This window comes from Lytechinus pictus, chromosome 11 (genome assembly GCF_037042905.1).
Source record: "Lytechinus pictus isolate F3 Inbred chromosome 11, Lp3.0, whole genome shotgun sequence".
Taxonomy (NCBI): domain Eukaryota; kingdom Metazoa; phylum Echinodermata; class Echinoidea; order Temnopleuroida; family Toxopneustidae; genus Lytechinus; species Lytechinus pictus.
Genome location: NC_087255.1, coordinates 24,320,388 through 24,464,566, shown reverse-complemented (window position 1 = coordinate 24,464,566; position 144,179 = coordinate 24,320,388). Strand labels below are relative to the sequence as shown.

Sequence of the window (144,179 nt, the reverse complement as noted above, 5' to 3'; positions counted from 1 at the left end):
AAAGAAAGAGAGATGAGGACCCTGAAATCACTTGCAAGCTTCATGACCCATCAGAGGAGCAACACTACGCATCCACCCATTCACCCAACACACCTTCACCCACAATCAATCAACGCGTAAAGGGGTGGTCCAGGCTGAAAATATTTATATCTTAATAAATAGAGAAAAATTCACAGAGCCAAATGCTGAAAATTTGATCAAAATCAGATAACACATAACAAAGTTATTGAATTTTAAAGATTTGCACTATTCCGGTGAAACAGTTCTAGGCATGTCTTTATGAATATTCATTAGGTGGTCTGATGATGTCACATCCCCACTTTCCTTTTTCTTATGTTATTACATTAAATCATAATTGTTTCATTTTTTCATACATGTGTAAATGATGTGTCTCGATTACGATAAAATAAGTTGCAGCAATAAATAACTAATGCACTTAATAAGTTGTCAATCCAGTTGTTTTAGTTCTTGGTAGAAAAAATTTGAATAAACCTAATTTCATATAGTAAAATACAAAAGAACAAGTGAGTGGGGATATGACATCATCGGCCCACCTAATGAATATTTATAAAGACATGCCTACAACTGTTTCACCAGAATAATGCAAATCTTTAAAATTCAATAACTTTGTTATTTCTTATCCGATTTTGATCAAATTCTCAGGATTTTGCTCTTTGAATCTCCAGCCTGGACCATCCCTTTGATAACCCCATCTCACATTCACTCATAACCTGTCAACAAACAATCACGGTAGACTCATCATCATACATTAACACATGAATAACAACAATCCACACACTACTCATTCTTAAACGTAAATGGATAACTATTGTAAATGACAAAATTATTTTTGTATGAATTTATTTTTACGAAAATGTACAAATTTGTGAAATGGAAGAAAATGAATTTTTATTTGAATTGAATTTTATTTTAAAACGATGTAGAAAACAAACCTATATAATTAAGTGGCCCGGAAATGTTGAAAACTCGTACAAGAGAAGCCAACTGTGATAATTATATTTGAAATTTGTTTGTTGATTTTTTATGAAATTCGTTTCCCAAGGGATTACAAGTTGGCGAGGAATAACATTTAGCCGTCATCATATTGAATAAACAATCTGTATTTTACAAGATCATTAATCATTCTGGTTATTGAGGCATGGCTAGAAAATTTTCAATAATGGAGCAAATGTCCTTCAACCTTTTTTACAAAACGTCAAAATGGGCTTTTTTTACTTCATCCAACACGTACAGTTTTCTGTGAATATGTTGCCCCCCACACACAATATTCATGGGGAGAAATGTGAACGCAAAGCTTAGATCTCTTTCAAAGTCAATTTCTGAATAGGCCCCATATTTTGAATATAATTTGATAACGGCGTTGTTAGCCAAAGCGGTCGATAATAAAAACAATAAACAAGTGGAGCGTCGCCTCTGGCAGTCTCGCCTGCATTACGCCATTCAATAGAGCAGCAGTGCTTGCTTTGAAAAACAACTATTAATAGTAAAAAAAACACAAATCATATGATAATAAAACACTACGTTCATTGCAGTGTTGGAGTGCCTTGATACTCGGCCTTAAGGCCTACTTTTTCAAAGCCTTGGCTTTGAGAGGACCTTGGCCTTGAGGATTTTGAGCCTTGAAATTTCAAGGCTTTTTTGTACTTGTTTATAGTTTTTTCTGTATCAAACTTATTGTATTATTATTATTAGCATGATTACCCAAGAATACAATCTAATTATTGTCGATTATTATGATTTCCTATTAGTATTAATATTGATACAATTCTTTAAATTGAGGCCTATTCCTGTTTAAATATGATTTCATATCGTTGTATGAAACCTCTTTCTTTTACCCTCACTCCTTTATCTTACTGTGAGATAAATCTTGCTATTTGTTCGTTTTTCTTTCTGATGTTTCACTTTTAGCATTATTCGTATTTTAGTTTTGCTGTATATAATTACACGTATTCCTAATTATTTGTAATCTTTCCTTTTAATATGTGTATTTCTCTCTTTATGCAGGACCATGGTTATGTGAAACAGCATGCGAGCTGATTAATGTTTTATCCTGTTGAAAGATGTTTTAATAAATAAATACTAGTAGTGCCACCTACTTTATTATCATTATCATCATAATTGTCACCATTATAATTGATAATAATTTTGATTATGATAATGAAAAGTCAAGGTCACCGTAACTATAATAATATGATAATGATTTTGCACATGATAATTGCAGTTGTAATGATAACTGACCATGATTTTGAGAATAATTGTCATTTATGAATAATACTAAATAATGGTATCATGGATTATGATCTAGAGTGTTTTAGCGATGCACTTTTAATGCGTATTTTTTTTGTCTGCATCAGCTGCCTGTTCAATACACTGTAAAAAAAATATTGGGTAAATTTTTTACCACTACGAGGGTTGTGTCCAACCAATTTGGGTCACTTGAGTATTTTAACTTATGCGCGAAGCTTATTGTCCAATAAGGTTAAAAAATAAGCAGCAATTACTTTAGAATGGGTAAAATATTCATCACACTAGAATAGATAAATAAAAATACCCAAAAGAAATGTTCAGTGTTGGTTGGACACATAATTTCCCTTATGGAACACTTTTACCCAATATGAGTGTATGAGAGCATATTGAACAAAGGACTTATATCCTCGCATACCCTATAGGCTACTTTACAAAACGCTTGGAATATCTCTGATATTCCATTCAGAACAATGCAATGTAATTCAATTATTTTGTGCTATTAGGATAATACAGTAGGTAATGATTACAAATGCAGGTTGGTTTAATTTTTTCTTCTTTTTTTTACCCAGCAAGAATATTTTTACTCTGAATGATATTCTGGAAAAATGGTAAACTTGATCACAGTTGTGCTAAATTTTGTCAAATTCAAAAGCCTTGTGTCAATTCCGTGATGAACCTCCCCCCCCCCCCCTCCAAAAGACAATTTAAGACAATAAAAGTGGCTTTACTACATAGCAAAAACGCTTTTTTGCCTCAGTGGGGTCTCCAAAATGGCATTTTTTTTTTCCATAAATAGGTGAAATACGGAAAAGGGGTGGGTGACTTCGGCAGCCCCTTGAGAGGGTAGGCTTCGCTGTGCCAGCACTTATTTATGTGTAGCTGATAGAGAAAAACCTACTTTTCTGCCTCCAACTGGTTTCAAAAGAATGAAAGAGTGTTTAGTGCCAAACAGAAACGCCTTTTGCCTTGATGGGGATCCAAAATGACGATTTTTCCAAGAAATGGGCAAAATACGAAAAAGGGGTGGTGTGACTTCGATAGGCCCCTGAGGGGTTGGCTTTACTGTGCCAACACTCCTTGTTATGCATGTTATGTAGCTGATAAAGACAAGTCTACTCTTTCGTCTCCAAGTGATTTCAAGAAAATAGAAGTGGCGTTTTTACAAAGCCATAACACCATTTTGCCATATTGGGGGCTCCAAAAAGTACGATATTTTAATAGTCAAGCTACGGATAATGGTGGGGTACCTTCGACGGGCCTATGCGGGACTATGCTTTAAGGTGCCCGAACGTAATTGCATGCAATATGCATAGCAATGCCTCCTCTAAGTTTTCCAAGAGGTTTCATTAACATAGTTGCTTTAACATGCAGAAAACTAATTTTGCCCTCAAACCAATCTATTCCATCGCCACGCACATTACATGTACATGCATTTCTGCGTGTTAGTCACACCATGGACCTATGAAGAGATGGACATTCATCGCTTAGATAATGAATTCACCAACAGGTGACGGTAATTGTCATCTGAATAACATTCTCTTCAAACTAGTCTTCTTTGGTCCTATGATCGTCACCGTGAGAAGGGACTGAATTAGTTCGTGATTGGACATTTATATTTCACAAATTATATGCGCAGTTGATAGAAAATCAATGAAATAATGGATAATCGATGTGCAGTTTTTGTTTACCTTTGTTAATCTTAGTTCCATGTGTTTTATTTGGGGAAATGTCTGCATATTTTAATATAGAGGCAATATCGTGATTGATTGTTTACTATTTAAAATTCAATTTTCCCAAGTTTCTCCATAATATTCCAGATATACGTGGCACATAACATGTGTAGATCGTGTATCTTTCAATGTTATTGAGGTCCTTATGTGTGAGCGGTAGTTAGCGGATCGAATAATATCATATTTTATATCATAAAAATCGTCTGCTTCTCAAGTTTGTTGATCCATATATGAAGCATATTGACTGAAAGGCACATACTGAAACAGGGGATCAGCCAACAAAAATCAAGACCGGGAAACTGTTCCGTCTTTGAGTGATCAGATACCCTTGGTAGTCATGGTAATTGCTATTGTTACAACACCTGTATGTTCTCATTAAGATGCGCATAACCAGGTGACGGTGACTATCATTGGGTCAAAGAAATGCTCGCGTTAATCGTCCATCTTTTCATAGGTCCATGGTCACACCATCAAAAGCGCGCCAAACCGATCTAGTCTATTGTACTCTCTTGAAAGGAATGCCAGCGATCGCATTGTAGTCGATAGTATTAGTGTGACTAGACACGGAGGTTGCGTTTTGGTGTCACTTTATCGCAATATCGAGTAATACATTTTGATGTTTTTGTCCTTTATCTAAGCAAATTAACACATTAATACTGTCATGAAGCATATCGATATTCTTGTCAATATACCCTCTTTTGTGTCGAATGCTGATATTTTGCATAGGTTGTTGATGTTTATTTAAAACAGAAAGATATAAATGCACATGCAACATTTAGGCATAAATTATGTTTTTTTCAAAAAATATTAATCGGACTGTCCAGAAAACGATTGCAATCGATTTCTACTAATCATAGTGAAAAGCGTATTCATTTAAGATTTTCCCATTGTCTGTGGAAAAATATGGTAATAACTGATTTTCATAAAAAATCTGAGATGACCGCCAAAATTGCCAATTATGAACCCCTTGGGACACGATTTGGCAAAGGGAACATCAATATTTATTAACTAGACACTTCAGGCAATACAAAAAACTTGGTTAAAAATATATTATGCATGTCATGATGGTGCACGGGAACCCCCGTTTCCGACTCAACTATTTTTATTGGTAAACGTGGCAAAGCTTTGGATCAAAAGATCTAGCCAGACAGATAGGCATATTATAAAAAGATGAATGAGATTTGTCCTTTGATTTCTTTGATATTTATTTACCCCCGGTACACCTCCACCGAATTCGTAAATAGCATTGTTAGGCCGATGAAGAAATGATGATGAAATGCCTGTAGGCAAATGGTGATCAGAAAAGTACCTCATATCGCTGTATATGTGAATGTTTATTAACGATAATGAAACCGATACGGTGTGTAAAGTATCACTAGTCGCAAAAAAATATAATGTAAGTGCAATGATATCTGCTATTACTCTTGATAGAAAAGTCATTATTATACACTTGATTAAACACAAACCATGACTACTATCACGCAAAATAGTCTTTCAGGTTGTTGAAGATCAAATAAATAGTCGCATCGTAAACATACAAAGAAGATGAGCCTTAGGCTTTCGTCTCTCATTGAAAATCTAATTATGTGGTAATTTTGATAGTTTACATGAGCATATGTAAAGCGAACATCACCTTTCCCCACTAAAAAAAATCGCTCAAGTCCCCCCCCCCAAAAAAAAGAAGATATATTTGTAGGCCCTATATGCGTATATATGTATTGATTAATGCAGTATTTATCTCACTCGGTCGCTAAACGCTCCCTCGCAAAATATCATCTAAATGCAGAATATCTTAATGCTCTCTTAAAGTAGCGAGTACGGGACGTTAATGATCTCTATCTCTTGCAATATAGTAGACTACCTTGCAACTTTTTTTTCCAAATATCTCATGGCATAAATGATAGAAAAGAGGGATAAGCGTGCAGGGGAGAAAGAGACATAGATCAAATGAGAAAGTGTGTAAGGGAGAGAGGGAGGGAGGGAGGGGGAGAGAGGCGAAGGAAGGGGGAGAGAGTGATGTGAAGAAAAAAACGAAAAGTTAATATCGTCAATTATGATTCAATTCAGTGGAGGTGCCGTGGCCATGTGGTCTAAGGCGCCGACTAGACATTTGAAAGTTCGGGGTTCGATCCCCGTGAGCCCATGAGGAAGGCATTTAACCAACAGTGCTCTTTTATCCTGATTTCAAATAAATGAAAATGCTATATAAATATTATATATACAGTTGAGGCCAAAAGTTACATACACCCATGGAATTCAGTAAAATTTGTTCGCATGCCGAACATCGTAACATTCACAATATCATCAGAAATATAAATACTACAATGACGAATTTGGTATCAAATGAAAGAACGTATTAAGCTCTTTCACATGATTGGGACGCTGTTGGGATTAAAGTATATTTCAGTTGGAACTTTCTTTGAAGAATAAAAAGGAATATTCGTGCCAAATGTATTCTATTGTTTGTTATTATATTTGTGTTACTACATTTATGTTATTAATTTGAAGCGCTACAGCCTCTTTGTGATTAAATCAATCTCGTAATTATTGATATGTGCTTAGTGAAGATTATGAAAGCAAGCCTTTGTAAATGTTTCCCCATTTTGACTGAGTGGAATTTGTGAAGTTCGCTTGTGAATTTTGATAAGTTCCTTTTGGAACCCAGTTATATACAGTCAACATAGAAATCAATTAGATAAATATTTTGACAATAGATATATGAAGAAAATAGACAAAAACAAAATATCGTCAGTCATGATTTAGTATTACATGGAAACATGAATGTGAATAAACGACATACATTTAAAATACTGGCTATGACTCTCAAGGGGGAGGGGGTACGGGCCGGATGTGCCCCCCCCCCTTGGATTCACCACTGCCCTCTAGAATATCCTGTATGTATATGTATATATTTTTCAGCGTCGGTTTAGATGGAAGAGAAAAATACAAGAGACAATATAGAACACTAAAACAGATTTTGCGATCATGATAATTTCCCTTTGAGGTTTGCCTCTAAGCGTGTGTTTTATAAGCGAGAATAATGCAATATGTATTGATTCAATTATCAACCTCTGAAATTGAAACAGATGCCCAAATATTGATATTCTTTAAGCACTGCAGGGAACAACAGATCTCACTATCATATGAATAAAGTGAGGTGTCAGAGCAGAGCTCCACCCAAAAATCATTGATTACGAGGATGGCGGTAGTATTATGGCCCTATATCTCAAAAAAGGGAGAATCGCAGTCGCGACCGGACGGATTCTACAACAGACAATCTATTGTCAAAATCCCTTAAAGGTCAAGTCCACCCCAGAAAAGCGTTTATTTGAATAAACATAGAAAAATCAAACTAGCATAATGCTGAAAATTTCATCAAATTCGGATGTAAAATAAGAAAGTTAGGGTATTTTAAAGTTTCGCTTATTTTTCACAATACAGTGATATGCACAACTCAGTGACATGCAAATGAGTCAGTCGATGATGTCCATCACTCACTATTTCTTTTGTTTTTTGTTTGAATTATACAATATTTAATTTTTTACAGATTTGACAATATGCACCAACTTGACTGAACCATATAGTATCAAACAATGCTAATTCCACATGTTCAGGGAGGAATTAATTATTATTTCACTTGACAATGAGGAGAAAATTAGATTATTTCATATTTCATATAATGAAATACAAAAGAAATAGTGAGTGGATGATGTCATCAAGCTCTTCATTTGCACACCAACCAGGATGTGCAGATAACTGTTTTGTGAAATTAAGCAAAACTTTAAAATGTCATAACTTTCTTATTTTACATCCGATTTTGATGAAATTTTCAGTGTTTTGCTTGTTGGATTTTTGTCTTTTTTATTCAAATCAACTTTTTGTTGGGGTGGACTGGTCCTTTAATGATGAGTTCGTCGAAAATCGGTGAATCAAAATAGCAGTTCAGTCCTTGGGAGCGTTTCATGAAGGGACTTGTCGGACGTTTTATCTGACAAGTCCTATTTTATCCGACAGTTACCGTAGGAACTGTGCTTCTCAGCCAATGAAAATCAAGGAAAGTTGTCAGATCTGACAATTTAACGGACAAAAATGCTGATGAAACACTCCTCTGGACTCTGGACAAAAGACATATTCGCAATTTTCCATCAGCTCAGAATTTTACGACCACCAGCTGTCCCGTTTCACCAATTTTCGACAAAGAGCTCTTAGCTGTTCATTGTGATTTGACGAGCATTTTCGATAGATATTCCCTGTTGTAGAATCCGTCCCCGTCGCGTTTGCTCATGATACCGAGGCAAAACATGCATATCCTGCTTTAAAAAAATAGATAAAGAAGCATCGTTGTTGTACATGTTCATTGCAGTACTAAAATAATTTTATATGAAGGTAAAACATCTGCAATGTCAAAATAATGAAGTTCTGAAGTATTTTGTTTGTTTTGTCGCCCGTTTACGATTTTTTTCTCCTACCTACCAACTTTTCTCTCCGGCGTCAAAATATCGAAAAGCTTTAACATAATTGACAACGGCCCATGTAACCATGGTAACTGGGATAATCCTTGTGCATACAATCACGGCAAGGTTTGGAGTTCGAATATGAACCAAACAATATGAAAAAGTTATCTCTTTTTGATAAAATTTGAGGCGAGACTTTGAACAAAATAAAAGTAGCTTTGGTTACAATCGTGCTTACAAAAAGAGAATAGAATGTCCTGGTTTTGGGTCTAAATCTCAAAATATTGGCGGACGGCCTGGCCCGGCATTTACCATTTTCTTGCCAGACCGTCGATCCACTCCCTCGAGTAAAGCAGGTAGGCCTAACTCCTTGCTCATCAAGTCTATCGCTTTTTCATTCATCAGTGTTAGCAAGTATGAAATAATCTAGAACCGCGCCTGTTGAGTTCCCTTTAAAAAATTTAGCTTGACTAGTAAACCATATCGAGTTTAGGTGGTTACCATGTGAACCCTTTGCGAGAAAGAGGCAATGCAACAAAATAATGCCGTATTCACAAATGTACATTATTACACTCACGAAAGACTGGTTACACTGTTAGAAACTAGAATTGCGTTCCAGCTTCACCACTGGTTTTGTAAACCTCGACGTCGCCCTTGCAAATTTTTGATAATGATAATAATAATAATAATAATAAAAATAATAATGATAAAATAATAATGATAATTTTTATTGATAAAATTATTGATATTATTTATGGTAGTACTAGGCCTAATAGTATTATTAGGAGTAGTTGCATTGATAAAAAAGAATTTTCCTCACCTCTCACCTCTGCGCCATTATATGAAGTGTTATAGCGCCACCTTGTGACGCTAGCTAGCTTGTTCGTTACCAATAGATTATTCCTCGCCCCTTATCGGCGCCGTGTTGTAAAGACAATGTTTCCTCATTAAATGGTAGGCCCAAATGTAATTATTGTGATCGTTGTGTCTTCTTTACTGTCGTGGTGGCAGCTGGATTGAATCCCTGTCATTCATACATAACATGTGCAGTAAAATGGCCACTGCTAAAACTGGCAAACGGTCGGTCGGGAATGACATATCCCGTGATAGGTAATTGCTTTGGTGAATTGTTCTTTCCCACGGCTAATACAGTCCCACACATAGCCCATTATGTTGGCTTACCCGCGGTACTATTACCGTTACTGCCAACCTCGTCCCCAGGCCCGAGTGAATGGCCACCCTTCCCACGCCCGAGAGAGAGGCACAACCCTCAATAATTTCCTCCATCAGAGTGGACTTGATATAGGTCCGACTCCTAGTCTAGGATCTAACATAGAAATAGAATTTAGTTATCCTCAAAGACAAAGTGACGAATGCAAAACTGACACTAATTTCAATCAAAATGAGTTTGAGAGAGAGAGCAATGATCATGCAGATAATTATCATTTTAATGACGTGAATCAAGAATGTGATGATGAAGATGATCTGTGTACTAGTTATTTTGATTACAAGAATCATGGTGAAGGTACTGTTAGTTATTGTAATGATAATGTAGACTCACAAGGATGTGTTGAAGGATATGAATTTTATGAATCTGCTAGTTATTTTGATAACGGTAATCAAGAGGATAGTGACATTGATGAGAGTTGTGTTGATTACTGTAATAATGTAGACTTGCAGGAATATAATGAAGAAGGATATGACATGAGTAATTATGATATTAGTAATCAAGATAACAGTGATGAGAGTGTCGGTTATCGCAAAGATAACATAGACTCGCAGGAATGTTATGATGAAGGAGATGAGTACATGTGGGATAGGGTTCAACCCCATTCTCTCTCCCATATATCACAACATACACAATCAACATGCCAAACACAGACTTATGCCACTAGTAGTAGTTCTGCCCATTCGCAACATGAAGGTATAGATAACACAGTTAGGTGTCCGCTTTGCTCTAGCGCAAGGGGTAACGCTTCGTACCAACACCATATCAGTGTTTGCCCCTTCTTGCCTTTAGAAGATAGACTGTGTGTTATACAAGCCCGTCGTGTCGCGAAAATCCTTGGTCATGACAATATCCTTGACATAGACTTACATGACCTCGACGTCGGTTATCGTGATGCTGATCGTGACTTCTCAGATGATAAGTTGTCTGTCGTTGATGACGATATTCTTACTGCTGGATGCTACTCGTACTCCTCCGCATCGTCTTCAGACATTGATGATAGGCCTAGGACTCTTGGTTGTGCTGATGACTTGTCAGAGATAGACGAGTCGCCTAATTATTTGGGAGACACTCAAGGCTGCAGTGGTAACTCGCCAGGGTCAGGTGAGCTCCACGGGATCAATTATTTGCCACTGTCTTCAAATGTGGCCAGTTCCTCTGGGGTGCCCAATCGGGCCAACATGACTCCTCAGGCCGAGTTTTCTTCTGGAAATGGGAAAGTCCTGGTTTCCTTTATCAGTGGTGCCACTAGGAATCTTATACGATACTCCACCGTCTGCAGACTTGGCGGCAGAGTCATATCTGCCAAAGACCACACTAATGGTGCTTCATTAGGTATTGTTGGTGAAACTTCCCTTGTCTTCACGACTGGTAGTAGCCAGTTTCTCTTCATTGGAACTGTTGTTGACTCACTCGGTGTAGAGGTACAAGCAGGCATACCATTTTTAGAGATGCATGATGTTATGATAAGACCTGCCAAACGTCTGATTTGCCTCGGTAATGGACCTGCTCTTACATATGGCCCATCCATGCCAAATTGTATGCTACGATCTCATACCGACGGTGAGATTGCGCCAGCACGCGAGCGCGACGTGTTTTCGATCGGCTCCGTAACCATGGCAACCAATATAAGACTCCAACCATCTCAGTCTCACTCATCGGCCCCGACACCTGATCAGCTTACGGCTTATGCAGACTTGGAGGATCGTCGTTATCTTGGAGGATCCGAACACATCACCTCCAACCCTCGGCTCTCCGAGAATGTCATTTTGTCCCCCTCTTCCAAGTCGGCTACTGTACCATCCATGCCTGAACTGCAGCCAGACATTCGCAATAATGTGTCATCCTCCGGTGTGGGTGCCCAGTCCACTGTATCATCTTCGGCAGTCACACCTATTATATGCCCAAAGCATGATAGCCCGGACATTGACCATCTTGACCCTACCAGATCTGACATGTTCACTACTCAGGGCACAAGTTTGAGTATATCTAGTGAGGATCCTTGTTCCTACTTTGAACGTGATAATCGGCCTAGACCTTCCGATTGCTTAGTGCAATACCCCACTGTTCTCGACACAATGTCTTCAGTTCACCGGACCCAGATTGCAGGTACTGCTAGCTCAGTCATCCCTGCCCACAGGAGCTATCAGGGTCCTTCTCACCAAGCTCTCGCTGACCCCATGTCGACAACGGTTGTAGACAAACTCAAAAGGACTTTGTCACTATCACGTGTGGCGAAAGTTGATGACCAATACTGTTGCCCCCAGTCTAAGAAGATGGACGTACCTCCTAGCTGCCCTGTAGGTGCCCAGATTGTTCAAGGTGTTATCTCCTCTACAGTTCATGTGGGGCACACTCATCGCCATGACAATAGACGAGCTACACCACCACCTGGTCGCCCCCCAGATGTCATGTCATGTGTCCATGCTATCACTGCGCACATACATCTGTCCTGGCAATGCCATTCTTACGTCGCAAGAATATGGCCTCGTCCTGGTCGCCCCCCAAGGTGCGTTTAGTATTACTCAGTACTGTACCCTATGATCTCGATGATGACGATTGGCATTCCTATGATGATATCACGATGAGCTCTGTTTACCATAGCTTTTGCATTCCGGACTTGATATAATACGTCAATATGTTTCTTTCCTCTTTTTAATCATGTCATTTTTCTGCTCTTTTGTTATAATAATATGATTTTTACATGATTTTGAATTATATTGATGCATGTCCTTTTTACAGCACCTATGTGGGATTGTGAGTTATTACAATGTCATGTGATCTTTGTATTTTTTTTAATTAGTTATTTTTAGGTTGGTGCAGATTACTGTTAATTATTGGACTGATGTTTATTCCCTTTTTTATACACTTTCTTTTTATTTCATTTGAATGTCACTGTTTTGCTGCTTGCAGTTTACATGAGTATTTTTGTTTTTTAATTTGTAAATAAATAAAACAAAAAGGAAAAACTAGCTAAAATATGTGGGTTGTTTATAATTGGGACAATTACCTATTGTGTGAGTTATTGCCATGCAAAGGGCATTTGTTTACTTTTGTCCTAAAGTGTGGTTTTAGTTATTTGTCGTCATGATGATGATAGCTGATATTTGCTGTTTGATTGCTATGCTTATCCAGATGATTTATTAATAGCATTGATTTGAATGATGTGTCATGAATTATTGTTTCAACCCGCAATTTGCTTTTGTAAATTGGCAATATTTTTATCATCATTCACTTATTACTTTTTCCTCTGTTTATAATTAATTGAACTACTATTATGTTGAAGATGTTTTATTACGCTTTGCATATATTACCATGTGAAATTATTATATTCAGGTTTTTTTGTCCTAACCGTTGTTTGCCTTTTTAATATGAGAAGGGTCATATTTTCTTTATAGTCATACACTTTTTTACATCTCATTACATCCGGTAGTTTCCCACTTTGGTTATTTGACTTCATTTTGTATTTTAGCTAAAGTATGTCAATACAGCCAGTGTATATTTTCTAATACATGTACAGTGCTTACTATAATACCTTTTTTCTGGATGTACCATATCGTATTAAGAAGTCAAAATTTCGTATATAACATTTTCTTCTTAGCTTTTTTTCAGAGCAGTGATTGGGATGGGGGTCGTTGTATGCATTAATTTTTAAAGTTTTAATATGTGTTGTTACTATGTACCTTACTTGTGACTACCTTTTTATTCATGGGACATTGATATCTAGTTGAATTTGCTATGTATTCCTTTTAATCTAAGAGAAAAGTTTGTAGTAGTGTAATAACTAGAACAGTGTGGAAATATAGTTTTTATTAGTAGGCCTACATAGTGTAGTTGTATAAATAGCATTGTGTGTTTGTTTATAGTTAGTTTTTTGCATGTTTTAGTTAATGTAGACGCATGTTCCAATTTGATGATGATTTAGGCTTCTCTTGCATGTTTCATTGAATGTACAATCATGTTAAAATTGTGAGGGACCTCTGTAATGGATTGTGGTTTAGGCATACTTGTGTTGCTTTGCATTTTCTTTTATTCTTACTTGATTGGTGGACTTGTTTCAAACAGGGAGATAAAGAAGGAAAGAAAGTGTCACGCCATTATATGAAGTGTTATAGCGCCACCTTGTGACGCTAGCTAGCTTGTTCGTTACCAATAGATTATTCCTCGCCCCTTATCGGCGCCGTGTTGTAAAGACAATGTTTCCTCATTAAATGGTAGGCCCAAATGTAATTATTGTGATCGTTGTGTCTTCTTTACTGTCGCTGGAGCATTAATTTCATCAACATTTTCCATTTTCATCCGACAAGTTGTCAGGTCTGACAACTTTCATTGATAATGATTGGCTAAGAGGCACTGTTACCATAGTAACTGTGGGAAAAAACTGAACTTGTCGGATAAAACGTCTGACAACCCTTACGAAAATGTCGTGTGGTATATCTGTGTGGTACCCGGCTTTACCACACGAATTACCACATGAATGTAGGTTACCACATGAACATCTGTGGTAATTTTCCATATCCTTGTGTGGTAACGTCAGCTGGTGGCTGTGGTAATTTGTTGTCTATGTGGTACTTCTGTGGTAAATCAAAATTACCACATGAATGCATGTTACCTCATATGCCATTGTGTGGTAATGTAAATTCAAATATGTGGTATTTGTGTGGTATTGTTATATTTCTGTGGTAAATCAAAATTACCACATGAATGCATGTTACCTCATGATGCCATTGTGTGGTAATGTAAATTCAAATATGTGGTATTTGTGTGGTATTGTTATATTTCTGTGGTAAATCAAAATTACCACATGAATGCATGTTACCTCATGATGCCATTGTGTGGTAATGTAAATTCAAATATGTGGTATGTGTGGTATTGTTATATTTCTGTGGTAAATCAAAATTACCACAGGAATGCATGTTACCTCATGATGCCATTGTGTGGTAATGTAAATTCAAATATGTGGTATTTGTGTATTGTATACTTCTGTGGTAAAACAAAATTACCACATGAATGCTTTACCTCATGATGCCATTGTGTGGTAACGTAAATTCAAATATGTGGTATTTGTGTGGTATTTTTATACTGCTGTGGTAAATCAAAATTACCACATATGAAAGCATGTTTCCACATTAGCCCATTGTGTGGTAATGTAAATTCAAATATGTGGTATTTTTGTGGTGTTATGCTCTGCGGTAAATCAAACTTACCGCACGAATGCAATACCACATGATGCCATTGTGTGTCAATTCAAATATGTGGTATTTGTGTGGAATTATACTGCTGTGGTAAATCAAAATTACCACATGAAAGCATGTTACGTCATAGCCCATTGTGTAGTACTGTCAATTCAAATATGTGGTATTTGTGTGTTATTACCCTTCTGTTGAAAATCAGAAATACCACACAAAAAAAGTTTTCACACCGATAACTTAGACCCCCCTCAGCTCACCCCCTATCAAAATTAAAAATTGATTCGCCGGAGGGGGGGGCAGGGTGACCAGACGTCCCGTATTTCCCGGGATTGTCCCGTATTTTGCTTCTTTGTCCCGGCGTCCCGACAAACCCTTCCCGGGACGCCTATTTGTCCCGTATTTCAGAATATTGAACAAAATATATTTAAAAGTGACGAATTTTCATTAAAATAACCAACAGATGACGAAGCAGAGACAACAATAAAATCGATAAATAAACTTTTGCAAGGTGATTTTCTTGCTAACCCAATCGAACTGGCCTCCTGCCTTTGTGTGACAGGCTAGTACTAGCAAGGCATGTAGGATCGGAGCAGATTCTCTACACCAAACACAATGAAACATGCCAAAATAATCACAAAATCGGCGGGAAATTTGTATAATTATATTATGGGTTCTCAGATTACTGATTTGGGGATGTAATCGGAGGAACAAGTTATTGAGTTTTCATAACTAGATCTAGTTGTTTCAACTTTCGTTTTGAGTCTTGTTCTATATAATGCCGCGATGTTTCATCTAATTTTTAAGTAAAAAAAGAATCACTTTGAAATTTTATTCATTTCTAAAACATTTTTTTTAAATATATTTTAAAAACACCAAATATCATTATGATTTTTGTTAGATGATTGGAATTTTTTGCTTGAAGTTTGAACTTTTCTATCCTTCTTTCTTCATCCTTCTATCCTTCCTGCTTGCCCGTTTTTGTTCCATCTATCTCTATTTCCTATTTGCCTTTCCTGATCCTTTCTCTCTCTCTGTGTTCATTTTTTTTCCTCCCTTTTTCTTACCCGTCTTCTTTATCAAATTTCCTTTTTTTATTTCCTCCATTCTTTCTTTCAACTTTTTTCTTCCCCTCCCTTCCTCTCCTTTTTATTTTAATTCTTTCTCTTCTTCCATTATGTTTTCACTCCTTCCTCACTTCATTCTTCCTCCCTCTCTTTCTTTCATTCTTTATTTTATTTTTCCTTATAATTCTTTCCCTTATTATTTCTCTCCCTCCCTTAATTCCTTCCTTCCCTCCTCCCTTACTGTTTCCTTCTTTCTTTGTTTCTTTCTTTCAAAGAATGAAGAAAACATTTTTCTTTCCTTCATTCTTTCTTTCCTCCTCCTTTTTCTTACTTTTTTCTTTCTCTCCTTTATTTTGTCTTTCACACATGTATTCTTCTTCCATTTCTTTCTTTTTCTCTCTTTCTGTATTCAATTCAAAGAATGGCGGAAACTTTTTTTCTCTTTTTTATTCTAAATTAACTTTCTTTTATTCTTTTTTTATTTTTTCCTTCATTTTCCCCTTAATTTTTTTTCTTCTCTTTTCATCTCTTTTCTTTCGCCTTTTCTTTCTTTCCTTCATTCTTTCGTTCACCCTCCCTTCCAATTTTTTAAAGTTTTTTACAGGTGTAACACTGTGTAGCCTTCTTTGTTGATCTTTTTTCGATTGTCCCTTATTTCATTTTGTGAAATCTGGTCACCCGGGGGGGGGGGGGGCGGCGACAGGCTTGCGCATGCGCACTTACCGCCAACATTTGAAAAGAATACCGTTTGCGTTGCGTTGCAGTTTATTGAGCTCGATCGAGAAGTGGGACGAAGAAGGCCGTTAATAATTCAACTACTTAAAGAATGCGGGTTAGATGTGGACGACTTCGAAGACATTTGCAGTAGGCTAAACAGTAAGTTAGATAACCATTTTCTATGATTTTCTTTTCGTAGTTTGTTAAATGCCCCGGCTTGCAACTAGCTAAAGATTTCGTCAATGAAAATGACATGACACTGGCAATCCCATCCTGTCTAACCGGGCGCTCGCCCGGCCCCGAGCGCCTGCTCGCTGCTGTGATGTGGACCACTGGCTGGTGGTCTCAAGTCTGCACACAGTCACAGCACACCTAAACGATTTGAGTTTAGAATTAACGTGAATTTCCTGTTATTTTACAAAATCTTTCAATTGATGATGTTCCTTGTATTCTTATGAGTAAGTGTGCAAAAAGTCTCATTAAAAATTAAGAGAAATAATTGATTTTCTTGGGAAAATATCTCGGCCAGTCATGGTCATTTACTTGCATTTTGATTGAACAAAATTAAGTTAGTGGTACTGGTACGGTAGCCCGACAGCAGATCAGAATGACATGAGAAATTGAGAATGAACGAAATTAGCGGGAAAATTATGTGGAACAATTCATTTTATGATAAAAATTTCTTGATAACTATCGGGAAACGGTATCATGTAAAAATGAAAGGCTACGTCGGACCCGGGTCGCAGCGCGGACAATTCAGTTTAACATGCATTGTAGCGTATAGCATGCATGTCCAGCTCAGCTAGGCGCGCTGGCAACGCGGGCTAGTGTGGCTGCTCAGCTCAGGCTTGGCTGGCTGGCTAGCCGGCTGGAAGTGGAAATGCGCCAGTTTCTATGCATGGATATTTTTCCGGTCATCAATAAGAAGATCGTAGTTTGTTTGTTGCCGAAATGATTCTGAAACATCCTTTACTTTTGAGGATTGATGATGAATGATGCAACAATTATTTCCGATGACTTTTCCCCACTTTTTATGATTTTTTTTTGCCCGTGACGCATATAGAGCTTGTGGAATTTACGTGTGTCGCATGCGACGCGTGTTCTACACTGGCGAGAACGTTGCTGGTAGGATGGGGGTCGGGTGTCCGGACAGTTTTATCTTTTTGAAGCCTTCCTTTTATCTTTGGATTACACTAAAAATATGAATTCAATACTTGTTATCATCTTCTATTTTGTTCTTTATAATATTTCCTAATAATTTGTACTAAAAATTGATGGAACTTTGCTTTTTTTCCAAATGACTTTCTAAAATTGATCGTCCAGACACACAACCTGTCTGGACACACAACAACTGGGTAATACTAATAGTGGCCGATGTCTGCGCACTTATTCACATGATGCGAAGATTTCGATAAGAAAGCACAGTCACAGAGGCTGCATTTTGAGGACGTCACATGAAATGCCCTGGAAAGAATTCCATATGCAATTCCAATGTACCCCCCACCAACGTGATAAAAAATAAGATTGTTGAGACTTAATTCCATTCCAGTTCGTTCACTTCAGATTTTTCTATAATTTTTTTACCCTTGTTTTGGCACCTTAGTTGGGACTTGAGATCACCTCGTTTTATTTGCAGTCAAGACCTGTTCCTGCTATGCTAGCAAGAAGTGCTGATGCCGGAAGGGGTATTTTAACGATTATCAGCCAATAGTTCGCCTAGACTTGACTCACAGACCCTTGAGTAAATAAACCGATGTCTATGGACAATTACACACACTAGATACATCCATACATGCTCGAAATTTGACGGAATAAAGCCATATTTTAGTATGTATTTCCACTCCTAGTACTATCCACTACCCCATCATATATGTTCTATATTGTGCTAGATATATTATTCTGAACCTTCTTCATGTTTTTATTTTCAATTTTAGTGGGGTTGCATATGGAACTCTTGCCAATGCCCTAAATTCATTATTTTCCAACCATTTTAAGTCAGATTTTTTATGAATAGATCTGTTTATGACATTCCAGGAGAAAGAGAGGGAGACCCAAAACTACTTGTCCTGGCATCACATTTGAGGAGGAGATGAAGTCGGTGAATATGACCTAGCCCGGGGGAGTTTCCAGAAGACGGCCCAGAACCACTGGCCGCCAGGAGTGGAGGTCCTTTGTTGTTGCTCTACATGTCAGGAGGCATCGGGCAGTAGGTAAGACTAAGTACAGTAGGCTCTTTCAGGTGTAAAGTTTATTTTTTGTTTGGAGTCGTTGCGTATCTTCCATTATCAGAATCGCGCAGATTCGGATGTGCGCAATCTTAGGGCACCTTATCTGTCAATGGTCCTAACTGTACTTAGAGGACTCTGTGATGATATTTTTATCATTTTTACATTGTACAAGGGGTATTTTCATTCACGGAGCTAGACAAGTCTCTGTTGCCTGTAGAACTTGGTACACAAAGATGGATTTCCCTTTAAAAATCCACCTTTCCCACAATAATTTTGGGCAAACATTTGATTTTTCCAATTTGTAAGCCTTTTGTTATCTAAATATACAAAATTAAGGCTTAAGAAATGTTACTTTTAAGCAGGTAAACATTTCGAAGGATCACTTGCTTGCAATTCCCAAGCTATATAACACAATGACATGACCTTTAAGTCGAGAGACGTCCATATGCAAGAAAATACAGAGGGAATTGGTGCAAATGCATAGCTGATTGTGCTAGTACTAGATTCCTGGCTGACGTGTATCGGTTTGGACGTTCTAATGACAAGTTTAGAGTGTAATTTGGCGCTAATAGAGTTTCACAACGGTTGGCATGATTTCTTGGCATGATTGAGGTTAACATTTTATTTTTTTTTCTCTCTTTTGCAGCCTTGGTAGAAGCACCATCTTGATACCATCATTCAAACTCTCATCAGCTGTATCATTATAGGTGGACTAAAAGAACAATATTCATGCAGATATAATGGTGTGTACAAATTTATCCTTTGTGGAAGGTATTTTTTATAATTATTGTGTTATTTTGATTATTTACATGTGCATGAACATGAGATGCAGTTAAATAATTTTGATTTTGTAACCACTCTGATACAAAGCTTGTCTAATAATTAATGCCCTTACAAGGTTCATGCTGTTGTCAATTCAAACGTATTAGATAGGCATAAGTGAAACATCAACATCTGACATGCATTTATTATCACATCAGAATTGATCTTCGTTATGTGAAATTGGCAACTTGTAATTTCTTATTCAAACTGATGGAATTATTCCATAACCATTTAAAACACATTTAAAAAAAGCATGAATTAAAATCATGTTTAATTAAAATAAATATTTTTTTTTTAACTTTAAAATGTCCTTCCCTATACAGAGATGGTTTGGAGGTGCAGCAGATCTTGAGGGCATCAAGCCCCCCTCCCCCAACCTGACTTTACATGTTAATATTTAAAGTATAAATATGGAACAAACCCCACATTGTTTTTTAATCATTTTTTAAAAAGTTTGGAAATTGATATTGAAACCATGTAGTTTTTAATGAATATTAAATAGTTAATGCAGGAAAGGCTTTTATGTTTATCTTCTTCTGTTATTTATTGCAGATGCCTTAAGTTGAAATGGAAGGTGTCCTGAATCTGCACCCATTCATCTGGTTTCGTAACTCCTTTCATAGTGCTATTGGAACCTGCTCCCTACCAGTATAACATCAAACAGATTGGAAGAATAAAGGCCAATGGGAAGTGCCTTTTATATTTCTACTTGCCACAAAGCAGTCCATGGTTTAGCGCTATCTAAACTGGACTATTGTAATGCTCTTCGTGCTTGAATTAGGGCGATCTGGACTGACTGCATATAGTACAGAATGCTGCATCTATTGTGCCATTTGCCATACGCCAACTTCGCTGGCTGCAAGTCAAGGAAAGGATATACATGAACATCAGTGTCCGTCTCCTGATTTTCAAAGTCATTGACAGAGATCCAGATTACATGTTTTATAAGGAATCCCTTGTGCGTCATTTTCATTCTAGGCGCACTTGCCTTTTTATTTTTGTGATCATTACGCACCTACGAATTAGCTACTGGTGATGCAACTTTCTCCACTACTGCTCCAAGGCCGTGGAATTAGCTCCTTCCTCTCCTCCAGTTGTCAACAACCTTGGATCAATCCAAATACAATTTGAGAAGACCTACCATCCTGATCTTTGCTCTGTACTTACAACAATACTGTCACTGTCTGGTACTTTGAATTTTTTTAAATCTCATGCGCTTTGTATCTCGCAAAATAACGTGTTGTGTAAAAGCGAACATGCATTGAGGTCAAGTTTAAGGGTAACCATGGATATTGCCTGTTATTACTTTTTAACAAAACTGAAAAATTCATCCAAATTAGACAAGGGATAATAAAGTAATGTATGACATTCTAACCTCTGCATTATTTTGGTGAAAGAGCTCTAAGCATATATGCAAGTAGCAAGCTGATGATGTCATACTGACGTACATTGTACATGTACACGTATCCCCAACTTATTATTTTGTATATAAAATTGTGCATTTAATTTTGTTTACCAAGAATGAAACAAATCGGATTGTAAACTGTATTGATGTGACTTACCTGTATTGATTAATGCTGGAAGTTCTTTTGCTACATGGGATTGGAAGACATACTTATTACACACATGAAGTAAATTATGATTTTATCTGGTAACATGAGAACAATAAAAATGTGGGCATGATATCATAAACTTACATGTATCTACTTGCATGTGTTGATGACCAATATTTTTGTAATTATTTTTTTTTAAATTTTATCTGATTTTGATAAAATTTTCACTATTTTGCATGGTAAAAATTACTTTATTTTAGATTATGTTGAGCCCGTATCATATACAAGTACAACTTTAAAGATAAATTACCAGTTGTAGTAACAATCTTAAAATGAGTTCGAACAGAATCCAATAGAATTACCAGCAAAATATAAAAGACATGTGCCATAATTAATTATAGCTCGGGAAGAAAATGTGTAATTGCTGAGAAATGAGCAAAATAAGCATGTAATTCTATCCAATGTCAGGTATTTTTCAAATCAATCATAATACACTGTCCTGTCCCACATGTTCTTTTCTGTGTTAGTGATCATCAAAATAATTAATTTTAAGTTCAAAATTAGTGATTTTACAAAAATACAAGCTTACATTAATGTACCAGATCTAGAGATTATGTACAATATTTTGACAATTTCTCATGAAATAATTGTTTGCTGCAACTGCTGTCTTTTTAATACGTTTAAGTGATAGTGTAATACAACCACAAACTTTTCTTAAGAATTAATGTACATGTATGATTCTTTCACCCAAATTTACATGCATTGATACTGTTGACTACTTGCCAAAAGTTCCTGCCAAAAGCCTTTTTTAACGATGTACATGCTTTTATAGACGACCTGCCAAAACATTGTATTGTATTATATTCAAGGTCCAACCAAAAAGAGATGAATAAAATGTTTGAAGGAAATTGAAATTAACTTTAAAAATGATAGAGCTCTGTCAATGCGGTATTATTACAGGGTTCCCACAGTCATGGAAAATCCTGGAAAAAAAATTGGTCATGGAAAGTCAGGGATATGTGAAAAGTCATGGAATTGCATTTACCTCTTGGCTATGACAGCTTTCTAGTTTTTTATGTCTCACAACTCTCATACTCTGTGATTGTACTCTACTATTATAATTGGTGTTCATGATCATAACATGTCTGATTTTGTAAACTGTGCCAGAAAGGAATTAAGTCATGGAGAGGTCATGGAATTCTGTTTTCAAATTTCTGTGGGAACCATGAATAGGTTTGTGCACTTGACACAGTGTGCACTACAGATGAACTTTGTAATGCCATGATATAAACCAGTACAATATCTTAAAGGAAAATAAAACCCAAAATATAATACCACATGATACCATTGATAAATACAGGACAATGAAAATGAATCCACTCATATACCCCCAATCCGATGTCCCAGTATGGAGTACCACCTTTTCAAAGTTGGCATCTTCTGGTACAAAGTCTATGGATGGGGATTATTCCGTCAGCGACGAACTACATCTCTAAACGTTTGGGCATTATATATTCTATTTCATCGATAATAAATCAAATGTACAGATAAAACTCGTAAAATATTAATTAAAATTTGTTTAATATTATATGATAGGTTCAAATTACGACTTGATGAGTTTTAATGATAAAAATTACACCCTAATCTACGATTTACAAATTGGCAGCGGAAATTGGGGTGTAAATCTTATCATTAAAACTCATCAAATTGTATTTTGAACCTACCATATATTAAACAAATTTTAACTAATATTTTTATGAGTTTTATCTGTACATTTGATTTGTTATTGATAAAATAGAATATATAATGCCTAAAGGTTTAGAGATGTAGTTCGTCGCTGATGTAATAATTTCCTAACTAACCCTGCGAAAATGGCGACCTCCATCCAGAAACTTCGAACCATACTGTAAGAGGCCAACTTTGAAAAGGTGGTACTCCGTAATTGGATTAGGGTATGAGTGGATTCATGTTGATTGTCCTGTATTTATCAATAATATCATGTGGTATTATGTTTTGGGTGTTATTTTCCTTTAATTCAGATATTACATGCCAGGGTATTGTCCTAGTTTTCATTTTCTCCAAATACATATTATCATCTCTCGTCTATTTCTACTTGCCCTTCAGCCTTGAAGTAAACTTGGGATAATTATGCATTTTGTTATACGCAATTTTGAGTACAGTGCACTTTGCCGCAGCTACTTATATGATATTACCTATTGTAGACACATCCTTATGTTTTGTTCATTTTCTTAAAAACGATTAAGAGTTTAATCATTTTTGTCTTTAAGCATAAAACAGAGTAAATCAGTCCATTCTGTATGTGTGACCTGCAAAAAAACTACAATGGTCGTTAATTTGGTTTGCTGAAAAGCCAGATAACTTTTGAGGTAACTTTTTAAAGTATTTAGAAGAAATGTATCTTTTTTTAAAGTATTTATATGCACTGTAACTAATTTCTTTGATAGTTACTATTATGTTACACTGTTTGTACAGTAAAGCAGCTGTTACACAATTTTTGTCAATAGCAAATCTAAACCAGTATTGTAAATTGATGACTCTATGAGCTAAATACCAGTACTTTCTATATCACTTGTAAAATCAGTTGTTGTCTGTTCATTGAAGGTGTTGTATTTTCTTAATCTTATAAAAGTACATAGGGTCATGAACACATTCTACTGCTACCAAAATCATACCCATGATCTGTGATGTATCTAACCAGTTACCACACACATTGCAACACACCAGTTGCAACAAACATTATCATGCATCAGTTATCACACATCTAGTTACCACACACATTTTGGGTAATGACTCTGATGCATGGTATTATGTGTATTATGTACAATATGTGTGGTAACTGGTTAGTGTTTACCACACACCATTTACCACACGAATTACCTCATATTTTACCACACACCAGTTACCACATGCATTACCACACACCAGTTACGTAACTGGTGTGTGGTAGTGTATGTGGTAACGTGTGTGGTAAATCGTGTGTAGTAATGCATGTGGTAACCGGTGTGTGGTAAAATGTGACGTAATTTGTGTGGTAAGGCATGTGGTAAAATATGAGGTAATTTGTGTGGTAAATTATGTGTGGTAATGCGTGTGGTAACCGGTGTGTGGTAAAATGTGAGGTAATTTGTGTGGTAAGGCGTGTGGTAAAATATGAGGTAATTCGTGTGGTAACGCGTGTGGTAACTGGTGTGTGGTAAAATGTGAGGTAATTTGTGTGGTAAATGGTGTGTGGTAATGCATGTCGTAACTGGTGTGTGGTAAATGGTGTGGTAAATGTCGTGTGATAATCTATGTGGTAAATGGTATGTGGTAAAAATTGTTACCATAAATTAATCCCTTGTGTGGTAAATGTTACCATATATTAATCCATTCATGTGGTATTCCTGTGGTAATGTTGTGTGGTAAATGTTCCAATTTACCACAGGACAATACCACACGACATTACCACACATTACCACACAATACCACAGGACATAAAGACATAGCATTACCACACAACAATATATGTGGTAATCGTGTGGTACAGTCCTATGGTAATTATATGGTATTACCACAGGACATTTTTGTAAGGGAAGTCCTTTTGTGAAACGCTCCCCGGGTCTACGAATGGTTTCGCGCCTCGATCACGGGCGGCTCCGTCAGGACACTGAAGTTGAAGGAGCCCTCGGTGGGGTAATGGATGCATTTCATGGTCCGGTGGTTCTTTGTTCTTCTTTCTTTTCTGGCGACACGTACGAATCAGCACAGACCTTCGGTTCAGCGAGTTTTCTTATTTGCTGTGATGTTAAGCTTTTCCTCTAAGCAAAGGTTGCATTAACCTTGTACGCATCTAAAGACGCGTTACCATGACTGCAAGATGACAATGGCGAATCTCCGGCTCCAAAACAGGAAATTCTGAAAAGGGCCTCACCGCCAACAGTCGAAGTTAAGCAGTAAAAAAATACCTGAGTAAAATAGAAATAGTCTGCTTCGGCATATGGAATAAAGTTATCACAAAAGGTTTAGTAAATGCCGTGGAAATAAAATCGTAGATTTTAAAAGGAGCATAGCTCTCAAATTAAAAGGTAGAGTCACACCCTTCGTCAGTGCCCATGATGTGACAAAAAAAGAGAAGTCAAAATCCGTTTCTGAAACAGTCGTGAAAAACACACACACACATATATATATATGACGATATTACATTTTGCGTGTTGGACATAGATGAGATAAAAGAGGCAAAGAGGTGATGCATTCTACTAGTTCCAACAGAGTTTATAAAATAAATAAACTCTGTTGGAACAATGCATTACCCCTTTGCCTCATATATATATATATATATATATATATATATATATATATATATATATATATATATATATATATATATATATATATATATATATATATGTATATATATATATATATATATATATATATGTCGATCTTAGAGCATTCACCAGGAACATTCAAAATGAAAACACTCTTCCCATATTTCGATCAAGGTATAGCCGTGCTAAAGCCAGGGTAATAATAACATCATGTTAAACAGGGCCCGCTGGGAGATCATTTTTAGATCTAAAGCGGCTAACCTGGGTAAAAAATGACGTTATTAATCATCATCATTATTATCATTATTATTATTATTATGGGGAGTTAAATGCTGATTTTTGTTGTTGTTTCCTAGGATGTAGTTCTTACTTAAGACTAACGCGTTTATTAACATCTGAACTTTATTCATACAAACAAGTTGGTTAAGGGAGATTTATTTCATAAGTCCAACTAAATAATGCGAACGGGATTTTTGATAGCTTGTGTATAGACCTGAAAATAGAATATTCTGAGAAGTTTTGTAAGCATGAGCAGGATGGGTATTTATCTATCTGTCAGCGCGAGCTGAAAATTGTTTATATTCCAAAATGTCCCAAAGTTTGGAAATTATAAGCATTATTGGTAATCATGAACAGGATGGGCACTTAAAAATCATTCGATGCGAGCGCGAAGCGCGAGCTGAACTTTTTTTTATATTCCGTTCCAAAACTAGACATTCTAAGCAATTTAGGTAATCATTAGATAATCATTAACAGGATGTCCATCTAACTAATCATTCGATGCGAGCGCGAATCACCCCAAAGGTCGAATTTCCCCCCTTCCTAGGTCGAACATTACTGATCGTATTATATTCAGATCAGTGTCGAACATTAATTTGGCGGCCCCCCTTCCTAGGTCGAACATCAATTTGGCGCCCCCGCACTTTTATTACTTTGTCTCCTTTCTCCTTTTCTCTTCTCTCCTTTTCCCTTCTTCTTGTTTCCTTCTCTCTTTCTTTTCTCCCTTTTCTCTTTCTCTTCTTTCCCCCTCCTTTATTATCTCCCTTTTCTTTCCATTTCTTTCCTCCCTCTTTTTGGTGCCCCCTTATCGCCTACCGGCGGGGGGCCCGGGCCCCGAAAGCCCCCCCTCCCTCCCGCCCAGAATACGCGCATGGGCATGGTGCGACACTTTGAAGACTTTCTGATATGAAATGTCTTATGTAAAATATCATGATGAGTGTGACAAGCAATCGGTTCTAGGACAACTACCCCCTGGACGATCACCCCCTGGACAACTACCCCCCGGACAATTACCCCCCGAGGACAATTACCCCCCCCGGACAATTACCCCCCGAGGACAACTACCCCCGAGGACAATTACCCCCCGGACAATTACCCCCGGACAATTACCCCCCGGACAATTACCCCCGGACAATTACCCCCCGGACAATTACCCAGGGACAATTACCCCCCGGATAATTACCCCCCGGACAATTACCCCCCGGACAATTACCCCCCGGACAATTACCTCCGGACAATTACCCCCCGGACAACTACCCCCCGGACAATTACCTTCAGAAAATCCCCCCTTCTCTCCAGCATCAATGTTAGAATTAGGCGGGACCCATTGTAAGTTTTGGTCGGTGGCACAGGTTTCCGAACTTTATCTTAAGTTGATAACTTTTTCTTTCTCTTTGATATTGCTCTTTCTCCTGTTCTCTCACTTTCTTATTTTTTCCTTTTTTGTTTTTATTTAGCGGCACCTTCTGCATCATGAAAAATGGGGGGGGGGGGGGCTTGCACCCGAAACCTCCCGTTTGGCTATGCATATATACATCAGAAAATTTGTAAACTGGCCCTCATTCTAAGTTTTCATGGAACAATTGAACACGATTAGTCATAATAATCACAAATGCCGAATATCTCTGATTCCAACTGATCTGATTTTTTAAAATATTTATTTTGGGTTTAATTTCAGGTAAGAAATCAAGCAAATAGATAAAACGTAAAAAAACACCTTTATAGGTAGAAATATTGAAAGTCGATAACGCAACTATGAACACTAACACTGTCAAGTAGACCTATAAATCTGTTTTTTTTAAACAGTTCAACTAACAAGAAGCTAAGAATTATGAAACAATTGGTGCACATTCCAGATTAAGATGTGGCTTTATAACTTAATACAGTAAGCTAAAAAACTTAATGCAAAGATAATACACACAAGAACACCTTGTAAATTACAAGGTGTTTATGTGTGTAATATTCTTGGGTGAAAGCAATTAAACATTAAAGAAGGGAATTAAGTACCAAATTTACTAAATTGTAAACAATATGACATAATCAAATACAGTGTTTTTTCTTAACAAATTGGCAATCATGATAGTATACAATTCGTTTAAGGTGCATTTTAAGGACGGTTTGTAAGAATTTATATAGAAGTAGGCCTATGCAAATCAAATAATGCGACCGAGCACCGTGAGCTAAAAATATTAATATTTAAACCATAAAACGGACATTTTACAGAGCACTTGAAAAATCAATTTGTAAATTTAAAAATAATGAAAGCTCGATATCCGAGATGAAATATGTTTTGTATATTGACTTCGAAACTTGATATTTTAAGCTCCATATCAGCCTATATTGAGCAAGTTATTAATCTCATCGAAAAAGCAATGCGAGCGCGAAGCGCGAGCGGAAAATACTTGATATTCCGGTATGAAAATGGTGAATTTGAGCACTATCTAAAGCATTGTGTATTGCAATTGTGAAGTGGATGTGGAAAGCACTTAATAAATGATGCGAGTGTGAAGCGCGAGCTGATATCTTCATTATTATTTTGACCTAGGACCTGGACATTCTAGGTCTAAGGACATTTTGTCATCATATGAAAATGATGACAACTTTCTTATTCCTCTTCCTGAGCGCGATATGAAACATATGAAACTGTGATATTGTCGATATTCTTTTCTGAAAAGGGACAAATTAGTCATTAAGAATTCATGAACATTTTATTATCATATTTATTAATGTAATAAGCCTAAATGAGTGAGTAAAATGTGTTATTTTAAGCACTTTTGTAATCATGAATAGGATTTGTGAGTTGATATATTTTTAACAAAAATGCGAGCGCGAATCGTGAGACGAAACTTTTGGTAAACTGTCATAAAAGGGGGGTTTTAAGTAGTTTGTTATATAATTTGGCAAATCAAATAATGCGAGCGCATAGCGCAAGCTGCAAGTTATATTCACACAATAAAACGGACATTAAACAGAGCACTTAAAAATCAGTTTGTAAATCAAACAAAATTATGAATAATGTCCGAGCTGAAATATGCTTTGTAATATCGACTTCAAAACTTGACATTTTAAGCTACATATCAGCCTATTTAGCAAGATGTGTATCTCATCGAACAGGCTATGCGAGCCCGAAGCGCGAGCGAAAAAAATAATATAGTGACATGAAATATATTTTTTTATCATTTTCCAAGTCATCCCCTGACCTTTTTTTTTTTCACTCGTCTCCCTCTTATTTTTCCTCCTTTCTTTCCCCTTCTTTTTCTTTTTTTCTTTCTTTCCCCTTCTTTTTCTTTTTTTCTTTCTTTCCCCCCTTTTTTTCATTTTTTTTCTCTACCGATAGGGGGGGGGGGCGGGCCCCTCGACCCCCTGGATCCGCCTATGGATGGAGCTCAATTTTACAGCTTTCTTACGGCGTACGTTTGATTCCAAGATACTCGAGAATGCCTTGAGTACTTCTTACGTCAAACGTACGGCCGACGTATGACTCTGTGCACTCCCTTTGTCTAGGGGGTAATCGTCCGGGGGTAGTTGTCCGGGGGGTAATTGTCCGGGGGGTAATTGTCCGGGGTAATTGTCCGGGGGGTAGTTGTCCGGGGGGTAATTGTTCGGGGGGTAATTGTCCGGGGGTAGTTGTCCGGGGGGGGGTAATTGTCCGGGGGGTAGTTGTCCGGGGGGTAGTTGTCCGGGGGTAGTTGTCCGGGGGTAGTTGTCCGGGGGGTAATTGTCCTCGGGGGGTAATTGTCCGGGGGGTAGTTGTCCGGGGGGTGATTGTTCAGGGGGTAGTTGTCCTGATACCCAAATCCGCAAATCCAGGGTATATTGAACAGAAACCCGCGGGTCTGTTGGTGCTATACCCGGTTGCGGGTAAATAATTACCCGGGGTAAGATCCGTTGTGACATAGAATGGGTCAGATCTGGTGCAGAAATAGTTACATCGGATATCATTCCGATTCGTCCTTTATCCGGAACTGGGAGTAATACCAACAGACCCGGGTTTCTGTTCAGTTAGACCCTGGATTTGTGAATTTGTTCTAAGAGTGTATTGTCACGAATTTGTATTTGTAGTATAATATCAACATTCTTCGTATCCAGGGATTTGTTTTAGAGTGACGTAAGACAGGGCCCCGTCATAGGTCCATGATCCGATCGACCACAACTATATAGAAAGCCAGCAACGACAGCAACCAAAATGCATGTTCATTTTTTTTTCTAGATATATATTCTTGCACTCATCATTGTTTTGACAATTCAGTGTGCTTCCTCTTTGTTTCATGTTGTTGGAAAAATTATGACATTGTTGGGTTTCCATGTAGATGAGGTTGATTGGATCAATCAGAAATCTGTGTAAGACGGTGACCTTTTTTGATATTCAAAATGGCCGCCAAAAGCCCTCAAAGTATTATGTACAATGAGAAATAGGACCAAAGAAATCACAAGAGTGAGCACTGAAATGCATTTATTTGTGATGAATAAATGGGATACTGTCTAAAAAACATCATATTTAACGAATTATGTCATTCAGGTTTACAGTTTGTGTTAACTGTATTTTGACTTTCAAAATGGCCGCCATAGACATTGATTGTATTATGTACAATGCGAACTGGGAAATCAATTTTCACAGGAGTGAGCACCATAAATGCACGTAATTCTGATCTATGAGTAAAATATTGTCGGAAAGCATAATTTATAACAAGATATATCAGTTCTCCTGCCAGGTGGGTGATAAATACTGTATTTTGAAAGTCAAAATGGCCGCTATATGCCCTAACATTATTATGGACAATGTGAATGGGGACAAATGATTTCAACATATTTTTGCTTTGCTTGACTAAATGGTGGTGTATGAGTAAAATATTGTCTGAAAACATGATTACTAACGAAATATATCATACTACATAAAATTTAGGTGATTAATATTATATATCAACATTCAAAATGCCCGCCTTGTGCCCTTTTGTGTATCTGTCCTCATTCAAATTGTACATAATACAGTAAGGGCCTATGACGGCCATTTTCAATTTCAAAATGCAGCATTTATCACCTTAATTGCACCAGATATGACATATCTCGTTAGAAACCATGGTTTTAGACTATATTTCAGTCTTATATCACAATTATATGCAGTACTTATAGTCAAGCAAAGCCACATTCTGTCAAAGTTATATGTTCCAAATTACAATGTACATAATACTTTTGGGGCTTATATGGCAGCAATTTTGAATTTCAAAGTACACCTGTACAGCATTTATTACCTCCATGACCAACATGTGATTTATTTACTTAGAAATCATATTTCAGACAATATTTTTACTCGTACATTAAAGTTACATGCATATTTCATGATTCCCAATAATTAAAAATAGGTTTCCCTAAACGCATGTAACATAATTTAGTTAGGGTTTGTAGCGGATATTTTGAATGTCAAAATACAGTATTTATCACTTACATGGCAGAATAAATGCTATATTTCATAAAAATCATGCTTTCAAATAATATTTTACTCATACGAAAGGATTATATGGATTTCATAGTCAAGCAAATTACAAAATTACATGTCACCATTTACATTGTATATAAAACTGCTAGGGCCTATAGGGGCCATTATGAATTTAACAATACAATATTTATCTCATGCATGACAAAAGAAATGATATGTTTCGCTAGGAAACATGTTTTCAGACAATATTTTACTCGTATATCATGCATTTTATTTCTCATTCTTATGAAAATTTGTTTCTCCATTCGCATTGTACATAATGTATAATGTGCCTATCATGGCTCCCATTTTGAATTTCTAAATACAGCATTTATCACATGAATTGCATCATAAATATTACATTTCGTTAAAATTGTGTTTTTAGCCTGCATTCCACTCGCTTATCTTAATAATATGCATTTTAATACTCACTCTTGTGATTTTCTTTTGTCCCCATTAACATTATACATAAAACTGTCAGGGCGTTTGGTGGTTTTTTTAATATTAAAATGCTTCATTTATTACATACATGACATAACAAGTGATACATTTCGTTAGCATGTTTTCATCCATTAGTTCACAAAAAAATCACAATTACTTGCATTTATGCTCACTTTTGTGAAAATTATTTTCCCCATTCATATTGTACATAATGTTGAATACAGCGGTCTATGGCGGCCCGCATTTTAAATATCAAGAATTTTTTTTTTCAAAAATCTTTTTTTAGAGAGTATTTCACTCCTGCAACACAATTGGATACATTTTATAAGCCAATCTGCTGGCAATTTTATGATTTTCATGGGTAATTTGCATATTTTGGCGGCCATATTGGATTTTGCCGATTTGCAGAAAATGCTCACGGTTACACGAGTGGCATCATTCAGATTCGTAATCAGCCCCCTCGAATTGACAAGAAACCATACAAAAATATTGTAAATATATGAAAAAACAAGGTTGGGTCAATTTTCTATGAGGCCTATCCTGGACTACTAAGCATTATTAGCTAATCACAGAAGTCGGAATTGCACGTTAATCGCGCTCTGTATGCTAAAATCATGAATAGTCCTTTGTCTTTATTATGACATATATTGTTGGTGTGCGGATCATTTCAGGTTTTTGCCACGCGAGTCGATTATGCACCGCGCGCGAGCTGTAACAGCATGTAAACGCGGTGCAAGATAAACCAAAAGCCGATTCTGCATCGGCTCCGATCACATGAATCGAGAAACAAAAATACTATGGGGTTAAGGATAGTCCCGGGTTAAGGATAATATGGGGTTAAGGAAATGCAGTGTGAAAACCATCGAACAGTCCTTGGAAAATCCCAGTTAGGCAAGTAAATCAAATATTTTCAGCTCCCGTTTTGTATTTGCAATATCGAATAAGTTGGTTGGTGGGATATATGCATCTTGTTCATGATTACAAACAGTGCTAGAATCGCCAAATATAAAAAAAAAATGTTCGGCTCTTGCTTTGCGCTCGCATCATACCCATGGTTACAAAAAGTGTTTAAAATGTCCAGTTTTGAGTCGGAATATCACAAAGTTTTAGCTCGCGCTTCGCGTTCGCGATAGCAATTGTTTGATTAGATACATATCATGTTCATGCTTACAAAAACTGTTCAGAATGGAAAATACAAACAATAGAATACAAAACAATGCGCCTAGGAATATATTATTTCTAGATAGATGGCGCTATATAAATGCCTATTATTATTATTATTAATGTTCAATTTTCAGGTTTAGTGCACAAGATTTAGCTCGAGCTTCGCGCTCTCATTGAAATTGATCTTTCTTAGCTATGTTTGTAAGAATAAAGCTAAGATGTTGATAAAGCAGTTATTCTTAATTCTGTAAGGACTATCCCCTCAAAACGACAACAAAAATCTGGAAAAAAATATGTATGAATATTGGTGAAAGCTGGATCCACCCATGTCATATCTTGGACCCTACTGTATACAATGGACTGAGACCTAAAGGCACGCGACAGTGGTATTATACCCTTGTCAAAGTCTGCTCTGACTTTTCCCTATTATCTTCCCCACATTTGCTTAAAGGGATGGTCCCGGCTGAAAATATTTATATCTAAATAAATAAAGTAAAATTCACAGAGCAAAATGCTGAAAATTCATCAAAATCGGATAAAAAATAACGAAGTTATTGAATTTTAAAGTTTATCAATATTTTTTTAGACAGATATATGCACATCGTCATGAATATTCATTAGGTGGGCTGATAATGTCACATCCCCACTTTCCTTTTTCTTATGTTATTACATGAAATCATAAATGTTTCATTTTTTCCTACATGTGTTGATGCATCTCCATTATGATGAAATAAGTTGCGGCAATAAATAACTAATGCATTTAATCAGTTGTCAATCCAGTTGTTTTAGTTCTTGGTAGAAAGTTTTTTAATAAACCTAATTTTCATGTAATTTTATGAAATAAAATACAAAGAACAAGTGGGGATATGACATCATAATTCCACCTAATGAATATTTATAAAGACATGCCTAGAACTGTTTCACCGGAGTAATACAAATCTTTAAAATTCATCAGACGCGGATCCTCCGTTATTTGTCGTCCGATTTTGATCAAATTTTCAGCATTTTGATTTGTTAATTTTACTCTACTTATTGAGGTATAAATATCTCCAGCCTGGACCATCCCTTTAATCCCAAATGTTAACGCAACAAAATTGAATGTGTTTTTTTTTCTTTTAGGGTGACCAGATTTGGGAAGTTGAAATACGAGACACACCGAAGTCATATATATCAGACGCGGATCCAGGGGGGGGGGGGGGTGGCTGGAGGTGCGCTAGCCCCCCGTAGGATTGAAAAGAATTGACGTATTGGCCTTAAATATAGGTGAAAACCTTTTTTTTTTGCTTGTCAAATTTCCAACGGGTAAAATGTGCCACCCTGTAAAAAAATCCTGGATCCGCGCCAGTGTATTTGGTATTTTATTTAAAATATAACCTCCCTGGCTTGACTGGCAGAGGTAATAATAATACTCCTTTTGTCGAGAGTCCATTCAAGTTCAATAAATATGACTGATATTAACCGAAAAGGTTCTGATTTTTTCCTTGTTGATGTAGCATATCATGATCTTTACCTCTGCCTTATACCCCTTTCATAAACCCAATTATGCGGCTAATAGCAGCATAATTTGGTCGTAAAATCGGAGGAGGACCAGAGTTATCCGCATTATTTTGATGCTGCAATTATCCGCATAATAGCAGCATCGGGACAAGATCTTGAGTTTATGAACGTATTTCCAAATAATGCGGATAATTGCCATGGTGCGGTCACAAGGTCACCCTTTTCCAACACAACCGCATCGGAGGGGGCGTGTCCAGTTGTCATGACGATTATCCGCCTTTTTCAGGACGGGCGCTCGTAAAAATAATGCGGATAATTTTCGGAGTTTGTGAACGCAATTTTTATTGAATTATCCGCATTACTATTAGAGGATAGGTTTATGAAAGGGGTATTATTTTTCAAGTGACACAGTCATTATGCTTTAAACAAATGGTCTAAAATAAAATACACTGTAACACAGAATGATAGTGGCGTAATGAGCCAATATTTTGAGGGGGTCAAATGTGGCGGATGAAGCGGAACATACTCGAGTGAAGTGAGTGAAAAAACCTTTTTTGACACCGTATTACCAAAGTCTATTTTGGGAATGGATTTTTACACAATAATCAGAAAAGGATGGAATATTTACCCCTCCTCTTTCCCTTTTATTTCATTTTCTCTTTATTCCTTGGTCGTAAAAATGTTGGTACTGTTTATTACTTTTTTTTATAAATTATCCATTCCATTATAATTTCGATGGGTGATTTTAAATTCTTACTTAGATACAAATTTGGTTTGGATTGCTTTTACAAAAACAATTAAAAACAAATCAACACTCCTTGTCTATTCGGTGCAGCCAGTTTATTAAATCCACGTTAAGTATATAAAGCATTGGTGATGATAGATCTAAACAAAAAGAAAGTTCTAATCGAAAATTGGATTTGTAATATAAAATTTCGAAATTTCTGCTCGCTCGCTCGCAACTCTTCAATTATTTTGTCGGATACGCCATTTCAGGCCCCCTCAAATTATTTGGCTCACTATGCCACTGCTAAGCCTTGAAGTCAGACTTCGTTGTACTGGTGAATGGGATGCGTATCTATAATATCAAGGACGTTCCACAGTCGGTTAAAATGAAGTCCATGTCATTTTCACAAATTTTGCAGAGAGTTACTTTGGTATCTATGCATTATGAAAATGCAAAAAATAACATAGGTTCTTGTGCTTATTTTTTTCTACGGGACTTCAAAGTCGCCTTATTTGAATGATTATGAAATATTACGCAATCAACTGAGAAAATTATGCCTCTCTTACTCACAAATTCACCAAATGAGTTTAAATCATCTTTACTCTGTCAATATCGCATCAAACTTTCAGGATATGTCAGTGGCCGCGGAAGCGATGGAGGGGCTGGGGGCCCCCCATTTTTTATTTCCAAAACCGTGTACAAGAACGTAAAAATGACCATAGGATTGTGATTTTTTGCATGGTCAGTCCCCCCCCCCCCACTTTGAAAACCGTTCCGCGGCCCCTGTATGTAACTAAGTGGATACAAAAGTAGGAGAAGATCTTTTAATTGGCAAAACTATATCTATTTGGAGTCAGCTGCACCCTCATTTGACAAGAATGGTGGGTAAACTTACAGGTCTAGTCCACCCCAGGAAAATGCTGACTTGAATAAATAGAGAAAAATCAAACAGCAAAGTGCTGAAAATTTCATCAAAATCGGATGTAAAATAAGAAAGTTATGACATTTTAAAGTTTCGCTTATATTTCACAAAACAGTGATATGCACAACTAGGTGACTCAGTCGATGATGTCCATCACTCACTATTTCTTTTGTTTTTTATTGTTTGAATTATACAATATTTCATTTTGTATAGATTTGACAATAATTACCAACTTGACTGAACCATATAGTATGGTTCAGTTTTTCAGCTGTTTTATTTCATCCTAAAATTTAAACATTCTGGGCAATGTTTGTGATCCTAAACGAGATGTGTATGCAACTAAATTTTCAATATACGTTTTGATCTGAAAAAAAAAAGATTTGTTAACGGCTGCTTGCAGTTAGCCATGAAAATGTTACATGTTTCAATAATCAAATAATGCGAGCGCGAAGCGTGAGCTGAAAATTTTGTCATTTCTACCTGCAAGAATATAATTTCTATAAGCACATTTTGTAATCGTGAAAAAGGATAAGTATATAACAGTTGATGCGAAGCGCGAGCGGGAAAAATCGAGATTTACACATAAAAATGGGACACTCGACATGTTTTGTAAATCAAGAAAAGGATGAGTAATTGGAAATCTTTCTTCATTAATAATGTGCGCGCAAAGAGCGAGCAAATTTTTTTTGATATTGTGATCTGAAACTGGATAATGATTTAAATAGAGAACAAGCTGCGTATCTGAATAAACATGCGCGCGCGTGTTTAAGATTTCGACCTAGAATCTGGACATTCTAAATACCCTTTTTATCATGAAAATCAATAAGGCGAGCACGAAGCGCGAGCTTAAAATATTTGATATTCCGATCTGAAAAAGGGTCAATTTAAGCTCTGTATTCCAAGCACTTTGTAGGAAAATTGTGAGGTGGATATGGATCACAGTTGAAAAAGAGCTAATATGTTTCATTATTATTTCTGATATAGGACCAGGACATTCTATGAACACTTTGTCATCACATGAAAATAACTATTTCTCTTCCTAATCGCGAGATGAAAATTGTCAATATTCCATTATGAAAAAAAGGGATAATTTGATTATTAAATTAATATCTTATTATTAATCTAATAAGCCTCATGAGAGCGTAAAATCTGTTAATCTTATGGCGTAAAAACTGGATATTTAAAGTACTTTTGCAGTTATGAATAAGGGTCATGAGTAATATTTTCAATAATCAATGCGAGCGTAGATCGCTAGCCGAAATTTTTGATAAACTGTCATGTAATGGGGATTTTTAGTAGTTTGTTACAAAATTAATATTAAGATATATGTAACTCACCAATCAAAATGCGATAGTGTAGCGCTAGCTGATACGTTTCGACGATCAGACCTGAAAAGGGATATTTTGAAAACTTTATGGATTACACGAAAATAATACGTACCTGATAAATCAGCGTCAGCAGAAAATGTTAATATTCAGACCATAAAACAAGAATTTTTACAGAGCACTTTTTAAAAATCAATTTGTAAATCAAACTAAATAATGAAAGTCCGATTTCCGAGCTTAAATATGTTTTATATATTGACTTCAAATTTGATATTTTACGCTCAATATTGAGCAAGATATGTAAATCCTCTAACAGGCAATGCGAGCGCGAAGCGCGAGCGAAATTTTTTAAAATTCCCTCATCTTTCCTCATCTTATTTTATTCCAGACACTCGTCTTCCTCCTCTTATTTTCCCCTTTTTTCTACTCTCTTTTCCCTTCTTTTTCTTTTTTTTTCTCCTTCCCCTTTTTTTCCCTTTTAGGGGGACCCGGGCCCCTCGGCCCCTCCTGGATCCGCCCATGTATGCTACTTATGAAGGAAAAAAAACTTGTAAGGAAAATCCTACGTGCCCAATTAAAGTTTCATGAGTCTTGTGAGTGGGGTAGATAATCAGTGTTGTACATATTGGGGGGGGGGGCTTGGGAGGCTCTTGCCCCCTCCAAATTGTCACGACCAAGAAAAAAGAAAGACAAGGAAAGAGAGAATGTTGAAATATGACATTATTTTCTAAATATTACCCGTTTTATGCCGTTTGCAAGTTCCCCTTTGCCTTCTTAAAGGTGCCCTTTCTCATATTTTCACCTGAGAAGGACCCATTTTACGTGGTAATAAGTGCCCCTTTGAAACAAGAAAACAATATTCTAATTTTTATTTTACTTATAAAGGAAAAAAACTTGTGAGGAAAATCCTTCGTGCCTTCGACCAACCCCCCAAAAGAGAGAGAAAAGGAAAGAGAGAAGGGTGAAATATGATATTTTCTGAATATTAGTTACCCGATTTATGCCGTTTGCAAGTGCCCCTTTGCCTTCTTATAGGTGCCTTTTCTAATATTTTAACATGAGAAGGACCCAGTGTCCCTTTAAAACAAGAAAACATTATTCTAAGTTTTATATGTTACTTATGAAAGAAAAAAAATTGTAAGGAAAATCCTAAGTGCCTATTAACGTTTCATGAGTCATGTGAGTGGGGTAGATAAGCAGACGTCGTACATATGGGGGGGGGGGGCTTGGGAGGCTCTTGCCCCCTCCCCAAATTTTTCACTACCAAGAAAAAAAAGGAGAAAAGGAAAGAGAGAAGGGTGAAATATGATATTGTTCTCTGAACATTAGTTGTCAAAATCTGTCACAAAATTGGAGTTTTGTCAAAAAATTTCGGATTTTTTGCTCACACGCTTTGCTCGCAACTTCCTATAAATTTACATGTTGCGACATATCTAGCCCCCTCAAATATTTTGGCTCATTACGCCACTGTAGATAAGTAATTTTTTTTTGATAGTGCCCTTTTATCCCTGTGCCCCCCCCCCCCCCCCCCCCCCCACTTTCAACTTCGCTCCGCCGCCCCTGCACCGGGGACTGACATCCATGGCCTCGATGGAAAAATCTCGGTAATTTATTTAGAAACTAAAAAAGCGAACAACACAGGCCTGGAATTCAAGAGACAGCGTCATCACCTAGTCTGCAGGCACAGACCCTGATTGAATTTTTGATCAACAAGTGTGTCACCACGCAGAATAGCACATATACAAAACTTGCTGTTTCACAAGGCATGAGTAGGCTGCACATTCAGACCGATCACCAACAACCGATAGATCTCTTATTTTGACGTCATTCGAAGTACTTGTTGAGTGAACTTGCCCGGGATTAACTGTACAGCACTGCACTACAGCTGGGAGCCGAGCGAACAGTTATCGCCACGCCCACACTCGGTATTCGGAAACAGGTAGTTTCTAACACACAGCAACGGTACTGACTCGACCAGATAGACCTACATATAATTATACTGAATCTAAATTTACAAAGAAGGAAGAAAAATCACCATGGCAAACCGACCAAAGGGATATGGAATGACTGCTGAATTGGCGGTAAGCTATCATGACTGCATGTACTATGGACGGTATTCTGTTCATTTCAATATCTGCGAAATAGCGTGTATTTAGTATATGAACAGGTAGCGGGACATTTTCTCACTCTATCCGCTCTCTCTTTGTGTTGACACTGTCTGCTCGTACGATCTGTGCTTATTCAGTGAGCTGTGATCGAGGACTATACAATGCATGCATAATCGGATATGATCAAAACCTATTTTGCTTATAATGTTTTTAGATTGAGAAGAATGGAACTGTACTTTTATTGATCAGTGAAAAGGGCCTGCTAGTGTCGATGGTCGAGCCAACGTTAAGATTTGCAGAATGCAGGGGCTGATTACACGAAAGGGTCTTCTTTCCAAGGACCTTCTTTCGCGTCGCCCATCTTTTATGATGCGCTGTATGCGGGATATTTCTGAAATGTATGATAAACAAATAAAATTTGTTAGCTAGCATTTAAATCAATTTGTATACAATTTCATGATATATCACATCATTTTATAAACAAAGATTTGTTTACTTTAACAGATGAATAAAATATGTTTGCAGGTAATATATTTAAAGTGGGTTTCACATGGCGCATCATAATAAATGGGCGACACAAAAGACGGTTCTTGCAAAGACCCTTTCGTGCAATCGGCCCCAGCTATCGCTCGGGATGACCTCGTCCATGCATCGTGACGTCATATTTTCTGGTTCAAATTAGTGTTTCAATATCAAACCGCTGATCAATCGGTTTTGAGTTGGTCTGACTGTGAAATATAGGCCCTATTTCTGATTACTAGGTATTTACACGGCGCAGCTAGCCCTTGGCATTTGTTTGTTACTTCAATTTTAATTTTAGATTATTTATTTCCATCTTTTAAAATCAGCAAACATTTCAATATGATAGGCCTATGATAAATGATCGAGGGATACCCTTAAAATTGCTTGTAGGCATGCAAGGTCCTTACATGCAATATAAAGATTACATTAACATTATAAAACGAATTATATAAATAGAAATTCATACTTTTAATTTTCTTCCTCATTTAATTTTCATCTTGGAATATCATAGAGGAGCGGGGGTACCCCTTTCCCCATATGTGGCATCATCCATAGGCGGATCCAGGGGGGGGGTGTGAGTGGCCCAAGCCCCTCCCCCCCCCCTATTGGCGGAGCAAAAAAGGGGGAAAGAAAGAAAAAAAGAAGGGAAAGGAGAGGAGAAAAAAAAGAAGAGGAGGAAGAAGAGTGAATATAATAAGATGAGGGGGGGGGGAGTTGGACAAAAATCTTTCACGACATTATATAAACATATCTTGCTCAATATGGAGCTTGAAATATCAAGTTTTAAGTCAATATTATACAAAACACATTTCAGCTCGGAAATCGAACTTTCATTATTTTGTTTGAGTTTTAAAACGTGCTCTGTAAAATGTCAGTTTTATGGTCTGAATATTAACATTTTCTGTTCGTGCTGCGCGCTCGCAAAATTTGATTTGTCAGGTACCTATTGATTTCGTGTATTCCATAAAGTTCTCAAAATATCCTTACTCAGGTCTGATTGTCGAAACGTATCAGCTAGCGCTGCACGTACGCTCGCATTTTGATAAGTGAGTTATGTACGAATATCTCACTATTAATTCTATAACAAACTACTTAAATTAAAATACCCATTTCCTGACAGTTTATCAAAATTTCGGCTCGCTATTTGCGCTCGCATTGATTGTTAAAAAGATATTACCTCATGCATCCTATTCATAATCATAAAAGTGCTCGAAATGTCAAGTTTTCAGGCTATAACATTAACAGATTTCGTGCTCTCTTAAGGCTTATTAGATTAATAAATAAGATATTAATTAAATAATTAATTTTTCCCTTTTTTCAGAATGGGATATCGACAAGTTTCATCTCGCGCTTAGGAAGAAGAATAGGAAGAAAGACATCATTTTCATATGATGACAAAATGTCTTTAGAATGTCGCGGTCCTATGTCAAAACTTAAAGTAATAATAATGAAAAATATTTAGGAAGTACGATCCATATCGAGCTCACAATTTTCCTATTTATTGCTTAAAATATAGAGCTTATGGATCGCTTTTCAGATTGGAATATCAAATATTTTAATATCACTATTTTCCTATAAATTGCTTGAAATATAGAGCTTATTGATCGCTTTTCAGATTGGAATATCAAATATTTCGAACTCGCGCTTCGCGCTCGCTTTATTGCTTTTCATGATAACGAAAATGGATTTAGAATGCATGTTTATTCAAATGCGCAGCTTGTTCTCTATTTAAATCACTATGCAGTTTCAAATCAGAACATCAAAAATTTTCTGCTCGCGCTTTGCACTCACATTAAATGTATGAAGATCACCAATTACTCATCATTTCCATGATTTTACAAAACATGAACATGATTAAATAAAGTGCTTAGAATGTCCATTCTTTAGCAAGACATTTCAAAAATGTTCAGCTTGCACTTTGCGGTCGCATTATATGATTGTTGAAATATGTAAAATTTTCTTGGCTTTTCGATCAAATGAAAACGCAGTAATTATTTAGTTGCATACACATCTTGTTCAGGATCACAAACATTGCCCGGAATGTTCATATTTTTGGACAAAATTCATAGAATAAAAAACAAATTAGCTCGCGCTTCGCGCTCGCACTATTTAAATAAGGCTGAAATTAGATTATTTTTCATTTAATTTCATTTTGATTTATAAGTATGAAGCTAAGAAGTGACTGTTAGGACTACCCCTTCAAATTAACAAACCAAAATCAACTTCGAGCAAAAGATCGGGGGCAAAATGGCTGAAAATTTTCCGCCGCCCCCCCCCCCCCCTATAGGCGAAGGCTGGATCCGCCCCTGGCCTAGGTGCAGGAGCGTTGGGGGTATGTCAAACGGTGGTTGCCGGTCGATGAAGGGTGTCGGTGAACGAGGGTAAAATCGGAGGGGCAAGATGAGGTATATTGGGGGAGATCCGAATGGGGGGGGGGGGTAATGATATCTCTGGGGCGCGTCGGTGTGCATGCAGAAGAGTGAGGGTGTGGTTTCGATTTTGTTTCCTCTAAAATATTAGGGTGAACTAGTGTAGAGTGAGCTGCAGATTGCTGAATGATATTGGGTGCCTGCATGGGTGTGGTGCTCGCGCTCGCCGGTGCATGACACTCAATATACGAAAAAAGAGATAAAACTTATTGACAAACGGTTTGATTATCCTTTTATGGTATAATGAAAGAAGATGATAAAATGAATGTAAAATTGATTTCATTTCCAACGTGCATTGCGAATAAGAATAGAATGGAGAATGAAATGTGATCGTTTGTTACGGCATTATTCGGTCTATTTGGTCTGTAAATGATCATTGTGTTCAAAGGTCATCAACTCAAGATACACAACAGACAGAGGAAATAATAGATTAAATAACACGAAAGGAGTCTAGCTCTCCTTGCTGTGTGTTGACCGTTATTTCCTGCTTCATGTTAATTTCCGCTTCCAGATCGTCATAATCGTATCGTGAAAACCCTCAAAAGGCTTTTAGCACAAAATATAAATGTTAAACATGTGGCACTTATCCACATGTGAAAAAAAAGGAATTTGATGAAAATACTGACTTATAGCTTCGGTTATGATTATAATTCACTCTATACTCTCCCAATAACATACAATTGGCCTATAGTCACTGATAGTGTCAATTTTCAGCCCTCAATACGTAATAGCAACAGAGGGGTAATGGGTAGTAAAACTAAAGAGAAAATGGTTGTAGTTAGTAGTAGTAGTAGTAGTAGTAGTGGTAGTAGTAGGAGTAGTAGAAGTAGTAGTAGTAGTAGTAGTAGTAGTAGTAGTAGTAGAAGTAGTAGTAGTAGTAGTAGTAGAAGTAGAAGTAGTAGAAGTAGTAGTAGTAGTAATAGCAGTGGTTGTAGTAGGAGTAGTAGTAGCAGCAGTAGTATTTATAGGAGTAAGAGTACCGGTACTATAGGTCGCATGTCATAAGGTGGTCCAATTTTGAACAGGGTAAAAATGGTCAAAAAAATTATTTTTTATATTTTATAGGTATTACCATTCTTCAAATAATGAAGGAGGATGTTATCCTAAAATATCTTAATTTTTTCTTTAAATGACTAATTTATATCTAATTAATACATTGACGTCAATGTATAAATTTGAATATTTAAATGCATTTTTCTCAAATTGGACTTTATGCAATAAAATGGTGTAAAAAATTAATGCTACATTGGATCATCCTAGTATTTTGCAGTTGTATTATTTGAACATCATTACTTACATCCATAACAAAAAGAATGGTAATCTGTTATTGCATGCATATTAATTACATCTAATTTTAACGATGTTTAATTTCACAATTTTTCCAAAAAAGTGACTTTCACCCTTACATGCCTTGCAAATTCACTACCCCATGAATAGAAAAAAAGTTTTCTGCAATGATACAAGACTTTAAAATAGTATAAATAAAGTTTACAAATTAAATAATTAACAATTTTTGGTAAAATTTACTAATTAGATAGGTTACACATTCAAGCTAACATGCACATGTAGCTAATTCTTGAATATTTTAAAAGTTGTCAAATTCGAAAAAAAAAACTTAGTTGTTCTTTGCATTGAAACTGACTAGAAATATGAGACTGACAGTCAGTATACATGTACATGTACATATTATGACATAATAGAATATATTATGGCATAATAATACATGTTTTAGTTGTTATTTAAGTTAATTAACTTAACATAATTTACCTGCATGACTATATCTTTTTTATGAATGTACATCAACTTAAAAAAGTGATGCCTATAGTCTTTAAATAATTCTAAAGTGAAATTAGACCCAATCTATATAGAAATTAAAATAAATTAGGGGGAAAAAGATTGTTGAATGTTTATATTGGCTAACTTTTTCTACTTAATTGAGAATATTAATTAGGCAGATCATTATTAATTTAACTCTATAGGGACATCGAAATAGTTCCAAAAGTTAGTTTTTGACAATAAATTAACTTTGTTTTGTTTGAGTAGTGACATTTAACTCAACAAATGCTTTAAATTATAAAAAAATCATGAGTTAAGCATCACATTTCAACATATTATCATTCATCGCATGCATGCACCGGCTCTGCATCCACCGGCTCCGCCACCCCTGTAACTTCAAACTTAATGTGCTGTAGTTTTTGTTGCTGATTGTATTGATCTAATTTATAGTAATATATTTAGCCTATAGTTCTAGATTCAAAATGAGACCTTACCCAACAAATTTGGCCATGGGGCTGTGATGTAGCTACAATATATCCAATAAAGCACTGTGTGGAAATTTGTTCATCCGCCACCCATTTTGCATACCCAACTTATGAAATGCGACCTGGTGGTAATTGTATGAGGATGATTAAGAGCCCATGATTAGTAGTAGTAGTAGTAGAAGTAGAAGTAGTAGTAGTAGTAGTAGTAGTAGTAGTAGTAGTAGTAGTAGTAGTAGTAGTAGTAGTAGACTACTACTAGTAATAGAAGTGGTAGTAGTAGTAACAGTAGTAGTAGTAGTAGTAGTAGTAGTAGTAGAAGTGGTAGTAGTAGTAACAGTAGTAGTAATAGTAGTAGTAGTAGTAGTAGTAGTAGTAGTAGTAGTAGTAGTAGTAGTAGTAGTATAGTAGTAGTAGTAGTAGGCTACTAGTAGTAGTAGAAGTGGTAGTAGTAGTAACAGTAGTAGTAGTAGTAGTAGTAGTAGTAGTAGTATAGTAGTAGTAGTAATAGTAGTAGTAGTAGTAGTAGTAGTAGTAGTAGTAGTAGTAGTATAGTAGTAGTAGTAGTAGACTACTAGTAGTAGTAGAAGTGGTAGTAGTAGTAGTAGTAGTAGTAGTAGTAGTAGTAGTAGTAGTAGTATAGTAGTAGTAGTAGTAGTAGTAGTAGTAGTAGTAGTAGTAGTAGTAGTAGTAGTAGTGGTAGTAGTAGTAGTATAGTAGTAGTAGTAGTAGTAGTACTAGTAGTAGTATAGTAGTAGCAGTAGTAGTATATAGTAGTAACAGCAGCATATAGAAAATAAAAAGTAAGCGTGGAATACCATCGCAGGTCTTATGTATATCACCCGTATTCTGAATTCGATACCTTATCTTACAGTTCAATTCAATTCATTTAAGGTTTTAAAGGACAAGTCCACCCCAACAAAAATTTGATTCAAATAAAAAAAAATCCAACAAGCATAACACTGAAAATTTTATCACAATCGGGTGTAAAATAAGAAAGTTATGACATTTTAAAGTTTCGCTTAATTTCACAAAACAGTTATATACACATCCTGGTCGGTATGCAAATGAGGAGACCGATGATGTCATCCACTCATTGTTTCTTTTGAATTTTATTATATGAAATATGATATATTCTAATTTTCTCCTCATTGTCAAGTGAAACAATGATTAATTCCTCCCTGAACATGCGGAATTAGCATTGTTTAAAACGATACAGTTCAGTCAAGTTGGTCCTTATTGTCAAATCTGTAAAAAATGAAATATTGTTTAATTAAAAAAAAAAAAATTGTGAGTGAGGGACATCATCGTCCATTTCATTTGCATGTCTCTGAGTTGTACATATCACTATTTTTTGAAAAATAAGCGACACTTTACAATGTCATAACTTTCTTATTTTACATCCGATTTTGATGAAATTTTCAGTGTTATGTTTGTTGGATTTTTGTATTTTTGTTGGGGTGGACTTGACCTTTAATAAAAGAACACTGCAAAGCAGCTCAAAGACTGAATTGCGTACGCTTTATAGTTTGTACATATTACATTGAATTTTGGTGACATTTACCTTTATTAAAGAAAACCATCTTCGACAAATACATTTCCCCTTATTTAAATAAAAAACATCAACCTTAGCCAAACGCCTGCATGTAAAAATGTAGTGAGAGAAATCACCTCAATGCCCATGTATAATCAAAGGAGGGTATGAAGACTCTTCTTGCAGATTATTAGTGAACTTGAAGCTGATCGATTTTGCAGCAATATTTTCCAACCACCGGCCAATATTTAAACCACGTGTTCTAAAATCATGCTAAACTAAAATTAGACCTGCCTGAAATAATGACGTAATGTCGACCTATATACTTTGGGCCGTATATATCTTGAATATATGTCGATTCATATATCCATAAAGAAAATAAAACGAGTTAGTATTATGTATTTCATGAGTTACCAATGTGTCTGCTTTTTTAAATGGAAATGATTTGAAATAATTTGTTTATAATGCCAACGGGTCATAATTAATGGAGTTAAGTTATCGACAAATTAAAAAAAATACAACTAAAAATTATATGTCTTCTTTGAATATAATAGAAATATTCTATTCGACGAAATATTAATTAATATATCAAAGTGAAATTGAAACAATTTCATACTGTGAAAAGGTCGCGATATGTCTTTGATATTCAAATTTATATTACTTAAAGTACACTTGCATGCAGTTATGAGGGAAAACAGAGAATGAAGACTTGATTTTGTGCAAATAATTATTGGATTTTTGTCCGAAAGTGTAAAAAAAAATTGTACTAAAAATTTTAAGTCAATAACATAGATCTAAATCGATTAGATTTGTTAAAAGAAATTAGATGGAAAGTTTAATGTTATTGTTAAAATACAATGCAACATAAATTTTTTTTTTTTTTATAGGGGGATGCCTGGCACCGTCAATTATAATGTGAAATATAAATACATCTCAATTATTTAACAAAAATGCCACTTTTGTGGATATATGGATATAGGGTTTGTATAGGATTAGGTCGGAGATATATCACCCCCCCCCTCCGGTAATCATTGCGCCAATTATCCGTAAATGAGCCTGTCCGAAAGTTTTTTTGTATGTGCATGGACCTCAAGGTCTGTGGTATGTGTGTGGGGTTTATTTTATCACTGCTATGGTAGTACAGTGGTATTATATTGGTTGATTTTATTCATCTGCCCGTGGAAACTCAATCACACACATACACACCCTCCCTCACACAATCGCACGCGGAGCCTCTTCGAGGATCCCCGCTGTGCGATTGACCTCTGGGGTGTCTAATCTTTCGGTGAATAATTTAGAATGGGAGAGCGTTAATGACAATTTTCACACCAAATCAATTCTTTATTTGCTATAGCAGATAAACTACTTCTCAACAAGCAATCATCGGCTGGTCAATCCCTGTATAGGTCCATGCTTAAATACTGACGCAAAAGGCAAAATGCACATTCTTGTTTTCTTCCCGGGGGGGGGGGGGGGCACTTCCATTGACGAGTGGATCCATGCGCGACCATGGGGTCTCAAAAAGCAACCTAAACACGTATTTGCCATATTCTGAAAAAGCACCCCTTAACAAGTATTGGTGTGAGAAACCCTACCCTTAACAAGTATTGGAAACAAAACGATACTCTTGGCAAGTATTCCCTGAATTTAACCCCTAAACAAGTACAGCGATGTTTTAATTGTTATGTCACGGACGTCGGTCGTCGGTTTTACCTTTAACTCCTGTCTACATCATTGGGTTTATTACGGCCCCACCTCCCAAACCTCGCGTAAATCGTACTCTAAACACGTAGTGTGTTGACTGTTGGAGCAAAAAGTACATCCTTTATTAAACATTTTATTCCTAATTTTCTATACCCTCGCAAATTTGACCCTAAACACCTATAGCTCTTCTAGCGAAATAGATACCCTTTTTTCATTATTTTAGTGTTTTTGACACCCTTATATTTTACGTACGAAACGTGCCCTATCTTGAAAAAGACACCCTTTTTACTGTTTTTTGATTGCGCATGGTATCCACTCGTCAATGTGAGTGCCCCCCGGGGTTTTCCTTTGGACTTGGTTATTGTTATACCACTCCTTACATTCCTTTCTAGCAAGTTTCCCTTTAGGGTTGTCACACGATTCGACGTTATATTACCAAGTGCATGCATGCCAAGGCAGTTATGTGACCAACAGCACACTGTAGAAACTTTGGTGTTAAAACTGACGCCAGTTGGTGTTAAAGGGACGGTCCGGGCTGAAAATATAATATAAATAAATATAGTAAAATTCACAGAGCAAAATGCTAAAATTTTCATCAAAATCGGATAACAAATGACGAAGTTATTGAATTTTATAGTTTATTTTGTGAAAACAGTTATATGCACATCGTCATGAAAATTCATTAGGTGGGCTGATGATGTCAAATCCCCACTTTCCTTTTTCTTATGTTATTACATGAAATCATAAATGTTTCATTATTCCATACATGTGTAAATGATGTGGCTCCATTATGATGAAACAAGTTGCGGCAATAAATAACTAAAAAATATGTTGTCAATCCAATTGTTTTAGTTCTTGGTAAATTTTTTTTGAATAAACTCAATTTCATATAATAAAATACATAGTAACAAGTGGGGTTATGACATCATCAGCCCACCTAATTAATATTCATAAAGACATGCCTAGAACTGTTTCATCGGAATAATGCAATTCTTTAAAATTCAATAACTTCGTTATTTGTTATCCGATTTTGATCAAATTTTCAGCATTTTGCTTTGTGAATTTTATTTTATTTATTGAGATATAAATATCTCCAGCCTGGACCATCCCTTTAATAGAGGACCACACCATGCGGTGTTAAAATTACACCCTAGAGATTGAACATAAACCCCAGAGAGTGTAATTGTAACAACCAAATGTGTTGTAATAACACCTATATGTGTTAAGCTAACACTGTCAATTTAACACTGGTGTAAAATGACTGGTGTAGTCCTCTATGTACACCGGTTAACTCCCCAGTTTTTCTTGTGTGAACAATGGCGTAATGACCCCAAAATTTTGAGAGGGAACAGCGTTCTTGGGAGCAAAAGCTTGTACTTTTTAAAATGAGATTGTAATATTTTTTTACTTTTGTACTCTTGGAGGGATATGTATATCTATTTTTTTTTTGGGGGGGGGGCATGACCCCAAGCCTCCTCCCCATCTTTACGCCGGTGATATCAAGCATTACAGTCTTAACATTAAGAATTGCATGTCTTAATACAGGAACACTAGCAGATACGAACCAATAGCGCCATCTCGAATCATAAACTACTCATACCTGACCAGTTTCCTGACCCATAATGCTAGTGTAGTTAGTAATATAGACTCACTTGAATGGTAACATGCTAAATAACTGCTCAATACATTTATACCGCAATGATTATGTTACCGAGTAGCAAAACAATTACGTTTCCTCTCAAAACATGTTATTTTCTCTATACAAATACAATCATAGGTCAATTTATTCTCTGTAGTATTAGTAGATATCTGAAAACGTATATTTAAGACTATGTATTTATAACACACAGTCAATGCGAGACAACACATAGTTTTAACAACCAAATTATGAAAAATTCAAATTGTTTACGTGAGGATCTATTTGTGTTGGTAACGGAAAGCTGTCAAAAAGAGCTTGCCACACCTTTGCTTGCGCTGGCTTAAATCCCTACCCCACTTAGCTCAAAGTCCATAATTTTTTTCATATCTTTGCTGACGCCTAGGTAATTTCCTAGTCCATAGGGCAAATATCAAATCTAGGGTAAATATTGTAGATCTGAGAATACATGATGTATTTGAAAAGTTTGGTTTCAAAAGGGGTTAGATCCACTTTGGACCATTCCGAGAAAAATAATGTTTTCTTTTATTCTCCCATATTACAATATTCTTATGAGAAACTAAATGTTCATGATGTACTACCCTGCCATGTGAACATAAAGTTTGGTATAAAAGAAATATACCTGTCTTCAATGTTTTTTTCTCAAAAAATTACCATTGTGGATCTAACCCCTTTTGCAAGCAAACTGAAATGGATCCAATCTATTTTGAATAAAAAAGGGTGATTTTCTCTTACCAATTTCATCCACGTTTTAATTGGAAATTCAAATTTTCTTTGGTATCATCAGAGCGACTGAAAATCTATAGGTTTTGATACAAAAAACAATAAAATTGTATACAAATGGATCTTATCCCTTTTGGACAAATGCGCTCTTGAGAAGAGTTTGTATGCAAAGGGGGTTAGATCCACTCCAAGAAAATATATATATTTTTAAATTCTCCCATATAGCAATATTCTTATGCTTTCTTTGATCATTTTGTTTCGTCTAAACCAACTTAATATTAGCACTGTCCAATTGAGTAGTGAAATGAAAGTAACTCGACATAGTCTACCATATAATAAAGTTTAATAATTCCTTCCCCTCCCCCTTATATTATGTGTACTTTTACCATTTTGTTTGACAGAATAAGACGGCTGCTAAGTTTGATACAGAATTGGCGAACGAGGCGTTTGAATGGATTGCTGCTGTACTCCAAACGGGATCGCCCGAATTTGCGAGCTCATTTGGAACTGTAGTTACTCAAAAGGATTTCCAAGAGCCTCTCAGAGATGGCGTCGTCCTCTGTCAGTAAGTTTTTTGTTTGTTTTAGACCTATACTGATCATCGGGATACTGATTAGTATCAGATCAGTAAGATGAAGGCATGTTTTGTTTCGCAATGCCATGATCGAGAGTGTGTCTAGTAGGAAAACATAACGCAAGAGGCAAGTATTGCAATTGCTTGCCTTTTTAAAGGTCCCCTTTATACATGCTGTACAACACCGTCCGAGTCTTTTTTTTTCACCAAATCATTACATGTTGGCGGGGTTTAAGGACGTTCCACTGTTAAAATGAAATCCATGTAATTTTCACCAAATTTTACACAGACTTACTTTAGCACCTAAATATTCCTAATATGCAAAAAAAAATGACATGGGTTCATGTGCTTTGAAGTTCACCTATTTGAAAGGTGTCGAGGCATACGGAATTGATTTTGCATTGTTAGACCCCACGAGATCGCAACGTTGAGTTTAAACCCCTATTACTCAGTCGAAATCCATCTAAATTTCACAAAATTTTACATTATAGTTCAGAATTATATACTTAGGATAAAGAATTAACTCATATTGCTATTCGTTAGCTCTTTAATCCTAAAAGGACTGGGGGCATGATGCCCCCCCCCCTCGACGCTTCGCGCGATATTTCAGAAACGCAAAAGGTAGCGCCGCAAAATTTTATGACCTTTTAAGTCTCGCGCAACTTTTGAGACCAAATTCGCGACATACGGGTATAGCATCGCAGCGTCACGTGACTCTTTATGAGACAATATTTTGCCGAAAACGGCTCATTTTTACACTTTGTGTACAAAGTCTATGGGAGATGAAATTCATCTATGGGTGATTATTTTTCATTGTAATTAGTCTGCTTAATTAAGTTAGGGTTTAATTTCGTTGTTAAATGGTCTATAATAATTTCCATTGAAAAAAAAATGAAAAAACAAAGAAATACATAAGAAATTCTAAAAAAAAAGAAATACATAATAAAAAAATTAGCTTCACAATTTTTCTTTGTGCAAACCTTTAAATTAGATTTAAAAATGACATCTGCAAAAAAGACGAAAATTTGAAATTGGGTGTTAAATATGCAAATAATGTTTTTCATGAATAAATAATTATTTTCAGATTATTTTTAATACTAGCCTGTAGCTTATGTGGTAAAGAATATGCGTGCCAAATTTCGGCGCGATCGCGCGAACGGCGGCCGAGATCAGAAGGTTCCTCAATGAATACATCTCAAATAGCCTAGTCCTTTTAGGGTTAAAGAGAAGCAGCTCCGGTGGGGGCACTCAGTATATAATGCATAGTGGGTATGTGCCGCGGAGGGGACCCCCATTTTTACACTAAAATTTCCGTTCCAAGGCATAGCATTTTCGTCTTATTGAGAAAAAGAACAAAGAAAGCCGCTCCAAAGCATAGCTTTTTCTTCTTATCGAGAAAAAAAGAAGAAAGAAATCCGCTCCAAAGCTTCGCATATTTTCCGTGACGCCGTTCCGGCCGTATTGATCTGGTACAACGAGCCGCAGTTTTGGTGAAAAGCGGCCGCAGAGCGCTGTCCGACCATCGGATCTGCGCTAGCGCACCCGGCGCCCGTGCCGCCGGGCTATAGCTGCATACACGTATGCCCGTTCCATAGGGATGAATACGTATTTATTTGTCTATGGGATGAATACGCAATCACACGCAGGCGACCCGTTCCAAGGACCCCCGTTTTCACAAACATTTTGTCGTTCCAAAGCCCGTTCCGAGGACCCGTCCCTCTTTACAATAAGCCCGCTCAAAGGCCCCCGTTTTTTGTCTCGCCCGCGGCACATACCCACTACTTTTTTGGTCGAGTGCCCCCCCCCCCCCCGGGAAGCAGCACCTTCAATTTTGAAAATAAGATGTGAAATACGACAAAACATATATAAAAGATTTTCAATTCATATAACAAATTTAAGAAGTACAAATAATGTTGCACTTTATTCAAAACCCATGTCATTTTCACCAATTTTTGCATGGTTGTATAGAAAGGTATGCGAAAGATGTGTAAACATTAAAAATTGGGGGCTCATTTGCTTGTTTTCAAACTATCAGCAGTTTTGTTGGAGCTAATGCGTCTTAAAAACACAAAAAGCTCGTCATGGCGTGTATTTACTCAAGAAAAATTATATACCACTATCCCATTTAATCGAATTCGAGGTCATATTCGTCATACTTCGCAGCACTGCTATAAGTGAAGTATTTTGAAGAAGTAGAGGCGTTTAAAAAGCTGGGCCATAGATTATTTTCATCTAATAGCTTCGTAAAATAAGACTTGCTGTTATATTGCAGCTCTCGACTCAGCCTCCCCCCCCCCCCCCCCACTTTCAAAACCGTTCCGTGGCCCCTGAAATGTGCATCATAATGGCGCGGATCCAGATTTCGCCATTAGGGGACGGGGAATATTTTCATCCTCATTTCCCCAGATCAGCCGCTCAAGCTGATTTTTGTAGGATTCTGTGAAGGGGATAATCCTAACAGTTACTTCTTCCAGCTTTATTCTTATAAGATATAATGAAAGATAATATTTCATAGTCATAATCCCTAACTAAATAATGCGAGCGCAAAGCGCGAATTAAATTATTTTAAAATTTCATGTGTTTTGTCCTGAAAATTGAACATTATGAGCAATGTTGGTGATCATGAACAAGTTGCGTATAGGTAACTAAATAATTACGGCGAGCGCGAAGCTGGCCTGATCGAAAAGGGTCCTGTTATGGACTGTTTGCTGTTACCCATGAAGACGATACATACTTATTCAACAATCAAATTATGCGAGCCGAAGCGCGAGCTGAATTTTTTTTAATGTAGTCTTACCTGAAAACTAGACTAAGCACCTTTTGTTATCATGGATAGGCCTATGTATGCATGTAACAAATCAATTGATGCGAGCGCGAAGAGCGAGCTGAAAAATGTCAGATTTAGACCTAAAGCCGGGACACTAAATTCGTAGTTTGTAGTTATGAAAACGATGCATGAGCATCTACCTAAATGAATAATACGAGCGCGAAGCGTGCGCGTGAGCAGAAAACTTTTGATATTCTGATCTGAAACTGGATAATTTGAACACGTTCTAAAATAAAGAACATGCCATCTCAATAAACGGGCGTGCACGAAGCGCGAGCTCATTTATGATATCGAGACCATAACACAGACATTTTACAGAGGATTTTTTTATTAATTTGTAAAACAAACAAAATAATTATAGCTCTATGTCCGAACTGACATATGCTTTGTATATTAACTTAAATGATATGTATATTTTAAAGCTCCATTTCAGCCTATAGACCAGTTCGTAGTTACTTCATGGACAATTTTGGTCAAATGACCTTTCATTTCTTAAGTTTCATTAAGATAGGCAGATTTCAAAGCAAGATATTACGTATGCATGCCTTACATAGCGGGAGGAAGAAATTGAATAGACTAGGTGACTAGAATAGCACATCAATGAACACTCAATGAAGGTATTTGTTGCATTTCTACTTTGAATGCATATTAGAGGATGTTGTACAATGTACTTGGCAAACTGTGAAATATACCAGTCATTCGTGGACGCATTGTTTTTTGTGGATGTGAATGAAAAACACAATTCAAAAGAATGAATGAATAATCAAGACATCAAAGTTGGTGCTTATCTCATTAGATTTAAATCCACCATGTCACTTTAGTACAAATGACCTTCCTGTGATCATGCGCAGAATCTTCTGATCATGTCATGCGCAGAGTGGAACTACGAACTGGCTTATTGAGCAAGTAACGTATCTCGTCGAACAGCCAATGGGAGCACCTAGCGCGAGCGAACATTTTATATAGTGACATGAACCTTTTTTTTTTGCATTTTCTAAGTTATCCCCTCATATTTTATTCACTCGTTTTCCTCTTATTTTTCCTGTTCTTTTTTTTCTCCTTCCCTTACCCTTTTTCTTTATATTTTCTTTCTTTTCGTCTTTTCCCTTTTATTAGGCCCGCCGAGGAGGGAGGGGGCCTGCGACCCCTTCGGGCCCCTTGATTCGCCTATGATAATTTAAATTTTTATTTCATTTTCTTGCATTTGTCTGGAGTATGCGAAGCGCCGCATCCTTAAAACCCATTAGATCTATTGGTCTTCTTGGAACACCACCTCACAACGTTTTTTTACATTTTTTGACAAAGCAGTAACTATGACAGTTTGAATGGTGTGGTATCTGGGTATTGTATAAAGACTTGTGGTGAATGGCACATAATAATGGCAAGTTGCATGACATTGTGATTGCTGTGCTTATTTCGGCCTCCTATTACAAATTGTAGGCGTATCAGTTTAATGCCATAGACATATACCATTCTTTTCATAAATTCCTACAAACAGACCTTAAAACATCCCTTTCTCAGGTACTTGTATACAAACTTCAAACTTCAGGTCACACCTCGCGCTGGCTGGCTTTATTTATCAAACTTATGCATCTTATTTTTTTATGCATTATTATACCGGGTGTTTCTAAAAAAAAGGTAACCGAATTTCAAAGGTCAGCTTTATCAAATATACATAATTTATTCTTGTGATTGCTATTCTACATAATTGAGTAACTCATCAACTTTAATGTGACACCTTCGTTGCGTCACAATTGCCATGGGTCAAAAAGTTATGCTCTATCGAACATGTCGAAGGTTTGGGTTTACTGTACATGCACGAAACCTACCTTGTTGTAAGGTCTCTGTTTCATCAGTTTTCCCTTCCAAATTTCAGTGAAATGCTATTCCCTTACTTTTTGTGAGTTACTGGCATTTACATTTTAACTGTCTTCAAACTTTGTTGAACACGTCGTTCACCCCTAACTTTTTGCGCCGATACTCTTAACAGTTTCACAGTACCTCACAGTCGATGCTGCATATCTTGCATTGCTCTTCTATAAAACTATTGCGGGATTGTGAAGAAAAACATTATCTTATGCCTGCAAATCAGGATGTGCCAAAATTGAAGTTAGACACCAGTTTTGTTACATTTACTCGCAGAATGTTATAAGGGTAATATTTAACTGAAATTAGCAGGGAAAATCTCTGTTGAAACCAAAATATTATTACAACGAGGTGGGTTTCGACTTTCGTGCATATACATTAAAACCCACAAATTTGAAAAAGTGGGTTTTGTACCTTTCGCCTTCGATGGACCATAACTTTTAGACCCGTGACAATTGTGACCTAAAGAAGGTGTAAAATGAAAGTTGATGAGTTACTCAAATATATACAGTGCGTATCAAAAGAAAGTTTACACTTATAAAAAATCCTGTAAAATTATACATTTGTAATATCCTGAAGATTTTTCCACATTTTAACATTGGTACAGGTCCATTTAAGCAAATGACGATATAAATGTCCAAAAATATTTCCGCTTGAGTGAGCACCACTTACTCTTGAAAAGTTAGTGAAAAATCATTTGCGCAGAACTTTGAAGTAGTAATGCGAATAAAAGTAGACCCTAATCATGAAGAACACGTGGATTTTAGCTAGTAAAATTGATTGGAAGATATCTTTTACCTTGTTAAACTTGTTTCCTTGCCCAAAACACTTCAGAGAGTGCATTGCGCCCCATTCACTACCCCACACACCGAGGCCATCGTGACGATATTTGACTTACACTGAGCTGTGATTTACATGAAAAGGCTTAGGCTTGATTTTTATTTTGTTAATCATTGTCAAGCTTGGGAAAAGTGTGGAGAAACAAGTATTAAACATTAAAAATGAAATGTAAACCCACTTTAGATGATAAAAACGTAGTGAAAAATGCTGGATATGTCTGCAATTAACTTTTGTTCAGATTCAGTTATGTCCTCAGATCCAGCTGGCACAAAAAGGGTAAGGGTTGTGCTTACTAAATGTTGAAAGTTCAATTTGGGTGGCAAAATTGTTACAAAATGCTTGAATATATGATCGTTTTATGTCAATTGACTAAAAGTGCATGGGAAATGTATGAGAAATGTTTCGCAGGGTAAGTTTGATTTCGTCCTTTCCCCTTGACATAGCGTGAAAACGAGCATTTCTGCGCAAACAGATTTCTGCGAGCTTTACAAAAATGGACAGTGCTTACTCAAGTGTAACATTCTGTCATGACTTCTACTTTCATTGGATAGATGAGACCCAAACCCAAGAATATTTGTGAAAAAATTACCCACATGTTGTATATTTTTAAATTCCCAGGGCTTTTTCAAAGTGTAAACTTTTTTTTGATACGCACTGTAGAATAGAAATCCCAAGAATAAATCATGTATTCTTGATATACCTGACCTTTGAACTTCTGTTACCTTTTTTAAAACACCCTGACAGTGCTAAGAATTTTCCGTTATGCAGATCGGTTTATTAATAAAATCAGCTTGCGCTATGCGCTTGCATATTTGTTTTGTGAGAAATGTAACAGATTCTACCAATTAATTCTCACAAATAGTCCGTAAAATGTCCCGTTTTCAGGTCATCAATAGATTTCATCTCGCGCTTTGCGCTGGTATTATTTATGTAGGCGGAATAAATCTTATAAGACAGTATAGGACTCACTCGAGCAGCCGTTCGAGAATAGTTTTCCGCCCCTTCTATTATTGGACAAAGCTGGTTCCGCCCCTGACTACATTTATGTTGAACCAAAAGATTTGAGATATCCATTTCATCTCAAAGTCAAGATTACCAGTCGTGTGTAAAGTTGAGGGCAAATTGCGAGCAGATTTGTGAAATGACCCCTTCAATATACTTTTAAATATTTTTTTTTTTTCATGCAGTTTGATCAACGTTATCAGTCCGGGGTCAGTGAAAAAAATCAACTCAAGTAAGATGGCTTTTAAACAGGTAAGTACGTTATTTCCAAATAATGTGTACAGTATAATAATAATGTTGTGGTTAATAGCAATTTCGTGACATCAAAGTCATTTGGTGTGTCTTTGCTGTATTTTAAATGCCAGGTGCTAAAATGGTTTAATTTGCATTGTTACGTCCCACCTTCACAAGGAGCAAATAAACGAATTTTTATAGAAACAACGTGTATGGCAGGAACATGCAGTCTGTTTGTGTAAAAGGAAACATTGAATTGTATTCTCTTCGTTGTTTGGGGTTTTACTACTGGTATGTTCGAAAATTTGAACAAACTTTGTGAGGCCTTCAGTCACACAAGATCGTTGTGTACATGGTGTAGAAACCTCTATAGTGGCAAGAGTTACATTAATATATCGCTCAATACTTGTTTCTAAGCTTTACGTGTATATTGTTAATGGATCCATCACCTTTTCGCAATAAAGTGCAAGTCTCTGGAGATCAAAATGTCGAAAAGGCAACCGTTTCAGGACAAGTGCATCCCAAAATAAGGTTAATTTGAATAAAAAGAAAAAAATCCAATAAGCATAACGCAGAAAATTTCATCAAAATCGGTTGTAAAATAAAAGAGTTATGACATTTTAAAATTTTTGCTTAATTTTACAAAACAGTATAATATGCACATCCTGGTCTGTATGCAAATGAGGGGACTGATGACGTCATCCACTCACTATTGTCTTTTGTATTTTATTATTTGAAATACGCAAATTTGTCCCTTATTGTCATGTGAAAGAAGGATTTATTCCTCTCTGAACATGACGGATTTAACATTAAAAAAAATTATGGTTCAGTCAAGATGGTCTCAATAATCAAAATTGAAATATTGTGTATTTTAAACATTAAAAACAAAAGAAACAGTGAGTGATGGACATCATCGACTCTCATTTGCATGTGTCTGACTTGTTCATATAACCATGGACCTATGATATAACTATTTATTGAAAATAAGCATAATTTAAAATGTCATAACTTTCTAATTTTACACCCGATTTTGATGAAATTTTCAGCGTTATCTTGTTGGCCTTTTCTCTACTGATTCAAATTAATATTTTCTTGGATGGACTTTACCTTCTTAAGTTCCTTACCAAAAGAAATAGCACCAGTGGGATTCGAATTCTTGACCCTTAGATTAAGAGTCAAGTGATTCAACCTCTACACCAAACAGAGGTCTGCAAATTGTTAAGTCGCTTCATTCAAATTGTGGCTTAGAGGTCTCACCTGAGGCCCATTTCATAAAAGTTGTTATAATTTGCAACAACTGTTAACAGCTACTGAAATCCTTCAGTCTGATTGGCTGTCAGTAATTCTTGTATTTGTGGATTTTTTATAACAAATCGTAATGAAACGGGGCCATGGACTTAAAACAAAAATATATATTAATCCAGTTATAGGGCATAGGGCCTAATTATCATTCCTTTAATGTTTGGGAGCATCTCGATTTTCGGCAGACATCTTGTACTCCTACTTTGTTTGTTTTTTAAAGTGTCTCTCCAAAAGACAAAGTCAGATTCATATCCCCGATGCTTGTTCATGATTATATTATGTTAACCCTTCAGAATATTATTATCTAGCTTTCATATCGATGATACCATCCATAATGACAGGTATTTTGTTGTTGTCGTTACTCGAATATGACAATTATGAATTTCATTCCACAAAGTATTCGCAACTTTCATAATTTGCGAATTGAGAATAGATTTATTTGAAATTAATCCTCAAATGTAGGAAGAACGATAGATGCTTGTGGCAAATTATATCCCATGTGATACAGTGCTGCCCCCATAATTAGATAAACTCAACGCCTGTAATAATATACCCTATGAAATATGACAACTCATTTTCCTTTGCAGATGGAAAATATCGGGAATTTTTTGACAGGATGCGAAAATCTAGGAATTAACAAGGTGGATCTATTTCAAACTGTAGACTTATACGAGTCAGGCAACATACCACAGGTAATTATACTTTATATGACCTCCCAATGACTAGAACATTTATCTTAAAATTGATCGATCATTTTACTCAACGCCCGCTGCACACTACGCATTCCGATCTCGACACGATTTTTTTTTTTAACAAATCACATTTTTCATCAACGTTGAAAGATCCGAGGAGTCAACTGGACCAGCGCCAGTTGGTGCTAGTTCGCGCCAATTTCTAAGCGACTTTGGTGCCTAGTGTCGCCAATCATGAGGTGCCTCGTGTTTTTGGTGTCGTTTCGCGCCCGCGCCACCACACGCCAGTTGGGAGGCAGTTTGAGACACTGCACGCCACATGCACAAGGCACCTTATTGGCGACACTAGACGCCACAATCGCGAGTGTCACGCTGGTTGTTTGATACGTTATCTATTCAAGTAACATTCAGAAAGTTGTTTGTCGACAGTTGGCGTGAAAAAGTAAATGACTGGATGTAATTTTATATCCGCAGCGTGCATGCCAGTGTAAGTTGATCTGTACCACAGTCAGTCGACTCAGTCTGCAAGCCCTCAAAAAGTAGCTTCTTTTATCCAAGTGATATTCATGACTATAGAGGGTTTTTGCATTGTTAATGAGCTTGGTGCGAACGAAACAACTCTTTTATTCGGCCATTGCTGCTCTAAATATTGACCAAATTTCATGTTTTTGGTATCTTTATAAAAAAGGAAAGTCATTCTTTCAGGTCATGTGGATTTTTAAAAAGATTGGTAATATAGGTGAAACTTTTAATCTAAAACATGAAAGAAAATAATTATTTTCATGCAACGAAAGTTGTTGTTTTTCCACTTAATTTCTGTCTGAGCCCAAATGATTAAAACTATGATTAATCTGAAGCTTTAATATGATATAATAGGATAAGAAGGGGTATTCATGATGGGTCAGCAGTCAGCTTTTCATAGGCCAAGTACATTTAGCAGCTCAAAAACAAGAATACTGCGCTCTGATTGGTCATAGAGACCACACACCCACGCAAATTCCAATGTTCCCCACATTGGGCCTTTGCAAGGTCACACTCACCATGTGGTAATCTCTTTAAGTTACCAGCGCCTGTTTTGAAAACATTATTCAGCCAATCAGAACTCTGGATTTTATGTTACTCAGAAATTTCAGAAATCTCGTCTTGCATCTTGATGGAATAAGCTGGCTGCTGACCCATAAAGATGCCACATATCAAGAGTGACATTGTAAGAAAGTATAGAGATTGAGATTTATGATTAAATGAATAATGTTTGTGCATAAAACACAAACGTTTGCACAATTTGCAAGTGAAAACAGAGGAAGAAAATTCAAAAGACATAACCAATATAAAAGAGTGACATTCCTCTTTCCTATGGTACAAAATTAATCAAGTTTACCTAAGGAGAAAGTGGTTAAATTCTTTGATAAAGAAAGTCTCACAATTCAGTAAATATTGGGTCTTGCATTAACCCCTGTTCCCAGGCCAATGGTCCACTCATAAATCACAGTCACGTGCATTGTTCTCACATTTGTATTTTCCCCATTCGTATTGTAGGCCTACATAATAGAGTATACAGGGTCCATGGCAGCCATTTTGATTATCAATATACAGTATTTATCACAAACATGACATGAGAAATTATATATTTCCTTAAGAATCATGTTTTCAGACACTGAGTAGTCCACTCATAATTCACAATCACATGTTTTAGTCAGTTTGTGGTGCTCATTTTCCCCCTAATTCAATTTGTATATAATAGAGTATGCAGGGATCAATGGCGGCCATTTTGAATATTAAGGAAAGAAAGATTTTGTCAAAAAATGTTTTCAGACATTATTTCACTCCTGCAGGACCATTAAAGGCATTTTATAGTAGGTGAAATCCACTGAAATATAAATATATAGTGGTAATTTTGGCAGCCATATTGAATTTTGCGAATTATAGCGGAAAATGCTCAAGGTTGTGCAAGTGGCATTCATATTTGAAACCAACACCCATGAATGGACAAAAAACAATAAAAAAGAACACAGTTAATATATATATATATATATATATATATATATATATATAATATGTATACATATACCGACAAAAGAATCGTGTTCTTTATTGACCCATCGTGACTATTTCTGCTCGTTTTGCAGCTTTTCGATTCAGACCTCATCCAACACTTTTGAATCCTGCTCTTTTCGTAATGGCATGATCATAACAAGCATGGTATCATTTTAAAGAGAATTAAACGATCTCTTGAATGATATCAAATATGTATTATGTAAAATTGGGAGTTGGGAGAAATAAATGGCCAAACTCAGATTTCCAAACTTTTTTTGAGGGGTTCAAAAAAGCTCGGAAATTATTCAAAATCGAAATAAAACATGTATTTCGGACGAGATGACCTTACTTTTGGGATGATAACCTTTTTTTTGCTTGTCAAATTTTCCAGCTCCCTTTGGGGAGAGATTCCATGTATATATATCAAACAAGGTCATAAACCCTTTCTATAACGTGCACAAACTTGGTATACCTTCTGTTTTTCAAATATAATTTCGTCTGAATGTAAACATGCATGAGAACAGCAATATTTTGGTAGTATCCCTCCCCCATGCCCAGAATAAATAGAAGTATATGCGATTGGTTATGATTCCTCTGAACATTGTGCACCGTCCAATTATTCCCCGGATTATTCATACAGAACTAAATTAGACAAGCTATAATTAGGTTGAATGAATAATTATATTTCCAAGGTAAATATGTTTGAAAATTAATAAAATCAAAAATACGAAAAATTAAACCATACAAACTTATTTGCGAGTGTTGTAATGTTTAGAAGTAGCCTTGGCAGAAGCGGTTTGGCTTTCATCGTTTTCTGAACAGTTAGTAGGAATTCCTCCCGGGGGGCCACTTACATTGACGAGTGGATACCATGCGCGACCAAAAAAAACACGTAAAAATGATGTCTTTTTCAAGATAGGGTACGTTACGTACGTAACGTGATAAGGGTGTCAAAAACACAAAATAATGAAAAAAGGGTATCTATTTCGCTAGGAAAGCTACGTGTTTAGGGTCATATTTGGGGGAATGATAAAACAAAATTAAAATGTTTTATAAAGGATGTCCTTTTTGCCCCAACACTACGTGTTTAGAGTCCGATTTGCGCGAGGTGTGGAAGCTGGGGCCGTACTAAACCAAATGGTGTGTAAACTGTAAAGGTAAAACCGACGACCGATGGACTCGTGACATAACAATCAAATATCGCTGTACTTGTTTAGGGGTTCATTTCAGGGAATACTTGCCAAGAGTATCGTTTTGTTTCCAATACTTGTCAAGGGTAGGTTTTCAGACGCCAATACTTGTTAAGGGGTGCATTTTCAGAATTTGGAAAATACGTGTTTAGGGTGCTTTTCGAGACCCCTTGGTCGCGCATGGTATCCACTCGTCAATGGAAGTGCCCCCCCCCCCCCCGGGGAATTCCTCCATTCTAAATTGAACATTCCCCACTGTATGCATTTGATGCCACCAGGCCTGGCCGGATATAACACACTATCATTGACATTACTTCATTAATCAGCACGGTTCCACTGTATTTCTCCCAGTTTGTGATCATCCTTTTTTCATAAACCTATCCTTTCTCTCACAGGTCGTTAATGGCATTTTCGCTCTTGGAAGAAAGGCACAAAAAACCGGTTACAACGGGCCGAGGCTTGGTCCAGAAGAAGCAACACAGAACAAACGAGAGTTCACCGAGGAGCAGCTGCGAGCTGGTGAAGGGGTGATAGGACTGCAGGCTGGCTCTAACAAAGGGGCCTCTCAGGCCGGTCAAAATTTTGGAAAGACCAGACAGATTGTAGATTAGAAGAGGAAGTTGGGTCTAGTAGATTGTATGACCATGTTGATGTATTTTAATTCGGATAACATTATACAATTATCAAATTATTCGGATAAAATTATACAAACGCATTGCACCCGCTGGTCACGACAGGGGGGAGACGACCCTCTTGCATACAGGCTTTGGTTAAAAAAAAATATTTAAAAAATCAGAATTTAGATAGGGAAAGACCCTATCGGAATACCAAAGTCACATTTGCTCTAAGGCGGCCTTACGGCGAGTCGAAAACAACCATTTTAGCATTTTTTTGCAATAGCTACATCTAGATGGTTTGCATAAATATGAATAAAAGGGCTGTTTTCGACTTGCCGTTGAGCAAATGTGACTGAGGTATAATTATCATTGTCACTCAAACAGTCCTATTCGTATTCTACCGGTTAATGCGTTTATGTTAGATCTCTTAAATGATTAAGAGCTAAATTTGTCTCTTCACAGTGCCTATGTAAGAATGCGTGTGAGTCGGGACCGTCTATCCCATTAGCTATTTGACATTACAAATTATATACTAGTGGGATTATGCTAGTTTTAATAATAATGTTCAATTCCTGTGGAGCACATAACACTATACTAGCCACTTGGATGTTATTACTACAGGGAATGTGTTGAAATTGTTGATAGAAATGTTCAAATAATATAAAGAAATGGTGGGAAATCATCCAAGGTTATTTCTAGTATTCAAAATGGATGGACAGTCCTCTGACTCCTCTCTTTTAGGAAGAGAAAGTTGTTTAGCTCTGGAGGTGTATATTTATTTTACCGGTTCTCATCTGAATAACAAAGGGTCTCTTATCTGATTATGCATATAGCATTCCATCCTAGGTATAGTTACACTTTGAATACGCTGTTTAACAGTTATCTAGTCTTATTAGTTTAAAACTTTTGACAATTTTGTATGAATTTAATTGATTTTCTTGTCATCTTTGTTTGGATTAAACTTAAGGCAAATATTAATATTATAGCAAATATGCTGTAAACGCCTTTGAAGCGAAGAGTTAGCAAAATGGCTTTATGCAAAGAGCAGTACTGCATATAATCATGATTTATCTCATTATTTATCATTTGTATTTTGTATATGTTATAGTAGGTGGAGGCCATTTGTGTTTTGTAGATTTCTGATGATTTTAATCAATATTTGAATAAAAAGAAATGGTGTATTATTGATCAAAGTTGACGATGGCAGATTACACTGCAAAAACACCGGTGTTGATTTAACACCAGTCTGGTATCTGTTGAAACAACACCAGTTAAGAATCAAACCGATATTGGTTTAACACTGAGTGTTGTTTAAATGCCTATCTTGTGTTAGCCTAAAGCCGAAGTGGTGATGTTTCAACACCTCTTTCAACACTTCTCTGGTGTTTTCCGATAAACTTTTTTTCCAGAGCTAGGTGTTGAATCCCGCTAATATGAGGGACAACATCTAGGCACTTTTCATAGGTGTTACATTATTATATCGTGTTTAATGTAGGCATTTTGTATTTATGTATGCAGGGCCTTTAAGAAAAACAGTGTTCAAAACATTGATAAGGCTTCACTGTGTAAAGAAGACAAAAAGATAAATAATATTTTCAAAAAGGTTAGGACGTTCGGGTATTAATTCTTTCTCTAAGAACTATACTGCTACACTACCCAAAATATAAATGCATACATTAAAAAAAAATGTATAATTCTTCGAAAAAATAATCTTGCGTATCGCCAAGTGGAAAATCCATATTTAAAAAAAAAACACCAAAGACATGCGTAGCATTTTAGTATTGAAAAATCAGTCTTCCGAACTGCCACGATCTTAGCCCAAATTACGTACCAATACAAATACCTGTGCATTTGGGGTTCAAGATGGGATTTTCCAAGACCACAGAGTTCATCACGTGATCTGAAACAATGAAATGTATCACACGGTCGTGTATTAAAGCGAAACTTTAAAATGTCATAATATTTAACATTCGATTTTGATGAAATTTCCAGCGTTATGCTTGTTTTACTTTTCTCTATTGATTAAAATCAGCATTTTCTGGGGTGGGCTTGACCTTTTCACCCTTTTTATTTGGTGGAAGTGGATCATTCTATTTAAACAATGTTTAGAGTATACAGAATCTATATTCATCTCTAATGATATAGGCACTTCTGAAAAGGAGTAGGCCCTTTCTACGAATTTGGGAAGATAATGGGTTTTGTTTAAGAATGTGCTGCAATAATGCCATCAATGGCAATCGACAATCGAATACCTTGGAGGTAATTTACTAGTTTTTTTTTAACAGACTAGCGTACTCCATTCATTATCATACAGTATGTATAGTAACTGTTACGTACACAGTTGTAGTTAGATTTGGTTGCCTTTTTTTATGCATGAATTTTCCAATGCCTTGTTTGGAACTTCTTTTTAACTCAGTTAATTAGTCATTACTGGATCATAATCTTGGGTTCAAAATTAGAATTCATGTATGGGTTCCAAGATATTCGGGCTGAAAGCAGTTATACGTCTATTATGATAATTGTTTTGTAAGGCAGTAGTGTATTTCATAATAAAGTATGTATTATATCAAGTGAGTGGTGTGGAATGTGTATGTTTTCTTTTGGCTTGTTATAAAGGCCGTGTAAGTTGTGCGTAACTTTCTGGTAAATTTCTATGGGCAGCTGTAATGTAAAACATTAAACGGCCTGGTAAGTGAGTGTAAGCTCGCCAGCCGGCCAAGTTTTCCTACGGTTCCTTTCAAAGTACAAAGCTACGAGAAATTACACAAGTGATATAGAGATCCATAAAAAGATGCTGTATTAAATATTGAAACAGATTTGAATCATCAGAGTAACATCAGATGCATTCAAGTATTACGATGAAAAAAGTTTGAAAGGCAAGAGAAAGAGAAAGGGAAAACATGAGAAAGGGAAAAGAGACGGGGGAAGAGAGAGAGAGGGGGGTAACTAATAACTTAAAATGACATGCACATGTTTCAAAATATCTCGTGATCATATTATTTTCATGGGAAGTTTAATTTGATACCAAAGATAATAAAGTTCATTCCATATACTGTAAATAGATAGGTCATGTTCTGTCCAAATTAGGATGCATAATTATGCCTATGTGAAAACGTGGGTCGGGTTCATTAAATGAGAAAAAATAATTCCCAAAAGATATTAAACAAGGTAGCATCCATCAGATTCTCCTAAACTACAACTTTCATTAAAAATGCATCTAATATACTTGACTTAATTGTGTTTAAAACACAAGATTTTATGCATTATGTGAAAAAACATTCATGTGTGACCCTTCATGACTTTATATGACCTTTGACTGATGTGGACGAGTCCTAAATGTCATGCAATCTTTATATTTGCTTTTGAATCTCCATAAGCTTTAAATTGATACCAAACATGTTTATTTTCAAAAAATGAGAGGTTTCACATTATTATGTTGTATTTATTAACCGTCAGGTGTATTGCCCTAAATGAGTTTCTTTTTTAAATTAAACGGAAGGACTACCCAAATTGCATTTTTTGTAATAAATTTGAAGAAACTATGGTTCACATTTTTTTGCAATTGTGAAGTATTTCTCCCCATTTGGCAACATATACATACAATCATATTACATAAGCATGATTTTAATTTTACCATGACCAATTTTTAAAAAAAATATGGAGTATCTACTGATAAGTATTTGTCCTATTTATTTTTACTGGCTAAATATTATATATATATTTGTAAATTCAAAGATGATTTACCAAACCTTTTAATGCCTTTTAATTGTTTGTTAAAAAATAGAGATTTTGAATACTCCTCAGCCAAAAAAGAAATAAGCTTTCCATCCACTTTAAAAATGGAAATTTGAGGTGTAACTCTGTTATTTATAAATATGCTTATACAGCTCGATATTTCTAATCTTTTAAACTATACATGTACAGCAAGTGGCAACTGTGCAATGTTATGTTTTAGTGTGTTAGCCTTGTATTATTTCATTGTTTTGTTTGTTAAGCTTTATTTTTTTGTTATTATTTCCTTTTGTTACAATAACTCTGATCTGTTTTAGTAAGTTGTAAATATTGTAATTTTACCTTTTATGATTTTATGATTAAATAAAACATACAAATATAAAAAAATAAGTTGTATTAACCGTTCGTGCCCCCAATTTGACCTTTTAAGACCTTTAATGACATTTAAATGACCCGTACGTGGCCTAGATGGTTTGCGATCAAAATATTTGCATTTGATTTTGCATTAGCGTTAATTTGATACCAAACATGATATGTTTATTAATATTTAAAATAGAAAAATCATAATCTATAGGAATGTGAAATAGTGGGCGTGGCTTATGACGTCAATAAAAACAAATGCCCAATGGTGCCCAGATGGCATTCTTCGGATTCTTGAAGAAGACATCCTATACTACCACTTTAAGCAACAAAAAAATTCCCAACTTGACGGTCAAGCCCAAATATTGATCATATCTACACTGTTTAAAAAACCTGATTTTACAGGGGGAAAAAAAGATTAGCAATAACAGAATCATTCTGTAAATTCACAAAACTGGAATTTTTCTGCAATTTAACAGAACAGGTTTGTCTAAAAAGGGGGAAAGGGTGTTTTATTTAAGGAAATTTGTAAGATTCCGTACACCAAATACCAATTTCCTGTAAGATTACGCAATCTGGTAAGATTACAGGTGTTCTCGAGACTCTGCTGCAGGAACCTCTTTTATAAATTTTATAACAGTGTAGCCGACAAATACGGTCCTACCCTATGGGCCCTATATATGGACTTGACGGTTTGAAGGTGATTTCACGTTGCGAATACTATACAGAACACACTACGACATTAAGGAACACACTCACACAAGAGTTACCAGTTATATAGGGAAATAATACAGTTTTATTAAGCCATCTTCAATAGGCCAATACCTCACAGAAACAGCACCGGCCAAAGGGAAGGTATAATAACAATCCGTCGCAGAGGGCGATATTACACAATCATGTAAACATAAACATAGTGGCGCTGTTAATGCCTCGTTTTTAGTGTTTCAAAATACTTCAAATTATATGAATGTCACATCATCAATATGATGACCAAGCATTATAATGGAAATAAATAAGTATCATGAATTATCATGGCATTTTGTACAATAAAAAATGCTTCCCTGAGGAACACCACAAGTTATGAACATTAGTTGAATAGAGTATACTGGTATGGTGTCGATTTGACGAATATGATGCGAGTCTTGAAACTCGTTATTGGACATGCTTTAGTTAGATATGATTGGTTTTTCCATGCAGCAGTTTACCTAGTCAATGAGCACCATACCAATAACCAACTTTTATTATTTATCTAGTCAAAATGTAATGTTGTGTTTCAGTCAAAGGGTATCATCGCAAACATGTGGTTTGTGATTGTGTAAATTATATCGAATTCGGCTTAAAAACATCACTGCATAACAAGGTCGTGTAAGATGACATTGAATAGTTGACCTAAGACTGCTCATAATGAAAGCAAGATTGAAGTGCATGTCATGTAACAGTCTCTCCTTTTAGCAGTATTTCCTAGTTTTACACTAGTTTATTACCTATCCTTTTTTAAAGATGCTCTCAAACACCGGGGTATTTAAACCCAACTAAGAACATCAAGTTCTTAATACGTATGGCAGTGAGTCTGAACTTCGCGTGTGTTCATACTTCGCGGACGGTTATCATCTGTAAAACGATTCAATATCTTTAAAATCTGACATCATCATCACGAAAAGCGACCTAAAATCACCCTCTAGCGTTAGTTTCTTTAGGATGAGTTCAGTATTCATGAAAATATTGACAAAAGATCGGCAAATTTGTCACCATTATTGCCCGTTCTGAAAAGATCTGAACTTCTTAATCATCATTTTGCAAGAATGTGTCATTAAAAAAATGTGAGTAAAACGTGGTACTGACCGATTTTATAGCATTTTGCCGTCCAGCTGATATAAATATTTCACCTTTTGAGCTTGAGATTTTGTTATAATCTCCACAAAACTTTGGTCCGCGAAGTTAGACCACACCTTTTCAGGCCGGAATTCCCGCACAGCGCGCATTCGTCGATCGGATTAGAAATTCGAGATCGCGATACCGGTGAAACCCACTGACCTGCTTCACATTTTCGTCAATCCATTTTACGATCTTGCCATCGATTTGATAGCTATCATTTGAATTGGTTTTGTTTAAAATGTAAATATCATTTGAATTGGTTTTGTTTAAATTGTAAATATCATTTGAATTGGTTTTGTTTAAAATGTAAATATTTTGTGAACGATTTTAGCCTGATGATTATTTTTTAAATATCCGCGAAGTTTGGACACCCCACTACACACTTCATTGGTTGGGAAATCAAGTTGTGTTTTATTTGTTTTCGTTGTTTAATAGTAACCCTTTCTGCAACAGTCCTCCACTCCCTGCACTTGCACGATTCAACTTCTGCTCCTCTTTCAGCTATGATGGAATAACTGTCAAAATGCTGCACAGCTTTAAACCGATGTCATGATATTGTATACTCATCTCTTAAATCACTTAAAAACTTTTGAAGCTCAAGAGCATTTATTTGATAGTTCTTTAACTTTGTAAGAAGCAGGTCCACTCGTTCACTAAGTTGTTCCGGTGGATTTTCAAATAGAGGTTCCAGAATCTCAATTGTGGCTAAGAGAATGTTCGCTTTGGCGTTGATACCGTTGCACGTCGAATTCACGCACTCAATTCCTGAAAAGAACAAAACGGTGGAAATTTGAGATGTAAAACAAAACAATGTAAGAAAAAGATACAAAAAAGAAGAAAGGTACTGCACACGTGACAATAACTGTTTTAAACTGTAATTATAATCAATTATATATTTAAATATATTATAAAGGGATACTTAGTTCCTTAAAATAACGTTCCTTACCATTTGGGTGTTTAATAAAGTTTATGGCAAGACTGGTGACCCTTTCTATATATAGTTATACATCTTTTCATTGGGGTTGAATTAAAAGCAAAAGAAAGCTTGACCAGTCGTACCAAGTGTCATTTGTAACTTCCGAACTGCTTTATGAAACGCCCACCCGGTAAATTTAACTTTGTTACGAGAAGGTCTCGATCACAAGAAGTTGCCATGTGCGGACGGGTACTATACTGTCACGCGCCAGAATATCCTTCGTGTCTATATGCATTGAGGGTCTGTGTATTTCTCATCGTGAATTGCTTGTGGGCCTTACTTGTTCGTAAAGTTCACGTATACCGTGTTTACACTTAATCGGCAATTGGTTCTGAACCAAATGCCGATGCAGAATCGGCATTTGGATTGCGTTTACACGTTGTTACAGCTCGCGGTTCAGAACCGCGAGCCGATGCAAAAACCTGAAATTATACGCATACCTACAATATACGTCATAATAAAGACAACGCTGGATCAGTGCGCTTACAATTACGTCACAATGGTAAAGTAATTGAAATGCGCACAAATTGCCGGTGCAGAATCGGCTTTCTGTTTACACGGAGTAAAAAAGCCGATTCTGCATCGGCTCGCGGTTCAGAACCTACTACTTTGGTGGTGCAAATTGCCGGTTCTGAACCGCGAGCCGATTCAAGTTGCTCGCGTTTACACGCTATGAAAAAGCCGATGCTGAATCGGCTCGCGGTTCAGAACCGCGAGCCGATTCAAATGCCGATTAAGTGTAAACACGGTAGTAGTAGATATAGAATTCGCGCGTACGCATGTGACCGGTCATTAATTTATTTGACCTCATGCGTAGATTTTTTGGCGGAATGAAGTCTACAACCCAGCAAATACATTGGAAATGCAAGACAAATCATAATGAATTCTTTGTCGAGTGTATGTAAGTCGGAACGGCAGTTTCGTCCGACGTTTCAGAGCTGACCAAAAAAAATTCGCAAATATTTCGTTTGTGGTTATCTTAATGCATCATTGTCGCCCTCTGGACCTTGTCTTACAAATAGTGGCGACATATACACAAATCAGATTCAAACTTATCTACATTCTCCTTATAAAACACTTCTAAAATTAATACCGGATTGAGTTTAATTTGAATATTTTACAACTTGTGAGGGGACCCCCGGTCCTCTAGTCTTACCCGAGGTTTCGCCCAGTATACTGCAGTCACGTGATTTTATACACGGTTTCTCCTGAGTAGACATATCGTCAAGGTCACCGATCTTTAACCTTCCATCAATCAGGATGAACTGATTCAATTTGAAGTCGCCGATATCGACCGAGCCAATAGGAGAATATTCTAATACCACGAGTGCATCAGCCAGATCTTTGGCAACCTTTGAAAAGAGAGTAAACATTAACGATAAATTAAATAAATAATATTATAATTATAATGATGTATGTATAAGCTTGTCTGAGAGAAAGAGAGAGTATGTCTTTGTTCAGAGGCGTCGATCCCGGGGGGGGGGCGATTGCCCCACCAATGAAAATATTGGGGGCAAACATATCGTTTTGGCCCCCCCCCCCCATAATTCCGGATGTGCAAAAATGAAATAAGATTTTCATGTTACACAGAAATCGGCAAGCGAGATTGAGATACACAATCCGTTCTTTATTTAAAATCGTGCTGAAAATGTCTGCTTTACAGATTGGAAAATAAAAAATTTCAGTAAGCGCTTCGCGCTCGTATCATTTTTTAAGCAAAAACCCATACTTCTCATGATTAAATAGGTGGATAGAATGTCCCGTTTTCAGTTCTAAGCCTAAAAAGAGCTCCCGCTACGATTTGCACTAATCGTTTATTGGATATAAATCTTGATCTTTATTAAAAACGTCCATCAAACTGTCAATTTATTGTTCTTTTATTAGATAGCCATCTCAATCATTGGTACCAAAATGCTTAGAATATCAAGCTTTCAGGTCAGAATATAAAAAAATTTATAGTGAGATATGTATTCTCCTCATGAGTCACTACAAACAGTCCTAAACAGGTACATTTTTCATGTTTTTAGGTCAGTATACTAAAAAATACTGAAATACTGAATTTTTTTAGTATACTAACCTAAAAACAGGGAAAATGTATATATATAAGTCTGTGTGTGTGAGTGTGTGTGCGTGAGTTCGTTTGTTTTGTGTGATCGAGTGACTTGGAACGTTGATTCATGATCTTGCCCCCACCCCCCCCCCCCGAATCTGAAAATGGATCGACGCCCCTGTCTTTGTGTGATTAAGTTTTTGCAAACGTGTATCATTCCAGTATGATTATTTATTTCTGGGATAAACGTTTAACATCACCATCCGAAAGACGTACTTGACCCGGGGCCCGTAACACAAAGCTTAGTAAAGATCGTAGAAACACTTTTCTACGATTGATTCCATTGACTGCAATACACAATCAATCGTGAAAATCAAGCGTACGATCAATCACTAACCTTTGTGTTACGGGACCCCGGTGGGTGTTTCATAAAACTGTTCGTAAGTTAATAGTGACTTTAAGAACGACTGGTGATCCTTTCTTGTGGTAAATGGTATATTCATAGGCGATGGTTTAGCGCTTGAGAAAGGATCACCAGTCGTTCTTAAAGTTGCTCTTAGTTTACGAACAGCTTTATGAAACGGCCCCCTGGTAAATTGCCAATTCGTCTACTGCCAATTCGTCCACTCACCACATGGTCTACTTTCATTTAGTATAATGCAATTCCGAACATTTCGTCTAACAACCATATTTTGGTCCATTGACTATTTCGTCTCATAACCTGTTGGTCTAATATCCATTTAATTTTCATTCATTTTGCACAATTTAACACTCAGTACAATTAGACCAAATGGTATATGGACTATATGGCCATTGCACCAACTGGTTATTAGACAGAATGGCATTAGACTAAATGAAAGTAGACCATGAGTGGACGAACTGATCGTAGACCAATTGATAGTAGACGAGTTGGCAATTGGACGAATTGGAAATAAACCCTTGACCAGGGCTCGAACCTCTGCACGAATTCGTGAATTCCCCATGTAGATTGGATTTCAAGCATATATATACACGCCACAATGCCAGATTTCCGCACACAGTTGTCTTTAAAAGGGGAACATTATTATTGTCCCGCTATTTTGTCTCAGTTTGGGCTGCACACCGTTGAATATAAGGTAAAACATATATCTGTTTGATTTAAACATAAACGTTGACGTGAAATTTTGTAATGAAACACTAAATTTCACCATTTTAAAATAATAATAATAATATAGGGTATTTATATTGCGCACATATCCACCTTGTTAGGTGCTCAAGGCGCTGGATAATCTGCTCTTATTTTTACAGGAGAAAATTCAAAATACTTTCAACTCAAGCTCGTAAACAGAGAGAATTGCACATTATTACTACAGTGTACCCCAGTCATGCCAGTGGTATACCCGCAATTCTTGTGTACTTTTTAGCAACGAACGTAGAGGGCAACCACGAGGCATCAACATTAGTGTCCCTATACAGGGACACTAATCAACATATCACGTCCTCAAAGTTTGTTGTTTTAAAGGTTTCTGCAGTACCGTTTAACTGCTACAGCAATACATGAGTTCTACTTTGAAGAAGTACTGCAATTTCATCTTTCGTTCAGGAGCATACCTGTAATCTATCCGGCCAGGTAAATTGTGTGAGTCTATACTTGCTGAGTTTCTTTCCAAATTCCACGACTTCAACGACCCCCTGATCGCGTACAGATCCAGTTACTGCATCACCTCGAACACAGTACCCTAGAAGCTAGAAACATCAGAAAAATAATAATAATGATTGTGTCATTTCTTTGAACCATGACTTTACAGGTATAAACAAGCATACATGTGTCCACTACGGATTTGGCAGGATTTTGATAAGATAACGATAGATGATTAAAAAAAGGAAAATGAAAAAAAAATAACGAAAATAGCCTCACACAAAAAACTAAATCAGTAAATATGTAAATCACAAATAAAAAAAAGGGGGGGGGGGAATTTGTGATAACCTCAAATAGAAGTTTTGCAAGTGTGCCAGGTGTATGATGAGTATTCTTTATCCTCAAATTGATATTTATATTTTGTGCCGGTTTTATTTCATACACTAACAATTTGAAAACACCATGGCCTGTGGTGAAACTTACTCATTTGAAATGAAATAAAGTAGTGATTTCGTTTGCTTGTTTTGGGAAACGTGTTAGTCAGAAACCGTAAGCCAGGTCTTGACCAAAACTCTAAAGGGGCCGTTTCATAACGCTGTTCGTAAGTTACGCACAACTGGAACATGTTCTTAGATCTAGGTCACTTGCATAAGGATATACCATCTTTCACAGGAACAGGTTACCAGCCCTGCGTAAAGTTAGGTGTATAATTATGAACAGATTTATGAAACGGCCCCTTGGTAATGTAACAAAAAGATTTGCAAATTATTTTAAGGGATTAGTCAGAGGGTGTTTCGCAAAACTGTTTAGTTACGCGCGAAATTACGTACAACTGGTCATTATTTTGTTCATTGGTGCTACATCACAGTCATGATCATGAAAGCAACTATAATGCACGAGACGATGATTTCCATGCGCATTAAAGCACAAATGCTATGCTTTTAACTAAATTTTGAAAAATTGTTTAAGGTCAAGCGTCATCGGAAATCCACTCACATTGTGTTAAAAAGGGACAAATACCTTGATTAATCTGTCACTATTGATCTGCAAGCCATAGGCTATTTCCTTCATCAGCTTAAAGTTTGCATACTCGTAGCACTCCGACTTGCTCCGATAGGCCCTTCTCTTGAGACACGCCATGACATCTCTTACTTTTGGTGTGACCATCTTAATTGCCACCTTCCTACCATTGTAAGTTCCTTCAAACACCTCCTTCGTGGTGCCACGTCCAATGGTATCCCCTTGCTGAATCGCTGAGATGTCCCCACAGCTAAGGAGCTTGGACGTGACATTGGCCTGTATGAGATCAGGATTGAAGCCTAGGGAGTGGTGCTTCTCAAGAAGGTCTTGATGATCACCGATGAGGGCGCTACAGTGGTTGTACATCATGATGTGGACCATGGTGCAGACAGCAATAAGCCACTGGCATCTGGGCTTGGTCCGCAACTTGGCCATGTAAAAGATTCGCTTAAAGTTAAGTGCCATGATCGAATACCACATATGCTTCTGACTCTGACATTACAAAGTTTCCCCTGGATTTTCGCTGACGATCCAATTGCAATAATTACATCCACACAGGTCAGTCACCAAGGAACCAATCATTAAAACCGATTTGACAGTTTAGCAGAAGCATCATATCCTTTCCAACCATCGAATAGGATAGCCCATTTTCATCACCCAGGCATTTTTCATGAAAATAAACTGGACCGACAGAATCCGAGCGATACGGTAGAAGGCGGATGCACGAGTCAGATTTTCAATTCAATAGGCGTATACCTGAAATGATTGTTGGCTTTTTATAAGAAAAGGGGAAAGAAAGAAACGAAAATTTCGATCAGATAAGAATGGATCATACAAGTTTGAACTAGAGTTTTCGTTATTTAGTTTCTCGCACTATATACAGCAAATACTTTGGGATAATATGGCTCGGGTTCTATCTGCAATAAAATTACAGATGTTTCGTCTCAATTCTTCAGAATCAATGACGTGTGCTCTCTTTTATTTACTGTAACCACAGGCAATGACGCGAACTCCGTAAATGCCTCGAATATCATATCGAACCCATCACTCATGACAATTGTACTTGCATTTCGAGTTGAACTTCTTTGTGATCTTTATTCGGTCAGAGTTAATGGTGTGCATCTCCTAATAGTAGGATTTCCCACAGATTTGATTACAAATTAAAAAACAAATTATCTTCCCTTAAAATAACCAGGAACTTTTATTGATGATACGTCGTGCCTGAGTCAATTGTTATTATCATGTAAATCGGGGCCAGGGAATAGTAAATATATTTACCCAAAATGTTTGAAAATGGTACTTGAATAGTGCATATCCGTAGTAATCATACAAAATTCGGGGAAATAATTAAAACACCTCGACCCATTCCGAGGGCTGATATACAGTTAATCCGGCGAGACCGATTCCAGACCGACCAAATATAATAATCCAATAACATCTACACTGCAAATACTCTGGTGTTGATTTAACACCAGCCCAGAATCTATATATGTCCACACCAGAGAAGTGTTAAACAACACCAGTTTCGTTTTGGTCTAACACCAGATAGGTGTTTATAAAACACCAATTAGTATTAAAACAGCATCGGTTTGATTCCAAACTGGTGTTGTTTCAATATTTCTCTGGTGTGGACATAATAGATTCTGGGCTGGTGTTAAATCAACACCAGAGTGTTTTTGCAGTGTACCACCGGTCACCGGTTTGGTGTCAGTTTCAATGGTGTAACTGTAGCATGATGATCTGTCTACGCCAGTTGATATAATGATGGGGGTTATATAACCATCTAAACTGCTTGCAATATAATGGTTATCAATATATTTTAAAAAATAGACCAGAGCCCCACTGTGCTGAGCGAGCTGCATCCGGGATCGAATCTTTTGGATTTTTACATTAGAGCCTAGAGGTCTATCCTCCGAATGATCTTATTTTCACACGTGTTCTGTCGTTATTGGTGTGTCATGGGCGGAAATCCCAGGGGGGACAGGGGGGACGTGTCCCCCCTACTCAAAATAGTAGGGGGGACACAATACCAAATGTCCCCCCTACTATTTTGGTCTTTTATGATGGTAAGAAATAAATCATTCTAAATCGAAATAAAACATGCATTTTGGGACGAGATGACCTTACTTTGGCGATGATAACCTTTTTTTTTTGCTTGTCAAATTTTCCCGCCCCTTGTCCCCATAGGCAGATCCATGGGGCCGAGGGGCCCGCCCCCTCCTCTTGGCGGAGCAAAAATATGAAAAAGGGAAAGAAAGAAGGAAACAAGGAGGGAAAAGAGAGGAGAAAAAGAAGAGGACGACGAGTGCATAAAATAAGATGAGGGGAAGACTTGGAAAATTAAAAGAATCTTTCATGCCACTATATAAAATTTTCGCTCGCGCTCGCATTGCCTGTTAGGTGATTTACCCATTCTTGTTCAATATGGAGTTCGAATATCAAGTTTGGAAGTCAACATACAAAACATATTTCACCTCGGAAAACGAACTTTCATTATTTTGTGTAATTTACAAATTGGTTTTAAAAAGTGCTCTGTAAAAATGTCAGTTTTATGGTCTGAATGTTAACAGTTGCTGCTTGCGCTCAAAATTTGATTTATCAGGTACCTATCATTTATGTGTATTCCATAAGGTTTTCAAAATATTTCCCTTTACAGGTCTGATTGTCAAGACGTATCAGCTAGCGCGCTGCACGCTCGCAATGTGATTGGCGAGTTATATAAATGTTTCAATATAGATTATACAACAAACTACTTAAAACCCCCTTTTCATGACAGTTTATCAAAAAGATTTAGCACGCGATTTGCGCTCGCATTAATGGTTTAAAATATATTAACTGATGCATCCTATTCATAATCACAAATATGAAATGTCCAGTTTTTATGCCACGATATCATCAGATTTCGCGCCCTCATTAGGCATTATTAAATATGATATTAATTTAATAATTAAATTGTCCCTTTTGTTTCATCTCGCGCTTAGCAAGAGGAATAGGAAGATAGTCATTATTTTCATTTGATGACATGTCGTAAGGATGTCCCGGTCCTATGTCAAAACTCAAAGTAATAATAATATCAGCTCTTTTTTAAGTGCGATCCATATCCACCTTACAATTTTTCTTCAAAGTGCTTGAAATATAAAGCTGAAATTTACTCTTTTTTCAGATCGGAATATCAAAGTTTCATGATTTTCATGATTAAAGTTGTATTTAGAATGCCTAGATTCTAGGTCTTAATATGAAACACGCTCGGGCATGTTTATTCAGATACTCAACTTGTTCTCCAATTTAAATCATTATCCAATTTTTCTGCTCGCGCTTTGTGCTCGCATAATTAATGTAGGAAGACCCCATATTACTCATCCTTTTGTTGATATACAAAACATGAACAGAGTGGCCCATTTTTAGGTCTAAATCTCGAAAAAAAAAATTCTGCTCGCGCTTCGCGCTCGCATCAATCGTTAAGTTATATAGCTATCCTGTTCACGATTACAAACACTGATTAAAATTTTCCATTCTTTCTTTAGAAAGTTCAAAAATTTTCAGCTCGCACTTCGCGCTCGCATTTTTTGATTGTTGAAATATGTAACGCCTTCATGGCTAAGTGCAAGCAGTCCACAGGTACCAGTTCAAAACGTATATAAAATTTTTCTGCTCGCGCTTTGCGCTCGCATTATTAATACTCATCCTTTTCAGGATTTACAAAACATGAGTGTCTCGTTCAGTGAATATTATTATAGGACTAAATCTCGAAATGTTCCGCTCCCGCTTCGCGCTCGCATTAATCGTTTACTTATATACCTATTCTGCTTGAGTTCCAAAAAGTGCTTAGAATTTCCATTTTGGTGAAAATGTGAAAAAAAATCGGCTCGCGCTTCCCGCTCGCATTATTTGATTGTTAAATTCTACTTTAACATGTATCTTTTCCATCAGTTCGTTCCTGCTCGCGCTTTGCGTTCGTAGTAATTATTAAGTTGCATACAGATCTTTTTCAGGATAACAAACATTGCCCAGAATCAGTTCAAATTTCCAAAAAAAAATACATAAAATTTCCAAAAAAAATAGCTCGCGCTTTGCGCTCGCATCATATAAATAAGGATTATGATATTATATATTAATATATAAGAATAAAGCTAAGAAGTGACTAATGAGGACTACCCCTTCAAAGAAACAAACAAAAATCATCTTCGAGCTGCCGATCGGGGAAAACATGGCTGAAACAAATTTCCGCCCCCCCCCCCCCCCCCTATTGGCGAAGGCTGGATCCGCCCCTGTGTCCCCCCTACCTTTTGGGAGAGATTTCCGCCCCTGTCCAGGTGTGTGTGTGTGTGTGTTTATCTTCATTTATAATTCGCTCTTTCTATTTGCGAAAGACGATCATTCTGATGACCTGCAGAGATCGAAAGAGCAGCCACATCAATGACATGTCGTCTACCCGATAGCACGTACAAAGATTGATTGTAGAATAATATTTTGTTTGATATAAAATGGATAAAATTATGAAAATACATTAATTGTATTTTGTGAAGTAACATTTCAAAATATTTTGGCCAATGACTTAATTATTCAATGAATATTTTGGCTAATGACTTAATTATTCAATGAGTCATTGAATAATTAAGTCATTGGCCAAATACGTTACTTCACAAAATACAATTAATGTATTTTCATATGATCCATTTTATATCAAACAAAATATTCTTCTGCAATCATTCTTTGTACGTGCAAGTATCTTTCCTAATAATATAAACCTCAAATTGTACCAATTTGGTGGGTTTAACCATGGCATGATGTTTAACACCATGTCTTCTCCTTTTTCAGTTATAAGAGCAATATATATATATATATATTCCCACGGTGAAGTACACATTGCAAATATGTTAGGAATCCCTATAGTATACAGTCACGGTGCGTGGTTCGATCAGAATAATTATCATCAGTCAAAACTATTCTTTCTTACAGTAAACATGACCGCTAAATGACCTATGCACGGGGTACGCATGCAGAGGTCATATCCAAAATAGGATATCAGTCAGACCGCAGGTCCCTATGCTAATGAGCAAAAAGGCCAGATTCATCCAAATCATCTCGTGGCTGAATCCTCCTCCTTGCAAAATCTCGTGATTCGTGAGATTTTCTTTCTCTAAGAATTTACCTGTTTTAACCTCAAGTTAAATGAAATATTATTGCACCATCAGATAGAGTGAATGTTACTCTTTTATATTGGTCATTTATTTTGTATACAATATTTTGTTAAATAAGTAAATTTCTGGCCTGAAAATGTGCCTCAAAACTGAATTTTCTTCCTCTGTTTTCTTTTGCAAATTGTGCAAAACTTTTTATTTTGAGCCTCAATGATATTGATATCAACATAAAGCTGAACTTCTGTACTTTCTCACAATGCCACTCTTGATATGCAGCACCTTTTAATCGGGTCAAGATCACACTTTTCCCACCAAGGTACAAGACGAGATTTCTGAAATTTTGTACTTGCATGAAATCCAGAGTTCTGATTGGCTGGATAAGATTCACAGAACAACAGGCGCGGGGTATTTGAGGAGATTACCACATGGGAAGTGTGACCTTCCCACGAACCCAGGCACTGGGACCGTTGGAATTTGCCATTGTGTGGTCTCTTTGACCAATCAGAGTGCAGTATTCTTGTTTTCAAGCTGCTTTATGTACTTGGCAAATGAAAAGTGTGATCTTGACCCGATTAAACCAATTCTTATTTTGAAACCTATATCATTTCAAAGCATACATATTCAGCTTCATCATGATATAAAAATCATTTGGGCTCAAACAAAAATAAAGTGTGAAAATAGCAGCTTTTGTCAGGTGAAAATATTTATTTTGTAGCATATTTTAGATCAAAATTTTAACCTATATTACAAAATCTTTGAATAAATCCAAACACATGACCTAAAAGAATGATTCTTCTTCTTTACAATGGTACCAAATTCATGAAATTCGATGCACAATTAGAGCAGCAATGACCGAATGAAAAGAGGTGTTTTGGTCCGCATCAAGCTCATTAAATATGCAAAACATCTCAAGTCATGAATATCACTTGGATGAAAGAAGCCACTTTCTTGGGACCTGCCGCCTGACTGATATGATAAATTATATACTTGAGTCGCCTACTGTGCTAGAAAAGGCCCTTTATAAGGAAATGTTTTATATTGGCAATCATAATTCATTGCTCAATCAAGATTTTGGTTATGGCACCGCTATTTCCCTTTGCGATGGACTGCCCACGGAATTCAAGAAAACCAATTTCGACCTGTGTTTTAATAGAATACACAGAACGTTAAACCGAGGGTAAACGAATTGTACAACTAAGAATAACAGATTGTGAAATTATTTAGAAAATGATATTCAAAATTTGAGAAATATACCAATTCAATTGATAAGTAAAGGCATAGTGATAATTATGATATATTAATTGTGATACATCAATTAGTTGCATTGAAATATCTGTAGTAGGAAAAATTGTTTTAATCGTAGAATAATTATCTAAATATACACTAAAATACATTTTGTCATCGGTAAGGGAATATTTTTAAGTACAAACCAGAGCTGTGTGGGCTCCATACGAAGTTGGGCTTAAATCGATTGAATAATTATTGATATTTTGCTAGTCTTCCCACTTCCCTAACTATAAATACGACCTTCGTTTTGTCATTTTTGCACTTTAATTTGTTTGTATAGATGCCTCTCGTGTGAAGTCGTAATCGTTTGGGTACACTGTCGAAAAAGTTTTACAATCTGTTTAATTGAAAATGGCACAAGAGCTCTAAAAATAAGTCTCCGTGGCCAAGTTATGTTTAGCTCTGAGATTTGGAGATCATTTCCGACAAACATGATGTCTGATTTTGAATGTTATTCATATGAGGGTTGATCTTGTTCACATTAAGCAAACAAGAAGCTTACCAAAAAAGTATTACGGATTAGCTTCGAATAAATGGTGACTTCTTTTTGTATTTTATGGTGACAAGAAAATAGAAATGACTAAAATGATAGCTGACCAATAATATATATATATATTTTTCATTTTACTGAATTTTGCTCAGCGATCGACAACTTCATTTTGACGAATTGATTCTTGTGAAGATCCTCGACCACTTTGATGTTATCACGGTAATCTCTCATCAATGAGAAAATGAGATGACTACTTCTGTGGGTTTCTTTAGGTCCTTTTTGGCGAACATTCGGTAGAAGTGACCTATTTACGGTCAAGGAAAGGTCAAAAATATAAAAAGCGCAGAATTGGGAAATTATTACTTCCTAATGACAGGTCCTTCTGACTATATCGGCCTCCCTATGAAACCAAATAAAACAAATAATAGTTTCTCCCTTACCTCCAAACACGAACTTGGTTTCATGATGTTTCTTTGTATTAGACTCACTCTCTTTTAATCGGTCACGGTACATCCGGGGTATATCTTTATTTCAGACTTGGAAATGAATCCCGAACTCTAATTTATCATTTGAATCTTCAAGACTTTATCTTTAAATTTCAAATGATTTAGATTTCAAAAATGAATCCCTAAAGTTCAGCTGTATAATGATTAATCGAACTGTGCGGATCTCAATTTTTAAGAGTTTATCTTTAAAATAAAAAGGACTCTCTTTGAACTTTATATTAAATCTTTAGGTTTTCACGGTGCCGGCAATAAAAAAGCAAATATGATTTTAGATCTTCATGATATTTCTTACGTTAATCCTTATATAGCTGTTTAGTTCGAGAGGGTCAAAACTTTTTTGGGCTTGATTGAAACAGTGCTTAAAGTGATGGTCCGGGCTGAAAGTATTTATAGCTTAATAAATAGAGTAGAATTCACTAAGCAAAATGCCGTAAATTTCATCAAAATCGGACAACAAATAACAAAGTTATTGAATTTTTAAGTTTAGCAATATTTTGTGAAAACAGTCGTCATGAATATTCATTAGGTGGGCTGATGATGTCACATCCCCACTTGTTCTTTTGTATTTTATTATATGAAATTAGGTTTATTCAAAAATGTTCCTCCAAGAACTAGAAAAATTGGATTGACAACTGATTGAGTGCATAAGATATTTTGTATTGCTGCAACTTATTTCATTATAAGGGAGACATATTATTCACACAAGTATGAAATAATGAAAAAAATATGATTTTATGTAATAACATAAGAAAACGGAAAGTGGAGATGTGACATCATTAGCCCACCTAATGTATATTCATGACGACTGTTTTCACAAAATATTGCTAAACGTTCCATCCCTTTAAACTTGACAGCTGCTTTGAAGAAATGCGCTAACGCTCTAGTGATATATAGACTAACATTTGAAATGAATACATAAGGACGAACTTCCTCTTCCCTAGAAATAGTGCGTTCACACACTCGAAATCAAAACCTCGAGAGCGTGACAATGGTTATGATAACATTTACCCCAATTATAAAGCTGTGACTCAAAAGTCGGAATGCAAGGTTATATAGTTCAGTGCCGTGAATGGGAGAAATGTCCACAGACTGAACTTTTTTTTGTAGTCATACTGTTAAATGGAATCGTCAAGTGAGACATATGATATAGACAAATATGGATGGTGGCATTAAAGTGTATAAAACTGCGATGCCAACACTGGATAACCAGTTGAGTGTGAGACTCCCATCATGATAGGCCAATACAATTTCGGATCAACAGAAATGCATTCGAATGAAACAAAATTTTAGAGTGATCGAGAAAATGAACCAAAAATGATAGTCTCACTCTCAATAAGTCTATTAATAAGAGTTGACAGCCCTGATAAAACCCGCTAGAATTTTTTTCAGTCCTATAAACATTCAATTTGCATTCAGTCATCAAATCAATTAAGGTAAATGGCAAATACATGATGATAAATAATAACTTCGGCTATAGGATTTTCCCGGGATTTTCCTGGACATACACGTATTATCCTAAATACAAACATTATTCAACGACATCTGTAATCATCATGGCAAAGTGGCATACACGGTGTATATATACATCGCTATTCAGATGTATATAGGCAAATATACGGTCAATAATTATAGTCATAGGGCTATATGTGTGTTATAAAATGTCTTAAGCCCAGGACGTTTAACCCTTCTTTGATACTGTAGACTCGAAAACTCTGAAACATATGGAATTATCTCACTTACCAGAGAATTGAAGTGCAGTATACCTGTATAGGCTTACGTATCACCCAACTGCATCCCGCTGATCATAAACTGCAGCATATATATTCTAAACTCTATAAACTTCCAGTCATCAACATTTGGAGAATGTCTTGGAAATCAAAAAGTCAATGTTGATGGTGCAATGTGTAGTGACATGTAGAAAGAAAAGAGAATGAGCCTGGATGCCGAGTTACCCTACACTACATGCACTGGAGCGGTATTGCAGACCGAGGACTTTGACCAAGATGCATGTGCGTGCTGTTAATTTACAACCCAGCAATGTTTACTCGACCGCCACGGGGATATAAGATGAAGCTCTTGTCATACTTGGCCTCGCATGAACTTGCTAGCTGCTGATATGCTTCGGATTGCCCGAATACGAAATACTGATTTGGCGCGGACAAGGGGAAGGGGCGCAGGGACATTAGTCCCTTATTTTTTGGACCAAACATTGTACATTTTTGTTTTGTTTTTGGCCTACTCTATCTTGTGAAAGGAGCATGCCCCCCCCCCCCTTGGTAATGATGAGGACGGAATTCCGATTCTATTTAGAGGATTTTTTTTGGAGGGGGCTCGTCGAATTTCAGGCGGAGACAGGTACGTATAATTTATGAAATGAAACGCACTACCAAACATCCCGGCCATATTTTTTTCTCTCTCTCTCTACCCCTCCCCATCCCCGTGGCGTAATGAGCCAACAATTTTGAGGGGGCTAAATATGTCTTAACGGGCAAAATTTAAAAAAAATGTTGCGAGCGAGAGAAGCGAGCGAGCAAAAATTTTGTCATTTTTATTACAGAAGTCATATTTTGTAATAGATTTTGACTTGATATTCAGAAAATAATATATTTTACCCTTCTCTCTTTCCTTTTTTTTTGGTCGTGATTTTTTTTTTGAGGGGGGGGGCAAGCTTCCTCGAGTCCTGAACGGCACTGCACCCTCTCGAATCTCTCCCCCAACATCTCCCTCTCTCTTTGAAGTGCATCTGTTGGCCTATATAGGAACGCATCCCTCAGTTATGCCCGTCTTCTCCATTCGGTTCATAAACAATTCAACCGCGACAGCCATGCAAACTGTTTTTTTCTGTTTAGACCAAATTTGAGTAGCCTAACCCTAACCGGAAATCAGAGAAAACGGTAATGGGCTAAAAGGCAATGAGTCTGCATTGTTAGTAAACGAAGATTTTTTATTTATTATCTCTCTCTCATTTGCAGCAAACGAAATACAAAATCTATTTAAACACAATGGTAATAACCAGTTAACGTATAGGAAACATGCAAACGCAATACAAAATGTCAAGCAATATAATTCTGTTTGAATTTTAGTTTATACTTGCACTAATTCACTGGTGGAAGTGGCCTATCAATTTTACATTAATATCAAAATATTAACACAGTCAAGATGATACAAAAGTTCATAAGCTACAGTGAAAATGGTGTTCAAATTTTTATACAACGTTTAACAATTTCAACAAGTTTAAACGACAGATTTTAATTTAGAAAATTTAAATTTCAATTGATTAAGCATGGTTGTTTAAACTTTTAAACACCTTCTGTAAAATTAATACAATAAACAGCTCTATAAAACAATCAAATGGCGTTTTACACCTGTTGTTATCTTCTGTCACTTACGCAATTTGATGCAAATAAAAATTTCAAACTTGATGCTATTACACCCTTAAAGTTTTTCGTAACAAAATTAGTTTATACACTAGTCGGTGAGAGGGATATTGTTAGTATAGTCTATTTCTGTATGTACGATTTGATAATGTTTTATCAAAAATGTTTAAAATAATACCATCATGCTTGTTAAAACTTTTAAAATCAAACTTGGAATATTACAATGACAAAAAAATGTATTGAGCATACACGTGACCACGTAATGTCATAATTTCAATCGATCGAAATAATCATCGAGGGGTTGGTGGAGGTACTCTACCTTCATTTTTATCTTTGTATTTTCTCTCTTATCATTTAGATTTTTATGAATTTTAATCTGTATGTTCTTCATTGTCATTATTATTTTATATATTTTTTATTCTTAACGACCACTGTACAATATTGTATAATTTGATCACTGTGCAATTGCATAAATCTGAAATACTTCTTTCAGCGATTGTGTGATTTGCTTATGATATTTATACTGTTATTGTATATTTGATTTGAGAGAAGACAATAATAATAATAATGTTTTATTTACCCAGGGCCACTTTAATCATAAGTCAGACTGCTCTTCCAGCGGGCCCTGCATAGCATAACATGTTATTATTACCCCTCTCTCCAGTCTAAATGCTGAGCGCCAAGCAAGAAGGCAGAATGTCCCATTTTTATAAGTCTTTGGTTTGACTCGACCGGGGATCGAACCCACGACCTCCCGTTCATGAGGCGGACGCTCTACCACTGAGCCACCATGCCCGGTTTTTTACAATAACAACATGTTATAAAGTGTCCAAACATTTTTTGTTGTTGTTGACGTTGTACTGTCCCTGTATTTTGCAAATAAAATTTCTTCCATGTATCATCCAACTGGAAAACAGAAAATAAACAAGCCGTTTTTTAATCTTGTAAATAAATCAGAGGGACTCATTTCTGCCACAAAAGTTGAATTTTCGAATTATTCCCCTTTGCTTGAAAAGTGTGCACTCTTCAATATTATATTTTTATAAATCAATTTAGGGGTTGGGGTTGTGTCCCTCCATATATTGAAAGAGGGACTTCACCACCCCCTTCCCCTTAAGGGATTAAAAAAAAACAAATCTTACAAAATCGCCGCTCATATCCTTTTAGTAGACATATAATCAATTAACGATGAAGCAATTTTGACTTTATCAGAAATTAAGATTATGAAGGATTTAAGGGGTACATAATAATTTGGGTTTTTTTAACGGTGAGTTAATCCGACAGATTTTACGATCGTAGTTTAATGTAGACCACGTGTATTACTGGAATACGAATGATAATCCACTATCCTTCATTTTTTCCTGGAATACTCGGTCAAATTCCTCGGTCTGCGCCACTGTGAAAAGATTCTTCCAATCTCCAATCTTTCCTATAAAGTTGAAGAAAACAGAAAAAATACGACCCAACAAAAAGTTGATTTGAATAAAAAGAGAAGTATAACACTGACAATTTTATCAAAATTGGATGTAAAATAAGAAATTTATGAAATTTTAAAGTTTCGCTTAATTAATATGCATATCCTGGTCGGTATGCAAATGGGGAGACTGATGACGTCATCCACTCACTATTTCTTTTGTATTTTATTATATGAAATATAAAACATTATAATTTTTTCTCATTGCCAAGTGAATTAACGATTGATTCCTCCCTGAGCAGGTGGAATTAGCATTGTTTAATACTTTATGGTTCAGTAAAGTTGGTCCTTATTGTCAAATCTGTAGAAAACAAAATATTGTATAATTCAATTAAACCATTCCTTAGAAATTGAAGAAGGAAAAACAAACAAAAAATATATATGATCAACATGGTTATTTCATGAACATAACAAAGTAGTTGTGTAACTTCAATGAAATTTCAGTCTAAACTACGTTTTATAGATAAGCCACGAACGTGTCTGATGATGAATGGACCCCGTTAACATCATGTACCACTGCTATAATAGTAAATCCCCTGTAAATATGGATTTGATTGGCTCCTCACTGTCGGGATATTTTAACAGAAGTTTCCTCAGCAGAGTCTCGTGAACGCCTGATTTTGTTTTTACTGCACTGTGTATAATCTTAATAATATATAGAAAGTTGGCCTAAATTCCGTATTAAGCATCATATTCGATCCGTACCAAATAACCACTTTTTGCTCTCCGAATTTGAAATTCACTCAGTTTTTTTGTTGATATTTTTAAAAACAATTTTCAGGGCATTGTTTTACTTCAAAGCCTTCGTCTTTTTTTTCGGAAGAACCTCCCTCCCCCAACACACACTATCACTGTGCATATACAGAATTATTAGAATATTAAGCCTTTACCTTTTCTGACGTAACTGTTTATACCATAACTTTTGCCATAGTGAATTTTAACAGGATCCTGGCTGTCTGTTTCCATCCGTTTGTACCTCTTCTTCATTTCATCTAAGCTGGTACTTTGAACCACTCTATCGATGACGTCATCAGTAGGGGTTAGATTGAGATGGTTAGCAATGGAAGCCACTGTCTCTCGAACGTTCTGCTCGAAAAGGGGATCAGAGGATAAAATGGCGAAGAACAACATATTAGGAGGTGTAGAAAGAGAATTTTCACAAAATTCACCAGTAGTTTGCACAAAATCCTTCGATTTTATTTCAGAGAAAATGCAAAAGCACCCGATGTCAAGTTCGATTGCTTTGCTCCCTTACTTTCAAGTTTCCTTTTACCCCCCCCCCCCCCTTCTGCCTTATAAAAATCTTTGTACGGCCATGATCGCTGATTTAGACTTTTAGTGAAATCCTTGGTTTTGATTGGCTGAAAAGCACTAGTCTCCAATAAATACGACGGTTATCTGTGACAACTTATCGCAGACAGACTTCATGAGGCTTGGAGAGTCTATAGATCCAATCAATCACTTTAATAACAGTTCTTCTTTTCTTTTTCTTATTTGAATTATCATTCAGATCATAAATTGGTGCAAGTTACATTCTTTTACGCACTATCTGACAATAAATTGAATTGCAGGTTATTAAAATAAATCTTACCGATTTGAGGTCTTCATATTTCAAGAAAAGAACGTTTTCTTCCTCTCGCATTTTCCAGAATTCCAAGACGTGATCAAACCATGACCCGAACATATCTGAAAGGAAATATGTTCCAATGAAGTAACTGTAATTCTGTACTTTTAGCATGTGGTCACGGTCAACTAAAGCTGTACGCAGTCATAATCTACATCAGGGGCCCGATCAGCAGCCAATCAGAATCAAGGTTACCATGGTAGTTACCATAATGGCAAAGTTACAACAGTTGCAAGTCCTTTATGAAACGGGCCCTAGATGGCACCTGCCGTCTATTTGGGATATTATTCGTAATTACAGTAGTACGAATGAAATAATGATATAAAAAAATACGTAATGGAGTCGAGATCGAATAAAAAGAGAGTTTGCGATGTCCTTTCTCGTAATTCCTATTGTCGTTATTATTATTATAACTATTATTATGTTGTAATGTGAAAATGGCTACCCCCATTGGGTTGCATCAGGCTATTTAAATTTGCTGTAGTTTGGTGAACAATGGCTATTGTTCAAAGTGTATTCAGGTATGCATTTAAGCATCCCTGGATATACTTGGCTGGGTTGATCTCTTGACCAATCAAGAGTCAGTTGGGGGTAGCAATAATGTACCCCCAATAGCTGTAGGAGGTTTTCTTTTGAAGCCAGCTAGAGCACAAATTGGCGGGAAGAGGGCAGAAGAGATTGAGCTTTTGAAGAAGAAGGTTGTCTTCCCGTGTTAGTTTCAGTCAAAGTACAAGTGAGTTAATTATTATTGTTATTATACTACTGTATACTTGTAAACTTTGTGTGATCATGTATTTTACTCTTACTAAATAATTATTGATGCCTATGGGATTACTTTATATGAATTTTTAATATGTAAACTGACATATTTTATGCCTCTGAAGTTAAGATTTTTATAAATGTTTTTACACTAATATGCGACTGTAACCACTTACCGTCAGATCTGTTTCATGATGTTGATTGTAGTTTGTTTTATTTTCCCTTTAGCTCAACATAACAATACTGTAATTACCAGAGTGCATTAAACCAGAGATACTGAGAGGTGTGGGCGGTGAGTTATTTTAATTGGATCGTATTGCAATAAAACCTGTCTTTTTATTATGTAATATGCAGGAATTGTTTTTTTTTGCATTTTTTATCCAAACTGCAGTTTAGTTATGGATGATATATATGTATATTTTTATCAACCCTTATGTGTGAAGCAAGAATAAAGAAATGTCATATTGAGACTAATAATCATAATATTGTACAAACTATTTATTAAAAATCTTAACTTCAGAGGCATAAAATATGTCAGTTTACATATTAAAAATTCATATAAAGTAATCCCATAGGCATCAATAATTATTTAGTAAGAGTAAAATACATGATCACACAAAGTTTACAAGTATACAGTAGTATAATAACAATAATAATTAACTCACTTGTACTTTGACTGAAACTAACACGGGAAGACAACCTTCTTCTTCAAAAGCTCAATCTCTTCTGCCCTCTTCCCGCCAATTTGTGCTCTAGCTGGCTTCAAAAGAAAACCTCCTACAGCTATTGGGGGTACATTATTGCTACCCCCAACTGACTCTTGATTGGTCAAGAGATCAACCCAGCCAAGTATATCCAGGGATGCTTAAATGCATACCTGAATACACTTTGAACAATAGCCATTGTTCACCAAACTACAGCAAATTTAAATAGCCTGATGCAACCCAATGGGGGTAGCCATTTTCACATTACAACAATTATTATTATTATTATTGATGTTGTTGTTGTGATTGTTTTTGTTATTATTATTATTGTTGTTGTTGTTGCTATTATTGTTATTATCATTATTATTATCATCATCAATATTATGATCATCGATCCGGCAAATGAAGATAATTCAAACAATGCAGAGAACAAACAACTCTTACATTCCCCTGATAAAGCACCGTTGAAGTACGTTTCCCAAGGGAGGTGCCCATAGCGAGGATCATTCTTCAAGAAATGAAACCATGATGTGAACACATCCTTTGGGTTCCGTGCGACGTAGATGATCTGTTGAAAATAGAGGGCGTTAAAGAGAAAAGAAAATCATAGTTTTGTGCATGTCAAATGCTGCCACCAAGTCTCGTCTCCCATGAGAAGAGATAGAAAATGAGAGAAGAAGAAGGAGAAAGAGGAGGAGAAGAAGAATAAGAAGAAGAAGGAGGAGGATGAGGAAGAGAAGGAGAAAACTGATAACTATTCATTTTCATTTATTCAATGCCAATCATTCGGCTATAAACATATCGGGGGTGCAAAGTCCCCCCACCCCCTGACAAAATTTGTATCACTTTTTCTTTGGTTGTCAGAAAAATAAACCAAGGAGGGTTCCATTTCTTTTTACCTCTTTTTGTTGTTGTTGTCCGCACCCCCCTCCCATCCCGACGAATTTTGCCAGGTATACGCCACTGCATCAGGTGAGACATCACGTTCTTAATGTTCTTATTCTTTGAAAAAAAATAATAAAGGCGAAAATCACGTGTTGTCTTATAGAATCAATCTTTAAGATACTTGATAGTAAATATTAGGAACAATTTCCTTTTACAATAAACAACTCCCTTTGGGACATGCAGTGATGTAGACGGTGTTATAAATTATTTAAAGAGACGAAAAATATTAGCATAAAATTAATCTCAACAAAAAATCAAGATAATTTACCTTCGTCTTTTTCTCATCGACCTGTTTTGGAAGGAATCTGTACCGCAGATGACTTGTAATAATCCGTCGAGATTCAATATTTTTCAACAGCTGGAAAAAAAACAGAACAGAAATGCACTATGATTATATATATGAAGAGCTCAGTTGAAAAGGGGGTTATGTCCATTTTCCATCTAATTTGATTTTTTCTGTCTCAATGTAAAGACTTTTAGTAGCTGTATAAGATGAAATCAAAGAAAAGTTGAATTCCCCATTAAAAAAAGTGAACCAAAATAGCAAAGAATTTTTTTTTCTCAAAAGGGGTTAGGTCCATTTCAGTTTGGTTGCAAAAGGGGTAAAGTCCACAAAGAATTTTTTTTGGAAAATAATATTTTAAAGATATGAAGACAGGACCCAATTTTATGTTCACATGGTAGGATATCATGAAAATTTAGTCTCGCATAAGAATATTGCAATATGGGAGAATAAAAAAAGATGATTTTCTTTGAGTGGACCTAACCCTTTTTGCAACCAAACTCTCCATATATACACAACAAAAAAAGTAAGTCCCCCCTAAATCAAATTGCTGTAACTTTTGAACGGAATTATTTTGAGATATGATATTCCGTAGATGGTTTTCTACACTCATTAAGCAACTCCTGGCGAAATATAAGATTGATCGGTTGAGTCATGCATGAGTAATTAAAGATTGAATTAAAAATGACCATTTTTTGAAAGTCACAAGAGTCGTTTTTCAGGTTGTGCAAATACAAAGTTGGGCAAATGTTGTCTTTAGGTGAATTTTATGGTGTTATCCTGTTTTAATATCCATCATTTAGCCACTCCACACACAATTTTGATATCATATGTTCATGGTTGAGTGAGCACAATGTATTGCAGGGGCCGCGGAAGTGAGGGGGGGCTGGGCGGGGAGCTTCAGTCCCCCCCCCCCCACTTTTTTCCAAAAGCATGTACAAAAAATGTAAAAATGACCATACGATTGTGATTTTTTGCATGGTCAGCCCCCCCCCCCCCCCCACTTTGAAAACCCTTCCCCGGCCCCTGTATTGTGACGTATCATCATAGGGGTTTATGGTAGTATCCTCTACAACTTGTTAGATCATGTTAAAATTTGAAAATGTTGGTGGCTACCCCGATTATAGGCCCCTCCCCCATTTTAAAATTCTGGACCCACCACTGATTTGTCCATAAATTAAACTGATCATGAGAAATTGTTAGGAAAAGAATACATTTATGCAGTATAAAGAGTGTTCATTCCTAAGTTTTCGAATGTGCTCGCTCAACCATGAAAATGTTTAAAGTTCGGAAAGTGTGCGGTGATAGAAATGATGGATGATAAAACAATAGCAATTTAAGTCTTATTTGAAACCGAATTTGCCCCCAATATTCACTTTATTACCCTTTAAAATGAGTCTGTGACATTGAAAATACCAATTGTCCAACTTTGATGCGTGCTCACTCATCCATAAATAACCAAATCGATTTCATTTTTGCACAAAATTCTGCCCATAGGTTGATAAACATTACTGCCAAATGACATTGCTAAAGACAGCCGTGAAAAAAGTTCCACCATATTGAATAAGGGGTTACTTATTCTTAAACATGTGCACCCATAATGTACACAAGTCTATGAGAGACGAAGTCAATATTTTAACAAATATGAAATGAGGGTTTGTTTCATGGACGGTTTTTGTTACTTCTGCCAATAGTTATTTCATGAAACTTCGTACATGGCTTCAGAGTAACACTATCCAAAAGGCGCGCACACCAAAATAACCATTCGATACGACACAGAGTGGGGCCAAGGCCTTGAACTTTCTTCTCATTTGCATAATTTTCGAATATTGTGTGCTCACTGATGCATTAAACATCGGGATTCTCATAAAAATCAAATCAAATGAACTATGCAAGGAGGTTTGTGACAGATATCCATAGTAACAAATTGCATTTTTTCCAATTAACGTAAAAAAGAGCTAATCGCATTCCACATGTTCATTCAAGCGTGGATATTTAATTAAACGCCTTTGAATCATTGAAGCATGTTAATTGGTCATGAACATAACGAAAAGGTTGAGAAAAGATCATTTTCAGTTCCCAAAATGAACCAATACTTGCCTATGATATTTGAAAATCGTATTTTTTGTTTTCCATAAATGTTCATTGAACCTGAAACGATGAATATTGTTGAAGAAACTCTTCCAAAAATAACTGTCATCATATTCTATCATTTTTATTGATATAAATGTGTAAAAAATCAAATTATAGCAAATTTGGACTTGTGTTTATTCAACCGTGAAATTTAGTCAAAAAAGTTGTATCGTCTTTTAGAGAGTACCTTTTACAAGCCTTCTGACTATCTTTTATGATGAGAATGTGGAATTAGTTCCAATAAAATTGAATCAAAGTCATGATATTTGGCTTGTGACTTTTGAAAAGTGACATTTTTGCCTTCTGACGGTGCTCGCTGAAGCATGAAGTGAAATACGTCCATAACGTTTACTCAGAGGGTAGCTTATAAAATTACCTACACGCTCATGTAAAAATATATTAAAAACTCGCATTGGTTCGGAAATTATTGATGTTTGTTTAAGGGGGGACTTACTTTTTTTGTTGTGTATATATATATATATATATATATATATATATATACACTACCGTACCTAAGGGGGGCATACTGCCCCCCCCCCTGACGAGTCACAACTCATGCAAAGGACGTATCCCTGCCCCCCCCCCCCCTGACGAGTCAAAACTTATCCCTGACGAGCCACAAGTGGCCCCCTTCTTTGAACTTGAAGACCTTTTTTTTTTTTTTTTGCTTGTCAATTTTTTTCTGGTGCGAAATGTCCTTTACTTGTGGTTGAAGACCCTTTTTTTGCCCCCCCCCCCCCTTGGAAAATCCTAGGTACGCCACTGTATATATTTATATATTTAATATATACATGTATATATATATATATATACGGCAGTGCTATGTATTTATATATATGTACTACACTTTTTCTGAGATAGTGAAATTCAACTGAAACAAAATCGTTCTACATTGTGTACATGTCAAAACTACATAAAATGTTATGAGATTAATATGAGATCAAGTTCGCCGTGATAATGAATAAACGACTAAATGAATTAATTTGAATTATTCAAATAAAATTTTATACAAATCTAGGTGTGAGATATGACATGTAAATCAGCTTGGGACCATGACATGCTTGGGTAACTCTTTTGTTATAAAATGAGTGGGAATAGAGAACGATGGTAGGCGTTGCTTAAAATCAAGCTTCCCTTGAATTTATATTCTTTTTTGTTTAATTAACGAGGCAGAAAAATAAATGTCTCTGCCACGTCGGCCTTAACCCAGACTTTTTCTTCTTCTTTTTTTTTTAACTTCTACTTTGTTTAAATTTTATTTTATTTGTTTAATTTTTTTCATTATAAATGCTTGATCTGTCCCTGCTTTACCTTATACATGTAAGAATATTTTGATCTCTCCTTCCCGACGTCATGGATGAGAGCGAATTCGATATGGACGATTGATGAACGTCTATTGACTCTCTCAGCGTCTCCATCAGCAAGCAGAAAATTGACTATCTCGTTCATCCAGTGCGTACCTTTAACAAATATTGTTTTTGAATGATTCCACGGCATTTGGTCCGGTGAAAATCCTGACCAAACCCTGAATTTAACCCTATATACCCTACTCTAAACCTATTACTATAATTATAGGTTTAGGGTAGGGCATATAGGGTTACATTCAGGGTTGAAGTTAATCATTCGATTATATATAGCGGGGCAATTGTCACCGGACCAAATGCCATGGAATCATTCAAAACAAATATTATGTATATATGTATGTATGTATGTATATATATATATATATATATGACTCATGAGAAAGAGACACATATCTCACCAACAAATAAGTGCGAGCGCGAAGTGCGAGCTGAAATCTTTTAGTATACTAACCTGAAAACAGGAAAAGGGTACCTGTTTAGGACTGTTTGTAGTAACTCATGAGGATGATACATGATTTATCTCACTAACATAGATAATGCGAGTGCCGAGAGCGAGCAGAATTTTTTTATATTCTGACCTGAAAGCTTGATATTCTAAGCATTATTGGTACCAATGAATAAGATGAGTATCTAAAAGAACAATAGATACGAGCGCGAAGCATACGAGCTGAAAATGTTGATATTTCGATCTGAAAAACATTGACATGATTGAGATTGAGATGATATATCATTCATATACATGTACATGAATTATTGGTATATGAATATTTAAGAACTTTAAAACAAAATAATGTAATAATTGGATGTATTATTTCTTTCCACTAATTTAGAGATTTTGTGGGGGCAATCGCAGGTTCTTTTGTTTTGAATTAACCCACCCCCCCATCCCACCTCAGCATTTTGTTAATGGATTCCTCACGCCATCTTGCATCTATGCAATTTTGCCGCGCATGATCGCATCATTGCCTTTGGTGAAAGTTAGTGAAACATGCTCCTCTTATATAGTTTTCAAGTTGTTGAATATGGTGTTGACAAGGAAGTACATTGTCTCCATGTTTATTTTAAGTCAATGCTGGAGATTGGATTTTACCAAACCCAAAGAGAGTATAAATATAGTTACCACTCTTTGGATAAGTAACGATAAAGACATCATCTTGTCGAATCTGGAAACTTCTGATTTCCTTGAGGGCTTCGACTCTGACTGCTGGAGGAAAAGTAATACCATCATACGTGTTTAGTGATTGGAGGTCATCTTTGGTAAGTACTTCCGGTTCAAATTCTAACCCAGAAATATCCCCATCTGTTGTCGCCATCCTTAGAAGAGACAAAAGAGAGACGGTAAGGAGAGTGTCATGGAGCTAACCATGGAGAAGTTCATAGTGAAATAGAGATTGATATAAAATTATGTATAACAAACCAATTGGATGGATTAATTGGGATACGTAGCTTTAAGTTGTTTCTGATGTGAAATGCCCGCGGATTAAGATTTAATAGCTCACTCGCTATGCCCGATCACCATTAAATACTTCTTGTGTTATTGAGCTATAACAAGTGGCGGCATCAGGATTTTTAAATTAGGGGGTGGGGGAAGGCGGACACGATTTTTTTGTATCATTGTTTCACAAAATCTAGCGCGAAGTGCGAGCTGAAATTTCTAATATAGTACACTGGCGTACCAAATTTTTCACGACCAAGATAAAAGAGAAAAGGAAAGAAATTAAAGAAAGAAGGGTAAAATATAACAATTTCCTGATTATAATGTCAAAATCTATCACAAAATTCGATATTTGCAATAAAAATGTCGAAATTTTTGTTAGCTCGCTTCGCTCACTCACAACTTTTGATTAATTTTGCGCGATACGCCATATCTAGCCCCCCTCAATTATTTGTTTTGGCTCATTACGCCACTGTAATATATACTGATCTGAAAATGGACCTGTTAAGGATTGTTTGCAGTTACTCAAGATAATACCTCACCAAATAAATTTGGACAATGGATTTTTAAGCCCCATGTTATCCTAATGAGCAGATCATTAATTGATTGACAGCCACTGCGAGTGCAATGCGTGATCGAAAGTTTGAATTTATATAATGGCCTGAAATATTTGTGTTAGTGACTAATATTGTTGGGAACTAACAGTCAATGGATTAGAAAATTTTCCATTATTTGAAGAGTGAAAAGGGCTGTTTTAAAGCACTCCATCTCGAGTAGGATGCTTAATAGCATAATTTTGCTAGACATTTTTTTTCTTCAGTTTTCAAAATTTCTGGGGGAGCAAGTGGAAGGGGAGCGTGCCCCCACACATGGTGCCACTACTGACTACTACTACTACTACTACGACTACTACTTTACACGTACTGCTACTGCTACTACTACTACTACTATTACTACTACTACAACTACTACTTTATACGTACTTCTACTACTACTACTACTACTACTACTACCATGATTACTACTACTACTACTTCTACTACTACTACTACTACTACTACTACTACTACTACTACTACTACCACTATTATTACTACTACTACTACTACTACTTCTTCTACTACTACTACTACTACTACTATTACTACTACTACAACTACTACTAATATTACTACCACTACAACTACTACTTTATACGTACTGCTACTACTACTACTACTACTACTACTTCTTCTATTACTACTACTACTACTACTACTACTACTACTACTACTACTACTACTACTACTACTATACTTATTCTTCTTTCATGTCTTCTACTTCATAGAGGGTCACAATTCATATCTGTATTATCTTGTATTTACATATCACCAAAACAAATGTTGCTCACGCGAGCTACCACCGTGTATATATTAAAAAAAAACAATTTCATAAATGTGTATTATCGATCAAAACTTACTTTTAAATCGGCAAATTAATAGAAGTAAAAGCATTCACTCCAATAAACAAGAAGGCTACGAATCATTGTACAACAGAACTATACATGCACACGCCCAGGCGATCGATTTCATTTTTTGCTTCATAGCATGAACTGCGCATCTAAAATCAACTTGGACTTTAGATGCAAAAAAAATCAAGTGAAAATCGCGATACTAGATTACTGGGCCTTTTCTGAAATTGAAAATAATGTCCTTTACAATAGAGGTTTAGGAAAGGTCCGAATCGAATTCGCATGTAAATTAGACCTTCCATTCCCGATGCGGGAGTACCGTTTCTTTTTATCAAAATGGTAAGAAATATTGTTCATTAATTATGAAGATTTTATTTAATAAACATTATTATTGAGAATTCGATCATTCATTCTAAATTGCTGTTGATTTTGATACTGCCCTTGTATTAACCCATAAAAAACTTTATTCACCGGTGTGTTGGCTCAGTTGGTAAAGTATCCGTTTCGTAACCGTGAAGTCGGAGTGCAAGCTCCGGCAAAATCAGACTGCTCCCTGTTTGGCGTCCAACGATTTAAAGGGGATGTTCAACCTGCATGACAAAAAGTTTATTGCAAAAATAGCAGAAAAATATTTAAAAACTATTGTTGCAGGTTTGAATAAAATCCATCAAAGATTTTAAAAGTTATTAGAACTTTATTTTTTTTATTTGTGATGTCACATGCGAGTAGCTTCTGTATCGTGAATTAAAAAAATCAATGAAATGTCATTTTCTAAAAAATAGAAAATGTGTTTTACTGTATTTTGAGTATCTCAACAAATGATTTCACACCGACTCCTGAAAGGAGAATATGTTTAGTTATGAACCATATATCACATATGGGGAAGCTACTCGTATATGACGTCACAAATCAAAAACTTAAAATTCTAATAACTTTCTTAATCTTTAATGGATTTTCCTCAAACCTTCACCAATATTGTTTATTACTTTTTCTGCTATATTTACAAGAAACTTTTGGCAGGGGGGAACTTCTTCTGTGGCAAAGCTCATGATTATGAATATCAATGTTTGTACATGTATGTATATACAGGTGGGTGTTTCATTAAGCTGTTCGTAATACCCCCTTTACAACAGATAAAGTACCCGCTGCGTTCTTGAAGTTCAGAAGAAACCCTACTAGGACGTAGCGCAAACTTTGTTTGATTATCTTGATGTGAAATTTTCACGTGCGTGCATGCCACGTTATTCCCGACCTTTCGTTGGAAGAACGCGAACGCATATTTACGACGTTAGTTGATTTTAGAAGTGACTTTTGGGCCCGTCGTCATGGTCGTAAAACTCTGTCCTGCAATGCAAATTGTGTGACATGAATTTTTTTTTCGTTTTGCATCTGGAACGGAAACATTCAACTTGCGTTTCGTGTGCAAAATTCTGGTTGCTACTATGGTAACAGCGATATATCCGATTTAGGACGACTTTCCAAATCCACATTTGGTTCCTCCCAGAGCTCGAGAGGCCGCCCGGGGGGCCCACTTCCATTGAAGAGTGGATACCAGGCGCAACCACGCGTAAAAAGGGACCCAGGTAACAATACAGCGTTGGACCAACGTTGGATCAACGTTGGGAATTTTTTTCCCAACGTTGCCTCAACGTTGGCAGGCCAACGTTGCATCATCGATAGAAGTGCACGCGCATACATCGTCAGACCAACAACATTTCCAACGTTAGTTCAACGTTGTCCAGCAACAATGTTTCAACGTTGTCTGGCAACGTTGATCCAATGTTGGCTAAATAGTCAAATACAACATTGCTACAACGTTGGTAAGCAACGTTGTATCATCGATAGAAGTGCACGTCCATACATCGTCAGACCAACAACATTTCCAACGTCAGTTCAACGTTGTCCACCATCAATGCTCCAACGTTGGTATAATGTCGGCTGAGTCATCAATAACAGCGTTGCTGCAACGTTGATGGGCAACGTTGAAGCAGCGATGGACGTGCACTTGCATACATCGTCAGTCCAACTATGTTTACAACGTTGGTTCAACGCTGTCCAGCAACAATGCTCCAACGTTGTCTGGCAACATTGCTCCAACATTGTTACAACGTTGTCACAACGTTGCTCCAACATTGCTCCAACGTTATTCCAACGTATGGCAGTAATTAACAAAACATTAATTGGTTTCAAGGTGAAGTCCACCATTACAACTCTACACTCAAATCTTTATCATCATATGTCTTATCCTATCCTAAAATCCTACATCCTAATCCTATATCCTATTCCTATCATCCTACACCTATCCACTGTAACCTGTCATTGACTCCTATATATAGAGCAACTTTGCTATACTTGGCAGAATACAGTTAATATCATTTTCCACACTTAACCTTGAATATTTCACTTAGAATAATATGTTTTGATTATATATGATATGGTAATGGAGCCACATACTTTTCTGAAACTTTTCATGGTGGAAATATTGAATAAACATAAATACTCTAATTATTATAGCAATATTACCTAAAATTTTGGTCATTTACTGATGTAATGAATATTCATGAGTGCATAATCATTGTCCAGATGAGGCAGGTATGGCAGCGTTGGTCCAATGTTGGTCCAACGTTGGGTGACGTTGATCCAACGTTGGTATAATGTTGGTCCAATGTTGATGGAAAGTTGATTCAACTTTAGTCCAATGTTAGTCCAACGTTGGCGTAAACGTTGATTCAATGTTTGTCTAATATCGGTTAAATGTTGTTGTAACGTTGATTCTTTGTTGGTCTAATTCTAAACAAATCCAACGATGCGCCATCTCCATCAAACAGTTTTCAACACTGTGCCATCATCATCTGTAATCTGTTCATGATTCTATCAAAAAACATTACAACTATTATTACAGCTATTCATTTCTTTTCATTCTTTCTGTTACAAGTCTCTTCACATAATTAAGAGGAATCAAGAGAATTACGTGTGATATTTATTGAGGCCTTTGTAGCATTCAAACTTTTTTGACATCCTCTTTTTCTCAAACAAGACTAATACCAAAAAACATATATGCATATGTAATAAGAATTAAGATGTATTACATTTTCTTGCGAGTTGCAATCTCTGTTTCTGTCTACAATTGTTTAATGACTCGGTATGCAATGCCAATTGCAACGTCAGTAATCATCACAAAAACTCACATGTGTAATTGCAGTCTCTCAGTATTTACAAAATCTAAAAAGGAGGTCGCGTAACTTGGCCTCACTCAGAGTAACGTAGCTACTGCCTACTGTAACTAAAGAGTGCCTCTTTTTGATTAAGATAGAAGTCAACTGATATCTCAATATGCATGGCCATGGCCTAGTCTCGCTCGTGCCATAACTACTAAATGATATTTCAGCGTCAAGTGTAGCATGCCTCACATAGCAACTACAGGTTTGACTGCAGTTGGAAAACACTCGGTCCAGGCTAGGCCAGGCAGGACCGACCAAGTCAATTCAAGGCAGCGTATAATAAATAAGGCAGGAATGCCAGGTAGCAAGTCATTTGGGTGATTTCAAGTACGGTGTACGGTGTTGAGAGCGTGAAAGGGCTGCTGAACTGAGCTCCAACACCAAGCGTAATATTATTTTTCATTGAAATGTATTAAAACTCTAATGATTTGCTCTCATCTTAAATGTAAAAGATAATTTTACGGAGATGGTTCGTCGTGTTCGCCCCCTGTTCGTAATAGCTACAGTTCATCAACACCAACACTGAACTTTAAATCACGATTCTCCCAATCCCTGGGGTACGTCGGTGTTGCTGAATGGGGAAATTGCTTGTAGATCATCAACACCATGCAGCCACAGTGCAGTGTTGGGTTCAGCAGATGACAATCAACACCAGCCTTCAACACAAACTGCCGGAAATACACCATATTTTCCGAGGTCAATCTTAACACCAGCCTGATTCAAGTACGGTGTTGTCACAACACCAACACTAACCCAGGGAGCTCCGGCCCGCTCAGCGGGCCGGAGCCCAGGGGCTTACCGTGTAATTCACCATACCCACGGTAGTAGCGTGAAGTATGGTCTAAATAATTATCCGAATAAATAGTTAAAACAGAAATTAAGCACTTACCACGATTATATGGATGAAGGTCTAACGATTGGCAGCTTCCTGACATCGAGGCACAGACTGGAACCTCAAAAAACGAAAAAGTTATGTCGCGGTAGCTCTCCTTCTTTCAGAATTCATAGCAAAATGGCCGTTCGAGACCGGTACCGAGGGTGTAGGGCGCATGCGCGAATTTGACAAAGTCTATATCATAGAGATGTATACTAATGCACTAGTGCTATTAGTCTCGGTCTCAATCGGCCATTTTGTTTTGAATTCTGAAAGAGGAGAGCTACCGCGACAGAACTTTTCGTTTTTTTAGGTTCCAGTCTGTGCCTCGATGTCAGGAAGCTGCCACTCGTTAGACCTTCATCCATATAATCGTGGTAAGTGCTTAATTTCTGTTTTAACTATTTATTCGGATAATTATTTAGACCATACTTCACGCTACTACCGTGGGTATGGTGAATTACACGGTAAGCCCCTGGGCTCCGGACCGCGCAGCGGGCCGGAGCTCCCTGGGTTACACTCACACGTATTGCCAGGTTAGTATTAGTATACTAACACCAACACCAACACCAACACCAGATTTCAACACTGTACGTACTTGAATTTTGAAAATCATCCAATGACTGTTGCCTTGCCATTGGTATCGCATACTCGTTCCCACTCACACGTATTGCGAGGTTAGTATTAGTCACTCACACAAGCTAATTACGAGGTTAGTTAGTATGTTATACTGTGCAGTGACTGGTGTTAAGTACTACTTTACTACTACTTACAGTACACGAATATACTAGCGTCGGACTGTACGCACACAGAAGCTGACTCCGGGATCTTTCGGAGGGGATCAATGGTTGCAGTTACCGATTATCTGCAAGTGCAAAGAAAATTCAACTGTAGATTGTAGGTCCTAAATATACAGCTTATAAGTACTGTTCCAGATCACTAGATATTCTGGAATTTACTTATCTATATCCACTATCCAGTCCAAATTCTGCCAGATTCTTCAAGTTCAAAATTGAAGGAAGCAGACTACACAGACATGACAGAAGGAGTCCGACGTCGCGACTAATTCTGCGCATCAGAATAGTATGGTGTTTTTAAATAGGCACATTTGATGCTTGTATTTCCTTCTTCAATTTCTTCTAGTTATGTGACGGTAGGCCTATGACATATCTCGTACTTACTGTGAAAGGCCTTGCCAGCTGCAAAGGATCGACGAGGGCGTTTCTGGAAATTCTGGTCTTGAACTACATTTTTTTTCTTGTTTTTCTTCTTTATTTTCTATATTAATCGACACATTTGCATCCCCAGGTGCATGCAGCCTCTCTATTCTACCCCATCTTTATTTTTGTTTTCCCCTTAGACTTAGTTTTAGTTCCTCTTTCCCTTCCCATTATTTTCCTTCTCTCTCGATTTCTTTTCCCCTTATTGCTGGGGGATACCAAGGGTGACATGGATAGACAAGCAAACTTACTTGATCGACCCCCCCCCCTTGGCCCCATTGGAAATTATGCCAGTAGTCTTGTCTTGTCTTGGGTTAAGTCGGCATATGCAGACTTGCTGTACTCCGCCAACTTTATCAATTATCAATTCTCCAATGAACCAGTTTCTAACGTTCTCAACACTGTGTATATTATGCCAGGATATTATGTTGACTGTCAAACAAATATCCAACAAACTATAGTTTCCAACATTGTGTCAATGTTAACTGTCCAATAAACTATTCCAATTACGCTGTCCACGTTGTGCCATTGTCCGTTGTTCAACAACTCTCCATCAAACTAGTTTCCAACTTTGTCAACGTTGTGCCATTGTCGACTGTCCAACAAATCTCCAAGAAAATAGTTTCCAACGTTGTTCCTTTGTCGGTTGTTCAGCAACTCTCCATCGAACTAGTTTCCGACGTAGTCAACGCTGTGCCTTTGTTGGCTGTTCAACACCTATCCAATCAAACACGCGTTTCCAACGTTGTGACGTTGTTGGCTGTCCAACAAATCTCCAACACACTAGTTTCCAATGTTGCCATTGTCTGTTGTTCAACAACTTTCCAACGTTGCCAACGTTGTGTCATCGTCGACTATCCTACTGATCTCCAATCTACCAGTTTCCAACGTTGTGCCAGTGTCAGTTGTTCAACAACTTTCCATCTAACTAGTTTCCAGCTTTATCAACGTTGTGTCATTGTATACTATCTAACTAATCTCCAATCTACCAGTTTCCAACGTTGTGCCATCGTCGACTATCCAACAAATCTCCATCGAACTAGTTTCTAGCTTTGACAACGTTGTGCCATAGTTGGTTGTTCAACAACTTTCCATCGAACTAGTTTCCAACGTTGCCAACCTTGTGTCATCGTTGACTATCCAACTAATCTCCAACCTACTAATTTCCATCGTTGTGCCATTGTCGACTGTCCAACAACTCTCCAACTAACAAGTTTCCAACGTTGCCAACGTCGTGTCATTGTTGATTGTTCAACAACTTTCCAGCGAACTAGTTTCCAACGTTGCCAACGTTGTGTCTTTGCTGGCTGTCAACAACTATCCAATCAAACGTGTCTCCAACGTTGTGACATTGTCGACTGTCCAACAACTCTCCAACTTACTAGTCTCCAACGTTGTGCCATTGTCGACCGTCCAACAAATCTCCAACAAACTAGTTTCCAACTTTGTCAACGTTGTGCCATTGTCGGTTGTTCAACAACTTTCCAGCGAACTAGTTTCCAACGTTGCCAACGTTGTGTCTTTGCTGGCTGTCAACAACTATCCAATCAAACGTGTCTCCAACGTTGTGACATTGTCGACTGTCCAACAACTCTCCAACTTACTAGTCTCCAACGTTGTGCCATTGTCGACCGTCCAACAAATCTCCAACAAACTAGTTTCCAACTTTGTCAACGTTGTGCCATTGTCGGTTGTTCAACAACTTTCCAGCGAACTAGTTTCCAACGTTGCCAACGTTGTGCCTTTGCTGGCTGTTCAACAACTATCCAATCAAACGTGTTTCCAACGTTGTGACATTGTCGACTGTCCAACAACTCTCCGACTAACAAGTTTCCAACGTTGCCAACGTCGTGTCATTGTTGATTGTCCATCATCTTTCCATCAAACTAGTTTCCAACGTCGATTCAACGTTAATCCATCAAGTTTTCCCAACGTCCAACGACTTTCAAGTTTCCAACGTGGAGCCAACGTTGGCTTGTTACCTGGGGAACGAGCGGGTAAGTACGTTACGTATAGGCCTATGTAACGTTATAAAGGTGTCAAAAACGATGATTAAAATACTTTAAAAAGGGATATATTTCCAATACTTGTAGGGTTTCACAAGCCAAATACTTGTTAAAAGATCCATTTTCATAATCTGGAGAAGACTTGCTTCCCTTGTTTAGGGTACTTTTCGAAACCCCATGGTCGTGCCTGGTATCCACTCATCAATGGAAGTGGTCCCCTGGAATTTCAATCTAATCCCCCATTTCTGGGGAAAGTAAAACATATAGCCCATTACATCGTGTGCTAGAGGCGTATCGTTTGTGTAGAAGAAGTAAACAAAAGAAACAAAAGAAACCCGCATGTTCAAACGTATTGCATACGCTGTGTACATATCAACGCATTCGAAATGGTTTCGACTGGAGAGGTGATCTGACCCGTGGAATCAATTGCCAGTCATCCACCAATAATATACATTAAATGCAATATCGATTCGATGGACTGTAATGATCTATATCTAAGCCTTAATTCAGTAAGTTTTTCCTCACTCAATATGTACTCGATTTCTTTGAAAAACCACTTTCTTATCCATGTCATATTCTATTTTAGGTCCTGCATTTCGAATATCTCCAGCCATCAGTCGTAATATACATGCATGTATGGTGGGTGTCGCGGAAAAGGATTTTGCACACGAAAAGCAGATCTGTAGGGCCTGTAACCCCCTGTAACACAAAGCTTAGCATTGATTGTAGAGCAGTTTTCTACGTTTGATTCTATTGACTATAATGCACAATCAATCTTAAAAATCAAGTGTATGATTAAGCGTTAACTTCTGTGTTAGGGAACCCTAATATTAGCGTCCGTGAGGTTTGCGAAAGGTCCCAACTGTGAAGGTGTGTGTTGTGCCCACAAAGTAATTCTGCGCGCAGAACCGGTCTATACTGCGTCGAAGTGGTTCCCGCTGCGTTCTGACTACATCCAGCAGACTGTGCGACTTGCTTTTTCTCGTCCATTTGGACGAAGCGCCAACTGATACCCCATTACACTATATAAAGCTACGTCCATGCCGTTCTTGTCGCGTCAAAGAAAAAATGGCAATGACGCAGTGGGAATTGCTACAGCGTACTGAGAGCTTAGCGAGAACTGTTGTTGACGTGGTATAGTCTGCATGATCTCTGGAGACCAATTTTCCGCCATGTGGAATTTAACATGTCCAAAGTCCACGTAGCGGGAGCACCGTCTGAACAGTGCGTAGTTACGACGCGCAATAAGGACCTACTTACAGCTCCGCCGACGTAGCATAGACATTGAGAACACTGGACGAACGTGGCAACCACTCTGTCCATGTCTACTGTACTCACTGTACTGCTACTACGCGGCCATCTCGCACATCCAGTTGGCGCTACGTCCAAATAGACGAAGTTACAACAAGTACAGCAATCTGCTGGATGGTGAAAGAACGTAGCGGGAACCGCTTCGACGCAGGATGAACCGCTTTTTAGCGCAAAACAAACCTAGACTGCTAGAGGGAATTTCAGAAAAACCTGGCGTGGACGTAGCATGTACTTGACAATTTCACTTTAAAAAAAAATCAAATGAAGCTGGCGCCGGGTGCTAGGTTATCTTCGGAATTTCAACAACGTAGCGGGAACTTCACTGTATAGGACGTAGTGACACCTGAATGTGCGTGGCGGCCTCGCAGTAGAAATGGACAGAGTTGTCAACCACGTCTATGCTACGTCGTTGGAGCTGTTAGTAGGTCCTAAGGAGGTCCTTGCTGCGTCATTACTATGCACTGTTCAGACGGCGCTCCTGCTAAGTGGAAAATTGGTCTCCGGAGATCATGTAGACTATGCCACGTCTATAACAGTTCTCGCTGCGCTCTCAGTACGCTGTAGCAGCTCCAAATGCTTCATGGCCATTTTTCAAAGACGTAACGAGAAATGCATGGACGTAGCGTTGGTGTAAAAATGACTGTTGAACCTTCCTCACGCGCTAAATAACCACCAACTGACATTTCATGGTGAATATCATTTACCACAAGAAAGGATCACCAGTCGTTCTTAAAGTCGCTCTTAACTTACGAACGGCTTTATAAAACGCGCCCCCCCCCCCCCTGGAAATGAACTTTGCCTATGTATGATCAACACTGAAAATGAACTTCGATCATTTGAACTTCGATCATTTCAAGAACCACCACTTCACATAAAACGTAACCAAACAAATATTTCATCGCTTTATGTCAAACATGGAAAATGATAGATGCGCATGGGTCACCGCTTTTATGGCTGTTAATAATTAATTCCTGAACAATTTCTAAATAGTGATGATTAAAGGATAAAGTCTACCCCAACAAAAGTTTGATTAAAAAAAAACCCGACCATAATGCTCAAAATTTTGTGATTTGATGATGAAGAGTATTTTTTTTTGCCACATCTACAAAAAAATGAAATCATGATTTATGATTCATACCATGAAATGCAAAAGAAATGGTGATCGACATCTAGGACTTTCTCATTCGCATATCAACTATTTTGTGAAAATTTGAAATGTCATAACGTTCTTCTCTAACATCCAAAATTCGATGAAATTTTCAGCGTTATATTCGTCTGAATGTTCTCTTTTAATACGAATCAGTTTTTGTTGGGGTGACCGGTGTGTTGGCTCAGTTGGTAGAGCGTCCATCTCACAACCGGGAGGTTAGGGGTTCGAAACCCGGCCGCGTCAGACCAAAGGACGTTAAAAGATTAAAGGAATAGAGCCTCATCGACCTGGCGCTGCACAGCGGCTGTCGGGCCCTCGATCAATTGGACAAAGCAATTTTTCGGAGTAATTCATTTCATGTCTATTTCGAACAATAATGTATGGATTTTTCATCTTCTTATTCATCCTGAAGCTTGCCCTTGTCCAGTAATTGAGATCAGGGAAGAAAAGAATCTATTGAAGGTTTTTATTGCCTCCTTTTCGTTCCTTAGACACCCCCCCCCCCCCCCCGATTATCATTAAAGGGGTACACCAAACTGAAAATTGAAAATAATATAAGATATTTATGACATTTATTTTGTTTTTGAATAATTTCGGTGAAATAATTCTATGCATGTATTCATGAATATGCACTGAGCAATCTAATAGCTAGTGGTGTAATATTCGCACTTATTCTTTTGTATATTATTATAGAATTATACATATAATCTAATTTTTCCCTCCCAGAATGAAAACAAAAAATGAATTGAAAACTGATTTAATGTGTACGATAATCATTGCTGCAACCAATTTTGTTACAAGACATAAATTATCATACACAGTTGAATGAAATCTTTAAAAAAAAATCAATGTAATAACATAAAAAAGGAATGTGTGGGCATGAAACCGTCCGCATACATTCGTAATTCCGAAGCTTCGTTATCATGGTTATTCCGAAGGTTCGGATATTCCGTAGGTTCGTTATTCCGAAGGTTCGTATTTCCGAAGGTTTGTAATTCCGAAGGTTCGTAAGTCCGAAAACGAAATGAGGTTCGTAATTCCGAAGGTTCGTTAGTCCGAAAACGAAGTGAGGTTCGTAATTCCGAAGGTTCGTTAGTCCGAAAACGAAATGAGGTTCGTAATTCCGTAGGTTCGTTAGTCCGAAAACTAATGATTAACGAACCTTATTTCGTTTTCGGATTATATAACGAACCTTCGGAACAACGAATCTTATTTCGTCTTCGGATTAACGAACCTTCGGCACAACGAACCTTATTTCGTTTTCGGATTGACGAACCTTCGGAACATCGAACCTTATTTCGTTTTCGGATTATCGAACCTTCGGAATAACGCCACATATGTTCGGATTAACCAACCCTTTTACGTTTTCGGATTAACGAACATCGAGGTATAGGCAATTTACGTGTTTCGGAATTACGAACCGTCGGAATAAAGCACCTTCGGAATTACGAACCCTCGGGATTACGAAGTGTAACCGAAACCGTCAGCCTACCTATAATTGTATATTCATGACGGAGTGCATATAACCGTTTTCACAAAATATTGCTAATTTGTTTGGAAAATCAATACCTTCGCTATTTATCAGATTTTGATGAAATTTTCAGTGTTTTACCAAGTTACAAATGAATTTACTCTAGTTAAATAATATTTTCAGCCGTGAGTACCCTTTAATATTATTTTATTCATTATCAATGTTATCATGAATATTATTAACATTATCATCTCTTATTATTATTTATATTGATATTATTATCATTGTATAATTATCTATACTATTATTATCATTATTATCTTAATTCAAATAAAATGGACTTAATTGACAATGAGAAAGATCTTGTATCTTTTAATTCAAGGCGAATAACCGGACGATAAATTCAGTCAGTTTCAAATCAATATTCATTTTGTACAAATAATGTAAATGAGCTTTAAAATATAAAGTCCTTCATCATGGAGTATGGGAAAATTTGAACTTAAAAGCAAAGACAATACAAGATCATTAATTTTAATCAGTTAATTCATTGCATTTACATCAATACAGTTAAAAAATGTGCGCTTTGTAAGCACGAAATCAACCAATCATCCATAAATTTCAACCGACCAATATAATTTCACAAATAGAGTTCCTTTATTCTAATCATTATTCTAATCAATTTGATTGCAAATAATTCTATAATTGAATCCATTTATGTTTTAAACCTAATGTACATAGTATTTTCATAATGATACAAATGATATATTTAGTCATATAATGAGATAGTCGTACAACCACCGCCTATTAGGGTGCTCAATATTATCCCTTAATGGCAAGTAAAGGGGAATGAACATAACATTTTCTATCAATCTACATGTAATTCTAAGACATAGACCCCAAAATATTTATTGGTTGGACAAAATCATGTAAAAACAGTTACTTTAAAGCTTAGACCGTGTGAGGAGATTAGCTTAAATAAATAAACAAATCTGACGGATTGGAAATCAATTTAGGATCACTTTTAGGAGTTAAGTTTGATTTCAACTATTAATGCAATGGGCCACTTCTGTAATATTAATTGCAACCGATCCCTAATTCAAGGTGAATTGGTAGTTCACGTTTTTTTTCTTCAAAGAAATCGTCATCCTGACTATGCAATGGTGAAGATGAGAGCCATGTTGTAGAAAGGTTACTTTCACAGTAAACTTTTCCATCAATTGGTTAGTACCATAGATATGGTGTATCGGGATCAGGGATTCCAAGTTACAACTGGACGGCAAAGTTACCATTAAAATGTTTTATGCGACGGGCCAATAGGTTTCTGTTTCTGTTTATGGTAGCTCCCGTAGGAACTCGGCAGGACAGCGTTTTGGTGGTAAATGCCAAGCTGGTATATAACCAATTACTTAGGAAACATTTTACGTCTACATGTAGGTTAATCAGTCATAGTGGCTGACCTTATAGACGACATATATTACTCTCGGGCCTTTTTATCAAAGTGGATATAATGGCAGAGTGAGGATTCGAACTCACAACCTTGTGATTATGAGTCCAACCAATGCTCTAACCACTGGACCACACGACCCAACTCCAAGCTAGACCTTGCATTTTTCACTGGATAGAGGACATCGCTATCAAACACTTTACTTGTACAGGGTTTCCTGCATAAGTATACTACATTAGGAATGTGCAAAGTGATTTACAAATGCTGCCCTTCTAGCACAAGAAAACACATAACGCCTTCAAATATTAAGATAACAGAAAAACGGTCCTTGTATATTTTCCTCAAACAAAGTCTGGATGTAAATGGCTGAGAGCTAAGTGCAAACCACTCACTGACGGCACCACAGTTCATGAAATGCTCTTGCTGATTTTATTTCAAATGTTGGTAACTTATACTATGTACATGCATTCAATCATTAAAAGTAGAAGTATTGTTTTAAGTCAGTTTTATCTTTTCAAATCTACCCTGTACCCTGCAATGAAAATCCTTATAGGGTTTTTAGAATGTAGATAATTTCACAGCAATAGTTGAGAGCAATATACATGACTTCAATGATATTATTATTTAATTACAAATCATAGAATAAAAACTGAGATTAACTCTGAAATTAAGGATAATTTGACACAGGATAATACAGATAAACATTTGGCAGCAACTGGTATCAATCTATTTCATAATCGAGACACGTGTATAGTAATAAATGGAGAATTGTTGCAGTTTTCAAATAATAACAATTTAAGTCTGCAAGAGTCGACCCTCAATACGAAAAGGCAATGCTATGTAAATCTTCTAACTCTGATTTGGCGTAGTCATAACAATATCTGTGGTCTCATGAAATCCTACTATTCAAATTCACCTGTATTTTAATTTCAATATCTTTGCTTAAAGAAATAATATGGGAGTATTGTGGCCAAGCGGATTGACTGCGAATTAGAATTTGTGAAGTATTTAAGCCCTGCAACAACATTTAACAAAATTGATTATAATATTTTATTATTAACTTTTTCACATAACAAAAACAAACACCCAAAAAAAATAATACACCTGTCTGTACTTTTTTATGATGCAGAGGCCTGGTGAGGCTTTTTTCCAACCAATTGTAATCACCTTGCTGTATAAGGTTTTCATAGAATTACTATAACAATAAATTGTAAAGTCAATTGTATTTTTAATGACACTTTGCCCTGGTTAGGCATCTCATACGTTGGCATTATAATTGTGGGTTTATAAAACCTCACAATAAAATAAGTCCATATGAATACATTCAAATTAGTTCTACAGCTTTGATTGCATCTTCTTCATGATACCCTCCAGCTTCATGGCTTTCCCGAGGTCTCCCTTGATCTTCAGCTTGCCGCCCATGAAGGCCATGGTTGGGTTCGTCTTACCCTGGAACATCTTGACAAAGAGGGCGGTGTCCATGATCATGGTAACGTCTGGGTTCTCGGCGGCACCGGCCTGGGCGGATCCTGAACCGTTCTTGAGATCCAGAGTCCATGACCCTGCCTCGTCACCTGTTCGATGAAAGGGGGAACAATTAATGGGGGAAATTTACAAGGAGATGGTTTAGTATTGAAGTACCACCCATCAGCAAGGGCAAAGGAATTACCTTATATAAAGCTAATTTCAGAATGAATTGTAAATAGCAATATGTTAAGAAACAAGTGGAGAGCCTCTGACAGTCTCGCCTGCATAACGCGATTCAATATAGCAGCAGTGCTGACTTTGAAAGTGACTATAAAATAATTATTCAGAAGAACACCCTTCATATAATAATATGCTACTACGTTCATTGACCCTAAATGACTTTAGACCTTGATCAAGTGACCTACAACTTGTGCAAGATTAGCAATGATACTGGATTACCCGTTTATCCACATTTCATTATACTTTATCCATAAACTTACAATTACCTACAACAAGGTCAAAGTTCATCTTTGATTTTTTGTTAACATACCAGACCACTGACTGTTCTTCTAACTTGCCCTAGTGCATTACTTAACCCTTTAAACCATGGTTAAAACACAAAACTCATATTCCCAGACAGATATTGAACAAACCATGTCCATTTATGTGTAACATCAGAAAAAAATTTTACTCCATTTTTGAAGCCATCTTGGAATTTTGGACATACTAGACCACTGACTGCCATTGCAACTTGTCCTAATGTATAGTTTGATCCTTGAAACCAGTTTAGACACAAAAATCACATTTACCATGCCGATATGAAATAAGCTATGTCCGCTTTAAGTATCAACAGCTATTTTAAGATCAATTGTTAGAAGCCATCTTGGATTTTTGAACATACTGGACCACTGACTGTCCTTGTAACTTGTTCCAATGTATTTTGACCATTGAAAACATGGTCTAGACACCAAAATCATATCTCCCAGGCAGATGTGAAACGAACTATGTCCATTTTAAGTATAAACAGCCATTTTAAACTCCATTTGTGGAAGCCATCTTTGGTTTTTGGACACACCAGACCACTAACCTTCCTTGTAACTTGTTAAATTTAATTTAGGGCAAATTTCATACGCTTATTTGCATAATTAATTGATAAATATAAACAATTGACTTTTTTGAAAATTTTACTATACAGTCTTGTAGTTAACATCCGGCTCTACGCGCGTGCAAATTTTTGCGACGATCGCGCAATCAGCGGCCAAGATCTCAGGGGGGGGTCAATTTGACCCCGTAAATACTGGTCTAAAATAGGCAGTTAGGATAGGGTTAAGCTTTAATATCTTTTACGTTCACATTGTTTCAATATTCAGCTGCTGCCCATAAATTTGATCTGCACCCTTACAATTGAAATTCTCACGAAATCCAAGTTCTTAGAAAATTAAATTTACTGCAAAATAACTCAAATTTATATCCTGCTGACAAAGTGATTTCAAATCCAGTTTGCTACATTAAAGACGAGCAGCAAACCATTGAAAGGCATTACTATTCTCTTTGTACTGGAATACTGGAATGATTTGCCCCTAAAATCAGTACTTCAGAAAGACAGCAGTTTTAAAAGCACACAAAAAATAACCTTACTATCGTACATACAAATAAACTACTGACCCTATAGCAGGGGCGGATCCAGCCTTCGCCAATAGGGGGGGCGGATTTTTTTCCAGCCACATTTCCCCGATCGGCCGCTCGAAGTTAACTTATTTTTTCTATGAAGGGATAGTCCTAATAGTCACTTCTAAGCTTTATACGTGTATGTATATTTATATATATATTTATATAATATCATAAGCATTATTCAAAAAGTGCGATCGCGAAGCGCGAGCTTTTAGTTTATTTTATGAATTTTGTCTTAAAATTAAATCATGTTGGACTTGTCCTTTAAAAAAGAGCTGATATGTTTCATTATTATTACTTTGCGTTTTGATGTAGAACCGGGACATTCTATAAGGACATTATGTCATCATATGAAAATGATGACTATCTTTCTATTTCTCTTCCTAAGCATGAGAGCGCGAAATCTGTTAATATTATGGCCTGAAAACTAGATATTTAAAGCACTTTTGTAATTATGAATAAGCTGCATGAGTTATTATCTTTCAACAATCAATGCGAGCGGAAATCGCAAGCCGAAATTTTCGATAAACTGACCTGAATAGGGATATTTTGATAACTTTATGGAATACAGGAAAATAATAGGTACCTGACAAATCAAATTTTGCGAGCGCTAAGCGCAAGCAGAAAATGTTAATATTCGTGCCATAAAACAGAAATTTTTACAGAGCACTTTTTAAAAATCAATTTGTAAATTAAACAAAAATAATGAAAGTTCAATTTCCGAGCTGAAATATGTTTGTATATTGACTTAAAATTTTGATATTTTAAGCACCATATTGAGCAAGATATGTAAATCACCTAAAAGGCAATGCGAGCGCGAAGCGCTAGCGAAAATGTTATATCCCGGCATGAAAGATTTTTAAAATTATTTTCCAAGTCTTCCCCTCATCTTATTTTATTCACTCGTTTTCCTCCTCATATGTTTCCTCTTCTTTTTTCTCCTCTCTTTCCCTTCTTTTTCTTTCTTTTCCCCTTTTTTTTGTTCTTTTTTTTGCTCCGCCGATAGGGGGGGGGGGTCCGGGCCCCTCGCCCCCCTGGATCCAACTATGCTATAGTAGTGTCACTTATCATGTACACAGAGATATTCCAAAGATGTTTTTATTTGGGAATATAAAACTAATGGCAGCCAATGTGAAAATAACGACTTTTCCTATAACCAAATTTCAGAATCTACTATATCTACAAGTATATTGGGTTACAATGTATGTTTCCTCTGATTAATCAAATCACATCTTAAGACCACAGTTTCAATAAAACTCAATCAAATGTTAGAATACAGGCCTCTCGATTTTACCTGAAACATCAAATTGGTAGACCGTTCCGATCTTCCCGACCATCTCTTCACTCAGAAGCTCTCGTATCCTTGTGAACATCCCTTCTATCTGCCCTCCGCTGCTTCCCGACGCTGCTGCAGGCTCAGCCTTGGGCGCCTCCGCCGATGCAAGCTTTTTGAATTCCTCCATGAGTTTTTCCAGCTTCATAGCTTTCATCATGTCTCCTTTGATCTTGAGTTTACCACCCATGAAGGCCACAGTAGCTTTCATCTTGCCTTCAAACATCTTGATGAAGTCATCGCTGTCTAATGACAAGGTAGCATCAGCGTCACTAGAGGGCGCTCCGGAGCCTGCTGACCCTGAGCCATTCTTGAGATCAAGATACCACGTTCCAGGTTCTTTGCCTAGATGGTAAATAGTATTGGAGAGAATAATGCATATAAGTGGCTGTTTAACAAAGTCCCTCTATCTTTCTAATTGAAAACAGAGATAATTGTGCCCAAAAGAAAAATAGGAAAGGAACAGCATTTCACATAGGAATGTGTGGTAAAGTTATCACGAAAAATCATAAGCAAACACAGAGCATGGAATGATCAAATAGTATATTTATTCCAACATATACCCCATGGTTGGGATGTCTCCTTCTCTTCTTTAACATGTTTAATGTTTTAATTTCAACTTGAACCATGGTCTACATGACTAAATGTAACTCTGTGCTAAAATGACTGGAATGCAGAAACATCCAAATTGGGTTACAACCTGTACAATGTATGTTTCCTTTATCTCCGTGTTCTTTCCCCATGCTTTAATGGTAAAGAAAACTATTTTATTCATCACACAGTAGAATGATTTGAGTGTTAAAAGAGCTGATACTGGCATTGGACCTGTAATATTAGAGATTTGGGTAATAATTGGTTTTCAATAATTAAATCACAACTTAACCCTATCTAGGCCGGGGTATTTTGGGAGTTCATATGGCCGGGGGGGGGGGGGCCTCCTAGGCCCCCCCCCCCTTGAGATCTCGGCTGTCGAACGCGCGATCGCGCTGAAAATTGGCACGGGGTTGTGTAGGACATAATCTACAAAATTGTATAGTAATTTATTTCATGCGAATCGCTATTAAGTGATTATGCTAATTTATGCGTAATCAGTATGCAAAATCATACTTTTTGCTCTCACTCCCTAAATAAAGCTCCAAATGTTCTAATTATTGGTATAGAAACTCTTTGTCGTGTTCTTAGCAAGTGTTCATGAACAAAATTGCGATATCAAATCATTTTCTTATGTATTATATTGTTTTTTCCAATTTCTTATGTATTTCTCTGTTTTTTTGACCTTTTGTTTTTCATTGTTTTTTCAATCAAATTTGTTGGGGACTCTTTGAGATCATAAAAAGCATAAAATTAATACATTTAAACCAGCAAAACTAAAAATAATCATACATTTCTGATTTTTGGTTGAAAACACAATTTGCATTGACTTTGTACACAAAATCACGTTTTTGAGCAATTTTTGGTCTGACATGCACTTACATAATGTTGCGTAATTTTGGAACCACGTACCCGGGTGACGCAAAATTAGTCTCCAAAATTGCGCAAGACTTGAGAGTAAAAAGTCTGCGAGCAGCGCGGTCACAAAATTTCGCGCGGCGAAAACATTGCGCGAATCGTTGAGGGGGGGCCTCGGAGGCCCCCCCCCCCCGGCCTAGATAGGATTAAGACAACAATTACAATAATACTCAATTAAATGTTAAGGCCTCTCGATTTCCTCACCTGAAACATCAAATTGGTATACGGCTCCGATCTTCCCGACCATCTCTTCACTCAGAAGCTCTCGTACCCTTGTGATCATCTCTTCCATCTGTCCCCCGTTGCTTCCTGATGCTGCTGCCTCAGGTTCAGCCTTGGGCGCCTCCGCCGATGCAAGCTTCTTGAATTCCTCCATGAGTTTTTCCAGCTTCATAGCTTTCATCATGTCTCCTTTGATCTTGAGTTTACCACCCATGAAGGCCACAGTAGCTTTCATCTTGCCTTCAAACATCTTGATGAAGTCATCGCTGTTTAATGACAAGGTAGCATCAGCGTCACTAGAGGGCGCTCCGGAGCCTGCTGACCCTGAGCCATTCTTGAGATCAAGGTACCACGTTCCAGGTTCTTTGCCTAGATGGTTAATAGTATTGGAGAGAATAATGCATATATATTTGTCAATGGCTGTTTATCTTTCTAATCGAAAGCAGGGATAATTGCGCCAAAAGAAAAATAGGAAAGGAACAGCATTTCACATAGGAATGTGTGGTAAAGTTATCACGCAAACAAAGAGCTTGGAATGATCAAACTGTAAATTTATTCCAACATACACCAGATGGTTGGAAAGTCTCCTACTCTCCTTTAATCTTTTATTGCAGCTAAGGTTCTATACAAGACTTTGATAGGTAAAACAAAATGAGTTTTAAGTACGCCCAGATTTTAGGTCTAAACCTAAAACATGCGCACGCATGTTTATTAAGATAGCCTGCATGTTCTTTATTTAAAATGTGCTTAAATTATCCAGTTTCAGATAAGAATATCAATAAGTGTCTGCTCGCGCTTCACGCTCGCATTATTAATGATACCCAATTAACCATATCCTATTCATGATTTACAAAATATGAATTGAGTGTCCCAATTTTAGGTCTAAAATCTCAATTTTCTTCAGCTCGCGCTTCGCGCTCGCATCAATTGTTTAGTTACATACTTATCTCATTTATGATTACAAAAAGTACTTAGAATGACATTTTTTAGGTCGGAATGTCAAAAAATTTTAGCTCGCGCTTCGGGCTTCCATTATTGAAATATGTACCGTCTTCGTGGGTAACTGTAAACAGTCCTTATATCGATCATGTTATAATTTTTTTTTTATTCTGCTCGCGCTTGGCGTTTGCAGTAATTATCTAGTTACATACGCATCTTGTTCAGGATCACAAACATTGCCAAGAATGTTGAATTTCCAGGACAAAATACATGAAAATGAAAAAAAATTGCTCGCGCTTCGCGCTCGCACTTTTAATATATAGCGCTCATGAGATTATTTCATATTTATGTTGTCTTATAAGAATAAAGCTAAGAATTGACTGATCGGGGAAAATATAGTTGAAGATAATTTCGGGCCCTAACCCCTATTGGCGAAATTCGGATCTGCCCTTATGACACACACACATACACAGAAAAAAATGTTCTCCCCCCCCCCCCCCCCCCGGTACCCCCCAGGAAAAAAATCCTAGCTACACCACTGATTATCTGAGATCCAACCTACTCTCCTACTTAAAATGACTCATATAGGCATTTCATCATTTGCCTAAAAAAATGACTATATTTGCTGCCATATCTGCCGGTATACACAGGAAAGGTTGCATTACAAAATACTCGCCGTGTTTACTACTTACGGTACTGTAGTGCGTGTTGCATGTGTGTGTGTGAGAGAGAGAGGGAGATGGAGGTTGAGGTTTGGGGAAAGTGGGGGGGTGGCACACGTAGCGCTGTTCACGTCAGCTGTAGTACTCCACAATGGTACCCCACCCCTATACAGACACGTGAATTTGCGTAGCCTCTTTACAGACCAGTTTATAATTATCATCGTGTGGTGGCGCGTGGTTGTGATGGATGCGGCGTATCGTAACTCTTGCCCGTCTTGTGAGAGGATGGGGAAGGGGCGGGGACTGGGGAACGAAAAGGTTTCCCAGTGGGGCTTATCATGTTTGAATGACGATTGTAAATAATAGAATTCATAATCATAATGATGATAACAATGATATAAATGATGGACGGTAATATATGAAAAGGATAAAATAATGATAATAATAATAGCATGATAATTTAGCAGAGGAACGGTAATACAATGTCAGACTATGTATTTTTATTGATGTGCAAACGACAAAAATCATGATTACCTTGTATCTTACTTTTCTAAAAAAAAATAACATTCTAAAAATGATATATAAAATTCATTCTTGGAGTTCCCATTATCAATAAAAAAAATTGTAAAATTGAACAAACGAAAAAAAAATCAACTCTACAATTTACTAAGAAAATTCTCTGAGTGAGGGGAGGGGCTATGAGTGGTCACACAATCTGAGCAGAGTGGACCTTCCTAAAAGAAATACTGCAAAGTGTTGCTGCCCTCTACGGTCGTTTATAAGCAACTGCACTTACGCAAGCATGACTTAAGTCTGATAGGCGGCTGAATTAGATGCAATTAATTACAAAAAATGGTAAAGTATTTTACTTAAGCAAAATATTGAGTAAAATACTTAAAATGCAGGCATGAATATCAAACTGCACACTGGCCTAGGGGCCCGTTTCACAAACCCTGCTACAATAACAAATGTACATTGACAGTTTTCAGTTACTGAAATCATTCAATTTGATTGGCTGATAGTGAAGTTGTTAAAGAACAATGGTGCATTTTATATCAAAACAAGCCGTTATGAAACGTGACCCAATAAAACCGCAACGCTCTACTTCCTTCATACCTGAGAGTTCAAACTGGAAGACTGAACCAATCTTCTGGACATGACTATCACTCAGCATGCCTCCCATCTTATCAAACATGGCTGCTACGGCTCCACCAGCTCCTGTTTCAGCTCCACCTGATCCTCCTCCTCCTCCTCCAGTCATTTCATCTGGGTAAGATCCAATGAATTCCCCTGGTCTGGCTTTGGGATCGGGGCCCACAAAGAAACTAGGGAGGAGAGGAGACCCTGTGGAAAAGGAAGAAGATAAAGCATCATAGCCAGCTAATGGATAGGAGATTTCATAAATAACTTGGAACATGAATACAATAGCGACATCAGGATAGATTACATGGATTCACCAAAATTATTTGATGTATTTTCCAGGTAGGCTTTCATGCAATTGCCTTTTCATGGCTGACTGCATGTACACAAATTCACACTACTTTGAAAACTGTCAACCTTTATGTATTTGTGGAGATGACGCACCCTATAGTGACATAAAAAAAATAGGGTACAGAACTATGAATCTCTTATAAAAAGCAAATGCAGGTAAGAAGGCGAAAGCCAGACAGATGAACCCCGTATTAATCTTGCCTCTTCAGTTCAAGCATAATAATGCACGTCGCGACATGCATGCCTGATATGATACATGCACATGAAATTTTGCAGTTCGTGATTTGACATTTGAAGCATAAAACTTTCATAACTTTTTATTTCATTTCATAATTTTCCTTTTCACTCACCCTTCACGCAGGAGTACTGTTCCAAGTCGGTGATGCCTTCGGACCTCATAATCTCATCATCGATGAAGTAGTTCCCTGTGAAGGTTGAACTGTCTTTGAGGAAGATAGCGTATGCAGCATCGCTGACGATATCCACTGTTCTACAGCTCCTCATCGTGGATTCCGACTCGCCTCCGATCTTATCCATGGCAGCAGTCCAGATGGCTACATAGAATGAACAGAACATTTCAGGCCTTAAACTTCAATAATATATTATCAGGTCAAGGATAATTTCCTATAGGGCACAGTTCTGTAGTACAGCACAAGTATGAAAAAAAATCAAAAGGCGGCAAAAAAATTCCAAGGCCAATATTGAGGGACGCTGGGGCAAGTCAACAAATCATCCACAGCCATAGACTTGGTTTGATTGATTGATTGATTTTATTCGTCAAGAATATCACAGGAGATTACAATGAAATTGAAAAATACCTTGACAGGATAGCCCATGAAAGCCGAAAGGCTTATTTCCAATGGGGTCCAATAGTTAGTATAAAACATTAATATATTGTGACAAAATGTATAAATTACAGCAAGTGCTGTAATATGGTATAAAAAATACATATCCATCAGTCAAATAATTTACAAACATCTGAAGCAAACAATAATCTTCCTAACATATGAAACAAGAATATATTTTAACATACCCTACATTATCTACAATACTAGAAACCAACTGTACAAAATGTGTGAGTTTTACTGGTAATACTGTTCTCGAGTAGCTTCCAGTTTTAGGTGCTTCTTTAATGCACTCTAAAATTGGGGAAAAATTAACAGCTTTTACTTGATTAGAAAGAGCATGCCAAGATTGGTGACATTGGATTAATTTAAGACCGAAATCTGGGTCACATCAATTGGAAATTGATTTTTTTTTAAGGAATTCTATTTCTGATTTCTGTTTCAAACAATAAAATATGGATTTTCATTTCATTAGATAATGCACGATCCAGCAGGAAGATGGATAATTTTGCCACCAACAATAATACCAGTCCCACGTGTGCTAATCTGTGTTTGTGATCTTCAGTATGATTGACTTTTTAATTTCTATACCAATTTTTCAACAACATAAGAGAGGGGGAGGGAAATAAGTTTTTTTTCCCAAAAAGAGAGAAGGATTTTGGGAGGAACAATACTAGGTACCTGTTCTTGGCCAGAGTGCGTTGACTGCAATACCATAAGGTTTGAATTCATCTGCCATTCCCAGTACACATAAAGACATTCCATACTTGGCTATTGAATAGGCTGAAAATAAAGAAATATTGGTAAAAAAACGCAATATTAATGAGAGTCTGAGAGACATGAACGAATGAATGAGTTTATTACCAAAAATGAACAAGAAACCATATATGTAATTTGAAAATACATATACAGTCAATATTAGAATATAGGGGAAGTGCTACATGGGGGTAACTACCCCCTCCATCCTAAGATTTTTCCACAATGTAAAGATTATGAAAGAAAGACAAAAAGGGAGGAAAATAATACAAAAATAACATTTAAAAACAATAAGGTTGTTTAACCCTCTACATGTACACTAATATCATTACATTTCTATTGATGGGATAACATCAACCTTTAGGCTGTCTCTCATCACCCCCCCCCCAAAAAAAAAAAATAATAATAATAAATAAATAAATTGAAAAAAAAACATCAATCAATCAATAAAATAAAATGAAAATAGTAATAATAAAAATAATCATAAAAATATATGAAAAAAATAAATAGATAATAGTGAGGTCCAGATTTGAGAAAAGTAGACTGCATAGGCAAATCGTGTAAATGCTGAATTGAGAAGTGTCTTAGCATAATTTGAGGGCGCTGAGTCCAAATATGCAGTTTGCCAACCTTGATTTTGATGTTAAAATCCTTAAATTGACAAAAAAACAATATGGCCGCCATTCTACACCCTTTTTGCTCTATTTTGAACCCCAAAACTTGTAACGAAGATTTTTATCAACTGTTGTTGGTCTTATTTGATCTCAGGAATAACATACTAAAAATCTACCAAAATCCCCATTCTGGAAAGTGGGTTTTTTTAAGATGGCCGCCATAGTTCACTGATAATTAAGACAACCGACACTTTACCTACCCTAGACATGTTTTTCGGTGCATAGGACGTAAACTGTGGGGTAAAAGGTAAGAGTGAACATAGCCTAAGCACTCCAGGACCAGGGTACCTGAAAATTCAAGATTGCATAAAAATGACTCCCTTGGCCATGGCCTAAATATCACAATTCATCTATTACCTATTTTAGTGTCTTTTACTTATGTTTTATTCATTGGTGATTTCAAGGGTCAAGTAGTAAACTGGGACAAGTTACAAGGACTGTCAACGGTCCATATATGTCCAAAAATCCAAGATGGCTTTAAAATTTGAGTCTAAAATAGCTGTTGTTATCTAAAAACCCTAGTTTGTATAATATCTGTCTTGGGGATATGATGTTGGTGTCTAACCCATGGTTTTATGGGTCAAGAAATACGTTGGGACAAGTAACAAAGACAGTCTGTGGTCCTCCGTGCCCCAAAATCCAAGATGGTTTGCAAAAAATGGAGTATAACATGTCTGACGTTAATTACAAAGAAAGAATATGTACCAAGTTCATAAAACTTAGACATAAGGGTAATAGTGTATCACTGAAGATCCTGCCTAAGTTTCAGGTCACATGATTAAGGTCAAAGGTCACATACGGTCAACGAACTTTGGCCATGTTGGGGTTATTTGAGGAATTGTCATCATAACTTTGAATTTTTATGGATCTAGTTCATGAAACGTGGACATAAGAGCAGTCAAGTATTTTTGGATATCCTGTGCGAGTATCAGGTCACATGACCAAGGTCAAAGGTCATTTAGCATGTTTAGGGTCAATGAAATTAGACCATGTTGGGGGCATTTGAGGAATTGTCATCATACATGTAACTTTAAAAAGTTATGGATCTAGGTCATGTAACTTGGACATAAAAGCAACCATGTAGCCCTGAATATCATGTGCGAGTTTCAGGTTACTGATCAAGGTCAAAGGTCACTTAGGGTCAACGAACTTTGGCCATGTGGGGGGTATTTGAGGAATTATCATCATAACTTTGAAATTTTATGGATCTAGTTAATGAGTGGACATAAGAACAATCAAGTATCTTTGAATATCCTGCGCGAGTTTCAAGTAACATAATCAAGGTCAAATGTCCTTTAGAGTCAACAAACTTTGGTAATGTGGGGGGGGGTATTGGTGGAATTGTCATCATACATGTAACTTTAACAGTTTTGGGATCTTGTTCATGAAACCTGTATATAAGAGCAGCAATGTATTCCTGAACACCCTGTGCGCGTTTCAGGAACATGGCCAAGATCTAAAGGTCAATGAACTCTGGCCGTGCTGGGAGTATGTGTTGAATTGGCATCATAACTTAGAAAGTTTATGGATCTAGCTCATGAAACATCGACATAAGGGTAATCAAGTATGAATGATTGTTTTGCACATGTCTTACTTAACATGTCAAAGGTCATTTTGGGTCAAGGGACATAATATTTTATTATCTTATTAGTGTTTTCTTCTGTGAATGATTATACATTAGCTGTTTTCAAAGGCAGCACTGCTGCTATATCGAATTGCGTAATGCAGGCGAGACTGAAAGAGGCGTTCTACTTGACTGTTTAAAATCTTGACCTGACTATAAATACTTCATCCATGTACAAAAAATTGCAATTGATTTATGATAAATATAAATTGCATCTCTTGCCGCCTGGGACGTGTCATATACAATATACTTTGCAAAATCATCCTGTAAAACTGAAATATAAGTCTTTGGCGAAGTATATAAAGTTAAAAATACTATCAATAATCAATGATGTTTACATACTCTTAACACTTACCTACATGACCTCTGAACCATTTGGGTTCAAAGATCAAAGGTGGACTGAGATTTAAGATATGAGGATTGGTTCCTTTTCTGAGATGTGGAAGGCAAACTCTGGAGCTTTATTTACAATGAAAAACAAAAAGATAACACAGAAAGATTATCAAGTAGTAAACACATAATTATATCAATCATGTATTACTAATAAGTGTGTTTGTATAACGAACAATTCTGCATAATGTACTTTGAAACCTGAACGAACGAATTATCTTGATATTGCAAATTGAATAGTGAAATAATAAACAATGCTTGATAAGCTTACCATATCTGAATATTCAAGCTGGGAGAAGATTCATATTAAATATTGGAGTGTACCATAGAAATAACTTCAAATTCTTCAAAATATTTCAAAATATTCCATAAAGCTATTACTCTGAAAGGATTTCATATAGAGTTAATTCAACATTAATATAAATTCAAGAAAAAGAACTTTACGAATGATATTCTCTGTGACAGGGTAAAATAGACAAATGATCACTTTTTGTGAATGCAAAATATTGACACCAATTTGGCATGAAGTGCTAAATTTAATTCACCTCAAACTTGATCCAAATTTAACGTAAACAAATTTTCAAAAGTTTTTTGGTACTACCTCTGACAAATTCTTGGAGATTTAACTAGTAAACTGAAGGGTTCTTTATTACTTGCTGCCATCCCTGGCATGGCTGGAATTTCATAAAGCTATTAATATTATATTATAATATGTAAAGTTACGAATGACTTAACGAGCAACTGGTGATCTTTTATTTTTGTAACTGGTATTCAATATTTTCATTGATGTTGATTTAGCTCTCAAAAGAGGGTCAGCAGTTGCTTACAAAGTAATTTGTAACTTACACACAGATTTATAAAACACCCAAGGTGAGTTAGATGAGGATAATTCATTTCATTTGACAAAAAATCAGAATATGAAAATGAATACCCTTGAGATTACCAAAATTCATTAGAGGATATAAATATAGCTTGGAATGATCAACCACAAATATGACCATTGACCAGCACTTTATCCTGCCTGTGCCAACAACTTGTTGCTTATTCTGTGCTATGTTTTGTATTTTACTCATGTACTTAGAACTACTGTCAGTGATGAACACTGAGAGGGTGATTCGTGGAATGCTTCAAACACATTAAATCACTATTACCTTCAAAGAAATGCAAATGATCACAATTTTCTTACCAAAGATATGTTCCTCTTGCATCGATGGAATTTATGAGATCATATTTCTTCATAGGTGTGTGTTCCGTATCTAGATTAAGACAATGCATGAAAAACAACTTTTGTGTCTACAATGCATATTAGGGCTCATATAAATATCATGTTAAGCAATGCATTTTAAACTGAGGTCGAGTCCATACAGTTATTTCGAAGAAAAGAAACCGTTATAAATGAATGAAAAATTCAGTTTACAACGAAAACAAAAGTACATGTAGTTACTGATGAGGTAATAAGAAGTTCGAGTGTTAATGATTTGTGGATAGGTTTTAAGAATTCCTTATCTTCTTCAATGAAACGGCACATACCAACAAAGTTGATTTCGTTAAACAACGACTTGCCTTGGCTCAAACATGCTCACAAAAAACTCATTAATTTAAAGAGGAAAGCATATGACAAAGCTAAGTGCACGAAATCTGCAGACGACTGGACTATTTTCCGACACCTACGCCGAAACCTGGATAGAAGTCTAAGGAAAGCACGCAGTGTATATCTACATGATTTTGGGAAAAATTTAACTACAGAAAACAAGAAGTCCTTCTGGAAATTCATAAAGAGCTTAAGACAGTGTTCTACTGGAGTAGCCTCTCTGAACACTTCAAGAAGTATTGCCGTAACTCCGCAGGACAGGGCAAATGTCCTCAACTGCCAGTTCGAGTCTGTGTTCACTCAAGAGGACTGTCACAACCTACCTACACATATAACTTCTTCTTGTCCATCTACATGTATCAGTCAAATTGTGATAACAAGCCAGGTAATTGTAAAACTCTTGAAAGAACTTAAACCACAAAAGGCACCAGGCCCAGATGGAATCCTACCATCAGTTCTAAAGGAATGTGCAGACAGCATTGCTCCAATTTTACAACAGATCTACCAAAAGTCAATAGATACTGGAGAACTTCCTGAGGACTGGTTAAGGGCAAATATCTCTCCCATATTCAAAAAGGGGGATCGCTCCGAAGCTAGCAACTATAGACCTGTTTCGTTGACGTCTATTCCATGTAAATTGTTAGAACATATCATCCACTCAAACATTATGAATCACCTCGAGAAACATGGGATACTAAATAAAGAACAACATGGCTTCCGGAAAGGTCACTCCTGTGAAACCCAACTTGCTGAAACTGTCAACGACCTGGCCGAGACTTTGAATCACCAGGGCCAAGTAGATGTTATCATAACTGACTTCAGCAAGGCCTTTGACACCGTCCCTCACCAGAGACTTCTTCTAAAGCTGAACCAATCAGGCATCACAGGACCCCTCCAAATATGGATAAGAAACTTCCTTACTAAACGGTCTCAGAGGGTAGTACTAGAAGGCGAAGCATCAGCCTCTGTTCCTGTAAGATCGGGCGTCCCTCAAGGTACAGTTTTAGGGCCTTTGCTATTCTTACTGTACGTCAACGATCTTCCCAAAGATATACAGTCACATGTTCGACTGTTTGCAGATGACTGTATACTTTACCGTGAGATAAAATCACAGGATGATGGGAAAGTTCTACAACAGGACATAAATACCCTGTGTAACTGGGAAGCTACATGGCAAATGAGATTTAACACCGATAAGTGTCATGTCATGCACGTCACTCATAAAAGGAAACCCCTTCTAACCACCTATGATATGAATGGGAAACGACTAAACGTTGTCACAAGTCACAATTACTTAGGTGTCGAGATAAATAGCAAATTAACCTGGTCGGATCATGTTAATACTACCATATTCAAAGCGAATAGGGTTTTAGGCCTCCTTCGAAGAAACTTGTATAGTTGCCCCCGTAATGTAAAAGAAACAGCCTATAAAGTGTTAGTACGTCCAAAGTTGGAGTACTGTGCTTCTGTGTGGGACCCATACACGAAAGACCAGATCAGTAGACTAGAAGCAGTTCAACGAAGAGCAGCTAGATTCGTCTGTAAAGATCACAGGAGAACCAGTAGTGTTTCCCAGATGCTGAAGTCACTTGAATGGAAATCTCTCGAAGATAGAAGAGCCATCTCAAGACTTACACTTTTATATAAATCTGTAAATCACAGTGCTTCAATCAACGTAGGTCGATACTTAACAACTCCCTCTCAAAATTATGTCAGGACACGGAAATCATCGTCAATCTCTTTCTCCCGACCAACAACAAAAAAAGATTGCTTCAAGTACTCCTTCCTTCCGAGGACTATGGCAGAATGGAATCTGCTACCAGTAGACATACGTGAAGCTAAATCGGTCGATGGTTTTAAGACAAGGCTAAACAAAATTCAAATGTCTACTTTCATCCGGGGGGCACACCATTAATTCAAATTCATCACTAGCCACACACGCCTGCAGCAATTATATCCCAATTGAGGAGTTTGCCTGCAGTAACAGGAAGAAGAAGAAGAAAACTCCCTAAGATTGTACGCATAATATATATGCAGCAAATAACTTGCATATAAACTTATTATTTTTACAAATTGTGTCTTGCATCAATCATCCTTTATATCTCAATCTTATGTAAAAGTAACTGGGAACGAACTCAATCTTTATTTTTCATGCTTAAACCATCTTTCATCTCTTCACCAACAGCAATTCGGAAGTAAAGAAAGATGTGAATTTTTCAGTGTTGCATTTTCAACATTCATAAAAGTTTGCATCTAATTTTTTTTTAATGAAGTTAACAAGTACCCTGACGGTATCTTATCTGCAACACAAATATGATAGTTAATATATGGGCTAAGAAAAAAAAAGAAATAGCGGTTCAAAATAAATGTTTTGACAGTCATAAAAAGTGAAATATTTTAATTTGTAAGATGTTAATACTTGACCCTACATTATGAATTTTACACCGGTAATTGAATTTTTTTTAATAACTTTTAAATCCTCAAGGTATTTCCTATTAGAAAAAATATACTTTTGTTTTGATTGAATATGATATGTTTCAAGGTCAGGGTTGGGCTCAATTAGAAGGTAATTGATCCATTACGTAATTAATTACATGTTTCTAGAATAATTGTAATTGTTATTGTATTTGAAGGGAAAGTAATTGTAATTGCAATTGGAACAAATGTAATTGACTTCAAGTACTGTCAATTACTTTAAATTACATTCAATTACTTTACAATGAAATTACTTAATTTATGATTTAATTTCGTGACCTTAATTTTTCATGGTAATTGCTTCAGCATCAAAGAGTGTAATAGGCAGAATCCGCGCTCTTTAACAGAAACCATCTTGTCAGTTTCTCTGTAACTAATATGTTGAAATAGGTGGTGCTAGTAGATACAGAATACAAATTGATTTCATTTATGACTTTTATAAAAAGTAATTGAAATTTTAATTGACAAAAGTAATTGGTAATTGTAAAGTAATTGTATTGAACATTCCTTCAATTACGTACATGTAATTGTAATTTAAGAAAGCAATTGAGCCAAACCCTGTTCAAGGTATCGTCATTTTGATACCAAAAGGTGCACTAACTGTATCACATGATTTGATTGATTTAATACATTGGGGTTTAAAGTTCAAAATACATGGCCCTAATTACTAATAACATACGTTTAAAGAACATTTAGTACGCATAATAATACCATGTGCACATGATACTGCATTAACAATTATGTTTATTGTTGACTCTAAAATCAATCACATAAGACATAACAATTGATTTAGGATTGGCATTCATAATTATTAAAGACTCAATGGAAAACCATAAATTATTTGTAAATGGACTAGCCTGAAAAAAAAAAACAAGCAGAGCGCCTCTGGCAGTCTCGCCTACATTATGCAATCCAATATAGAAGCAGTGCTGACTTTGAAAATGACTGTTACATAAATATTCACAAAAAACACCATTCATATAATAATGTAATATTACGTTCATTGACCCTAAGTGACATTTGACCTTGATCATGTGACCTAATTGTTAGACTTGTGCAAGATGATGAGTTACGACTTGATTACCCTTATGTCCATATTTCATGAGCTATATCCATAAACTTTCAAAGTTATGATGGCAATTCAACAAATACCCCCGACACGGCCAAAGTTCATTGACCTTAAATGATCTATGATATTGGTCATGTGACCTGAAACTCGGGCAGAATGATCAGTAATACTAGATTACCCTTATGTCCACGCTTCATGAACTATGTTCATATACTTTTTGAGTTATTATGACATTACAAAAACTTAATCTTGTTTAAGATGTAAATGTTGACGACGCCGCCGCCGTCAGAAAAGCAACGCCTTTAGTCTCACTCTGCCATGCAGGCGAGAAAAAAATTCTTTACATGACAAATATTCTTGGCTGCTCCCCCCTCACTACCCTCCTAGAAAAGTTTTTATAGGTCCACCAGTACACCATGGATCAATGGTTGAGAAGTGCTAGGTCCCATTTCATAAAATAATAACAAATGCGCAATTTTGATAACAAGTTCACTATCAGTCAATAACATCGTATGTTTTCAGTAGCTTTTAACTGTAAATTGCAAATTTGTTATAACAAGTTTTATGAAACGGGCCCCTGGTGCCATCGATAGAAAGGTCTAACTTGGTAAAATAACTTCCATGTATCAAAGCTTGTGATTTTGAGTTTTAATAATATTTAATTTATTAGGCACTGGAACATAAAATTATACAATACTCCAAATACATTATCTGACTAAATATAAGGAATTACCAGTATTGTGTTTTTTTATATATATATTTTCTTCTTTTACTCTAGCTGGACTGGGCCTTTCAGAACACACTAACCTGTTAAACTAATAGCACTTGCATTGTTGACTAGAATATCAATGCCTCCAAACTTCTTGACGGCTTCCTCGACAGCTGAAGCTACCTGCGACTCTTCCCTGATGTCAACTATGCATGGCAGGCATTTCCCACCAGCTTTCTCCACTAAAGGCAACATAGATAGTGGGGAAATAAGGCAAAAAATATTGATTGTATGATGAATGCAAAATTTCCAAAATAGGATCCGGCGATTGGTCAGGATTTGTTTACATACCCACACACACACAACATTATAAGTATTTGAAGAGAGCTGTATTGTAAGTATTAATAAGGCTTCAACATCTGTATTTTTAGTATTTTGAAGGCTACAGTTTTAAACACCATTATTGTTTTGGAATGTTTTGGTTTGAATGAAAAAATACTAATAAAGGGGTAGCTAGGCCCCATTACATTGGGTTAGTCGGTTGAATATTTTTTTTCGGCTTGTGGCGGTAAAAGTCTGTCTCAAACATATATAATAAAATCTTATAATAGAAGTTTATGCATGAGTGTTTGGTACCGCAAAATCCTAAAATAGCTTTAAAAATTGACATACTAAAGTTTTTCGACATGCACTCATTGGAGTAAAATCGCATGAATAATAGAAATCTAAAGAGACAATGAACACTTAACGGCAAGCAGTGAGTGACTGTCAAGGTAAACAATTTAGGCTTAGTAACAGCCGTAAATTGAAGTAAGCAACTAAAATAACACAGGGGTTCTCATGAACTCCCAGTTGCGGCACAGAATCGGGTCTGTCAGCTGAATACATGCTGCCTCGAGCATGCGCAAGTGAAAGAAACTCTTTGCTTGGTTGAGAACCTTAAACCAAGATGAACGATATTGTTCCGCGCATGCTTGGTTGCTCAGCAAGCATGGCAAGTGGTTAGCAATGGCCAAACTACCACGTCGCAATTCTAGTCCGGGAGCAAGGACCTGTGAAAAATGTGTTCGTATTACCCACACCGCAGAAAAGGTTTGATACCATATAGGTAGTTAGTATGGATCCTCTAGATCACCGCTAGGTAGGTAGTAGTCTCAAATTTTTGTATCACTCTTTTACTACCGTTGAATTTAAAGAGGAAGGTGAAATGTAACTAGTCATATCTCCGCTGGTATATGTCATAAATACGTCATTCATGTATCAAAATAAAAATAAATCGAAATAATCTAACGTTACAGCAACATTCAAAAGTGAAATTGAGATATCGAAACTTCAAAATAGGAATACACTAATGGCCAGTGTCCATTTCCATCTCAAGTAGATATGAAAAGATTGAGACGATACATTGATTTTTGCGTTTAAATATGTGGCGCTCTATAAAACTTTACTTGGATTGAATATGCGTTATTAATAACAAAATGAAGGTTTTCAAACAAAACCCAGAAAGTAGGTGCCTTTGTCAGAAATCGGAATACGTTTAATACCATGAGGAAACGACAATTAAAAAAGATAGGGCTAAGAGAAGAGATAGGAAGCGAAGAGAAGCCCTAGGAGTAGATTTAATGCTTATTTTAGTGAAGCAGTCTTTTTTTATTGATCTCCTGCAAATTATTGAGATATTTGCTCAAAATATTATCCTGGCATATTTAAGCCTATTTTTACAGGAAACTGTTTAAAGATACTTCACCCATTTTCATACTTGATATGTATTTGGAGATATCGTCTTTTGGCATCCCCATTGGAGCAAAATGGCATTTTTGCTGTATCGGAAATAGCGGAAGCAGCTTTTTGCCTCAACGGGCCGGGCTCCAAAATGGCAGATATTCCCATAAATAGGCAAAATACGAAAAAAGGGGTCGGTAACTTCGGCAGGCCCCTGAGGAGGTAGGCTTCGAATTCCTAGCTCTTCGTTACAAAAATTGTATATGCAATTGGTAGAGAAAGAAGTACTCTTTTGTCTCCAAGTAGTATTAAGACGATTTAAGTGGCTTGCTTTACAACGGAAATAGCTTTTTGCCTGAATGGGGGCTCCAAAATGGCAGATTTTCCCATAAATAGGCAAAATACGGAAAAGGGGTGTGTAACTTCGGCAGCCCCTCTGTGTGATAGAGGCTTCGATGTCCCAAACTTCTTCATATGTATAGCTGACAGAGAAAAGCCTACTATTTTGTCCCCAAGTGATTTCATGACAATAAAAGTGGCTTCATAATGGTTAGTCGCGTGCATTTGAGTGTCCGAAAGTCCACACACACAGCTTCAACACAGGGAACAGTGGTTTTCATGAACGTAATATTGCAGAAATCCTGGTATATCTTTATAACTATTCATAATCTCACACCAAATTGAAAATAGTGTGAAAATTTTATCCAATTCCATTAATTTGATGTAAATATTATTACAATTAATTCACTATTTACGTCTCGCTGTTCATTTGAAAGTGTCCATGTTCGCAACTCTTGCTATGGCAAACGGTCTGAAACCATCCATATTTTCGAGACCCTGGCATCTTTGTTTTCCCACTGGAATATCCCTAAGGGTAAAAAAGGTCAAGATTGATTGTCATCTCAATGCTAAATAGATTACCTACAGTTTGATGTAGAATACTTTATGACTGGTATAATGGTTACATCTCATTTTTCTCCCAAACTTTGAGATCGAGCAGGCTGAACATAGTCTGCAGGCACAGACCCTCATTGGAACTTTGATCAACAAGTGTGCCTCCACGCAAAGACTAGCACATACAAAACTTGCTGTTCCTTCGCAAGAGAGCCTTCAGTACACAAGGCATGAGTAGGCTGCACATCCACCTTAACTCGAGCGAAGGGTTTGCCCAGCAGACTAGGCTGAACATGGCATATTTCTGTGTATAAAGTCACGTGACTAACGTATGATAGTTTCCGTTCCTAGACCCTTTTCATTTGAAACAATTAATACAGTCCAAACAAACTTAATTAACGCATTTAATGTTGAAAGTAACAATATTCTGGTACTATAAAGCTTTGCCTACTGATATTTATAATATAGCTACAGTTTGAGGAAGCAAATATCGAGTCCGGAATTTATTTTGATTTGCAATAGGGTCTGCGTAAGTATACTATACACTAGCAGGCTAGCATCGTCTGCTACGTAAACCAAATGAGCGAACATGACCGAAGCAGAAATGTTCTTTTTGCCTTAAAATTGGCAGTTTTTGACATAAATAGACAAAATACTGAAAATGGCTGGGTGACTTTGGCAGCCCCCCCCCCCCCCTGAGAGAGAAGGTTGCCAGCACCTCTTTATTTATAACAGATAGATAAAAGGTTACTCTTTTGTCTTAAATGGTTTCAAACGAATAAAAGAGGGTTTACTACATCGTAGAAATGCTATCTTCCTCAATGGGGACTTCAAAATTGCAAATTTTCCAAGAAATAGACAAACTTCGGAAAAAGGATGGGGTGACTTTGGAAGCTCCCCCCCCCCCCCACACCACCCCCCCCCCCCTATTAGGCCAACGAACCCTATTAAAGAATTTACAATTCAAAGAAAAATTTTTTTTAATTTGTTTGAAGGAAGAAAATTGAATATGGTTGGGATCAGATTACATCCCCAGTGAGCAAGAAATGCTAATTGATTCATGCAGCGTTGGATCTCAAACTAACGGCACTACAAGATTGTGATCATATATGTAGTTAAAACATATTTGAAATGTTTGAAAATATTGCCAAAATCTTCATTTTATTATAACGCATATCTAGTCCCACTGTAGTTATATAGAGCGCCTCATGTTTAACAACACAAAACCACTTTATCGTATCAATTTTTTCATATCTACTTGAGATGGAAGTGGATATTGGCCATGAGTATATTCCTATTTTAAAGGTTTGATATCTACATTTCACTTTTAATTGTTACTGTAACGTTAGAGCTCTCACCCAGCAAAATTTTGATACATGAATGACCTATTTATGGCATATAAAAGCGGAGATATGGCAACTGACATTTCACCTTACCCTTAAAGGAGAATGAAACCCTTGAAACCAGCTGAATCCATATCAAAGAGAAAATCTAAGAAACATATTGTTGAAAGTTTGAGGAAGATTGAATGAATAATAAGAAAGTTATGAGCATTTGAATATTGAGATCAGTAATGCCATGTAGATCCTCCCATTGGCAATGCGACCAAGATCTGTGATGTCACATACGTACAACTCCCTCATTACTTTAGTACTTATTTCACTTATATTCTCACTTTTATCGAGTCTATCACAAGGTGAGGTGTTCTCTTTATGAGAGGACAAGTACAGAGGTTTCACAACATTATATCATTGATGAATTGTTTGTCATATGATTAGAATGAGCAAAAAGATATGTTTTGGGGTATATTTTCAGTGTCCAAAAGGGAAGAGTTGTTCATCTGTGACATCATAGATCTTGGTCGCATTGCCAATGGGAGGATCTCCATAGCATTGGTGATCTCGACATTCAAATGCTCATAACTCTTCTATTGCTAGTCCTATTTTACTCAAACTTTTGTTGATCTTATTCTTTGATTTTTCTGCTTTCACAAAAGCTAACTTGCTCCAAGAGTTTCATTCTCCTTTAAAGGTTATTGGTTTTTTCTCAATATTTTGCTATTTTACATCGCTCTTTAAATTCGACTGTAGAAAAAATTTGATCTCACTCTTTGAGACTACTACCTACCTAGCAGTAATCTAGAGGGTCCATACTACCCCCTATGGTGTCAAACCTTTTATGTGGTGTGTGTTGTACGAACTCCTCAAATAGGGCCCCTATGAGATTTTGCTCCTGGACTATTAGCTTAGGATGGCTGTCGCAGAAGGAACTCTTTCCAATTTTTCTGCAAGCCAAACTACACGTACCTTCTTCTGCTGCTGTGTAGATGGTTCCTGGGAGCTTTGGATGAGGTTCAGCAGTCTTAGCAGCGATGACGACATTGGCTCCATCTCTAGCAGCTTTCAGTGCAATGGCCTTCCCAATGCCCCTGCTTGCACCAGTGATGAACAGCGTGCGCCCTGCTAATTTCCTGGATGTAGAAAAAATAGGCACAGTTAACTTGTTGACTACCGAAATCTGTCATTCCCATGGGTTTTGTACAAAGAACACCCGGTTCAAGAAAGAAATATGTTAACTTTGAACAGTCCGTCAGTTAATTTGATGGGAAACGTATCTTAGCAATGGATGGGCGAAAAATGTTAGAATTTTCCGTCAGACAACTTAATAGACCGTGTGAATTCCATGAAAATCAAATGGGTCGGGTGATGGTCAGTGATTGATTTGGTGTGTACTGACTCAGATAATAATTCTAAAGTTCATTTCCACATTTCCATTAAAAAAAAAAAAATTGCAAGATGTCTACATCCCGTGTGAGTGGAAGTTTAGTGGAAGAGATGAATAGATAAGATCTTGGATTCGAGATCTTGTCATCTCATCATCTCTCACACAAAATGTATACATGACGAGATCCAAGATCTTGCCATCTGATCATCTCTCACACGGAATGTAGACGTGACGAGATCCCAGATCTTGCCATCTGATCGTCTGTCACACGAGATGTGGACATGATGAGATCCGAGATCTCGTCATCTTATACTTTTTCCTAAGAGATGTATAGACGAGACGAGATGATTATATGAACATCTGGATGGCACTTTTAAGCTTCCATACATTGCTTAATAGAAAAGGATGCTTTGTTTGCATGGTCATGGTATATAGCCAGGTATATAGCTATTTGATAAGCTTATTAAAAAAATGAATAATTAAGCCTAATTTCACTTTTATATCATTAATCAGTTACAATTAATCTAAACTATTACCATGATGAATTATCAATAAAAGTGAACAATAGTATGATCAGTGTGCTACTAGGAGAATTGCTCCTCCTGATTATCCTCCACCCATTACATGTTGCTAATTAACCACTAATTTACAGGGGAAACAACTTTATTTTCAAAATCTGTTTGGTATGACTGTATTGCTCTCATCATAAGCTTCATTTTGACACTAAATACATCATATCTTGTATCAGCAGATAAAATCTAAATAATATACCCTAAATTGTCAGGTAGCTGTCACAAATCCACCTTTGGCGGCCCAATTCAAAACGCATGGCCACAAAGGCTGACAATGTATACTTAGGGGCCTACAGGATTATAATTCCTGTTCAAATTCCCTGAGGAGCGAAAAAGACAATTATGAATAGAGTACTCTCGTCCCCCCACTGAACATTACCACATTTTCGGGGCTGATCGCACTTTTTTTTTAGCCAAGGGCAAGGGGCTTGGCAATTAAGGCCAGGCAAATTAAGTGACCCCCCCCCCCCCCTTTAAATTTTCTTCTGTATTTTCATCTCGTACGACATAGACGAAAATCACTGCAGAGTAACTAACAATCAGACAATATAAATCACAATCGCAACAATAGACACTGAAAAGGGGCCTCGATCACATCCGGCAAATAATGTAGCAGCCGGCCACTTCCACAACACGGTCGTACCGCAGCACAGCAAAGTCAGCTAGCCGAGGACCGGAACGTACCAACCCCGATGGCATGCGTCACTCATCATGGCCCTCGATTTGGCACGATTGACTGAAAATTACTAGCTTAATTGTGTTCAGACTCAAATACCGTTTTTTACCAGCATCTTGTGAATCTCAAACGTACCACATATACATGCATCGTATATTTCAGACATATCTCATTCAATAATTTCCGCAAATCTATATTCTAAAAGTAACTTACCCGGTGTTAATCATTTTCGGTTAGTCTCTCAAGTTTGCAGCTCCATATGCAGTCTCCGCTTCTGATCTTCGCGATGTCGCACGTACGGTTATATGTTAAAGCTACATTGTCTGAACTCTGAAATCAAATCTAATCTTGATAAGATTTCCAAAAGCGCCTCAATCATAACGTTCTGTATTTAAATGTAAAGGGCATGATATGATATGTTGGCAATGTGCCCAGTTTGTAAATGTCATGCTTGTTCGGAAGCTATCCTTTGTACTTCGTACAAGAAGTGGTTTCAATTTAAGTGTACAGCCCTATCTCGGGAGAATCTAATTGACTCCCTTGTTGATAGTCCAGAAAATGATTTATCATGTAATGAATGTATATGCATAATAGATTCAGTCAATGACAAATTATAGATGAATCCAAGATTCAACCAAATCCGGATATCACTTCTTATGATACCGTTGTGATACCGTTGTCATGGCCAACCCTATTGAATGCCACAACTGTTGTTGCTGCATGGTATCACGAATGCCTTCCAGAGAAGCTAATTCCAAAAGATGGCGACCCACACTCACATGCTCATCATGCTGCATTCTGGTAGTCAAGGCCCAAGGTGAAGATGCCTCTGTTTCACCAATTATTGATATAATGATAATTGGCCATCCTACACAAACAACTTCTACACAAACAACATCGATTCATCCTAGCGGGGAAGAAGGTCAGCACAAGACCCCAGTGGATGAGGGCATAGACAAGAATGGGTCAGAACGCTTGAAGATAAAAAAAAAAAAAAGAGAAAGAGAAGCTAACCAGCATGACCTTTCAGAAAATGAAATGCTCCTAAGGAATCTGAGGGAGTCGAAAAGTGAAACAATTAGCTCCTCCAAGATCTTCGTCTCAAGGATCAGAACATGCTAAGAAGGAAAGGCCAATTTATCCGGACATGGGAAAGAAATATAAAAGAGAGAGACGGGGTCCTGGATTTTACGTATTCCCAGTGTCTGCAGAATGGAGTCGATTTAAACTGGGAAGCAGTTCCAGTAGAACAACCACACCACTCAGATAACGGAGCGAGTAGCCGTCAGGTTGGTCGGGATCGGATCCATTCTCTACAGACAATCAATATATACATTCTCCCCTCTTAGTCCAGGATAGAAGGGGTCGAACCTTGTTTTTTTATATATACAATGTTTTTTTATGGTTTCTTGTCAATTCGAGGGTGCTGATTCCGAATCTGAATGATGCCACTCGTGTAACCTTGAGCATTTTCTGCAAATTGGCAAAATCCAATATGGCCGCCAAAAATATTCAAATTACCCATGAAAATCATAAAATTGTCCACACATTGGCTTTAAATTACATGCAATTGTGCTGCCGGAGTGAAATAATATCTGAAAAAATGATTTTTGTCAAAATATTTATTTTCTTGATATCAAAATGGCCGCCATCATAGACCCCTGTACAATATGAATGGGGAAAATTAATTTTTACAAAATTGAGCACTGAAATGCAAGTAATTATGATCTATGAGTGAAGCAATGTCTGTAAACATGATTGCTAACGATATATATCATTTGTTATGTCAGTTATGTGATAAATCCTGTATTTTGATATTCAAAATGGCCTTCAAAAGCCCTAACACTATTATGAACAATGTGAATGGTGACACAAAAAAATCACAAGAGTGAGCACTAAAATGCATTTTGTTGAGATAAACGAGTGGAATACTGACTAAAAACATTATTGTTAACGAAATTGATTATTTAACATGCCATGTATGTGATAAACCCTGTATTTTGATATTTAATATGACCGCAAAGGCCCTAAAATTATGATCTACGATGTGAGAGAGGACAAAAACAATCACAAGGTGAGCACTAAAACGTATTTTTTGTGTGGTAAATTAGTGGAATACTGTCTTCAAATATAATTTGCAACGAAATATATTATTCGGGTTTCATATTTGTGTTAAATATTGTATTTTGACTTTCAAAATGGCCGCCAAAAGACATTGACTGTATTATGTACAATCGATCTGGGAAACCAATTTTCACATGAGTCAGCACCATAACATGCATATAATTGTGATTTAAGAGTAAAATATTGTCTGAAAACATAATTCCTAACAAGATATATCATTCATTCTGCCAGGTAGGTGATAAATAATGTATTTTGAAAGTCAAAATGACCGCTACAGGCCCTAACGGTAGGCCTATTATGTACTTTGTGAATGGGAACATATAATTTTAACAGAATTTGGCTTTGCTTGACTAAATGGTGTTGCATGTATGAGTGAAATATCGTCTGAAAATATGATTTTGTAACCAAATAGATCATTTCTTATGTTATTTAGGTGATAAATGCTATATTTAAATTTCAAAATGGCTGCAATATGTTTCTTTGTAGAAATTATCTTTCCCCATTCAAATTTTACATATTAAGATAAGGGACTATGGCGGCCATTTTTCATTTTTAAAAGGCTGCATTCATCACCTTTATGACACAAGTTATGATATATTACGTTAGAAATCATTGGGTTTAGACAATACTTAACACTTACATCAAACTTAAGCCATTTTCATAGTAAAAATTTTGTCAAAATTATCTGTCCCCAGTTACAATGTACTTTGGGCTATGGCAGCATTTTTGAATTTCAAAGTAAGGCCTTTATTACCTTCTCAACCATTATGTGATGTATTTAGTCAGAAATCATGTTCAAGACCAAATTTTACCTATACATCACATAGTTACGTGCGTTTTTGGTTCTCATTCTGGTGATGATTAGTTTCCCTATACGCATGTTACAGAATTTGTAGGGGCTTGTGCGGCCGTTTTGAAAGTCAAAATACAGTATTTATCACCTATGGGAGAGGAAATGTTATATTTCATTAAAAAAATCACGTTTTCAAACAATATTTTCCTTATGCAACAGAATTATATGGATTTCATAGTCAGGCAAATCCTAATTCTTTCAAAAGTATTTGTCCCCATTTACATTGTAGATAATACTGTAAGGGCCCATAGGGGCCATTTTGAATTTTACAATACAGTATTTATCTCATGCATGAAAAATGAAATGATATGTTTCGCCAGAAATCATGTGTTTAGACAATATTTCAATCGTATAGATTACAATTACATTCATTTTATTGTTTTTACTCTTGTGAAAATTAGTTTCTTCATTCGCTTTGTTCATAATACACATAGGGCCTATGGCAGCCATTTTGAATGTCAACATGCAGCATAATTACCTAAATTGCAAGGGAAATGATATGTTTCGTTAGAAAACCTTGTTGTCAGACAGTGTTACACCAATATTTCGCAGTTATTGGCATTTTAAAGTCAAACAAATTCAAAGGTTGTGAAAATTATTTGTCCCCTTTTATATATTGTACACAGTATAAGGGGTATATGACAGCCATTTTGAATATCATAATACAGCATTTATCACATTAGATAGTATACAAATGACATAGTTTTGTTAATAGTCATGTTTTCAGACAGTAGTCCACTCGTAGGTCACAATCACATGCAATAATAGTGCTCTTGTTTGAAAAAATATTTTCCCCATTCATATTCTACATAATAAAGTATACAGGGGTTATGGCGGCCATTTTGAATATCAATCAAATAAATATTTTGTCAAATATCGCTTTTCCAATCGGTATTTCACTTCTGCACAACAACTACATGCATTTTATAGCTAATGTGTTGGCAATTTTATGATTTTCATGGGTAATTTGCATATTATGGCGGTCATATTGGATTTTGCCAATTTGCGGAAAATTCTCAAGGTTACAAGAGTGGCATCATTCAGATTCGGAATCAGCACCCTCGAATTGACAAGAAACCATAAAAAAACATTGTATATCTAAAAAAAACAAGGTTCGACCCCTTGTCTATGGGGCCTATCCTGGACTATCTAGTGGATGAATGGCAGGCGATGGAGGACAGGTTGCCATCTACTAGTAATTCGAGTTCTGTAGGAAACTCAAGTGAAGGTCGGCAACACAGTTTGAAGTCTACCAACAGACAGGGCCATGGTTATAAAAAAAAAACACACACACACAAGAAAGGCCAAACCAACAATGATGATTGGATGCAACCTACAGTTCGAAAGCAACCTAACTTCAATCGTTCAAAATATTCTGCTGTTCGTACTACAAATAACCTCAACATGTCTCAAAGCTTCTTACCCTCGATCCCACATGGGGAGAGCCAGATCTCCTTTCCCTTACACAACCAGTCTTGATGTTATTCCCAAGCCCACAATTCTCCTAAGTATTCAGATTTTGTACCTTCACACAATGACCAGGTGCGTGAGGGACATCACTCAGTTAAAGTAGATCCTCGTTATTCCGGGTTTAAGAATCCTAGAAAGCCTACCACGAGACAGGATTTTTGGCATGGCAGGGCCTCAAATGCAGATCACAATCCCCGATGCAGGAGACATTCCAAGCGTGTTCAATCTCCTTCCCTTCCTCTGTCACTATAAGACCTTGTCTAACACGCCATGTAATTATGACCCAACACCGCCAAATTCTAATTCATGCAACCTCTCAAAATCTACAACTCCTAGAGAGTTACCTTGGTTACTAAAGCGTCAAAAATTCAGAATGGGAACCTTCAACTGCAGGGGGACTCGATCAAGCTCAGCATACATTAAATATCTTCTCTCTCATTCTAATATTAATACAAGAACATTGGCTCCACCACTGTGATATTTCAGCGCTTCATGATTTGGATTGCAACATTAAGGTATTTAGCAAGACACAGGAATCATCTATATAACATAAACACAAACTTGAGAAGAGCGAAGGGTGGAGTAGTAATTTTTGTAAGAAGTTCGAATGTCTGGGAAACAGCAGAATCGGATTCACCATCACGGAGACCCATGTAACATTGATCCCACAAGCATCTCCGAGTACCATCATAATGGCATGAGTGGTGACAACTATCTCCCAAATCAGTTCAGCATATTCAGATTCTGTAATGATAGTGGGAGGTGACTTTAATGTAGATCTTCTGAATGAGTCTTGTAAAAAGCCAACAAAAGTCTGCCAAGATCTATTCCAAAGCCATATTACACTCCTAATATCAGTCCAAAGGAAATTTACTATTTGTTGGAAGCTTTTACAGATGCGCGTTACTCTCCACTTCACTCTCCCTTCCGCACTCTAAGGAATCAGATGAGAAGAAAAAGAAAGAGGAGTGGAGCAAAGAGGTAAATGTCATCTATTAACAAGCTTCATTCTTCTGGTGGTTATGGAAAGATAGAGGCAAACCTCGTGGCAGCCATCCTGCAAGGTTAAAATACAAATATACTGAGCGACTCTTCAGGAATAGCGTAAGACGGGCAAAGTACCGGAGTCACAGTCGTCTCCTCTCAGAGATTGAACGGAATAAAGGGTGTAAAGCACTAGCGTACCTACGGGGGGGGGGGCAGGGGGGCACTCTGCCCCCCCTGACGAGCCACAACCCATACAAAATACATATCACTGCCCCCCTGACGAGCTTGAAAGACCTTTTATGCCCCCCTGACGAGCTTGAAGACCTTTTTTTTTTTTTTTTTTTTTTTTTTTTGCTTGTCAATTTTTTTTTCTGATACAATAACCTTTATTTTTGATTGAAGACCTTTTTTTTTTTTTTGCTTGTCAATTTTTTTTCTGGTACAATAACCTTTATTTTTGATTGAAGACCTTTTTTTTTCTTTTTTTTTTTTTTTTTGCTTGTCAATTTTTTTGGCGGCCGATTTTGCCCCCCCCCCCTGTGGAAAATCCTAGGTACGCCACTGGTGTAAAGACAAACTATTCTACAAACTAGTGAAAGGAGATAAAATCACTCAATCAACATATCAACAAAGTCTCTAACGTATAAAGGAATTACACTCGAAGGGTCAGCATTGCTGACGGATGGGGTGCGTATTTCAGAGATTTGTCTACTCCGAACTCACCGTCTGAACTATGGTGGCCCTGAAGGGACATCGCAAATATAGACCAAATCGCGAATATTCACGACGAAATTGGCGACGAAATTCACGACATCGTGAATTTCGTCGCCAATTTCGTCGCGAATTATTCACGACGAAATTCACGACGTCGTGAATTTCGTCGCCAATTTCGTCGTGAATTTGTTTTGCTTGCCTGGGCGGTATGCGGCGGGTTGAAACCAATTCGTCTGCTGCTAATTCCTCCACTGCAGGGTCGATCTACATTCATTTAGTCTAATGCAATTCTGTCAATTAACTTTTCGCCTAACAACCATATGGTCCAATAAACATTTGGTCCAGTCATCACTTCGTCTAATCACCAGATCGTCTATGACCATCATGTCTCATAACTAGTTGGTCTAATATCAATTTTATTTTCCTTAATTTCGCCCAATATTTTTAACAAAAAAGGAGGGAAAAGAGAGGAGAAAAAAAGAAGAGGAGGAAGACGAGTTAAAAAAATAAGATGAGGGGAGGACATGGAAATAAAAAGAATCTTTCATGTCACTATATAAAATTGTCGCTCGCGCTTCGCGCTCGCATTGCCTGTTAGGTGTTCCAGGGGCGGATCCAGCCTTCGCCAATAGGGGGGGGGGGGCGGAATTATTTTTCAGCCATATTTTCCCCGATCGGCCGCTCGAAGATGATTTTTGGTTTCTGTGAAGGGGTGGTCTTCTTAGCTTTATTCTTATAAATCAACATAAATATTTAATATCATAATCCTTAATAATGTGAGCGCGAAGCGCGAGCTAAATTTTTTTGGAAATCTTATGTATTTTTTCCTATACTTTGAACATTCTGGGCAATGTTTGTTTTCCTAAAAAAGATGTGTATGCAAATAAATAATTACTACGAACGCGAAGCGCGAGCACAAATGAACTGGTGGAACAGGTACCTGTTAGAGACTGCATGCAGTTAGTCATGAAGACGTTATATATTTTAAAAATCAAATAATGCGAGCGCGATGCGAGAGCTGAATTTTTTTGACGTTTCTACATAAAGAATGGAAAATTTTAATCAATTTTTGTAATCATGAACAGGATAGCTATATAACTAAACAATTGATGCGAGTGCGAAGCGCGAGCGGAAAAACAAATCGAGATTTAGACCTAAATACGTACGGGATACTCTATTCATGTTTTGTAT

The 144,179-nt window shown here is 36.7% G+C and overlaps 4 protein-coding genes and 1 long non-coding RNA gene across 6 annotated transcripts; 2 read left to right on the top strand and 3 right to left on the bottom strand.

Annotated features, from left to right (window-relative positions):
* Positions 1-16,624: 16,624 nt before the first annotated feature.
* On the top strand, positions 16,625-23,854 carry LOC135155885 (uncharacterized). The gene is made up of 4 exons (XR_010294995.1): positions 16,625-16,812; positions 18,688-18,863; positions 19,528-19,624; positions 20,256-23,854. It is a non-coding gene; the product is annotated as an uncharacterized LOC135155885 (long non-coding RNA).
* Positions 23,855-39,448: 15,594 nt separating this feature from the next.
* On the top strand, positions 39,449-66,095 carry LOC129272008 (muscle-specific protein 20-like). The gene is made up of 5 exons (XM_054909251.2): positions 39,449-39,493; positions 50,749-50,912; positions 57,642-57,708; positions 59,580-59,684; positions 63,304-66,095. Exons 1-5 carry the CDS (start codon positions 39,449-39,451, stop codon positions 63,517-63,519), a joined length of 597 nt encoding a protein of 198 aa, XP_054765226.2. The 3' UTR covers positions 63,520-66,095.
* Positions 66,096-68,390: 2,295 nt separating this feature from the next.
* LOC129271058 (extracellular tyrosine-protein kinase PKDCC-like) lies at positions 68,391-84,698 on the bottom strand. Its single transcript, XM_054908411.2, has 5 exons — positions 84,321-84,698; positions 75,157-75,928; positions 74,109-74,243; positions 71,625-71,820; positions 68,391-70,257 (listed from the first exon to the last, which is right to left on the bottom strand). The coding sequence occupies exons 2-5, from the start codon at positions 75,634-75,636 to the stop codon at positions 70,040-70,042; spliced, it is 1,029 nt and encodes a 342-aa protein (XP_054764386.2). The 5' UTR covers positions 75,637-75,928; positions 84,321-84,698; the 3' UTR covers positions 68,391-70,039.
* Positions 84,699-85,500: 802 nt separating this feature from the next.
* LOC129272012 (sulfotransferase 1A3-like) lies at positions 85,501-98,223 on the bottom strand. The gene is made up of 8 exons (XM_064106634.1): positions 98,138-98,223; positions 96,364-96,557; positions 95,191-95,339; positions 91,732-91,821; positions 90,963-91,086; positions 89,023-89,117; positions 88,322-88,517; positions 85,501-87,386 (listed from the first exon to the last, which is right to left on the bottom strand). The coding sequence occupies exons 2-8, from the start codon at positions 96,554-96,556 to the stop codon at positions 87,277-87,279; spliced, it is 957 nt and encodes a 318-aa protein (XP_063962704.1). The 5' UTR covers position 96,557; positions 98,138-98,223; the 3' UTR covers positions 85,501-87,276.
* An 11,506-nt stretch (positions 98,224-109,729) lies between these two features.
* LOC129271057 (hydroxysteroid dehydrogenase-like protein 2) lies at positions 109,730-137,156 on the bottom strand. Of its 2 annotated transcripts, XM_064106175.1 has the most exons (11): positions 137,054-137,156; positions 135,175-135,338; positions 130,351-130,494; positions 125,595-125,664; positions 124,374-124,477; positions 121,646-121,747; positions 120,470-120,673; positions 119,745-119,972; positions 117,010-117,396; positions 115,258-115,641; positions 109,730-112,399 (listed from the first exon to the last, which is right to left on the bottom strand). In XM_064106175.1, exons 1-11 carry the CDS (start codon positions 137,065-137,067, stop codon positions 112,161-112,163), a joined length of 2,040 nt encoding a protein of 679 aa, XP_063962245.1. In that variant the 5' UTR covers positions 137,068-137,156; the 3' UTR covers positions 109,730-112,160. The 2 variants fall into 2 exon arrangements, with proteins under 2 accessions (XP_063962245.1, XP_063962246.1); XM_064106176.1 differs by lacking the exon at positions 117,010-117,396 and having other exon boundaries at positions 109,886-112,399; positions 137,054-137,099.
* Between the last annotated feature and the right edge of the window lie 7,023 nt (positions 137,157-144,179).

What these genes read in the sequence shown, in the direction of transcription:
- LOC129272008 (XM_054909251.2), top strand. Translation starts at nt 39,449, where the DNA reads ATGGCAAACCGACCAAAGGGATATGGAATGACTGCTGAATTGGCG. An exon ending in GATGGCGTCGTCCTCTGTCA is followed by an intron (nt 50,913 to 57,641) that starts GTAAGTTTTTTG and finishes TTTTTCATGCAG; the next exon opens with TTTGATCAACGTTATCAGTC. An exon ending in AGTCAGGCAACATACCACAG is followed by an intron (nt 59,685 to 63,303) that starts GTAATTATACTT and finishes TTTCTCTCACAG; the next exon opens with GTCGTTAATGGCATTTTCGC.
- LOC129271058 (XM_054908411.2), bottom strand. Translation starts at nt 75,636, where the DNA reads ATGTGGTATTCGATCATGGCACTTAACTTTAAGCGAATCTTTTACATG. An exon ending in ATAGTGACAGATTAATCAAG is followed by an intron (nt 74,244 to 75,156) that starts GTATTTGTCCCT and finishes TGATGTTTCTAG; the next exon opens with CTTCTAGGGTACTGTGTTCG. An exon ending in CCTGGCCGGATAGATTACAG is followed by an intron (nt 71,821 to 74,108) that starts GTATGCTCCTGA and finishes CTCTTTTCAAAG; the next exon opens with GTTGCCAAAGATCTGGCTGA.
- LOC129272012 (XM_064106634.1), bottom strand. Translation starts at nt 96,556, where the DNA reads ATGGCGACAACAGATGGGGATATTTCTGGGTTAGAATTTGAACCGGAA. An exon ending in CGTTACTTATCCAAAGAGTG is followed by an intron (nt 95,340 to 96,363) that starts GTAACTATATTT and finishes TATTTGTTAAAG; the next exon opens with GTACGCACTGGATGAACGAG. An exon ending in AAACAGTTACGTCAGAAAAG is followed by an intron (nt 87,387 to 88,321) that starts GTAAAGGCTTAA and finishes TCAACTTTATAG; the next exon opens with GAAAGATTGGAGATTGGAAG.
- LOC129271057 (XM_064106175.1), bottom strand. An exon ending in CTACACAGCAGCAGAAGAAG is followed by an intron (nt 130,495 to 135,174) that starts GTACGTGTAGTT and finishes TGTTGCCTTTAG; the next exon opens with TGGAGAAAGCTGGTGGGAAA. An exon ending in CTACCAATTTGATGTTTCAG is followed by an intron (nt 112,400 to 115,257) that starts GTAAAATCGAGA and finishes TTCATCGAACAG; the next exon opens with GTGACGAGGCAGGGTCATGG.